The sequence below is a fragment of the Camelus bactrianus genome, chromosome 35, assembly GCF_048773025.1.
Source record: "Camelus bactrianus isolate YW-2024 breed Bactrian camel chromosome 35, ASM4877302v1, whole genome shotgun sequence".
Classification (NCBI taxonomy): domain Eukaryota; kingdom Metazoa; phylum Chordata; class Mammalia; order Artiodactyla; family Camelidae; genus Camelus; species Camelus bactrianus.
The window spans coordinates 29,932,344-30,071,845 of NC_133573.1; the positions used below are offsets into that span (position 1 = coordinate 29,932,344).

Sequence of the window (139,502 nt, forward strand, 5' to 3'; positions counted from 1 at the left end):
CGCGAGGAGCACTCCTCCGCGGGTGTCCTTTGCGTCTGGGTGTGTTTGAACGTGCACACGGTCGATGATTTGGATACAGTAAAGGACAGACCGAGAAGGGGGCCCTTCTGCTCACTCCGCTGTTCCCAGTTTCTGATACATCCCTCTGTTTTTAAAGCTTTTTCTTTTCCTTTTTCCCCTTGAATTTTGCACCGTGTGCTCTGTGACTGTGATCTTTACTTCACATGTGTTAATTGGAAAGGTGTCCATTTTGCTTGTAGCTTTTACTGGGCAGTTTAAAAAGGAGCTACATAACACACTCAGTGCTCTGCTTCTTTAGACAGGTCGCTGGACTTCCCACTCAGTACGAAGCGAGTGCGTTTCTCGCGTCTGCGGGCTCCTTTTCTTAGCCCAGCAGTTCTAGGTTCTTATTTTACTGTCCCGAGTTCTGGTACTTTCTGCTTTCAGATGCACATCATTTGTCGTTTTAACGGTGTGTTTAAACTCCAGACCAGACCAGAGAGGCGCGCCACCTGCTTTACATCTCCTCGCACCAAGCCTCGCCCCACCTCGCCCCCTGCCTGCGTCAGCGCCGGGCGTCTGACATAAACGTGCCACCGTTGTAGCGCCCTGCTTGGCTGCCAGGCCCTCCTGCTGGTTCTGCTCCTGCGTTTCGTGGCCTCGGGGCTCCCTGGATTGCATTGCAGTCTCCCCTTCACTCCGCAGCAGTCTTCCAGGGTTTCCCCGAGGCGTCCCCTGGACGGGGCCCCAGCGCTGAAGCGCACTGTGCTGGCCTCCCTGCTAGAATGAAGCGTTGTTGGCGCGCGCGAGGGCAGGGGTCGCCCCTGATGAACACCTCCTCCTCTGTTCTGCTTCCTTGGCCTGGGCGGCTCTCCGTGTTTTGGTCTGTCCCGGGGCTCAGACGGTGTCCGTGTTCCCTTGTGGCAAGTGCTCTTGTCCGCAGCAGTTTATGCTTGTTTCTGTGTCGGCTGTGACTTAAGTCTTTGCATGGCTGGCCTCTTCCACTTTTTTGGCCTGGGCAGCGTTCTGTGCTGCCCACGGCCCTCCATCCTCGCCTCGCTCCTGGCTCTTCCGGCCGTGACCTCGCTTTTGCCGTCACCCGCCGTTCTCTCCTGCTTCTGGCTGAGAGGGGCCCGCTCGGCCTGCATCCCCTCCCCTGTCTGAACCCTCCCTGAGCTCCACGTCTCTAGGGGATGGCTTCCTAGCCTTGGCTCGACATCACGCTGCCCTCCAGCCTCATGCCCCGCCGGCACCATCTTGAACAAGGGGTCCTGTGTTTTCATGACACCCAGGATCCTGATCACGCAGCCAGCTCCTGGGAGGCCCTAACCCAGAGTGGTGAAGGTCAAGTTAAAGTTGCTTCATTTTCAAAGGAATCCAGCCCTTGGCTTCACCGTGAAGACAGCTGACCAGGGCTTTGAGATCCCGAGGAGGCCAGAGCACCAGGAGCCCGTAAACACGTCAGAGAGACGGCGTAAACCTGCTCTATTCACTGGGACACGCAGCCGGGCGCAGGAGTGAAGGAGAAGTCTGGGAGCTGGCTCCAGGATGGCCGAACCCGGACTGACTGACGTTGCTGTTCAGGCTGCGTGCTTGGCTCTCCCGTTAGGTTTTATTTTCTGTTCCACTCGCTCGTCCCCAAAAGGCGAGAGGTGAGGTGGCCCGCGTCAGCTTGGCTCTGCTTCAGGTGGTCATTCGCCGTTGGAATTTAAAATAAATAGTTAACCGTCTGAAAAGTGAGGAAAGTAAGCAACCCGGCACTGGCCCAGCGCTCGCCCACGGATGTCGGCCGGGGCCGCGTGTGTGCTCCGGGAGCCCCTTCCGTAGCCTCGAGGGCCTCGGCTTCCTGGACTGGAAGGGTGAGGCAGCGAAGACCCCAGCCCGGCCCCCTCCCACCACCAGGCCCGAGCCCTCTGGCCCCGAGTCTCCCCTCCTCGCGGAGGCCTCAGCCTCTTTCCCACTCCGCCTCCCAGATCGGGGCCTTGAGGCTTCCCGAGGTGGCCCCCGGGCTCAGGTTTCCCAGACGCCTAGTGGGAGTCTCTCCCACTCCTGCAGGGTGCGCTGGGGCTTTGCGCACTTCAGTGCAGTAGCACGCGAAAGAGCCTAGAAAGACCGTAGGCGCCCTGCTCGCCCAGAGCCGCGCGAGGCGTTGGCGCCTTCTCAGCGGGTTAAAGCGTTGCCATCACCCGGGAGGCCCAGCTTGGCAGAATTCCTGCCGCGTCCTCAGCCAGGCTCGGACTTAGCTCTGGCCTCACCGCTCCCTCCCCGCCTCTTCCCCCGCACCTCGGCCGCCCCAGAAGCTTCTCTGGCTGCTGCCTGGAGACCTGGCTTTCCCCGTGCTTCCCCCGTGCCCGGAACCATCCTCTGACTTCCTTCCTCACTTCAGGGCCTGTGTGTTTGTCGTCTGTCACCGCGCAGCAAAGCCCCCAGCCCCCGTGGCTTAAAGCAAGGCTGGACCAGCTCTCAGCTCCCCTCATCAGAAGGCCAGCTGGGCTTCCTGCTTGGGGTCTCGCAAGGCCGAAGTCTAAGTGTCGGCCCTGCTGGCTCCTGTGCGGAGGCTTTGGGAAAAGCCTCCTTCCTGCACATTTGTTGTGGGCAGTGACAGTTAATTTCACGTGCGGACTTGGCTGCACCACTCTGTCCGGGCACCTGGTCCAAGATTCTTCTGAGAGTTTCTGTGAGGGTGTTTTAGGGGGAGATGCTGAGTGACAGATGGCCCTCCACTGTGGTGGGCCTCGCCCAAGCAGGGGAAGGCCTGAGTAGCACAAAGACTGACTTCTGACCTCCCCTGAGCATTGGCTCCCTGGGACCGCAGCCTGCCTGCCCTCCCTCTGTGCACACACATCCCATTGGTGGGTCCTCTGGAGAACCCTGACTTGTCATGGGCAGAACCCTCTTCCTTGTAGATTTGAGGTCCTCGGTTCCGTCCTGACTGCAGCCCAGGGGTCACTCTCTCTCCTAGAGGTTGACCACATTCCTCATCTTCAAAGCCAGGAATGAGCTTGAGTCCCGGGGAACGGCCTCCAAGAAGGGGCGGTGGGCAGTGCACCCAGTGCACCAGAGTCACTGCCAGCCTCCCTGGGTGGCCAGGTGGCTGCCTTCCTGACGCTCCAGAGAGTGGACGGGCTCGACTGACAGGCTCCAAGCTGCCAAAAGCTCCAGAAGTTCTGCCCAGGGCCGGAGTGGGTGCAGAGCATCCGCTGTCTCCCGCGGCCCCTCCTGGCTGGTGACACTGTTCAAGGAGGGGCCAGGAATTCGGCGTGGTCGGGCCATTTTCCCCCAAAAGCATCGTCTTGCCTGAGCCCCCCCCCCCCCGGGGGTTCTGTTTCTGCTGACTTCACTGAACGAGGTCCCGAGGTCAGTGGGTGCTGGTCGTTGGCCATCTCACTGCAACACGGATGTTCTGGCAAGTTCCCTGGATGGAGAGCGGAAACTCCACGTTCCTAAAGGAAAGAAAAGCAGCCGTGAACAGGCAGCATTTTAAGTCGTAGACAGGTCTTCAACTGACGCTTTAAAACGAAAAAGCTATAAAAACACATCTTTAAGATGAAGATAAGATAAATTATTACTTAGAAAATAACAGTGCATTTTTACCTGCAGTTTCACTGTAAACCGTAATGAATTACGGTTCCCCCGGGTCGTGAGTCAGCGGTCACCGACGGGGAGGAAAAGCAGGTGCATTGGTGTGTCTGTGCACGTCCCTGCGTCTGTGAGTGAGTGTGCGACTGCGTGCAGCTGCCGAGACAGAATGTCAGCCCCCCGCGTGGCACCGCTCCGAGGTGTCACACGGGTCCTCTGCTGCTGTCCAGCCTGTCGTGGGTTCCTTCCTGGGTGAAAGGCTGTCATCATGCAGCAGCCTCCGAGGCATCTCAGAAATGAGTTTCATTTCGCCACAGACTCCCCGGGGACCAGAGCGCTGCTGAAGTCACACTGGGGGCGCAGCTGCCCACACGAGGCTGCTTCCCAGCCTCTCTCGCAGGCTGACCTCTGCCAGCTGCCAGCTGGTCTCAGTGCTTCCGAAAGCGGGTGGTTTTCCAAGACGAGGACCAAGAACAGAAGCGTAGACCCAGGAAGCACTTTGGAAGCACAAGCATTTTCCCTGAGCGTCATTTGGGGTTTGGGTCCCCAGTTCCCGGAGCACCTCCAGCTGGAAGCGCGGCAGCCCCGGCCATGGGCCTCCCCGCACGAGGGCTGTACCGCCCTGGGCGGCGCTGGCGGGCGAGGCGCTTCCGCAGAGCAGCAGCTGTGGACCTGGGCCCGCGGGGAGGCCACACACCGTGTGAGGGGACAGTTCGTGGGGGAAAGATCTTGTCAGACGGGGAAACACATCCTCTCGCCCAGTTTTCAGCCCTCTGCGGACTCAACGGCGTGGCTGGGTTGTTCAGACCTGTGTTTCCAACTGCGTTTGAAACCAGAGGAGATGAAGGCGTATCAGGGACTGGAGTGCGTCTTGTGTGCCTCGTCGGTTTCAGTGTCCAGACAGGCCCTGCGTGGAGCTGCTCAGGGAGCCCGCAAGGGCGCGGCCAGCCTGCTGCCCCAGGGCGTCTGACCAACCGCCCTCATGGTCAGAGCCACCTGAAGACACAGGTGCGTGTGACCAGCAGCACAGACGTGTCTGTGGAGCCGACGCCGCGGACGCCCAGGGATCCCACCTGTGCAGGTCTCTCTGCCCTCTTCTAAACGAGGAGCAGGAGCCTGTGGTCTGCAGTGGTGACAGGCCCTGCGAAGGGCGAGGTGAGGGAAAGGAAAGGGCAGGTGTGGCGTCCCCACCAAGTGCCAGGAACGCATACTCGAGCACGGGGCCACCACGGTGGCGCTCTGCTGAGCTGTGTTCTCCAGGCCGCCAGCGCGGCTGGACGGCACCAGAGGGGAAGGCAGACGAGCCCAGGCCTCCCTGCGGCTCCTTGGCAAGCAGCTGATGCAGCCCAGGCCCAGGGAGAGACAGAGCTGATGAGCTGGCGCTGGGCATCCCAGCAAGGTGAGGAGCCACACGATTTGCTTTTATTCTCCTGACCAGCGCAGAGGGCCCCAGGTGGGTTCTCGAAGAGCTGCTCCCCGTGGTACCACCCATGCGGCCCCCGGAGGACACAGCGGCCACTATTCTGGTGTCTTCTACACATCCAGAGAGCGGCATGACACCCTGAGGTGCTGGGCTGTGGGGCCCGACGCCCCCCCACACTCCCTGGGTGACCCTCGGTCCCAGGTGGCCCCTGGTCACTGTCACCAGCAGCGAAGGGTCGGAGGTTGCCCAACGGGGGGCTTGGGGACAACTCTGGGCTCAGAGCCAGGCAACTCCATCACTCACAGAATCCGCTGGAGTGTCGGCCCTTCAAGTCGGCTCCCACCCGGTGTCGCAGAGAAGGCCCGGCGGCACCTGCACACATGGGGAGAACCCAGGGGCCCGGGGCCTGAGGAGGCACAGGAAGCACTGCCCCTCTTGGATCCGGAGCAGAGCGGCAGCTCCAGTCCGAGGGTGGTCACGGCACAGACACCAGGGAGACCGCCTGGAACAGGAACGGTGCCTCTGCTGGCCGGCGTGCGGGAGCGCCCGGAGCCTGGGGCGCGGGCTTCAGGCGGCGGCTGCCTTCAGAGGTGGAGGCCTGGGTCCTGTGACCACGCGCTGGATGGGGGACAGCAGAGGGCGCAGGTGTTGGGCCAGAGCCAGCAGGCCTGTGCCTTCATCACCACGCGGCAAGCGCGGGCCTGCCCCCCAGCGCCTGGCCGTGCTCACCTCGTGCCTTTAGCACCAGCCTTTATCTCACCGGATGTCCTGAAGACACCCTTTATCCTTTCATGGCGTGGATGCCTTTGTCAGCCTGGGAAGGACCCCTTCTCCAAGTGAAGCACCTAAGAAAATGAAGCACTTCAAGTAAAACGAGACGCCTTTGAGAACGAGGAGGAATAGAATATCTAAGAACATAAAGGAGCCATTGTTACTGTTACTGAAAACCAATTGTCAAATAGTTTAAAAATATAAAAAGTACAGAATATAAAAAACGTATTTGGGATTAAAGTTTGTGCTTCTTTGAGCGTTAACTAAAACAACCTGGCACTGGGGTCTGATAAATACTGTAACTTCAGAGCAGTCTCAGGCGTAAATAGTATTTAGAGATCTGAGGAACCGTTGCCCCCCGTGTTCTGGAGCAAGGCTGGCGTTGCAGACAGACCGCTCCCGTCTGGGTCCGGAACTTGTGGTGCTGCGTGTGCAGAGCCCAGATGGGCAGCGAGCAGAGACCCCACGGAGCAGGGGTGTGGAGGACCTGGGATCTGTGGGCAGCGAGGGGGAGGGCGGACCCTCAGAAAGAAGCACAGAAGCCCTGTGCTGTGCTCCGGACGACAAGCTGCTTAAAGTCGCTCAGTGCAGAGTGGGAGGCCGGGGCCAGAGGGTCGTGAGCCGGGGAAGCCAGCCGCCCGGTCCCGGGGGCCGTGCGGCAGGAGTCCAGCAGACTGCCCACCGCAGTGGCCGGGCTTTCCAGAATTCAGAAATACTTCTTACCTGGTTGGGGAGCAGCAGCTGCCCTCAAAGTCCCAGCGGTGACCTCCTACTGCCCAGATGGCCCCGGCTCCTCCCCCTGGGTTCCCAGCTCCCCCCAGATCCAAAACGGAATGGTTAACTCCCTGCCGTGGGGGGCCCCAGGACCCTACTCCACCGTGTCAGGTGAGGCTGGGGAGCCGTGAGGCTGTGGTACCCCCTGGATGCTCTAACGTCGCTGCCAAGTGGAAGAGAAGGTGGGACCATGCAGCCGCTCCCTGGGGAAGCCGGTCTCGGCCTCCAGCCTCCAGAGCTGGGAGAAATGAACGTCTGTCGTGTGTGAGCGGCCCAGCCCCGGGTCTTCCACTACAGCCCGAAGGGGCCGAGACCCCAGGTTACGCGTGTGTGCAAAGGCCACGAATGAGAACGGACATGCGACAGAAGGTAACGTCGGGAGCTGCTTAAGCAGTCCTGCAAGTACGTGCAGCAAGGAGGCAGGATGCGGGCCACAAACGAGCGTTTCCGTGTTCGCTAAACCTGCCGCCCGATCAAGACACCAGTGTTCTCGGCCTCCTCGTCACACCCCGGACCCCCGTCCCCACGCCCGCGGCCCGGGCGGTCCGAGCAGGGCTTGGTGCTGGTGTGAGCACTGCACCAGCGTGGGGTCGGGGGCACACGCCTCTTCACAGGCAAAGAGGAGCGTCTTTTCTATGCTTGAGGCAAACTCGAACCACAGGCTAATCTCTGTTTTATGTTATTAAAGGTAATCTTCCTTAATTAACATAATCAGAGGGAAATAATACACTTGGAGGCCAAAGAAGTGGCATAGCTTAGATCAAAGATTTCTCCTGGTGATTGTGTTTATCCTTTGAAGACACGCGTCATGGGAGTTTCTAGATGGCGGTGATTTGATTCTTGACTCTGTTGACTTTGTCCTGTACTTGCCCTGACTCTGAAATCACAAGACCGTGGGGGTTTCCTTTCATAAAATCCGGGGGAGCTATATAAACGGTGCCTTCATGCTTGTGGACAGAACTATTTCTAGACCTGCAATTACTTCTTTATGAACAGCTTCGTGGAGGACAGAGCGTGCCCCGGCTGCCTCCCTCCCTTCTGTGTGTGGGAGAATGAAAGGGAAGCCGTGGCTCCCCGCTGCGGTGCTCCTGCGTGTGTGTGTGTGTGTGTGTGTGTGTGTGTGTGCGTGTGTGCGCGCGCGCGCACGCGCGGGCGCGCACCACGCTGGAAGGGCTGGGCGGGCCTGGCCGTGTGAGGTCAGGGAGCGTCAGGGTGGGCTCTGCTGAGGGCCCCCTTCCAGGCCTGCAGGCGGCGCCTTCTCACGGAGTCCTCCAGGTGGACAGCCAGCTGGGGTGACCCTTCCTCTTCTAAAAGGGCACCGGTCCTATCGGATGGCACCTCACCCTTGCGATCTCATTTAAACTTAATAACCGCCCTCGAGACCCCATCTCCAGATGCCACCCCACGGGGGTCAGGGCTCAACATGTAGACTCAAGGGACGTGATCCGGCCCCAGCGGGAGGCCATGGGCCCCGCCGTCCGTGAGCTGAACGTGTCTGCCACCCTCCCCACCCCGGGTCTCTCCAAACCCAAGACCTCGTCCCCCAGAGAACACTTGGAATCTCATGGAAACGCTAAGTGTAGCTTTCCAAATGGTAGCTCCTTTTAAAGGAGGAAGCAGTGGGCTCTCACTGGGGGACACACCCTGGGGACTGATCTCAGCTTGAGGGCCTGGCCCTGTCAAGTGGGACAGCGGACACCGGGGAGGGTCTACCCTGCACCGGGAATCCTGGGCCCACAGGGGCAGCTGGTGTACGGGAGGGGCCGGTGCTTCCCCCCGCCCCCGCAAGAACTCGTGAGAGGAGCAGGTGTGGGCAGAATCACGGAGGGGGAGCCTTGGCTTTGGCCGCCACACCCACCCTTGGCGGGAAGACCCTGCTGCGCCTCTGTCGCGGGGTGGCCTGAGGCCGCAGTGCGTCCGCGGTTGAGTCAGCCACGCACAGGACGCAGGCGTCAGGAGGCGGGAGTCAGGACAACAGAACGAAGCTCGTCTTCCTCGCCGAGACCGGGTGCCACTGCAGGAGGGCCCCAGGCGGCCCCGCACCCCCAGCCCCACCGCGCACACCTGGAGCCGGACCCCTGGAGTGGGGCGACCGCGACCAGAGGCCAGCGCCTTGCAGCCGGTCCGGAAGGCCAGCCGCCGGGAAGCGTTCGGGTGAACCTTCGGCCTGAGCCGAGTGTAAATCCGGGGAAGCGGGGAGTTCAGATGTCACAGGCGGCTGGGGGGAGACCTTTCTGAGCCACAGGGAAAGGGCAGGATTCACCCTCCCGGGTCCGGGGCGGGCTGAGCGGCCTTTGCATGCGGGGCGGACCAACCCCGGCAGGGCAGGCGAGTGTATGTTACGCTGCTCACAGCGTGTATTTACGTTGGGGCAGGCGGGCATCCCAGGGACGGTGCCCACGGGGTTACCAGCCACCCCAGTGCCTGCCTGTTTACCAGGGAGGCACCTGTGTGCTGTGTGTTTTCTGCCACCAAACCTTCAGGGTCATAGAGCTTTAGGTCTTCTATCTATGTGCTGAAGATGCTCTCAGGGTGGGAGACAAAAGCGTCACTGGGGAAACCTGGGTCACTAACTCGCTGGGGTTTTGAAGAGTTCTTCTCACCGAGGAAGGAAGCCGTAAGGAAGATTCTAGTGCAGTTCTTACTTGCCTGGGCCCTGATAGCAATTAGGACTCGATATGGTTTTAAGAAAGGTGTTCAAGGCTGTAGCTTCGATGAACAGTGTGTTTGTTTTTAATAAAACCCAACAAAATGCTGTCTATCTCAGCATGTCCCTAGGATAGTATTTATATTTTGTTCCGCTTAGTTTCTTGGCGTTCTTTTGTGGACTGGAGGGGAGGGGGAGAGCGTTCGTTAGCAGAGAGGAAACCGGCGGATAACCAGCTGTGTTCCTGGGCGTGGGTGTCAGACTGGCTGACCTTTGTGCGGGGGCCTTCATTCTGAGTTTGTCTTCTTTAATTGTGGCTGGTTCGCAAGGCCTGATTTTTGTGTAACTCCTCTGCCTGCATCTTCTCCGGGTCTCGACTGCAGTCAGGTTTCCGGAGGCCCCATTGTTACAGCCCCAGAGAAACGTTCTCACTATTGTGTCTAACTTGGGACACAGAACAATGACCATTTTTCAAAGAGGAAGAAGCCTGGGAGATTTCTTTTCATTTTACAGACTTTTCAGTGGCCCCTTCAGGAAAGGGAGTTTACCGGCGGCAGGAATTCAAGGGGGAAACACACACTTCGGAGAAGCAGGTGAGGAGAGCGCTGGGAGGCTGAGGACAGCCTGGCGGGAGCGAAGCCGCGGACGTGTGCCGCCAGGGTCCTGCGTCCTCCGTCTCCCGGCGGGTGACAGGTGATTCCCTGCAGGTGCCCAGAGGGTCACTCGGGCCGTTCACCTGGAACCCTCTGAAGACCAAAGCGTGATCGCATTTCAGAGGTCATGGCAAATATTTCCGGAAGCACCGTGCAGGTGCCCTTGGGCTTACCTGGCGGACGCCCCGTTCACACGCTGGCTTGAAGGCTTGTCGTGTGGTCACCGACTGAAGCGACAGCGAGCACACACCCAGGAGTCCCTCGAGGGAGAGACGCCCCCACAGCCGTCGCTCTGAGGGTCTCTGGACGGGAGGTCCCCAGGCTCTCTGTGGGCAGCGTGGCCCCGGCGAAGGGGGGCTGCTAGCATCCCCGAGCCGCAGTAACCGGCACACCCGGGGGGGCGCTGTCCTGGGTGCCTTCGGTGGGAGTCCCAGCTTCACTTTCTGCAGATGAATCCCAGCCTTCTCCGCTCCCAGAGCCCCGCATGCTCCCCTCCCCAGAGCAGCGGTCAGCGTCTGGCTGCCCTCCCCTTTGACGAGAACGTCCACGCGTCCTGCTGGAGTACAGGCCACCCCACCCACTCACTCATGTCTGTGTTTTCAAGCTAGTGCGTGACCCGCCACACTCAGTCCTGTGCCCCAAGCACGTACTGAGTAAATGAACGTATGAATGAAACCAAGTGATGTCTCGTGTCTTAGAAGTGTACCTGCACGTGTGCACTTCTCAGAGGTGGGCAGAGCCCTGAGGCTGTCTTTTCCAGGCCCTCCTGTCAACCGTGCTGGAAATCTGACAGCCCGTGCAGCATCCTTCTCCCACCCCGGGGGTTCGATGTCCTTCCTTCTGTTTATATGAACCAGTTATGATGCAAAGTCTCCTGCAGACCTGCGTCCCCCCATTTCCCACCTCTCTCCCCGCTGCCCAGTACCACTGCCCCTGGCATCGGCTCTGACTGGGTGTCGCCAACCATTTCACTCCTGATTTTCATGGCAGAGCGACTCAAATGTGCTTCCCGTGGTCACGGAGGGCTCCGTGTGTTCACAGCCGCGCTCGCCTCCACCGAGTGGGACGAGGAGGTTGTCTGTGGACCCCGCGGTCCTGCCCGGCCGCCCCACCCCTGCTCTGAAGCCAGCCTTTCCTGCAACCCTCGGCCCCAGCAGACGAGACACAGGACCATCTCGTGAACACGATTCCCACGGCAGAACGAGAGCTTCTGGGGAGCACGGCTCCCCTGGAAAGCTGGTGACTCCATCCCAGATGATAGAGTCGCCCGTACACTAGGCTGCGCTTAGATGCCAGAGAATACACAGGAAAGGCAGTGTGTACAAAGAAAATAAAGTTTGAATTGTCTCAATAACCCACGTACGTCCAGCTGACTGGACTTACACCTCCTCAGGTAAGTGTTTGCACCGATGCGCGATGGAGCCCGAGCTCCCAGGCTTGAGCAGCTGTGGGCGAGCGGAGCCAGTTCCCTGGGCGCTGGCAGCATGGCCCTGGGTCCATGCCCAGCGTGCCCGGCGGCCCACAGAGCACCGCCCATCACGGTGATGGGAGAACCAGCTCGCCCACAGCCCTTCTCTTGGCTTCTCTCCAGGGACCCCTCAGTCCCTGATGAGCCTCGTGGCTCACAGTAACTCACCTCTAAGGAACCCTCAGACAGGGTCAAGCCCCTCGAATCGCCACGCTTTTGAGAAGGTCCCAGAGGACGTTCTCAGCCTCCACGTGACCATCTCCTCCTGCTGCTCGGGAAGGGCCCGGCCTGAGCCCCACAGAAGTCCCACCAGAGAGGTCCAGGCGTCATGCTGCAGGCACACTGGTCAGCAGCGTCTGCTGGGCCTCTGCTGCCACCCAGTGTCCCTCGGCCACCGCCCTGGGGCGCACGGTTGATGGAGGAGAGGCACCTGGTCCGTGCTGCTGGGCAGGGGCGGGGCCGGGCATCCCCGGGGTGGAGGGGACTCACAAGCCGCTGAGTAGTGCTTCGTCGTGAGCACACTGCGTCCTCTTTCTCCATCATCTGCCGACGGGCACTTAGGTTGCTTCCGTGTCTTGGCTGTTGTGAACAGTGCTGCTGCTGTGAGCAGTGGGGTGCACGCACCTTGCTGAGTGGGTTTTTGTCTTTTCCGAATGTACGTAGGGCTATTTTCTCATGTTCAGAGTTGTACTGTGAGTCTCTGGATAGAGATATTCTAAGAGACAAACTGATGTTAGCAGTTCTGACAGTGGCGGTGGCAGAAACGGGAGCTGAGCGCGGAGGGTGAGGTCTGACTGTAGAATGAAGCGCTGCCCAGCGTAAACGTGAAGCGCAGGAGAAGGTGGGAGCCTGGGGACCCTAGTGCCACCAGGTCTCTGAGTGCGTGCAGGGAGGGGACCAGACGTAGAGGCAGCAGGTGTGGGGGAGGGGCCAGGCTTAGGCGGTCCCTGCGGGGACTGAGGGGTGGGGGTCCCGTAGGGTGAAGGAGGGAGCCGTGGCTGTTTGGCAGAAGACTTACGGGGCAGGAACCAGGAGCCCAGGCCCTGCTGCAGGCGAGCTCGCCGTAGGGTGTTGATCCACCTGGCAAGTCAGAATGAAGACCTGGGCTGGTACCAAGGGGTCTGAATGCAGAGGGTGGCCTGGGGCGTCACTCAGCTGACAAGGACCAAGGGCTCAGGAGACAAAGACCTGAGGCCCCGAGGAGCGGCGCCCACACGGCAGGACGTGTTTCAGCCTCTGCCCCCACCTCTCGACATCCCCCTCCTCACGCGCAGCCGCCAGGGCGGCGGGGGGGACCCCGGAGCCCTCACCCCCGTGGGGAGAGACGGGCCAGCTCATTCCTGGGATGCGGACAGAGCCACGTCCACGCTCCTAATGAGAAACTGTCGTCCCGCCAGGATGGCGACGGCTCTGTCACCAGGGCTCACCGGGAACCTCAGGCACACGGAGTGAGCGGAGATGGGGCCGGGTCCCCGCAGCCAGGGCGAGCTCAGGTGGGAAGTCAACAGGTGACTTTTGACTTGTTTTCTCCAGGAGTTTGGGCTGCAGTCAAAGAAACTGGCTTAAACCTGTGACAGTAAAAAGGCGAGACTAGAGACCGCGACTTCGGGGAGGCCCCACGCGGAGCACAGAGCTGCGGCTCCTGAGTCTGCTCTCTGCCCCCGGCGAAGGCTGAAAACCTCCTTCCGTAGGGTCCCCAGAAAAGTCCTAGAAAAGGAGTTTTAATTGACTTTCTTGAGTCTTTCTCCTGTTCCTTACCCAGTTCCTGTAAGCCGGAGGCACAAAGTGCTATGGCTGGCCGGCCTGGAGTGAGGCTGGGGATGGGGTGAGGACGGGATGTGGGGAGGACGAAGATGGGGTGAGGACGGGGATGGGACGAGGACGGGGATGGGGTTAGGACGGGGATGTCGGGAGGACGAAGATGGGGTGAGGACGGGGATGGGGTCAGGATGGGATGTGGGGAGGACGGGATGTGGGGAGGACGGGGATGGGGTGAGGACGAGGATGGGACGAGGACGGGGATGGGGTGGGGACGAGGACGGGGATGGGGTGAGGACGGGGATGTGCGCCGCGGTCCAGCTCAGGACCGCCGGGCATGTGAGCGGGGAGAGCCCTAGCACCGTGGAAGCAGGACGGCGCACGTGCACCGTGGACGCAGGCCCAGGGCCTCTCCGTCACGAAGCACCGCTCTGAGCATATATTTTTATTGGAAAAGCAACAGTAGTTCCTAGTGGTTCTAAACTCCCGTTGCTTTTCACTTACTTACGGCGACCGTTGCTTTGTGTCACGCTTTTTACAGTGCCAGCCAAGCAGGCTGAAGTGGCTGTAAGTGTCAATAACCATCATGAAAGCAATTTCAGTGAAAATAAATAAACCGTGTAAACGGCTTATTTACGCAAAGGCAGGATCCTTGCCGAGCAAGTGGTGGAAGTTGGGGAAAGGGCGCCATCTGGTGGCTGCGCCCGTTCAGTCTGTCGCTCAAAATCAAATTGAGGGTTTGGAAGAGCAGCCCTTGCGGGGGAAATTACTCTTACAGCGAGAGGAAATCACAGGACTAAAGAGTGGACATTATTTTGCACCTTAAAAAAAGCCAAGACCTAATTGTAAACAATGAGAAAATGTATTGAGAAACTTTTTTTTTTTCAGTGCATAGTTTCTATGAAAACTTAAGCCCTACCCTGGTTTGCTCCTGGAAGCTGGTCTCCGCTGTGTAACTGGTGAGTGTCCAGCTCCAACATTCCATTGGTCCCAGTAGGCGGGCTTTTCATCCACATGCTTGGGCCCTCATCACGCCGCCGCTGACTGGGCCGGGACAGCCGACGACGTGGGTGAGTCTTAGAAACGTAGTGTTAGGTGGAAAGGGCAAATTCCCCGGATGGAGCGCACTGCGTCACTCTACAAGGCGAAGGCCAAGAATTTTAGGGTGGCGAGCAGGTGCGAGCCGACACGGGGGCCCTGGGGTCCGTCGTGAGCAGCGCTCGGCTGCTCTGTACCCGGCGGTTCTCCTCGCTTCCTCCTGGCTGAGTCTTCCACTAATTTTCGGTATAATTACCAGGAGAGGGTTCTGCCCACTACCAGCTGCCAATTTACAACATTTGGGTGGAGCCTTTGGCGTGAAATCATATCACAGACCTTAAATATTTCCAAGATAAGAAATCTGTTTTTCATCTATCCAAATTGTGAAGAGACAGCAGATTATAAACTCTCGTGTTCTGTGTATTTTAAAGTGGCATTTCTTTACTAAGCAGTAGGCCCTTTAAGAAATCTGTTTGGAGTAAGTTACGTTCCTAGAATGACGATTATCACTATGAAGCACTAACTGGCAACGTGAGCCTTGAGGCTTTTAAAGCGCCATTTGTCCAGTTCCTACTGTGAAAAAGGCACTGTGGTAAATGCTTTACATTTTCTGTGAAGTGGGTAATATGATCTCTCTATTTTGGGAAGCCGAAACGTAAGGCCTCTGGGCCACGTGTGGAAGGTCACGTAGCTCGTAAGTGGCAGAACAGAGATCTGAATGCAGATATCTCTGACTATGAAACTTTATTCATACAGCAGCTTCCTCTCCATGTAAAGGGTAGTCCTCAGTAATTCGATGGGGATTCTGTTTTATGATCCAACAGTAGTAGAGTCAGATGAAGAAATCTTACAGGCGTCAAGGCCACGTGCAAGAACTGAGGCACAAAGATGCCTCTCTTCTGTCTGAAAGGAAGCCAGAGAGAGAGGGAGGAAGGAGTGACCTCGTCTGCAGAGCAGAGGGTGTGGGCGTGGGGGATTGCACTACCCAGCTGACGTTCTCAGGGAGCACCCAAAAACAGCCACAACGGAAAACACTCAGCGCTCTCCACGTTTGGGAAATGGCATTGGGAAGGCTGTGGGGCAGAGGGGGGGGGGCATGAATGTAAATGGTGCACGGCTGCCCTCAGGGAGCCCCGGGATGAATGCAAGAATGTGGCCCACAGCCCTGCAGGGCAGTGCTCTGAATTGTTCTCAGCTATAAATATCCCCACCAAATAACAGGGGAGGAGTTAACTAGAGACACTGACGTCTTCAGTTAAATCTTTGCCAACTGGATTGGCTGAAAATGCTTTCACATTTTTCTCTTAATTTTTATTTTCTTCCCTGTGAGTTTGAGGGTCCTTCTTTTTTATTCGTCATTTGTAATTTTATTTTTGAAACAACTTTACCAATTTTTCAATTATTCTAGGAGATGTGTAAGAACCATTTGCATACTAAGGCCTTTTCTGTCATGAGAGTTGCTTTTTTTTTTTTTATGGTTTGTTGGTCTTTTGACTTTGTAGTAATACTTCCGTTGCACACTTATTTTAAACTTGTATGCTGACTAACGTACCGTTTTCCCTTTATGGACTCTGGGGGTTTATACCACACTTAGAAATAGTCCCTAAATTCCTCAATTATGTTCTACATTTGCTCACTGTTGCGTTTTTTGAGCCCATTTTATATTAAACTCGCTGACCTATCTGGAGTCTCTTGGTGTCAAGAATGGGTCGTTATGGAGCTGACTTACCTCAACCTCATTTCCTGAATAATCATCTTTTCCTCAATGGTGTAAAAGGCTTCCTTTATCGTATATGGAAACTTTATATGTTCTGGGTTGCTGAGAGCGACCTGTCTTTTCCCTCCCCGAGCACTGGCCACCTGTGCTGGTTTTCTGGGGCTGAGGGGGACAAGCGCCACACGGGGGTGTGGACGGCAGACATCCGTTGTCTCCCAGGCGGAGGCTGCAGGCTCAAGGTCAAGGTGTCAGCAGGGCAGGCGTCTCCGGAGGCCTCTCTCCTTGGCCTGTGGGTGGCGTCCTCCCTGTGTCCTCACAGGCCACCCTCTGTGGGTCTGGGTCCTGATCTCCTCTTCTTGGACTAGGGCCCCCGAGCCACATTCGACCTCGGTCACCTCTTTAAAGACTCCATCTCCAATCACAGTCACGTGCTGAGGTCGGGGGGCGGGGGTGGATCAGGGCTTTGACACAGGAATTCAGTGGGGACGCAGTTCCGCCCTAACACCATCTCTAGCCAAAGACCTGGACCCATCTCTAGCCAAAGCACAAACCTGTAAGAAAATGGCCTGTCTGCTTAACCTGTGGTGACGCAGCTCATTGTCCGCTTTCAGAGCACGGCTCTCCCAGCACCCAGCTTCTCTGGAGCCGGGTTGGACCAGACCTCGAGCGTAGGAAGGGGGCTGTGCATCCAGACGCACGGAGTCCGGGGCCCTGCCTCCAGCCTGTCCGTTGGCCCCAGTCTCCACCGCACGCCGCGCACTCGGGGGGCACAGATGTGCAGAAACCCCCCAGGAGCCCTTGCCTCGCTTCTGACGAGCTCCTCTCTGCTCCGCAGGCTGGCTTTGCGCTCTCCTCGCCTTGGACTTGGGTTTCATACGGGAATTTGGTCCTTCCCGACTTTGTAGTGTCAAACTCAGTTCTCCTGGAGACCATTTCATTAGAAATAGGGCCAGTTCCACTCTTCCCACTTTGGGAATATTGCCAGAATTCCCCAAGTTTGGTATCATTGCATACTTGAGAACATCAATTCCCAAATCGATAGTATTGTCAATACTATCGATGCAAAAGTAATTTTAATGACTAACAGGTTGAGAGATGTGTTGAAATTGATCTACTTGAAGATGATGTGGTCTCTGAACTTAAAAAAGGACCGACTGAGAAGTCATGAAAACAGCTTTTCTCCCACTGAGCTTTTTACTGTATAAAGATGCTACTTCCTCTGGCTTGTTCCCACAAAGAGCCATCTCACTAGCGGGCATTTATTTCACCGCCACAAACAGCGCATGATGACGCCGTGCAAGTGCCGTGTCGCGGGTCTTCCCTGCCGCCCTCTGTCCTCTCCCACGCGCCCATCATTCTTTCTCCTACTGACAGGTGTTCATTACCTGTCAAAGCTCCAAAAAGTGATGTGAGGAAAGTCAATTACAATATCCATTTTTTCCCTATTTCTAGCATCTTAAAATTCCTCCTTACAAATAAGCTAGACTATTGTAGAATGTTTTGTTTTAAAAAAACAATTTGAAATAAACTTCACATTGGTTCCATGAAATAATGACTTTGAACGGTACATAAAAGTCAAGCAAGAAACTTGAAGGGAAAAGTTGGACTTAAAAAAAAAAAGAGGGTGAGTGGATAGCAACAGACTGCCTCTTTTTAGGAATCGAAACCTGACAATTTTATTCTAAAAGACCAACAATAATTAATAAGAGTTTAATTTTAACAACTAGGTGTTTTATTTTTAAAGACTCCCCTGGTATTCCATCACACAGGAGGGTGGTCTGTTGTCGCAGTGAGGTGGGTAGCAGACTGGCCCCAAACACGCCTCCCCTGAGCCCTGGAGCCCGCGAGTCTGTTGTCGTTTGTGGCCATGAGGAATTGAGGTTGCAGATGGGATCAAGGTTGCCAATCAGATGACCTTGAAATAAGGAGATGACTCTGGGTGACCTGGGTGGGCCCAGGTAATTACAAGTCTCCAGGCAGGGAGCAGAGCCTCAGACCCAGAGAAGCGGCACCCGGGAAAAGACCGGGACCAGCCGTGGCCGCCTGTGAGGGCGGAGGAAGGGGCCGCGAGCCGGGGAACGTCGGGGTCCTCTAGAAGCTGGAAAAGGCAAGAAAACAGATTCTCCCCCAAGTCTCCAGGGGCAGCACACCCCTGCTGATGCCCGGCTAGACCGAGAGCCTCACCGAAGCCGGGGCCGTGTCTTTCATCTCTGCCTGAAGAGCTAGTTTCTACATTTTTTACCCCAAATTCAGCAGCAGTAAAGCTTACCCTTGGAGCTCAAAAACGTTTATCCAACAAGAGTGATTATGAACTCATTGCGCTCCTGCCTTGGAAACTGGTTACAAAAGAATTATCGAGTGTTACGAGCGTCACAGAGCGACTTGCCACACAAAGCACGTAATCCACGGCCACGGAGCAGATAAGAGGCCGAGCACAAGATGGACTGGAAGGTTCTCTGTCGTAACCAACTGGGGAAACTGTGGTTTAGTTACACAAGACACCAGAGCATTCACGAGAAACAGTAGCTTTTGAGTGCCGTTCAAACATCTGAAACGTGTAAGACGTTTAGAATTTGAGCAGTGGCTATACTTAGAAAAGAAACAGTTGAAGAAAGTAAACACTGTCTTTGGAAGTTTCCAGGTTTTTTTTTTTTTTTTTTTTTTCCCTCTTCACTGTATCATTTCCACCTGGTGGCGAACCTTTTCCCCAGATCCCTGGATACTGTGTTTTCTCTTTCAATAATTTTCCTTACAACACAATCAATAAGTCATTGGCTCTCAGTGTGATTTTAAGAAAATGGGCATTTGCACTTCAAGCATTTTGCTGAGTTTGGAACGTATTTTTGTCTCCCGTTGAAGTGAATTTCAGGCGTCAGTGAATACAGGCTGATTCACTGGGGACAATGTGGGGGCGGTCCTCTCTGTCTCAAGTCCGACTTGAAATTTCACCAGGAGTTAGGGGGCCAATCTCATGACTTACTCTGAGGTCATTTAATCTTGGGGATTTTTCTATTACAGCAAGCAGAAGCAAAATTCAAACCATGTGTATTAAAAGCACAAGTGAGAAAAGTAAACCTTCCAAGCTTTTAGAAGTGCAGTTTCACTATGGCCTTGGGGTAGGTGCAGAGTGGTTAGTAGTAGGAGTTCAGTTTTTCCCATATAAGTTACAAGACGTGTTGAATCTGTTCTCCAGTGACCCACTTCTAGGTGTCTGCTCCTGGCTTCTTCTACATTCCTTTAGGCTCTGTGCTAATTAATATACACGGGCTTATTGGCTATAACTTCGTAGGCTTTATAAGCGTAAAAGTCCCTAAAAAGACTTTCCTTAACTCCTGCCAAAATCAGTTCCCCACACTGTCCTTCAGGACCATTTGCCTGTTCTTGAATCTCGTCTCCCTCGCCTGAGTTTTAAGATGAGGTGTGTGCCTAACCTGTTGGGATTTTTATCAGACTTGCGCTGCATTTTTGGAGAGAAGTGATAGCCATATCATACTGAGTGCCCGACCTGTGAACAGAGAATGTCCTCATTTAGGTTTTCAAAAAGGTCATACCAGGTTCATAATTAAAATCTCACTTCTGATTCATTCCACTTAAACAGGAGCATGTTTTTCCCACGCACGTGAGAGCTTCAGCATGCATCTGGTGTTTGGTTTTATTCTTTCTAATTGGTGCTAGGTCTATATGAAGATGATGTTCATCACTATTTCTAATTAATTAATTAATTAATCAATCACTAGTCTTAGTATCTGACTTGTATTTAATTATATAAACGAGTTATATTTTGTTTAAGAAAATGCTTCTTGGTAGACTTTTAGGTTGTTCGTTATTTGCTGTAGTCATAACGTGCTGCAGGGAACATCTTTATTTATACATTATTGCCCCCTTGTGAGACTATAGCTATAGGGTAATTTTCATGAAGTGAAATTTCTGGCGAAAAAGTACACTCATTGAAAGTTTGTGTAAATGAGGGGGAGGGTACAGCTCAGTGGTAGAGTGCCTGCTTAGCATGCACAAGGTCCTGGGTTCAATCTCCATTAAAAATAAAAAATTAAATCTAATTACCTCCCCCCCTTAAAAGTTAAAAAGAGATATTCAAAGAAAAAAAAAAGGAATGAAAACATAAAAAATTTAAAAATAAAATAAAATTTGTATAAATGATGCCAAAGTTCTTTCCAAAAGGTAGATACATATATGTGCACGTAGTCCCACATGGAACCTGAAGTGTAGGAACACCCGATCCCTGCCACTTCACAGGCCTCACCAGCCCTGAGCTTCATCAAACCGTTACATCTGATAGATTATATCCCGTTGTTACTTTAACGTACCTTTTATTAACCATTAATCCTGGCCTTTTTTCCATATAGTTACATGTGAATTTGTGAAGTTAAAAAATTATTGTTAAAAGCATTAGCCAAGAGGACTCTCAGCATCTTAAGTTTCCTGAAAACACCCGAAATTAAACTCAGTTCAGGGGACGAGGGGATGGGCATCAAAAGTGGGCATCAGGGAACGTACCTAGAAGCAGAAACGGAGTCAGAGTCTGCCAGCTCAATCTGAACTCCTGAATGGGTCATTTTAAACAGACAGAAAATAAAACAGAAGGCTGAGGTCAGTGGTGTGACCAGCATAACAACAGACCTGAGATGGTAAAACTGTGGAACCTTCGGGTTGGAAGGCAGCTTGGAGAAAATCGGGTCTCTTTTCTCTTTGTGGATGAGCCCATTTCTACAAGCTCAACAGGAAGATGAGATGCTTTACACAGATGTGTCAGTAGAAATGTTCAGTGGCTGCAAACGGGTGACATGGAATAAACATTTATTGAGCAGAAAAAAAAAAAGCCAACAGTGGGCGAAGGCGAGCGCGAGGGCCGCGGTCTGGACTCAGCGTGAGGCCCTTTTCCCCGGCTGCCTGCCACTGGCACAGAGCCTGCTGGCTTTTTGTACCCTCCTTTTGCATCTCCAACAGCGTCACTCACTTGTGTACGATGGATTCAGAAGTGAAGGATTTGCAACAGCATGCATTTTGTCGGTGACATGCAATCCTGGAAAACAGCATATTCAGTTAAACCACTTCATCTTTTTCTTCCGGAGGTAAAAACCCTGACACCTCAATATTAGCTTCCTAGGGCTTTGTGACAAAGGACCACAAACTGGATGGCTGAGCACAACAGGAATTCACGGCCTCGTAGCTCTGGGGGCCAGAAGGGGAGATCCAAGGTGTTGGCGCATTGGTTCCTTCTGAGGCTGTGAGGAGGAATCTGTTCATCCTGCGTCCCCAGCTTCTGGCGTGGCCGGCAATCCCTGGTACCTTGCATTGCAAAAGCATCTCCATGGCTTTGCGTTCGTCTTCACGTGGCCTTCTCCCGTGTGTGTCCGTGTGCCCAGCTAACCCCCTTTACAGGGCACCAGTCACATTGGACTAGAGGCCCATCCTAATGACCTCACTTCAACTTGATCACCTTGGTAAAGATCCTTTACCGAGTGAGGTCACATTCTGAGGTTATGGGGGGTCAAGATGCCAGCATTTCTTTTTGGGGAGACACAGTTCTCCCCACGACACTCCAATATTCACTTGACTGCCTTTCTAAGTCCCGGTCCCAGTCTGCTCTGACAGTGCTCAGTTGCTCATCCTACTAACACGGTGCTTCCTTGTAACACAGGAGGTTTTTGTAACATAGGATACCGCATAGACAATTTGTGATTTTTTTCTACATTGCAATGATCTGCTAATATAAACTGAGATTACATATGCACGTTAATACTATGTTGGTGCTGCTCAAAATAATTATTTATAAATGCTTAGTGTGCGCAGCTCACCCATCAGTGAGGTCTGTCCCATGGGAACGCACTGCAAAGTGGCCATTACTGGATTTATGTAGCATTTATTCTTCAGAGATCAAAATACTGTAACGTCCCTGTGCCTCAGTTTCCCGCAGAATCACAGCAGGGTTAATAACCCCCAGCCGTCTCCCAAGATCACAGAGATGTTGCGGTGACAGTAATACTTACCCCCCGAAGTGTCACCGGAGGAAAGGAATTTACGCGGAGTGTTTGTGTCCTTAGCTTCTCATCGTTACCCTTGCTTGACCCGGTTCAGCTGGGTCCTCCTCTGAATAGACTCTTCTGCACTGTGGAGAGCTTTCTGAAGACTGGTGGCTTTTCGTGGCAGTATTACCCTGTACGTTGCTCTCAAATGTTCGGATGTCCAGGCGGGTTGCACCTGTCCCCTGAGCCTTGTTTCTTCAGCGCCTGGGTGAAGGGGCCGGGAGATTTGAGTTCCTCTGCATTCTCCGGCCAGAAGTGGGGGATGAGGGAGATGAGAGAAGGGAGGGGGTGAAAGCTCTGAGAAACTGAGGTCAGACTTGGGTCCTTCCTTCTATGTCCCTCCCATACGGTGGCCAGGTGTGTTTCATCCCAGATGCACCTGCCGCCCCCAGCCCCCTGCCGGCCCACCCACTCACGCTCCACCTTCTGGAGCCATTCTCCGAGGTACAGGAAGGGCACGTGTGTAGTCCTCCCAGACACGAAATGCGGGCGGGGAGAGCAGTGGGCCAGCACAGACGTGGGGGTGCGAGAGCTTTCCGGCGATTTGCGGGGGACATTCTGATTGGGACCGCTGTTAAGAGCGTGACGTCGTGGAATCGTGGCCCTGGAAACCAGGTGATGCAGGCCTCGGACCTTGCCCATGAAGCCACACAGCCCGGGGCTAAGGCGCCTGCTAGGGGCTTGAAGCTGGACGTCCTCCTCACTTCACTGCCCGGAACGTGCTGATGGACGCGTGGCCACGCAGAGGTGCAGGCGCACAACCTGCATCCGGGAGACCTACGCCCACCGGTGGTCACAGCACCGAGCAAGTCCCGAGGCTCATTGTAGGTCCGCCCCTCCCCTGCACTGCCCGCCCCCTCACTCTGCTGATCCGCCCCTTATCTTCGCAGGCCCGCCCCTCACCTGCGTGGACCCGCCCCTCCCTGCGCCTGCCTGCCGCTCGGCACTCAGCCCCGCCCCCTTGCACACAGGCCCCGCCCCTCCGTCGGCCCGCGAGTCCCGCCCCGCCGCCGCGGGGACCCGCCCTTTTCCTCGCCAGCCTCTTGGGGTGGGCGTCGCTCTGCACGCTGACCAATGGAGTGGCGGCCGGCGAGCCCGCCCCGCCCCGCGCCGTGCGTCGGCATAAGTGGGGTCGCGGCCGGTGGCGTGCTGGTCACACGCCATGTGGCGCAGCGGCTGGAGGGCGAGCGGCGCGCTGCGGAGACTGGGCGGCCGGTGAGACGCGGGAGGAAGGGGGCCGTGCGAGGGGCGGACGGTGAGGGGAGAGGGAGGGTGGGCGGCGATGGCGCGGGAGGCTTCGCGGTGTCTCTCAGCTTGTTCTGGGGCTCCCGCACCCCCAGACCCCTCGCCTGGGGCTCCTAACCCCGGAGCCCAGTCCCAGCCCGAGCCCCCTTGCAGGGTCTGGATGCGGGGTCCTTTTGGCCCCTCGGGGTGGCAGAGCGGCCCCTCTCCCATGGCCTCCTCCGCTCAGTCCTCCGTGTCCACCCCTCCCAAAGGAAGGGGGTCCTGTCCAGTTACCAGGGTTGGGGTGAAGCCCCCAGAAAAGACTGGGGTAAAGCGGCGAGAACCTGGCCTGACCCGCCTCCCGCGGGCGGCCCTGCGTGCGGGTGGTCGGGGCTTTCCAGGTGAAGACTCGTGGATGTGGGCTTTAACGGGAGCAGTAAGAACAACCCCCAGCTGCGGGTCTCGTTGGCTCGTTAGTCGTGCGCGTTTCCCCGTGGTCGTAGGCACGGAAGTACCGCGCTCACCTGCGCTCCTGATAAAATTGGCGCCTCCGGGAATGGAGCTTCCTGTTTAATGACTAGATTTATGGAAAAGGAGTGGTTTAGTTTCAAACTGTGAATGAGTGTCATTCCCCTTGAGTTGGTAAAATACAACATTTTACTTTTTAAAAGAAAGATTACATTGTTTAGTTTTATGCTAATTCATAGAACCCTATTTACTTTGTGGTGGAGTTTACCAGCCCAGGGGAGGAAACACGGGGGTGCCCTTGCGGTGTGTCTGGGTTAAAAGCCTCTATCCCGTCTTTGTACAATTTGCTAAATCAACAAGGGAAAGGTCGGTTGTTTATAGAATATCTCCCCGATCCTGCCTGATACTGAATGAGCCAGTGTTTTCTGTGCATATCCTCTTCAAAATAAACATTTTTGCGGGATATAATGTTAATGTAGAAAATGCCGTAAAGCATATAATGCAATTGAGAGAAAAGTTATTTAAAACTAAGTTGTCACCATTACCCAGTTTAAGATTACCCCTAACTCTCCCTCCCTCTAAAATGGAATCTCTGTTCTGGCTTACAGAAATAATTCCCTTGTTTTTCTTTGTTTTCTTACCATCCACACGTATTCCTGCAACACAGTGTTGCTTGGCTGAACAGTTCCTGCTAGAGTAACACTGTGTCTGTCCCCTGTGGGTTTTGTGGTTCAGCATCGTTTGTCCACATCTCCACTCATTCTAGGACTAAGTTTATGCCTGAATAGTGCGTCATTCATCTGTTCTCTGCTGCTGGACGTCAGAGCTGGCGGGGTCGGGGCTCTTGGGAGTGGTGTACACATTGTTGTACGTGTTGGGGGGTCAGGAGTGCAGGTCTGAGAGTTTTTAATGCGATTAAGGGTAACTGGTGTCATGGTTGTGTTAGTTATTTACGGACACATACGAAGAAAAGGTTTTCAGCAATTAGTTGATTCAAGGATTTAGTTGAGTTGAGATAAAATTGAAAGAACTTTAATGGAAATTAATTTTCTGGAAGATGGTTGGAAGATGTGAGGTTTAATTTTTCCTTGAATTGTCTTTATCACGTGGCAGTATTTTTCACTATGTTACTGAACTACATTAGCCAGTTTTCCTGCAAATCACCTAACTTTGATTACTTTCCGAAAGTGCAGCAGTGCCAACCTCAGAGCATGGAGGTGGGGGAGCACCACGGCCTGTGAGAGGGCCCTGCGGTTCCAGGTCGGAGAAAAGATCCAGGGGTTCACGGTCGGCCAGGTACGCCCAGGTGTGCCCTCCCCCTGGGGGGGGTCTCCTCCTGGTCCCCAGACCCTGGCCCTTCTGTCTCACGGCGGGTGCTCAGAAGCAGAGGAGTTTGCAAATGAAAGGATTTCCTGACTCTTAAGGGAGTACAGATCCCTAACCCCTTTCCCGACCCCTGGACCCTGACATCTTTTCAGATCTTGGAAAGTAAATCAAACACATTTTTGTTTCTGCATCAGACACGACTGTTCACACCAAGTGATAATTCAGACTGAATGCCCCACACCTGTTCAGGTCATGTTTTACCAGCAGCCAAGTTTGCGCCAAACTTAGGCAAAAACTTTCTGCATTTGAGCCATTGGGTTTCAGAATTATAGAGGAGAGACTGTGGGCCAGTAGTTATGTAAGTTTATGTTAAAATGGATTTCACTTGATTCTTGTTTTGTTGTGATTAAACTTTCACGTTGTTTTCCTTTAATGCAATAATTGAAAACTACGTTTATCACATAGTTGGTTGTTGTGCTCGCACTGTGCTTCACACTCTAACAGGTACGCAGACGAGCAGCTCCCTGTCCAGGGGGACACGTGTGTGGCTGTGGCGCAGGAGCAGGAGGGACAGTGTGATGAAGGGCAGAGCACGAGGAAGATGGAGGAGAGGGTGGGGAGGGGCCTGGACAGTCTGTCTCCAGGCAGCGTGGGCCGGGCAGTGCAGGGCAGCGCTGGTATTCAAGGCAGACCCAGGACCTGTGAGTCCCTTACAGGGGTTCGTGATCTGGGGGCTCTGATCCTTTCTAAGAAACAATTACCAGGAAAGCTTTTTTGAGGCGGATGGGTGTTCACCTCATAGAGCACAGGGGTTAACTCTGAGGTCTGAACAACTTCAGAGCCATCAGTTACTTGAGCATCAGGAGGCCACTGAAACCCGTTTTTGTGGCAGGGCCCTCAGAGCAGGCTCAGGACACCCGAGTTCTGTCTCTGCCTTGCCAGTAAGCGGCGTCAGCAAGGACGGGTCACTTGCACAGCTGTGTGGTTGTCATGGTAATGCAGGGCTGTGGCTGAAGGAGAGGGACCTGGCGGAGGTGCTTCAGTACCAAGGGCAGTGGGAGTTCCGTGAGGAGCGCTCATGGAAACACACAGACACGCACACGCACAGCCTCCCCCAGCGGGCGAGGACGTGTTTGCGTTTGCGCAGAGTGGTTTGCGCCCCGCTGGACCCTCCCTCTAGGAACAGGTAACTGGCGTTAGCCCAGCTCACCACCGGGAGCTGAGACTAGAGGAAGCAGAATTTAGCGTCAGGTGCATCCTTCAGCCGCCCAGACTCAGGTCTGTCCCAGCGTTTACCTCCCGGCGGGGCCATTCTGAGGGTCCCGGAGAGGAGCGCATGGGAGACACCCCAGACATTCTGGGCTGGAGTGTGTTCTCCTTGGGGCAGCCTGGGAGACAGAAGGGGTCTGAGTCCAGGCTTTGGTCTGGGCAGACTGCCTCATTGCCTGAGGCTTAGAATTTCATCTGTGAGTGGGGTGGGAAGGCCTTCCTCCCGGGGTTACCTGCGGCGTGTTTCGGAAGTGCCCAGCAAACAGCGAGCATGTGGGAGGGAAAGGCGTGTGTTGTCATTAGCCTGGGTCCACGAGGCTCGGGTCAGGACAAGGGGCTCCTGCTGTGCCCACCGGGCCAGGCCCTGCAGTGTGCTCGGCGTGGAGCCCTGACGCCTCTCCAGTTGAGTTCCACTCTTCTTGTTTTCCTTGTTGGTTCAGGTCACGTCTGTACCCGAGCTGTGCCTGACTGCCGTGAAGCTCAGCCATGACGGCACGGGAGCACGGTACTTGCACCTGGCCAGGGAGGACAGGAACAACTTGTTCAGGTGTGTGGTGTGCCCTCCGGCCCCCTTCTGAGAGCTCTGCTTCGAGCATCTCCCGCACCTACGCTAGTTTAAGATACCAGTCCTGATAGCATCCAGGAAGCGCGAGGGCAGGGTGGAGGAGTTCACACCCTCGGCTCCCTGCAGGCCCGGGGCTGCGTGTGCAGTCCTGAGAGGCGGGGAGGCTGCCGTGGCCTGTGTCCCGATGGTCCGAGTGACCGCGTGCCCGGGCTCTGTCGGTCCTCCACAGCGTGCAGTTCCGCACAACCCCAGTGGACAGCAGCGGCGTGCCCCACGTCCTGGAGCACACGGTCCTGTGCGGCTCGCGGAAGTACCCCTGCAGGGACCCTTTCTTCAAGATGCTGAACAGGTCGCTGTCCACGTTCATGAACGCCTTCACGGGTGAGACGCCAGCCCGGCCCGGCCCGGCCCAGAGCCGCCTTCCCTCTGCCGTGGGGCCCAGGGCACACCGTTTTCTGTCGGGCTGGGGACGTTGGAAGTGTCATCCCTTTGGGATGGGTTGGGGCTGATTGTAAAAACTGGAGTTTGAGGGAAAAGGCGACAGCCGTCTTCTCTGGGGAGTGTGGCTGTGGGGCTCGGCCTCTGGAGCTGGCGCTGGGCGCTGGGCTCTGGGCTGTGGGCCGTAGGACGCAGGTTGGTGGTGGGCTGGGCCGGCGGGGCTCAGCCACCTGTTTCGAGCGAGTGCGGGGGGTGCTCTGTGGGCCAGGCCGGCCTCCCAGGCCTGCGGCTGCCTCTGCCGTGGGCCGTTGGGGCGGGGCGGGGCTGCGTGGGCGCTTCCTGTGGGGCGGCTGTGTCGTCACATGTCTTCCTTTGTGTGCAGCTAGTGATTACACCCTGTACCCGTTTTCCACACAAAACCCCAAGGACTTCCAGAACCTCCTGTCCGTGTACCTGGATGCAGTCTTCTTCCCGTGCTTGCGGGAACTGGACTTCTGGTAAGTGGTGACTGGTTCCCTGGCCTGTGCTTTGGTGACGGCGTCACTGTCCTCGTGTAATTGTCAGTCACTCCTCAGGCAGGAAGGGTGGCGGCTGGAGCACGAGGACCCGAACGACCCGCAGACGCCCTTGGTCTTTAAAGGAGTCGTCTTTAATGAGATGAAGGGCGCGTTTGTGAGTGTTTCCCTTTGTTGTGTTGACGACATCCTGCTGTGCAAAGTGCTGAAACACGGGCTCCGACGACATCCTGTGTGGCGCTGAGTGTTGAGTTGGCGGGGACAGCGCTGTGAGCGGCGGCCGCGGAGGCTGGGGCGTGGTCTCCTCCCGTCTTCCTGGCCCGAGTATACAGTGGGGTTTACGGAGTCTAACTACATCTCGAGTTCTCGGGTCAGGACTGCCGCGGTCAGGTGAATACCGCGGTGAAGCGAGTCACACGCGTGTTTGATTGCCGGTTTCCACTGACGTCTTGCTGACGCCGTGCTCTGGGCTGGTAAACGCGCAGTAGCACCGTGTCGAAGAACACGCGTGATTGAGAATCCCTCGTTGCTAAAGGGTGTGTCTGGGTGGGCGTCCCTGTTTACCACGAGATGTTGGCGTGCAGCCCCCGATCGTGGCCCCTCGCCGAGCCGCAGGCACAGTGTGTGCGCTGCTTCTCACGCGCCCTGTGTTTTAACCCGAAGGCAGACAACGAGAGGATATTCTCGCAGCACCTGCAGAGCCGCCTGCTTCCCGACCACACGTACGCTGTGGTCTCCGGAGGGGACCCCTTGTGCATCCCAGACCTCACGTGGGAGCAGCTGAGGCAGTTCCACGCCACACACTACCACCCCAGCAACGCCAGGTGACGCGCCTTGCGGCCGGCCCTTAGCTCTTCCTGCCCCGAATGCTTCTCCCTCGTTTGCCGTGGAAAGGTTTGCTTTTAACCGTGTGAGTTTAGACAAGATTCTGACTTGGACGCTCAGCGTGGTGGGCGCCCCTCCTGCCCTGAACGCGGGCAGACGCCGGGGGGCGCTCACTGCTAAACTTTGATTTTCACTTTCTAAACTTTGAGTAGAAGGTTTGAAAGGATCTTTAAGATTCTAGTTCCCAAACCTTTAAGCGTAGCTCAGACAACGTTATATTAAACAGATCAAGCCTGTCATTGTCTCCTTAATCCCCTGGGTGAATACTGTGTTGCCTTAAAACATGTGTGGTCTGAAATCTGTAGCCTAAATGTGACCTTCATGACGTTCTGAGTCTTATCAGTTAGGCTCAGATGCGTCACTGTGTCAGCGCGGCGGAGGCCTGAAGTCTTCCCATGTGTAGCTTGTCTGGGTTTTGCGGCTCCTTTGTTTTGTAGTGGATTCAAAATGAAGAGCAGTTTTTGCCAGACTTACATTTAACCCCTTGTACAGTTTGTGCTTTGTTTAAACCACGTCTTATAAACAGAGCAGAAGCCTCTATTGGTGTCTGTGGTTAAGCCAAGTGGGAAAAAGTGGCCCCATGTGGCGGTCGCGTTGGCCCAGGACCCGGCTCCGTGGTGGCTGTCGCACCTGCAAACCGCCCGCTTTACACGAAGCCGTCTGCGTTGGCTTCTGACCTTTTAACCTAACATCGGCTGAGATACTCCCTCAAAATTTCAGGTTCTTCACTTACGGTGACTTCCCGCTGGAACAGCATCTGAAGCAAATTCATGAAGAAGCGCTGAGTAAATTTGAGAAGATTGAGCCGCGGACGGCGGTGCCCGCGCAGCGGCCGTGGCCGGAGCCGGTGGGTGCGCCGTGGAGCGGTACCCCGCCCACGCCTGTTCACCGTGCGCAGAGGGAGGCTCCGACGGCTGTTGCCAGAATGCTGTGGGCACTGCCCTGTGTTTAAGAGCTTCTCGAGCCTGAAGAATGGTTACTTGTTTGAAAGGAAAGTTAAATTTAGTGGGAAGTGTCTCTTGGACCATTTTCTACATCCGGTAACGGCTGCTTGCTTAGACCCGTGCACGTATCCTCTGCCCACGTAACATGCCCCGTCCTCTTGCAGAGGGAGTTCCAGATCACGTGTGCCCGGGACTCACTGGCTGCGGGGTCCTCTGAGCAGACAACGGTCAGCGTCAGCTTCCTCCTGCCAGAGTGAGTGTCTGCGGGACCCAGAGGGACAGGGCCAGTGGGAGGTCGGGGGCAACACCCCCATGGGAAGCCAGCAGGTGTGGGATGTCAGGTGTTTGCAACCACGTCCAGGCTGGTTTGGGGTTTAGGACTGGGGTCACAGGTGCGTCTGAGCATGAAGAACGACTGTGAACTCTGGACGCAGAAAAATACTGAACACACAAGACTCTGAACGTAGAGGTCTGGGCGCTCAGGACGTGTGGGCAGGAAGGAGTCTGGCCACGCTGCTGGGTGCTGTCCTCTGTGGCTGCACAGCTTGACCAAGTGGCCCCGCTCCCTCAGCATTTACGTCCGTGTGGACGGGGCGGTTACAGTAGATAGTGCCCATCCGGGTGCTAGGCGCCAACCTGTGATAGCACTCCATCCACAGCCGTGTAAGCCTTGTGGTTTGGGACCCCCCCCAAAACCCAGTACTCAAGAGCTTTTCAAACCAAAATATATTCTTTTTTTTTTTTTTGTCCATTTAACTATGCAAATAGAGGTTGAGATGCAAGAAATTCTGGTAGAAATTCAGTTTTGGGGGGGAAATAGAAGTGTTAATTTAGCGGTGATTTTAATGACTTTGAAAACATTTGTGAGAACCAACTGTTTCCCCCTTTTCTCTGCGCCCCACTTGTATAAATGAAGCATCACCAACACGTTTGAAGCCTTCACCTTGAGCCTTTTGTCCTCCCTCCTGATCAGCGGCCCCAACTCCCCCTTCTACAAAGCCCTTGTCGAATCTGGACTCGGCACAGACTTTTCTCCTGACGCTGGGTACGTTTTCCTGTCAGGTCAGATCCTCAGTCCACGGCTGGGGGCAGCTTGACGTTTGACAGTGTCTGGACCCATCGTGGGTTGGCACAGCCGGTGGGTGGGGGTCGGGGGTGTAGGGGGCTCCACGTCCCTCAGTCGCACGACGGCCCTTCCCACCCCAGCTTTGGTTCCTGTACAGGCTGTTTATGTCCCTGCAGGGGACATTCTGCAAAAAAACAAAACCCAGCAAGGTAGCTCTTCCAGGATCTCAGAACCACCGGCAAGTTGTTACCTGTTTTAGAAGTCAGGTCACTAAATGTTCGTTGAAATCTTAAGATTTTGTGAGACTCCGGAATCCTCTTTTCCTGGTACTCCGAAGTTTAAACCATGGTGATTTTACAAATGTAGACTGACCAGTTGTATCTGAGGAGCGAGCGCCTGGGTACTCTGCGTTGGTGGCTGCCGCGTGGGGTCTGAAGTTCTCAGCCCTGCGCTGTAGCGTATTTGATCTTCCAGGGGCACGCGTCCTAAGGAACAGTGGAAACTAGATTCCAAGGCGTCCTCTGCCTTTGTGATCCAGGTATAACGGCTGCACGAGGGAGGCCTACTTCAGCGTGGGCCTGCAGGGCATCGCCGAGAAGGACATCCAGACGGTCCGGGACCTCGTGGACCGGACGCTGGATGACGTCATCCTGTACGTGAGCGTGCGGGGACAGGCTTGCCCCAGCTCCTGGGCTGGGGGGGTGTGTTGGGGGCCGGCATCTCCTCACGCAGCACAGCTGAATTCCTCCCCGTCAGCTGTTGGAGTATTATCTCTGCTTCCTTGTTCGCAACCATTGATTTCAACGTCTGAGTTCTTGATGTTTCTGTAGGCAAGGATTTGAAGAAGATCGAATCGAAGCTTTACTTCATAAAGTTGAAATACAGATGAAGCACCAGTCTGCCAGCTTTGGACTCGCCCTGGCGTCTGTGTGTAATTAATTTCTCAGACACCTCCTTCTCTCGTTGCTTTTGTGTTAGTGGTTCTTGAAAGTGTAGATTGTTACTCACAGCACCTTTCATTTGAACCTTGAAGGTTACAATGTTTGGGATCTGATACAAAACTACTGTTAATTTAGTTTTACAATACATTGTGTTTTGAGGGGAGGGTATAGCTCAGTGGTAGAGTGCGTGCCTAGCATGCATGAGGTCCTGGGTTCAATCCCCAGTGCCACCACTAAAAAAATTAAAAAATAAATCTAATCACCCCTGCTAAAACCCCAAAAATTAAAAAAATAAAAGAACTAGTAAAGTGAAATTAAAATTTAAAAAAAAAACATGGTTCTTTTACTAGCTTATTACTTCATTAACTTTTCAACGTCTTAGATTTACACAGTAGTTTAAATGGGCAGAGATTTATAATAACTGTCGAGCTGTTGGTAATTATATTTTGCAAAAAGTAATTTTTAAACCTGTGCTTTTTAGTTTATTAGGAAAAAAGCACAAAGTGAGTTTAATTTTTCTTCTTCTGGAGAAAGAGTGACTTAGCTTTTGTTATGAACAGTCACCTGTGGTGTTTTAAATGTGGAAACTGGGGTCTCAAGGGCAAGCCAGGCCTGTGAGGCTCCTGAGCTGACGCGGAGTCCGCGGGGTCACGTGCAGGGTGCTGTAACTCCTCTGCAGCACGTGGCTTCCTGCTGGAATCATGGCGGGGACCCCGTGGAGTGCCTGAAGCTGGGGAGCCAGGTGGCTCGGTTCAGGCAGCGCCTGGAGGAGAATCCCAAGTTTTTGCAAGAAAAACTAAAACAGTACTTTAAGGTAAGACGATTGGAGAGTGTAATTTTGGAGGTGAATTTTATAGTAATGAGAGGAGTATGAGGAGTATGATCTGCATTGTGTTAGTAAACGGGTGATGTAATTTCTTAGTTATTAAAAGTGTAAATGGTCATGTTAGCTTTAAAAACGTTTTTCAGGTTTTCATGCAAGTTGGTTTTTTCTGAGTATGTGCGTGTATTCTTCACGTGTGAGTGTGCGTGTGTGGGTGTGTGTGTAAGGGGACATCCGCCTGCGCGTTTGTTCCGCTGGTGGAAGGATCACGCACAAGAGGCGCCTCCATGTGTGGACGTTCTGGTGGTTGTTCCGAAGGGCTCGTCTGCGCTGCCCGCTGTTTCCCTAGGCTTGTGGGCTCCTGCACTTGGTGTGTGTTCTTGGTGGGTCTCCGCCACTGGCGGGGTAAAGGTCCTCGAGGCCTTGCCCGATGGGGAGGGCTGTCCCGTGGTGGGGGTGGCCGTGGTCTGAGCGCCAGTGTTCGGGGCGCGGGGCGTGTGTGGGCATTCGGGCCGAGGTCGCTGTGAGTTACAGGCTGTTTTGCGTGAAGTCCTCCCGCTGTCGTAGTGTTACAGGTGAGCCTTTGCGTGTGGCTCTAGTTGCTGAAATAGGGGAGGCACGTTAAGCCACCTAGCATTCATTTTTATCTCAGGTCAGCATTTACTTGGTCCTCATAATTTACAGTGTACAGAACGAGGAATTCAGTTCCAGCCTTTGATAAGTTGTTGGTATAATGAAGACTAGATGAAGATTAGATTTTACTCCACGTTATCTTCAATTTCAGCTAAAGCCAAAGATTTATAACAATAAAAAGTGCAAGCAGTTTCTTTGCACAGCCAAGGTGTAGAGGAAGTGAATGTCCAGTTGTCCTGGTTCCGACCCGGTAACCATGGTGACTGTCGTCCCGTAGCAGTGATAGCCGCACGTGGGGACCACGCAGGTCGTCAGGGCAGAGCACAGGGGCTGGAAGGACCACCGTGGCTCGAGTGCCCCCGCACGCAGCCCTCTGGCCGAGTCCTGTCGAGATCTCCATGTGCGATGGGAAAACAGAACTGCGGGCCGACGGTGGCTCTGGGAGGGGCTCGCTCGGGGCGCCGGACATGATGAAGTCTGTTCCCATCTGTCCCTTTGTTGCTCTGCTTGTTGCAGGATAATCGGCATAAGCTGATTCTGTCCATGAAGCCAGACGACCAGTATGCCGAGAAGCAGGCACAGGTGGAGGCAGAGAAACTGAAGCAGAAGGTCGACTCTCTCTCCCCGGAGGACAAGCAGCGGATCTACGAGAAAGGTCCGCGCCAGCCCTGCCCCCGCCTTCCCCAGCCCACCGGGCTCCCCGGCGGTAAAGGGGTGGAGACAGGTGTCGTCTCCACGGACAGTGCTCACCGGGCGCCTGCAGAGCTCCGCGCCCCGTGCAGTGGGTTCAGCCCCAGGAGGGCTGACCGTGTGCTCCGAAGCCACCCTGTGCTCCAGCAGCAAAGGCAGGAGCTGGGAAAGAGGTGGCTTTGCAAGGTTTATCCGCTTTCCAGGTTTGACGCATGGCCTCTCCGCGCGGGGGCTGTAACAGGCCGCTGAGCGTGTTGCGTCGCGGTTCACAGTGAGCCGCCCATCGGGCCGTGTGGACGGTGTGCGCCGTGGGTTCAGGGGAGGCAGGTCGGGGGGACAGGCCCGGAGCACGTCCTGAAGCTCCGCTGGGTCCGTGTGGTGCCGGCGCGGTGAACACAGACCCCGTCTGTCGTGGGACGGTGCTCACGGGCTCCCCCGTGCAGCCGGGGTCTGCTCCCGGTATTTCCCCAGAGGGACGGAGGCGTCCGTCCACGCGAGCCGTGACCCGCCTCACTTCCACCTGCCGGGTGTCCACACGGTGCGGGCCTGGGAAGTGCTGCTCGGCCAGAGGCCCGCAGGGGCCGGGCCCCCGGTGCCGTCGGTCTCAGAAGCGCTGTGCTGAGTGAAGTGAGCAGCGCAGGGGGCACTGCTGACGGGGCTCGCTCCTCGGAGCCCTGGACACGGCGAAGCTGTGGGGACAGAAGGCGGTGAGACCGGAACGGGCGGGGTGCCTGCAGGGGCCCTTCCCAGGTGAGGGCGTGTTGTCTTACCACACACACTGCCGTGTCGCTGTGAACGGCGTCACGCTTAAGTTAGACGTACATAGGGTCTGTTATTACGTACATACAGCGCACACACGAGCAAACACACGTGCACCACTCCCCTGCACCCGGACCGCGTTGTGAGACGTCCAAGGCTTGTCAGGAGGCGGAGGTGACTTGAGGTAGAAAGGAATTCCCTTTTGATCATGCTGAGTTTGAGGTGATTTAATCTTGTAAAGACAAAATTAATGTCAGTGTGTGACCGGTTTTTTATGTCTGAATTCTTGTTTGGACGTGCAGTTACTTTAAACCTGCCGTAGATTCAGTGTGCTCACTGTGACTGGTGCAGTGAACAGGCGTCTGTGTCGTGGGTGCCAGCCGACAGGTTCCAGCTTCCTTTTCCAGGTTTTTTTTTGAGGAAGAATTGACATATAACACTGTACTAGTTTCAGGTGTGCACTGTAAATATGTGATACATTACACGTCACGAGGCGACCATCGCAGTAAGCCCAGTGACGCCCATCGCTGCACATGGTTACAACTTCGTCTTGGGATGAGAACGATTAAGTTTAGTCTCTCAGCGTCTTCAGACACGCGGCGCGGTGCCAGTAACCGCGGTAGCCCTGCTGCCTGTCACGTCCCCAGGACGGAGTTCTCTTACAACCGCAGGTTTGTACCTGTGACCCCCGTCCTCCATTTTCCCACCCGCCCCACAGCCACCATTCCTTTCTCCGTATCTGTGAGCTTGATTTTTTGTGTTTTTGCTTCTTCAGATTCCGCGTGTTAGTAGATCGTAGGTGTTTGTCTTTCTCTGACTGACTTCACTGAGCGTGATGCCCTCGAGGTCCGTCACGCTGCTGCAAATGGCAGGATTTCCTTCTCTTTTATGGCTGAATCGTACTCCGTTTGTAAACACCCCACGACTTCTCTATCCAGCCGTCTGTCGACGGGCACTTAGGTTGCTCCCGTGTCTTGGCTGCTGTGAACATGGGTGCACGTGTCTATACAAGTGAGTGTCTTCATTTTGTTTGCATACATACCCAGGAGGGGAATTGCCAGACCACATGGCGGTTCTGTTTTTCGGTTTTTGAGGAACCTCCACGCTGCTCTCCACCACGCTGCTCTCTGGCAGCTGCGCAGTTTACGTTCCCAGCAGCGGTGCACAGGGGCCCCCTTTTCTCCCGTCCTCGCCGACACTTGTTATCTGTGGTCTTCTCGGTGCTGGCCCCTCTGACAGGTGTGAGGTGATGTCTCGTCGGGGTTTGATCCGCGTTTCCCTGATGATTAGTGATGCTGAGCATCTGTTCAAGTACCTGCTGGCCACCTGTGTGTCTTTGGAAGAAAGCTAGCTCAGATCCTCCGCCCGTTTTTTAATTGGATGGTTTGGTTTTCGCTGTTGGTTCCCTTAGACGTTTGGGGTGTTAGCTCCGCACCAGGTGGTGCTTGATTTGCAGGCGTTCTGTCCCACTGAGCAGCGGCCGTTGCCCCTCCGTAGTGTCCTTTGCTGTTAGAAGCTTTTCCGTTTGCTGTGGCCCCGCCTGTTTGTAGCACAGACAGTAATTCCATGCCTGAGCAACAGGACGTGCGTCCCCGCAGTTGTCAGATTCCTGGCCTGGCCGTGGAGCTGTGCTGTGTTAGGAAGACCATTGTGTTCCTGTCCAGCCCTGCACGGGAAGGAGTGGGGGCCCCATTACAAAGGTGTGTTTTGTTTCGGGGATCACTGCAGAGCTCTGTTAAGTAGGACCCAATGCTGGTGTGCTGAATGGTTGCCTTGGCTCCGCAGGTCTTCAGTGTGGCCCCCAGTGTGGGGAATCTGTGGATAAACACCAGTGAGGACCAGGGCAGGAGTAACATCCAGGCATCCTCGGTTCTGGTGTCTGTGTTTCTATGCACGTGAGGGGTCGGCAGGGCCTGGGATCTGGGGAGGGAGGCGGTGCCTAGAGGGGCTGTGGGGTTGGGGCAGGCGGGGAACGTTCTCTGGGACGAGGACCTTCACGCTGTCGCCAGCACTGGGCCGGTGGGAGGCAAGAGGGCCTTCTTCTCCAAGAGCACGAGTGAGGCAGCGTCTGGGCAGGGGGTCGGGACGCTCAGTTGGCAGGGTAACGACCAGGTGAGGGGCCTTGAGTCCAGGAGGTTTGAGCGGGTCCCCGGCGGGTGGGGGGAGGCTGAGGGAGGGGCCGGCCGGGGCCTCCACCGGGGACCTGGTGGTGGGAGCCCGAGGGGGGCGGGGCGGGGGGTTGCTGGCCACGTTGAGGGGACCTCACCTGTGACGCCCGGGGCTCTGGGGTCACACACTGCACTGAAGCCTCCGGTCCCTGCATGACCCCGAGAAAGGGCTGCCTCCCTCACATCACATCTGGGGAGGGTTGGGCCCAGAAGATGTGTTTTACCCCTTTTTATGATTTGTGAACTGTATGTGGTCACACACGTATTTTGTGGAAATTAGTGAAAATAAGAATAAACAGGTACAGAAGTGAGTGAGTTTGAGTTCAGCCAGAAGTGGTTTGAAAGCTCTGAAAGCAAGTTCCGTCTGCACAGAATTTGGGGGACGGAGGGGAAGCTGCGTGGACGAAGCTCCCCCCGCCCCCACGTCCAGCAGAGTCATTCCTGTAACCGCTGGGGTGGGACTGAGCCACCGTGCCGCCTGCTGAGCGGTGGGCGCGCTTATGCGCTGGCTTCCTTGGGCACAGGGGACACCTGGGATAGCGGTGGCCCAGCTCCCGGCACACACCTGCGTGGCCGACCCGTCCTGGGCCTCAGCAGACAGGAGATGGCTGCACGGGGCCTTTTCAGTGTCGTCCTGAAGGTCCATCCCCCACCTTCTAGGGTTAGAGCTACAGACCCAGCAGAGTCGACCCCAAGATGCGTCCTGCCTGCCTGCGTTGAAGGTGTCAGACATCGAGCCCCGCATCCCGGTGACGGAGCTGGACGTGGTGCTGGCAGGTCAGTGGGCTGGCACCCGGCTTGGGTCCCGCCCAGCGTACCAGGGAGGGCGTCTGAGCCCCTGTGTCGTCACGCGCCCCCCCCCCCCCCACCGCGCGCACACACACATTTCTGTAGCAGGTACTTGCTGTGACGCTGGGCGTGGACCCGGGAGGGGCTGTATTTCCTGGGCGGGTCAGACAGGCGTCCTGCTGCCTCCTGTGCTGTCCGTCCAAGCTTGCTCCCCCGGCTCGGGTGTCCACGGGGCCCGGCCTGCGTCAGGCCATGTGGGGGGGACAGCTGCTGCTGCTCCATCACGGAGCCCCCCCAGGTCGGGCCCGTGTCACTCTGAATTCTGCCTGACGCAGGGGACACGCCTGGGACGTGGTGCTTCCATGTGGCCAGGATTTGGCTCTGCCACCGTGGCCCGAGGACGTCCGACCGTGGCCCGGCACCTGGTTTGGGGTTTCAGGCTGGGCACCAGCACCCCCTTGACCTCTGGGGCGTGTCTGCCTCCTGCTCTTCCAGCGGGGCAGCCTGGGTACCACACCCGGCTGGTGTGTGCATGTGTGCACACCCGTAAATGAACCCTCTTCCCAACCAGGCTTCCGGGAAGCCGGGTTGACGTCCCACTGGCCCTTTAACCCTTCAGGTTTGGTTTGTCGGTGGAGCTTTAAGTGCCCGTGGAAAGAACCAGCCAAGTACTGAGTCATCAGTAAAGCCGCACGTCCTCGGCTGGTTCGGGCTCTGTGCGGGGTTAGACGCTGGAGCCCAGGCCGTTCCGGCAGGGGCCTGGGCGGTGGGGGCAGTGAGGTCACTTGTTGCCGGAGCGGAGGCCACACTGACGCCAGGGCTTCCGAGTGCAGGTGGGGAGGCGGCTGGAGGGCTGGGGGGCCACCGGCCCCAGGGCATGCTGACTGCGCTCGCTCTTCGGAAAGCAGGGGTCACTGAGGGCTGAAGACTTGCAGGTTTTGCCATAATAAAAGTACAGGAGGGAAATTTGTCTGCATTGTAGCAAATGAGTAGGGTTTTGTTTTGTTTTTTAGTTAATATAAATGTTAAATCTCCATCCTTGGAAAGCATTAGCATTTTAAAGATAGTAAACGACGGTTATGTGGTAAAAATGTTGAAAGCTCAGGGTGCCTCTCGCCCCCGCAGGCGGCGAGACGCCGGTGCAGCTCTGCGCGCAGCCCACCAACGGCCTGGTCTACTTCCGAGCGCTGTCCAGCCTGAACACGCTGCCCGAGGAGCTGCGGCCCTACGTGCCCCTCTTCTGCGCCGTCCTCACCAAGTAAGGCCCCGCCAGGCCCTGCGCGGCGCCGCGACGGGCGTGCCCTGCGTGTGTGTTGTTCCTGCGTAGTGACCGCTTTGCAGTGACTCGTTTTCCATTTCATGTCCTGTAGAGGTGTTGCCAGATGTGGGCCGAGTGTGTGTGGAGAGTTTTCTTAGGAAAATCATACTTTCTTATTAAGATACGGTACATTAAGACACTTACAGAGCACAGGGCAACACAGGAACGTCTGTCTGGTCGACTAGGTTCTTCCTAAGGTTATGAGAGCCTGACTGTTCTTCATGAGAAAGTGTGAGTTGTTAAACACGACATGCAGGCCTGGGGTCACCCCGAGAGGCCGCGTTGTGCCTCCGCCCACTGAGCTGGTTTTGTGGTCCCCGTTGTCCGCGAGGATACTGAGACGCCGGTGGGGTTCCTCCCCTGTGTCCTGGGGTCACAGACGGAGGGAATTGTGTGGGCAGACGACCGTTGCGGGAGCCGGGCGAGCGGGGGCCCCTGCCCAGTGTCCGGCCGTGTGGAAGGAGCCCTTGGCCTCGTCAGGCGCCTCTGCCCTTTCGTTGGTGTGTCCTTGGCCACATAGTGGATCCAGGAAGCACTCACAGTCCCCTTGGCTTGGATTGTGTCTGTGTTGGGAGCAGCAGTTAGAATGTTTCTCCCAAAAGCGTCATCGGTGTTGAGGTGACTTCTGCTTCCCTTAAATATATAAAAAGGCTGTTTTTTCAGATTTCGCCCCCAAGACTACCAAGCACTGTGCAGATGGAGTCTTGTCAGCGTGTTTCGGGAGGAGGGGGGTAGGGAAGGCTGGACAAGCACCGGGGAGGCGGCCAGTGCAGGGCAGGTGCTGCCGAGGGGCTCCCTGCACTGAGACCCGGCTCTGCCCAGCGGGGACCTGGTGCAGGGTGACGGGAGGCACCTGGGCGTGCGGCCCGGAGGTGACGCCAGGGGGAGGGGGAGCCCAGCCAGTGACTCGGTGTCTCTCTGCCCATCGTCAGGCTGGGCTGCGGCGTCCTTGGCTACAGAGAGCAGGCCCAGCAGGTGGAGCTGAAGACGGGGGGCATGGCCGCCGCCCCCTGTGTGCTCCCGGACGACTCGCACCTGGACACCTACGAGCAGGTGGCCTGTCTCCCCGGCACGGCGAGGGGGGGGTCGGGCTGTTCCTCTGGTGTTTTGGTTTTTTTCCCTCTTAAATTACGTCATAGTTAATTTCCTCTTCGTCTTGTTTTTTGCTTTTGTGATTCAGGGTGTGCTTTTCTCATCTTTCTGCCTCGATAGAAACCTGCCGGACATGATGCACTTGTGGAGTGAGATATTTAACAAGTAACTATCACACAGATGTAGACGTGGGCGGGGCAGCCCCGGGGCTGCCGTGTGCCGTGTGCCGAGAGCCGAGGGCTTTGCTCCTGTCTCGGCTCTTGGTCTCTGAGACTGACCTGTGGTCCCCATGCGAGGCTTCGGGGACGTTCACGTCGTCTGAGGACTCGCCCGGAGCGGCTGTCCCTGCCGCTGGGGGGCGCGGACGGCTGCCCGGGCGCTGACTCTTCCTCTCCGCGCAGCCCCCGCTTTGAGGAGGAGGAGCACTTCCGGGTGCTGGTGAGGATGGCGGCTCAGGAGCTGTCCAACGGGGTGCCCGACGCGGGGCACGTGTACGCGTCCGTGCGGGCCGGCAGGACCCTGGCGCCCGCGGGGGACCTGCAGGAGACCTTCGAGGGGATGGATCAGGTGAGCAGGGCTGGGGGTTCGTGTCTCAGAGCAGCTGACTCTCCAGCCAGGTTTTACGGGGAAATCAACTTCTTTAGCTCAACCTCCTCTTTCCAGCCCGTGGCCCCATCCCTCCCCAGGCCGGACAGGTGTGTCCCCGGAGGCCTGGCCGAGGGGTGTCTGGCGCGGGCCCTACCTGTGGGCGCTCTGCCTGGCACAGGTGAGGCTGATGCAGAGAGTGGCGGACATGGCGGACGTCAGGCCCGTCCTGAGAAAGCTCCCGCGCATCAAGAAGCACCTGCTGAGCTGTGATCACCTGAGGTAGGGCTGCGCCGTCTCCCCCCGAGGAGCCCAGTTTTGGGGCGCTTTTCGCTCGCAGTGACAGTCCCAGAAGCTTCAGACAGAGCACTGTTCTGCCAGCCGGGGGGCCGTTCTGTGTGGACGTTGAACGTGCATCCTGGGAGGTGGGGAGGAGGGCAGGCGAGGTGAACCCCAGAGCCGAGGCTCCGCACAGGAGCCCGGGACCCCGTGGAGGGGCGTGTGCTCCAGACGGAGAGTGAGAGTCCGGACCCCTGGCTCTGGGGCCGTCACACAGCCACGCAGCCTCGCTCAGGTCTGGGAGCACAGACGGGCTGGAAAGGACGGAGGGCCGGTGAGGCTGCGCCCCGCCAGCGCCCGGCCTGCGGTTGGCTGGCAGCTCTCGCTGCAGAAGGCATCCCTGTGCCTTTGCTGGGAATGCCCGGCGGGCTCTTCGGGCCAGCTGGGCGGCAGGGCCAACTTCCCCTTCCTGGGCTGCACGTGTGCTCACACCAGCGTCTCGAGGAGTTGACCACACGGCCCTTCTGCTTCCTGCATAAAGCAGGTGCATGACAAGGAGTAAACGCGTGTGTGCAAAGCCGCGGTCTGGTGCCTGGAGCACGTATCGCTGCCATGGTACCTGCTGTCACTTCCCCAAAATACAGTTGGGGTTATGGCCAGGACGGGACGGGCTGCTCTGTGGGCACAGTGTGTGGTCCTGGTGCCTTCGGGCACTAGCCCCTGGGAGGCTGCAGGGTTCGGAAGTGCCTGCTGAGCAGAGCAGCGCAGCTCCTCGGCTGCTTAGGGTGTCGCCTTGCCGGCCGCGGCCACGGCCCCCAACAGTGGTTACGGTTATGTCATCTGTCTCCCGATGCTGCAGCCCCGGAGGCGTCGCTGGCGGGTCTGCGCTGTCCCTGCTCCGCCATCCTCGGGGCGCAGAGTTTAGTCCAGGTGGCCGCTCATCAGCCGTAGGCACTGGGCAGGGGAGGGGAGGCCGGCCGTGCCTTGAGAGCACTTGCTGAGACGGCTGTGGTGGTCCCTCCGTTGGCTGTTGCTTTGTACAGGTTTTGTTCTTACGCTGAGATGTGAGCGTGTGTGTTTTGCACATCATTTACTTACTCTTGTTTACACAGAGCGCCCCGTCTTAGCATCACAGTCACAGTTGCCTGCACTTCACGTCTTTCAACAGGTGCTCCGTGAACGCGACCCCTCAGCAGATGTCGCGGGCGGGGACGGCGGTGGACACGTTCGTGCGGAGCCTGGGTCGGAGCCAGAAGGAGCGGAAGCCCCTGCGCCCCCACGTCGTGGAGGTGCGGAGCGTCCCCGCAAACGCAGCAGGCCTGCCTCACGCTCGCTCAGAGCTTCCCAGGTGAGCTTGGCGGTTTTCTCATTTGTCCTGGAAACGTTGTTTTCAGAAACCTGCCCTCGGCGGAAGCTCCCCGGTGATGAGGAGGCTGGTGATGGTGAGTCCCCCCACGAGACCCCCTCATCCCGCCGCCCCTGAGGCCCGGGCGCTGTTGGTGTGGACGCGCGCAGGTGCTGGTCCTCACGTCTGGTCCTCGTTTAAACTCACCCCCCTCCCCGGGCCCTGCGGTCCCTGCCGCACCCTTGGCACAGTCGCCGGTGGCGTGAACGGTGTGGTCACGAGATTGGGATATTTCATTTTCGCCTTAAGGTGCGAGGTTGTGTGGTGACAGCCGCCAGGCCTGGCCGCTCCCCGCGGGGACGTGGCTGTGCGGCCTGGGCCCAGGTGAGCAGGGGTCCGGTGACCCGCCCGTCTTCCCCCAGGAGCCCACCTTCACACCCTGCCAGGTGAAGACGCACTTCCTGCTGCCCTTCCCCGTCAGCTACGTGGCCGAGTGTGTCAGGACCGCCCCGTACTCGCACCCGGACCACGCCAGGTACGGCGCCCGGGCGGTCGCAGGGCTGCTTGGCTCATGTGTCGCTTCTTTCCATGTTCATAGGAACTGAACTCGCACTGCAGGCCCTCGAATAGCGGCCTGTTTCTACTACTGAACAGGGAGGTTTAGGTTTAAAACACGGAAGTGACTAGAGGCCTGACCCACCCTGGGGAGTGGGGTTGCAGCCTGTTCCCTCTCTGCTTTGTACGTTGAATTTCCCAGCAGTGAAACGTGTGCCTCTGTAACAGAGAAAGAGCAGAGGTTTCTAAGGAGAGACGTGTGGAGGGTGGACCCCGTCTACCGGGGGCAGAGCCCGCGGGCGCAGCCGGGCCCCCCTCCCCGGGCCCCCCGCCTCCCGTCAGCCGGTGCCACCCGCTGTGATTCAGGAAAGCCTGGTCCCCTCTCCCCAGCTGTCCTGCCACCCAGGCCCGTCTGACAGTGCGTCTTCCTCACCTTCTTCCAGTTTTTATTAAGACGAGCACGGTGTGTCGCTCACTGCCCGAGACTTCACCCAGCGGCACACTCGGCCGCCTCGGGGCCACCTGCCGTGCACAGTACTGGGCAGTGGCAACTTGCCTTCCTCGCTCGTTTCAGTCTGAAGGTCCTGGCGCGCCTGATGACCGCTAAGTTCTTGCACACGGAGATCCGAGAGAAGGGCGGCGCTTACGGTGGAGGCGCTAAGCTCAGCTACGGCGGGATGTTCACACTGTACTCCTACAGGTGGGTCTCCGGCCGCCCGGTGGGTGGGCACGGGGTGGACTCCGGGACCACTGTCTTCATTGGTTGGCATTTAACCACACCCAGTGGTGTCCTTTCGGTTGCTGAGTCTTAGGGACATCAGGAGGTGACAGGGAACCCTTGGCCCAAAAGCTTTCGGGGGCTGGGCCTGTCCTCAGAGCACAGACGGCTCCTGCCCTCCCGACCCTGCTGCCTGAGGGCACGACTCTGACCCCTCAGAGGAGGGAGATCACGGCCCCACTGGCTCCTGTCTCTGCTCTTGGTGGCCTTGTCCTGGGACACGTGCTGGACGTGGTCGACAGGACAGAAAAAGGAGGCCTTTCCCACGAGATGCACCCCACACCCGCCCCCATGCACACGTGGACAATAGGCCTGGAGCTCTCCTTCCACTCATTTGGGGGTCCTGCAACCTGGCCCTGCTCGGGGTGATCATTAGACCACCCTGGTGCGTCTTCTCTTCCTTCCAGTCACTCGACCTGCCCTTTTCTGGGCCAGAGGGGTATTTAGGACTCTGGGGCGCAGCTGGGGGATGGGCCAGGTCTCCAGGGAGAGCATGTGGTGGCTTGTGCGGATCCCACAGCGTCGGCTGTTGGGGGCCGTCTGGACAGTGTTGAAGGGTGGCCGCCTCTGTGTTCCCGCTGGTAAGCGAGCGTGGTTTTGACTCCCTGGTCTCCCAGGGACCCTCGTTCCACGGAAACGCTGCAGTCTTTTGTGAAGGCCGTGGACTGGGCGAGGTCTGGGCGGTTCACACAGCAGGACATCGACGAGGCGAAGTTGTCCGTCTTCTCGGCCGTGGACTCCCCCGTGGCTCCATCAGACAGAGGTGCGTGGTGTGAGTAACGGCACGGGGTCCCCCCACCCCGTGATGCGCCCCCCCCCCCGGTGTCTGCCCCTCCATGAGGGTGGGGCTCGTGGTCTCAGACCCCAGTCAGGGAGGAGACTGCCGTGCAGGCAGGTGACGGTCCACGGTGTGACCTTTGGTGGAAACGGGCCATTAAGTGACTGGGGAAGGGTCAGTGCGACAGGCGGCCTCCCTCACCCGCGCTCCTGCCAGGGCTGGACCACTTCCTGTACGGCCTCTCAGACGAGATGAAGCAGAAGCACCGTGAGCAGCTCTTCGCCGTCCACCGCGAAGCCCTGGTCGACGTGAGCACCAGGTGAAGGGAGCTGGGCGGCTTGGGGTCGGGGCCTCGACCTCCAACCCCGCGGGCGCCTGACTGACCCCGCCTGCCCGCCCGCCCACTGCAGGTACCTGGGCCCCGGGAGGAGCACGCACGGCCTGGCGCTGCTGGGCCCGGACAACGCGCGGACCGCGAAGGACCCGTCCTGGATAGTGAGATAGCGGGGCTGGGCCCCTCCCAGCCGGCGCGTCACTTCAGTGACCCTTTAAGTTACTGTTTCCCCAAAAATCTCGTCCCATATATATCATGCTTAAAATTTTGCCAAAGGAACCACCTGGCCAGTCAGATGAGAACTCTTCTGTCTTGAAGGAGCTAGAGCGCTCGTGAAGGAACGGAAGTAATCATGTGCTCGGTGCCGGGGTGCACACACGGCAAGGCTTTCTCATGGTGTAAATGCTTATTTTATCTAATTAATCCTAGAACTTGTGTTATTTTTAAACGACACTTTGCTAACATAGTAGTTCTTAGAGCGTTTATGGGGCATGCACGAAGGGACAGAGGTGTCCCCACACCCACGTCCGCTTACATGGCACGGGGCCAGGATCGCGCCTGGAGGACCCTGAGGGGGCGACGGCGTTGCCCTCCGACCTCGGCTTCGCTCAGGCGTCTGACTCCTCCAGCCCCGCCGCGCCTTCAGACAGAAGCCACCCCGTGCAGCCTGCCCCCCGCCGTCTCCCCGCCCAGGTCTGGTCCCAGGCTGTGCCCTGACTGTCCCTGGCCCCAGAGAGCAGAGGCAGGAAGCTTTCCGCTGCAGACCTGGGCCAGGAGCTCCCTGGCCCCCAGGAAGCAGGGGTGACCCCGCAGCCCCTCATGCGGGCCTTGGGGCTGCACAAGGGGTCGGGGAGCTGCCCTTCACGGCCTCGGCGCGGGGCTGGCCTGTGAACTCTCCTCGGGCTTAAGCCACCTCGAGGTTTCTGTTTCTGCTTTACAGGAGGGGTCACCTCAGCCGCGCCCTGGTGCAGGTCGGTCTCTGCCTTGGCGTTGCACACCTGTGTGTCAGAGCCGCCTTCCCTCCTGTGAGAGTGCCCTTGCCTGTGGTCTCATCATGGTCCCTCTAAAATACTTGCCAGTACCCCCCAGATCTGCCCAGCAAACCTTTACAGCTGCCCACAGCTCCTGCCTGAGGTTCTCAACTTCCACTTAAAAAGAGAAAAGAAACCAGGCACTGATGGGAGTTTGGCAGACGTTTAATCTGTGGGACACGCAGGTGCTAAAGCAGGAGACAGGCTGAGACAGTGGACGCCTCGTGCTGGACCTGCAGACGGGCTCTGTGAGCAGGGTTAACCGCGCGAGCCTCAAAGTGCTGATAAATAACTTAGACGTTACAAAGCAGGAAGGCAGGTCTAGATGGCGGCCAGCTCCTCGGGGCCCCGGTGCTGCAGGTGCTCCAGCTGCCCGGTGTCCGACAGCTCGAGGCTGGCCTTGTACTTGGCCAGGATCTTCATGAGGGGCCGGAGCTTCAGCCACCACTGCTCCTTGGGGATCCTGTGCCTGCAGAGGGGACAGGACGGGCCCTGAGCCATGGCTCCTTGTGGAGGGGGCCGTGGGGGGCCCGACAGGCAGGAGGAGAACACACTTTTCACTCAGACACCTGAAAGCTCTGCCCTGGTTCTCAAAGTCTCAAGTGAGGACTGCAGGGGGCGGGGGTACAGCGCAGTGGCAGAGCGTGTGCTCAGTGTGCACGAGGGCCGGGGTCCAAGCCCCAGCGCCCCTGTTGGGGTGGAAGATGCATGCGTGTAATGACATGTATTAGAAGCCAAGGGTTACAGAAGGTGAATCAGGCTGACATCAAAATCTAAGACCAGCTGGAGCAGCTGTGAGTTCCAGACAGAGCAGAATGAGGGCAGCATCGCGTGACGAGGAGAGGCCAGTTCTCAGGGAAAGGGCGGAGGACAGTCGTGTCCAGGACCTGGCAGCGGGCCTGCTGCCTCCCCCTCCCCGGGGCAGTGAGGCCGCCCGAGTCCCGGGCACTTACTCGAAGTCCGTGTCCTTCTTCAGCTCTGCCACAGGCTGGAAGACAAGGTTCCTTTTGCTTATTCCCAGCACACACACGGAATCATCCGCTACAAACCTTTTTCCTGTGAAAGAAAAGAAAATAAATAATGTGTCGTGCTGACCCGGCAGGAGGGGTGAGGAGGAGAGGTTTGCCGACCGGGGGAGCAGTCGCGTGGGGAGAGGAAGGGTTCAGACTCAGAGCCGCCGCGGGCGGAGGCCGAGGCCCCAGCGCTCCCTCTGGTCCTGGGAGCCGCCTGGCTAGGGGTCGCACAAGGCGCATTCTTAGAGTGGGTGGGGAGTAAACGCTCCACACGGCGCGGCAGCAGGAAAGCTTAAAGGGCGGATTTCAGTAAAATTGCACAAGAAACCGATGCTCCAGACAGCACATCCGGTGAGAGGCTGCGAGTGAGTGGCGTGTCCTTAGCTGAGCCGGGGAAAGAGGAGGATAAATCCAAAAAGTGGAAAGAGATACAGAAGCAGGAGTTAACGTAAAAAACAAACTTAGAAAGAATCAAGAAATCAATTCTCTGAAGATTAAAATTACGCTGAAATTATTTAAAACTAAAACACACACTGATCTGGTCAGACTGATGAAGAAAACTGAGGGGGTGACATAACATGGCATGAATGGGGGACAGAGACGCTGTAGGCGGTAAGAGGGTACGACCGAGACTTCCATGCCATGCTTGGAAATTTTAGGTGAACTGAAAAATTCCTAGAAAATATAACAGCCTGACTCAAGAAACAAACGCAAGCGGGTCTCTACACACAAGAGGGTCAGGAGTCAGCGCTCCCTGCGAAGGGAGGGCGTCCGAAGGGGTGGAGGGGACCCGCCTCGGCTCCCAAGGAGGAGACTGCCTAGACACCTCCCCATCCTGTGTCATTTTCCCCAAAAGGGGGGTCATGAAGGCGTCGGTGAGAAGTCACACATCTTAAGTAAAAGCCAGTTCAGAGCGGTCCACGGAGCCCTGCCAGTGAGCCCTCGTGTCGGGGCAGGGTTCTTGCAAAGGAAGAGGGGCGTCGCTGCGTGGCCGGACGCTGCCCTCGGTGGTGGGCACTTCGCTTCGCTAATTCTGTTTCTCCCTAATCAGACCATGAGGCAGCAGCAGCAGCAGCTGTGGGGCTGAGCTGCTGGAAGCCAGGGAGAAACGGTCCCCCAGCCCGGCTGCACGCCCGTACCTGCCCCCTGCGGCTCCTTCAGCTTCGCGGTGACCCACTGCATGGCTCTGGCAGAGAGTTTGGTCCCGAAGTTTCTGTCAAACGGCGAAGGCGCCCCGCCCTGTGGGTGGTTAGAGCTACATGAGGGTTCGTCACATGAGTATCTTCCTGGCTTAGTTTTTGAATAGAAATGAAAATCACTGCTGTTCAGCGAGACTCATGACATATTTTTAAGAGACTCAAATTTATAAATGTGGGTTTTGGGTTTCCTTTTCTGCATACTTCTGTCTCCTTGGACACGGTTGGGACCAAACCAAACCAGCCCCGCCCCGGAACTCTGGCCAGGGCCCTGCAACCAGAGGCTTTTAATCAGCCGACTGGTCAACTAGCATCTTCCTTATTTTAGCGTCTTCATCAGGACTCCTTAACCTTCTTCCGGGGGATGGAGGGCGGAGGCACAGTTCCTTTAAGACTGAGGTGGGGGCGGGCCGGCGCAGGCCTGCCGTCGGGAGCCTTGTCCACCGGCCCCAGGGTCTGGGGGCTCTTTCCAAGTCGCTCCAACTTTGTGCAAATCTCAGATCACTATCATTTGTCTGCTGCTCCAATTTAAAAGGTGACCGAGGCCCAGCATTGAATCATTTGAGTAAGTTTTTCCACTTAACTGGTGTCACCATTTACACGAAAGCGGATGGTTTTCCTTGAACAGCCCAGCTGCCCAAATGTCACAGCGGACATAGTTCTAGAAGCTCGCGATGTCTGGTGCCACCCCAACACGGCGCAGAGGTTACCGTCAGTCTAACCCTAACCTACGCGCGCAGGTCTCCCCCGCACGGCTGAGACAGCGCCCCCTGCGCGGGCTGCGAGCGCCCACCTGCTGCATGTGGCCCAGCACGTTCTTCCTACAGTCGAATACGCCCCGGCCTTCCTCGGAGTAGAGCTGGTAGATGAAGTCGGTCGTGTAGTTCACGCTGCAGCTCTCGTTCCTGAAACACAGGCGCCTATGTCCCCCCCGCGCACGCACGTCCCCCGCCCCCAGCGCCCGCACCCCTTCCCTCCCCAGTGCAGCTCAGCGCCTCACAGAAGCGACGACTTGCAGGATCTTAAAAAAGACTGGCTACACGTGAAGAAGTTTTTAAAGTGCCCTTGGAGGATTAAAGGCTTAAAGGCCCACAGGTCTTAGCAGGAAGTGCAGCCACTCGGCCCCCTCCCTCCTTCGGGATGCGGTGCGGGTGGGGGTCCAGGCCGGGCGGGGGCAGGGTGAGACGGCCCTGCCTTCAAGACCCGGTACCTGAGCACGAGGCCCCTCTGGATGGTGGTCTTCATCTTCTCCGTCAGGTGCTCCACGTTGGACTAGGAAAGAGGGTCCGTCTGTCAGGCAGGTGGAAACTTACTAAGCGCCTACTGTGTGCTCCCCTGCCCGACCTGCTGCGTGAACAGGGCGGTGGGAGATCGGGGTGGCTGCTCTGAGCTTCCTTGTAGGAGATGGGTGACGTGTCCCTTAGTGACAAACGCCAGGGACCATGGACGCGCAGGCCACGGCAGGAGGGACTGTGTCCCCAGAGCTGCGCGCACCCAGCACCCGTGGGAGACGCTCCCGCTTTGTGCGCGTCAGTTTCTGCGCACCCGCCAGAAGCCTGCCCTTCGCCCTTAACTGTCTGTTCCCACCAGGGTGCTCTCTGCCTCAGAGGCAAACGACCACCTGGTGCTTTACTGCACACAAATGCGTGAAACTGCCTAATGAGCATTTTCGGGCCAGGAGACGCTCAGCCTGGTGCACAGTCTCCTCGGGAAAGGAGCACTGTGTCTCCAGGGAGGAAACGTGCAGAAGGGAGAAAGGGACGTGAAAGCAGGAGGGGAAGGCGGAGAGTTCAGCTCCTGTCCCGGGTCGAGCGGCCAGCACCTGCTCCCAGACAGCGTGAGTCACGCCCACTGCACTGTGATCTCAGGGCCACATCCCTCGGGTGTGCGCCCCTGGGACCGGGGTGGGGGCAGTGCTTCCCCGGGCGGGCTCTGCTGCGGGAAGGCTGTTCTCCAACCACCCAGGTCTCTCCCCGCCTTGGACCCACGGGGCCCCCAGGCTGGCTGCCCTGCGTGACCCCATGGCCTGGAGGTTCGCAGCCATCAGGCCACCAGTCCCAGTGAACAGGCCCTCGTCCCCTGACAGGGCAGGGCCTTCCTAGGAACAAGGAATCACTGTCACAGGGACGTGAGAGACAAACTCATAAGCTTGGGCTAAAGACCAGCAGGTGCCCTGAGACCCATGTTCCCACTGTCACCCTGTTGTGTGGACACGGCCCTCACACACGTCCCTGGTGTCAGTGTCCTGGGTCAGCGGGGGTGCCCCAACCTGGTGCGTCAGCAGTGATGCCCCGGGCGGCGGCCCACCCACGCACCTGCAGGTCCCGGATGTCGAAGGGCTCCTCGAAGATGTAGGCGGCATCGGCCCCGGCGGCCAGGCCCCCCATGTTGGCCAGGTAGCCGCAGTAGCCGCCCATGGTCTCTATGATGAAGACGCGGCGCTTCGTCCCGCTGGCCGACTGCTTGATGCGGTCGCACGTCTGGCCACAGAGGAGGACACGGGTCACGGGGTGCGGGCCAGGTGACACCCTGCGGGGCCTGGCCCTGACCCTGGTCGGTGTGTCAGTCCCCAGCACTCTCTGCCTGCGGCCTCGTGGGGCCGGGTCCTGGGTCTTGTCTTCTGCTGAAAAGCCCCTGGGACACTTGGGCTGGGGGTCCTCGGTCTTCCCTGAACCTACCTCCCATCAGGGCATCTCTGCAGAGCTGGACCGCGTCTCACAGACACGCAGACGGCGGTCTCCCCAGGAAACGCCTGCGCTGGCCTCAGGGACGTGGAAACCTGTCCAGCACCTCCTCTCTCTGGGGTCCCTGCAGAGCCCCTAAGCTGGTCCGTCCACCACACACACACACCCCTCCACCGTTTGGGAACATCGTCTCCACCTTTCCCGGCTCCCGCTCCCCCACACCACCTCCTGTTTCTGGGATGTGCCGGACCCAGCCCTCCTCGGGGCCCCCACATCCTGCTGGATGGGCGGGGGGCTGGACGATGACCCCCAAAGACGCCCAGGTCCCCATCGCTGGAACCTGAGACTGGCCCTCACGTGGGGATAAAATCCAGGACCTTGAGATGGGGAGACTGTCCCCTGTCACCCTGTAGCCCCAAACGCCGTCCCGAGCATCCTTGTATGAGGGAGGCGGGGGGGTCTGACCCAGGGGTAATGGCCACGTGACCCTGGAGCAGGAGGCTTTACAGACGAGGCCGGGCTGGGGCAGCTGTAGCCCCTGGGACAGTGAGAACGGTCCCGCCCCTGCCAACACCTGGGCGTCAGCCAGTGACGCTGGTCTCGGCTCCCATTTCGGCGCTGAGAGAGAACATGCGTGTTTTAAGGCCCCAAGTTTGAAATCATGCCTGGGGCTGGGGGTGCAGAGAGACGGGGCGTCAGGCCTTGGGGTGAGAAGAGGGGGTCTAGGCACCAAAGGGTAACAACCCCGATTCAGAGCTTTTCCCTCAAGGACCTTGGGTCAAACATGGAAGAGCATTTTGATGAATAAACGTGCTCCATTCCACCACTCCTGACAGTACTTTCATGGACCGGCCCCCTCCCCAGATAACTAGACGGATTTACTCAAAATTCAGAGTGCACTGTAGCCGGGGGGCAGCCCTGCAGCCCTGGGAGCTGAGGCGGGAGGAAACCGCATCAACGGACCAGTCTCCTCTGCCTGGTGCTCAGGTGGGGCGGGGGGCCCAGCCCAGCACTGCATGGGGGCCCAGCCCAGTGCTGCGGGGGGCCCAGGGTGCAGGGAGGCCCCACAGGGCCAGCAAACAGCACTGGAGGGTTTTCACTGTCCAGTCCGTGCAGGGTCCTCTCCCTGGCATTTAAGGACTTACACTCCCTGCGTGGCCTTTGTCTCAGAGGAATTCCGGGTGGTGGGATGCACGCTGCCCCGCCCCCAGCTCAGGTCACGTGGGTTCCTGTCCCTACCCAGCCCGACACCCAGGCGGAGAATCACTCACGCAGGCAGAGAACAGCGCTGTCATCACCCAACTGGCCCAGGCGCTGGGGGCCCGTCGTGCGAGGACAGTCAGCGGGTCCGCCTGTGCGTCCTGCAGGCCCCCGTTTACCCAGGTTGTGTCTGAGGCTTGAATCCATTTGATTTAAAAATAGTGAGTCCTGTGGCCTTGTCTCCTTCAGTTACTGAGGAGCCAGAGGCCGCAGGCCCGAGCCGGCCCGGCCCGGCCCGGCCCGGCCGGGGGTGCAGGGAGCGCGGGGGCTCTGACTTGGGGTGAGACGAGGACCAGCCGCCGCCGGCCCTGCGGCCGCCCTTCCGCTAGCTGCCGCCCTCTGGTGGCCGACAGAGGAGGCTCCCAGAAAGTCTGAGACTCAGGCGGCCGAGGGAAATCGGCAAGTTACGTCCCAGCGCTGCTCACAGGCGCCGCCCCGCGGAGGAGCGAGGGGGACACCTGCATTCGGGCCACGTGGTGGAACTCCGGGGACTCGGGGCCGGTCCACCGAGCCTCCAGCCGCCCGGGCAGGAAGGGCGTTCCTCCCGCGGCCGGGCCGCTCTCTGCTGGACTGCGACTCCGCACTCACCGTCCCCCCGGGCCAGATGCCCGCCCCCCGACCCGCTTCCGTCCTGGTCCCCACAACAGACCACACGTCCGCGCAGTCGCCCAGTCGCCTGGCAGCTGCCTCATCAGGCTGGGGAGGACCTCAGGCCCCGCCCCACCAGGTGCTGCGGGAACCGGGAGCACAAACAGAACATCTACTTATTAGTCAGTGAAGGCAGGATGCCCCCAGAGGGAGGAGCTGAGAAAACTGTCCTGGAAAGTGTGACCTAGACTCCAGCCAGTGCGCACGCGCCCTGGGGGACCGGATGGGGCTCCCCGCCAATTCCACTGAACGGGTTCAACCTGACCGGCCCTCTCCTAGGGGCAAAGAAAACCAACCACCGAAGCGAAGACAGAAGCGGGTGGGGCAGGTCCTCTTACCTCCACGATCACATTCAGGCCAGTGTCACAGCCCACGCTCAGGTCTGTGCCTGGGATGTTGTTATCAGTGGTGGCAGGGACAACACAAATGGGGACGCAAAACTCGGGGTGGCTGCCCCGCGCGTCTGCCATCACCAGCGAACCCTGGAAAGCCTGCAGCGGGGTCAGCGGGGTGGGTGAGTGGTCAGGGGCGCCAGCTCCCTGCAGTCATCAGGGGACAGGGGACCTACATCCACGGGGTCTCTGGGGAGGAAGCTATGGGGGGCACAGGGGGCCGGAAGAGAGACCAGCAGTGGGGGTCAGAGATGCAGGAGAGGAGACCCAGGAGTCGGGGGGCAGGAGGGAAGACCCAGGGGTGGGGGGCGGGGGCTCAGCAGGGGAGACCCCAGCAGTGGGGAGAGGGCGTGCAGGCCCCAGGGAGGGCTCGGTGCCCAGAGCACAGGGGGACGCAGTGGGGGGCAGCAGAGCAGGGCAGGAGGTGGCCTTGGATTAGTGAGGGAAGAACAACCCGGCCCTTCTAGGCATCTGGGAGGAAGCGAGGGAGCCTCTCTGGCGAGTTCAAGGCCAGGCCCACCTGCTGGCACCCAGCCAGGAGTGGCGCTGCTGCCAGTGGGGGCCCCCAAACAGAGCTGGGAGAGCCCTCTCTGCCGTGTGAGGAGCACCCCCCTGGGGGCCTCACAGGGAGCAGCTCAGGGGCCTGCGTCCCGAGGATGGGGGCCCAGGTGACATCAGTGGGCTCTGATGCCAGAGGAGTGGGCTGCTTTTGTCCCCAAGCACAAGGCGGAGGTCTGGACTCCTGCCTCAGAGCATTAGCCTAAGTAGCTCAGTTAGTGGCCCAGTCCACCCACCACGGCCCCAAAGCCACAGCTCCAAGCACAGCCCGGGCCCCTGCCCGGTCTCTGTGCCCCCACGCAGCACGACCTGGGGGCCCCTTCTGTGGGAATGTTCGCAGGCAGGATGAGACCCAGGCCTCTGGGTCTCTGCCCTCCACCCCCACCAATCCCTAGGGTTCCAAACAGGCCGGGTTCGGGGGTGGGGGAGCTGCGGCCCGAGGACACATGGACGGTGGACCTGACGTGGGTTAGTCGGGGAGTGGCCGGGAGGAAGGTGAGGGGGTCGCGCACCTGCCCCACCCCCCTCCATCGCCCCTCCACCCGCCAGGCCCGGTCCCCGCAGGGACCTTCCTCCGGCCCGGTGCAGCTCAGGACCACTGGAGGGCACGGTTTGAACCGCTCCCCACCACCACCCAGGACTCTATGGACCAGGGACCGGGCATCACGGGCGGGCAGGGTGTCATCGGCGCCTTTCAATCTGACGGTGGTTCTATGCCCTCAAGTCCTCGCACCCTCTGTTCCCATCACTCCTCCTCCTCCTCCATCTCTCAGAAGACGAGAGGATGCTGCGGAGAGGGGAGAGCCCGGCCCAGGACGAGACCTGAAATTCTGGGGACCAAGTCCAGTCCTGGGGGGGCAACGCTGCACCACCAACACTGAGAAGAGACACTGGACAGTCGCAGGGAAGCCATCCAGGCGCCCACCTCCTTACCAGGTAATTCAGGGCCACCCTCCCCGCCTGGGGCCAGCACACACGGCGGCCGTGGCTCCCAGCACAACAAGCAGGTGGTTCCGAGGGGTAAGACACAGCCGAGGACCCCCAAACCCCTGCTCTGAGGTGTCCCCTTGGCCCTGGAGACCCACCACCCTGCGATGCAGTCAGTGCTCAGGACGCGTCCAGACGCAAAGGAAACAGGCTGATGAGGACGGCGGTTGAACGTCCAGAGGACCGTGGCAGCTGATGACACAGAGCCATCTCGGGCCCCAGCCTTGGCACAGGGACGTTCTGGCCGTGGGCTCCCTGTGGGCCTCCTGACATCATGGGGCATCACCAGCATCCCGGCCCCCGCTCACCAGACACCAGGGCACCCCTGGCTCAGATGTGACCACCGAGATGTCGCCTGGTGGCAAGATCACTGCCAGGACCACCCCCTTCCGAGAACAGAAGGAACCGGCTGGGACAGGAGACGCCGGGGACTGTCCTCAGCACTCCCAGGGCCATGAAGTGGCACTGCCATGAGCCACTGGAGCCCTGTGTGGCCCCTCAGGCCTTCCCCGGCCACCCCCCCCCCCCGCACGTGGCCGGCCTGGCCCAGTCCCAGCCCAGATGGACCCCTGAAGAGACTGGGCGTCACTGTGACTGTAACACACGGGGCTCGGGGCAAACTGAGCAACCTCAACACGCCGGCCTTCAGGACCTGCTGAGCAGCCCTGGGGGGGTCGTCCCGACCGCCCTCCGACCACTCACTGCGAACCAGAGCAAGGCCCCCTGCGGAGGTTCCCAGGCACCCTCACCTCCTCCTGCCTCCAAGGGCGGCCCGGCGCCGGCCGCCAGGGAACCGCCTGCCTTACTGCCGCTACCCGGGCTCTGAGAGCCTCACGTGGAGCAAAACCTGAATTTACAGGGTCACGCAGTGAATCTCAGAATCCCTCAAGGGGACGCAGAACGGACACCTGGAGTTTGCCCCGGGCCGCTCTGGGCTTTCTAGTTTTCAGCATCACACACGCATTCACTCTTTATCGTCTGGAAAGAGAATTCTCTGTCGCAGACGAGCCTGGAACTAGAAGGTGGGGGTCTGTCCTTGTGCCTGAAAGTGTGTGTGCAGTGCCGCAGCGGGGGCGCACACCGACCTGGTCAGGGCCCCCCAGTGACAGCCCCCAGCGTCCCCGCCACCACCCGGGGTGTCTAGTTAGGGGCCACTTAGGAAAGCGAACTTCGTGGCTCCTACTGCGAGCCTGGAGCGAGCAGGTTCGAGCCCAGCTGCGCGGGAGAAGCAGGAAGGCTTTGCGACACCACGACCTTTCGCCCCAGAGCTTGGGGGTCGACAGGGAGCTGAATTAGCCCGGCAGCAGCCACAGCACAGACCCCAGCACCAGAGGCGCAGCAACCGCGGCAGGAGGGCGGGAACGCAGGCGACAGCCGGGGCGTCTTCGTGCAGAAGCGGCAGGAAGTGAGAGGGGCGCGGGAAGCGGGAGCCATGTACCAAGCCCGCCCGGCGCGCGGCGCGCCCTCCAGAGGCTCTTCTTTCATTTGCCGGCACCAGCGGCAGACGCGAGGCCAGGGCCTCAGAGAGAACGCCCGGGAGACGCCCACGAGATCGCCTCGCGAGGAAACCGGAACGTGAGGATTTACAGAAACGTTCTGACACCGAATTTAAAAAAAGGGAGAAATGCGTTCTGTGCTAGATTCAGACTCAGATGCCCGCGGGATTTCCCACGTGCAGTTCACAAATACGGTGATTAAGACGCATTTCTTTGTTATTGCCTTTTGGCAAAAAACAAAACAAAACAAAACCCCTGCATTCAAGTAGCATCCATGTCGCCTTAGACGCAGTTTAACGTCCAGCCCACGAGGGGAGGGCAAGGATGGCGCTAAGCTGCAGCCAGAGGCGTCACAGCTGTTAAAAAGTGGGCTCGGGTCAACGGATGAAATTACAAATTATTTAGCCCAGACATCAAAGCACGGGCCACGTTTTCTTTCAAAAAAGAAAACGCATTTGAGTGAGTGAACACCCAGATCACTGAGACCCCGAGCTGCAGGGGACCCGGCACCCGGGCTGCAGCAGCGGGACAGAGCAGAGTCAGAGGTTGTCAGACTTTTTTTAACTTTTCTGAGAAAAATAAAAGAGAAAAGCAAGCCAGCAGGCCTGGTCTCCGAGGTGCCGGGAGATAAAAGCAGGCCAGGGGCCGGGTTAGCGGGTTGGCGTTGCGGCCCTGCTCTGCGGCCCCGCACTCACGTCGGTGATGGTGTTGAGGGCGGTGTCGGCCCCGATGCTGAAGTCGGACCCCGGGACGTTGTTGGACACGGTGGCGGGAACCATGACCATGGGGACACAGAACTCCTCGTGCCTCTCCCGGGCGGCGGACAGCTCCAGCAGTCCCAGGTAGGCCTGCGGGGTAATGTGTGCGGCGTGGAGGCCAGAGGGAGGGGACGGGAAGGGACGCGGAGAACCAGCTCAAAACGCATCCACGTCGCGCGCGCCCAGCTCCAAGCACAGAGGAGGCCGGGAGTGTCACCGGCCAGAGTCTGGCTGGTGGAGGTTCTCACGGACTCTTTAAAGAAAACTGAAAGGTCATCGTGGGACTGGCCTCGGCTGAGTATAAAAATTACGGTTGACGTCCGACACGTAGTTAAAAAATGAGAATCCAGCCATGTAACAGCCTCCCTCTCTGAAGAGCCAGCGGGCTTCCTAGTGGGGAGGGTCAGTCCTGGATCTGACACTGAGAACCCACGGCAGGGATGAGCCCCAGCCAAGGGGTCAAGCTGTCGCCTCCCGGTCAAGTGGCTTTCCGGCCCCCTCCTCCCGCCACCCGCTGGTCTCTGTGGCACACTCTGTGGCAGCTGGGGCCCCAGCGCGTGGAGAGAGGAGACAGCACGGGGTCCCCACTCAGACCTGCGGGGACAGCCAAGCACAGGAGAGCAGACGTACCTCAAAGCCCCCGATGACCAGGAGCGCGTTGATGCCGTGAGCGCGCATCTGGGCCGCGATGTCCTGCAAGAACTTCCCAGGAAGGGTGCTGCGGACCGGCCAAGGGAGAGGCGAGGTCAGGCCGGAGCCCCACTGTGCCCCCTCCACGCGGGCAGCAGGGACTGGAACCCCACGCAGCAGGAGTGGTCGGGAATCAGGTCTCAAAAGAGTGTCTTTTAAAGGAGAATGGAACTTTGCACCTGTCCAATAACTGGCCCTCAAAGACTCCTACTTCCCCCATTAGGGAAAAAGCAGACGGAGCACAAAGGCTTCCGAATTTCACCGCAACAAGCAAGTCACACACGAGCGCCACACCCCATCTAACCCCGTTTCAGGTCACCTCCACCCACACCTGCGCACCTCCCTCGCTTCACACCTGTTTCAAACACGTGGAATGGCCGTGCCCCCCACACCCCAGCCCCCACGCCGGTCGTCTGTTCTGCCACCTGGGGGGCGGCAGCGTTCACTCTCTGGGTGGATGGATGAGAAGTCGTAGGGTCTGGGTGGCAGGGAGGACGCAGGGACAGGATGTGGGTTACAGGGTCCCTGCCGGCGTCTGCTGTAAGCGCCTTAAGCATCATGAGAACATGTCAACTGGCCCTTCCAGCTCAGCCCAGGACCTCCTGGCTGTTCTCCGGCCGTGGGGACTGGGGGTTAGGTCTGCGGTTCCTGGGACACTGAGCCACTATGGATCCTGTTTACACAGCTTGGTCACCGCAGCTCAGGGCACACTTGTCTGTGTCACCCTAAGTGAGATACGGGGTTTCTGCCACCATTCGGTTCCTCCGATCAATGGAAATAAGGGATTGTCGGAGGAAGCTGTCCCCAGGCCCTCCGCGTTGCCGCTCCTCCAGGGCGCATCTCATCAGCGCCCCACAAACTAACCCCGGCCCCTCCTGGAGCGGGGCCGGGCAGGAGCCAACACCAACTTCCCTCCCTAGAATGTGATGTTCCCTTCTTCCTAAGGGCAGGTCAGAATCAAGGTGGGAGAATTACCGTTTTGTCCCCAGGATGGAGCCTCCTTGGCCGGTCCAGCCTCCGACACCTGACCAGCCGATTTCTTTTATCTGACGTGCAAACACAGACAGGAACAGCCAAAGCGGAGAAGGAAAGGGAATTCGATTAAAGACTAGCTCAGGTGTCTGCACCCTGGCCAGCTGCGACAGTGTCGGCGGGGATTTGAGAAATGTTAGGATTTCCCTGCGACGCTGAACGAGACAAGACCTGGACTGGAGGCTAAGCTTCAACCACTCAGGACAGCGACGGGCGAGCCCTCCCACCGCGCCTGTTGGAGGGGTGCTTTAGCTGGCCAAGTCCCACCACTGGGAAGCAAAAGAAATTTTAAAATGACAATTTTTTAAAAAAAACTTTTCCTCTTAAAAATTGAAAAAAATCTGAAAGCACAGACGAATGCCAGCTCGGTGTTCGCACCCCTCCCCAGTCTCCTGGGCTGGTCCTCCCCTCTCTCTACTGTTACAGCAAAATCCTTTTCCCCCTTCACTCACAGGCATGGGGGGGGTCTGTGTCACAGGTTCAAACACCACCAGCCTCCGCACGCGCGTTTGGCCCCGGCGTCCGAAGCCCCGGTGCGCTGTGTCTATCTGCTCGCCGGGCACCTCCCCCGGGACTCCCAGTGACACCTCCCACTGAACCCAAGTCTCAGTGCCTTCCAGACTGCCCCACCTCCGAGTTGCAGCTGACTAGAAACGGACTCAGTCTTGCCTCCTTTTCTCAGACCTGCATGTATTTAGTGAACAAATCCTATTGGCCCCAACTTCAAAGTACACCCAGACCCTAGAAGACTCTTCACTGACTCCACCACTGCCTGACTGGACTAGCCACCACCGCTCCCGCCTGGGTTAGCGCAGGGGCCCCCGGCTGCTCTCCTGTTCCCCGTTCCCGCCTCTTCTGGAAATCCGTCAGAATGCGCCACACCCCTGCTCCAAACCCTCCTGTCTTCTCAGAATACAGACCTGACCCCTCAGATCACCTACAGACCCTCTGGCCCTCACCCGCTCTACCCTCACCACTCCCTCCTCCGCCCTCGCCCCCGGCTGCAGCCACGTGAGCACCCCCATCCCTGAGCAGCTCAGGGCCACTGTCCTCCGCTCTGCCTGGGACCAACATCTGATGTCCCCGAGGGCCGCTCACTCAGCCCCTTCGAACTGCAGCCTGAGTCACCTCCCCAGCAGCGACAGAGTTCCCTCCATCGGCTTTTACTCCCGCCGTCTCCCTCCTGAGACGCAGGGGGTCCTGTCTGCTGTCTTCACTAGTTCGGTTCCACAGCCTAAGAACTCAGCAAGGAGTCACACAGTCACTGGGCAAACAGACACATCTGCCGCCCTTATCAGCAGGGTGTACGTTCCGAGACCCCCAGTGATGCCTGGAACCATGGGCAGTACCAGACCCCACACGTCTGTCTCTTCCTACACACGTGCACCCAGGGTAAAGCCTGGTTTATAAATCAGCTACAGGAGGAGAACATCTAAGTTGCCGGCATCGCCCCTCTTGCACTCTGGGGACATCTTACTTAAAATAAGGGTCACCTGAACACTGCGATGCCATGACCGTCTATCAGCAAGTGGCTACTAAGTGGCAAAGGGCCGATACGCTGGACAAGAGGGCAACTCACATCCTGGGAGGACAGAGCTGACGGGTGGAGATTTCATCACACCACTCAGAACGAGGTGCAATTTAAAACTTAACCACCCGTCTGTTCCGGAATTTTCCATTCATCTTTCTGGACCATGGCTGAATGTGGGTAACTGAAGATTCAGATGAGAGGGGACCACCGCACGAGTACCAGGATGCACCTGGCTGAGGGCGCAGCACCTGCGGCCTCACCACGTGCTTAACCCCCTGCATCCTATGACCTCCATCACGTGACTCAAGTCTCCCGGCCACCGCTGTCTCCTAAGGACAACGGGGATAGTGTCTTAGCTCACCGTGAGATGCACACGGGCTCACACACGCGGGGCCCGTGGGCGCAGTGAGCGCGCTCCGCGAGCCCTCAAGCCGGGTTCTCCTCCTCATCAGACTCTCACTGGGTCGGGCGCTCCGCCTACGGGCCGCGCACGGCACCCTCCGCATCCCGCTCGCACCTCCCCGCGGCCCCGCGCGCACCTGCCCCCTGGGCCCCGGACCCCCGACCCCCGAGACGCCTTCCCCGCCGCCTTCGTGGAAACCAGGCTCTGTGCTCCCGTCCGGGCCCCCTGGGGCTCACCTGGCCTCTGGCGAAGCCCTCGAAGCCGTCGTACACGGCGAACATCCTGTGTCCGTCGGCGATGCCCACGCGCACGGCCGCGCGCACGGCCGCGTTCATGCCGGCGGCGGGTGCGCCCACGTTCACAACGGCCACGTTGCAGTTGCTCTGCAAGTCGGGAGGAGACGGTGGGTGTGCCGGTCACCGCCACGGTCACGGTGCGTCCCCCTCGCAGCGCTGCACCCGGAGCCCCAGCGCGCGGCTCGGGCGCCCAAAGGAGCCGCGTGGGCAGGGCGGGAAGGGGCAGCGGGGCGCGGGGAGGCCTCCGAGGAGCCGAGACCCGATCGGGCCAGAGCGGAGGGGCGCCAGGCCAGCGCAGGCCCGAGGCATCACCGGACGCGGGGAGGGGGGCAGGGGGCACCCGCAGGGCAGGATCACCCACCTTTGGAATCTGGGAGTCAGGCAGCTTGATGGCGAGCCGCTTGTAAGTGTTCAGGTTGCTCTCGAAGTTCCTGGAAGAAAAGGACAGGACGTGTGGGACCAAAAATGTGGACGGAGCCGGTGGGACTCATCTGGGGAGAAGGGGCGGCAGAGGACGCTGTGTGCGCCACAGGTGCTGGCTCTGTGTCAGGGCTCCTAGGGAAGGGGCCCCAGCAATCCCTCACCCTGCGGGCCCTGCTGTCTGCAGCAACTTGAATGGATGTTCTGTAAGTGGGCTGAGGAACAGGGGCGCTTAGGACGTGGCAAGTTCCCTTCTCAAAGTGCTAGCCCCTGGCTGCTGTCTCTCCTGATCGCATCAGCTGGAGCCACCCCCACCCTGCCAAAAAATAAACGCACGAATGTCTAACCAGTCACCCGGACCGCGGACCTGCAGGAGCAGGGCTGCTGGTGCCTGCTGCCTAAATGTCTGACTTCCGACCCTGAGACAGAACAGGCACCACCCGGGAGCACGTTCCAGAGGCCAGGCCTGAGGAACAGAGGCTCCTGGCAGAACAGTTTTCTTCAAAACAGTCACCTTCCTCGGAGTTTCACAGCGTCCTTAAATCTCCTCTCATCCATCGCCTTTTGTACATCTTGGGTCTTTAAGGAAATAAGGAAAAGGAAGAAAGGTGTCAGGACTCTGTGCATCCTCGGAGCCAGGCTGGGGGCTCGGAACCAGCTCCGTCCTTCCATCCTGGGTCCCCTCCCATCTGACCTCACAGCGGCAGCCCGGGGTCACGAGCCTGTACTGCCCGGCTGGGGTGTGAGGGGGACGCCCAGGCCGCCTGCCCAGGCTGCTTCGTAGAAAAGGACACGGTGGCCCCGCCGGCCACGCCAAGGTAAGCAGGTCCTGAGATCTTAGGGTTGTGCCCCACGAGAGCACGGCCAGAAGGAAAGGCTCTGAAAAATCCCCACGTGACTCTGGTGAGGAAAGCGCAGACAGAACCACCCCTGCCCAGGGAGCGGAGGGTGGGGTGGGGCCGCTGGAGCGGAGGCGGGTGGAGGGGCTGGGGGGGCCCTGGGGCAGAGCACATGGGGACCAGCACCGGCTCGGCCGCTTTGAAGCCCAGGGTCCTAGGGAAGCCATCCATCTCTCAACTTCAGTTTCTTCCTCTGGTAAGAAAGGGGCCCCTCCTTCTGGTGCTGTCTGTGGGGCAGCACACACCAGAGCCCCAGGGAGTCCCCGCCAGGCAGCAGGGGGTCGGGAGCGGCTCACCGCGGCTCTGTGAGCCATCTGGCTGATGTACCACGATGTACAGTTGTCTGAGGACAAGCCAGTGGTCCCACCGCCTGTCCGTCTCGGAAGGGACAGAGCGACACTGGGCAGGAGAAACGTGCTTAAGATAAATGACTGCTATAGTTCCACGTCTCTTCTCGTGAGCCCTCACTCACACACGTGCACACGTGTGTGCACACACGTGCACATGCCTGCACACCTACACACACACATGTGCGCACACGTGTGCACACTCACAGGCTTTGTTTACTGCCACAGGCGTTTGGAAATTATGTTTCTGAGATTACTTCTGACAAGTCCCATGACTTAATGACTTAACGACATCTCTACACGTTACAAAATACGTGTACTTCGGTGCCTCTGGGAAGACCAAAGAAGTGACAGTGGAGAACAGACTTTGAAAAATGAAACACGGTAACAATTTGTAATGCAGCTCCAGGGCCTCCTCACCGAGCGGACGGCCAGCTGGAAAACCAGTACCCACTCCCCGCGTCCACAGGCGGCACCCCGGGGCCTGGAGGAGGCCGTGTGTGTCAGGGAGTCACCCAAGCAGCCATCCATGCATCCCGTCACAGACGTGAAAGCCTCGGGGACAGGAGGGCAGGAGCCGTTGATGCTGCAGAGGCGGCAGTATCCCCCACCTCCGTGAAGCCCTCCCAGATCCCGCAGAGCTTTCTCCCCCAGCCTCTCTGGCCCTGGGCAGGGAGCTCATGGGTGCTCCACGGAAACCCCGTCTTAGGCTCAAGGCTCACTGTGGGGCAGTGGTGCCTGGTGTCACAGAATCGAGAAGGGCACCATTTGATGTCACAAACACTGCCGTCCCACCCATGGGGAGGGGCTCCCCACGTCCTGGGGACGGTCACTGACTCGGCCTGACAGGCCCCGGGCCCGAGCGCACGCTGCCCGCGCTCACCATCTGCACACACTCCATCAGCGGCAGCCGCACCGCCTGGTTCCCACTCAGCGACACCACGCAGGCTGGGGTCTCAGGGGTGGCCTGCAGGAGGGCGACCACGGCCTCCACCCCCATGCGGCTGGCCTGGAAACAACATTCTGATGGTCAGAGAGGGCGCCCCGCCAGGCCCGGAGACCACCTCAGTGCCCCCGGGTAGAGGGCCCCCTTGTTCTAAGCTCTGCCCTCCCTGCCTCCCTCCCCATCTCCTGCACCGCATCCCTGTGAGCTGCGTGGAGTCCTTCCCGCTTCCCTGTAACCCATGTAACCTCCTCCAGCAGAGTCTGACCCGGCGGGAACCGGCCAGGTGGAGGGGTGGGGAGGCCAGAGGCGTGGGGAGCAGAAAACTGAGTGCTGGCCTCTTTCTTGAAAACTGCACGTGGGTGGGTGCCTTTGCACCTTCTGGGTTTTGTCCTGGAGGCCCCACGTTTGGTGGGTCTCCCAGCGTCTGGGTGACCGGGGGCCTAGGAACCCCTGGGCTGGCTGGGGTCCAGTGAGCCCACGGCCCGTAGCACCTCGGGGTCCAGCGCTGGGGGCAGGAGATGCTATTGACCCGAAGGCCCTGCTCGGCGTCATTCAGCATTCCCAGCAGGCTGGTCCTCGTGTCGCCCCAGAAGTACTCCTTTCTGCATGGAGATGCCTGACCATTCCCACCCTCACTTACCAGAATCCTGTCAAATGCTGACGGCGTCCCGCCTCTTTGCACATGTCCCAGGATGGTCACTCGCGTGTCGTAACCCAGCTGCGTGACCACGAGCTGTGGGGAAACACCTCTGTCAGAAGCCCGGGCACGGCGGCCCCTTCGAGGGGTCTGTCCGTCCCTGCAGACCTGCGTGGGGGGGGGTAGATTCTAGTTCCTAACTTCCACTTCCTGAAGGAACGTCGAGCAGCTTGCTGGAATTAACTTTTGGAAAGGGCTGCTTTTATTGTCAAATAAGGTCTGTCTCTCCTACCTCACTCGTGGACACAGTGACACGACTGTTAATCCCGCTTCTATCACGTGTATCGTGGTGATGCTTCTGAAGCATTAACGCTTTATAAAGACGTGACCCTCTCCCTGAATCCCCGTGCACTCGTACAATCTTGTTGAAGAGCACGACACAGCAAAACCAAGCTGCCCCTCAGCCCGGGGCCGGGGAAACCAGCCGGGCGGCGGGGACTGGCCCCCTGCCTTCACTGGGCCTCATTTACTCCATAAAAACCATGGGGTCGGGTGGCAGCAGTCCCCGGTCCCCTCTGGCACCACATCCCCCATCTCATCTCAGCTTCAACTTTCAGACGACCTTTGCTCTGAGCGTGCCGACGACGTCTGTAAGCAGTGACAGATGGCTTTCACGCACGTCTCTCAATATTTCGCTATTCGGGTGAATGGCTGGTCTGGGATTGCAGAGAAGCCAACTTGCAAGGCCAAGTTGAGAACGTGCTCGGCCCTGACAGATGGCTTCCATCCGAGCCAGCAGCAAGTCCAGAACCTGCCTGGTCACCCCTGCAGCCCGGGAGCGGGCCCGGTGGACCCCGCACGGCCCGACCAGCCAGCACCTGCCCGGCTACCCTGCGGCAGCGCGACCATGGGGTCAGGCCATGCGGGCCGAGGGGTGGCGGCTCAGACAGGAAGGGCGGCTCGGCTGGTGCTCAGGGTGGAGAGGGGACGGGCTCGTGGGGCAGCCGGCGCCCAGAGCTGGAGCCGTCTATGCCCACCCGACCGCAGCTCCTCTGTCTGCTGGGGGGACCCCCAGGGCCTTTGGGAACGTTCCCCACAGAGTTCTGGAGGCACAGGCTCTCCGGAAGTCAGGGGCTGGGCGACTCTCATGCCATTAAAGTTATGAGTCATTATGAAAATACTTTTCACTATCAGAAAGAACAGAAAGGTATTTAAACATTGACACACCACCCCAAAGCACCCCCCCGCCCGGGGCGCTCGCATCTTGTGTTTCCAGGCGGGCGGAGTCGGACACACTCACCTCCTTGATTTGCTCAGAGGTGATGGGTTTATTCTGGGTATCGATGGCTCCTTCTGCCACAATGATGATGTTCAGCCTTTTTTTCCGGGCGCGGTTCTGAGGAGGCAGAAGACGAGGACCCTCAAGTGCCTGAGCCAGTCTCAACGACAGGGCAGGCCCCCTGCCCCAGTGGGCCACCTCTCTCCAGGGAGAAACGGTCACCGGGCTTCACCAGCGCTGCTCCTGATGGCGCGGCAGGTGAAGCCAGGTGCTCTGGGTGAGCAGGTGGGACGGGCCTGGGGACGCAGCAGCTGCTGTGATGTCCCACAGACCCTGACCCCCGACGGCAATGAGCTCGGAGGCTGCGCCCTCCCCCCACGAGGCGGGTCCCCACTGCAAGCCTGCCCTGTCATCTCCTTCGGAAGCCAAGCTTCCTGCCACCTCCCTGGGAACCCCGCCCCAGCCCTGAGTCAAGGCCGGAATTCTCGGCCTTTGTGGTGGGACAGCGCTGGCCCCAGGCCGGGACACGAGGGATGGGGGCCCCCACCACAGGAACAGCCAGGCGGGCACCATCCCCACCTGGGGCTGCTCGCAGGCTCACGGCAGTCACCCAGCGATGCCCCAGATTGCTCTCAGTAAGTCTGTTCTCTACAAAGTCCCAGATTAAGGGCCCTCTGGGGGAGGGGGTGGCACGTGGGGCCGTGGGGCCCAGAGCTGGCAGTGCCTGGGGTGAGCCGCCGGGGAGGCCAGAGGGCGTCAGCCCGGGGGGCTGTTCTGGGGAGGCTCGGCCCATCCCGCGCGGGGCGTCACGAACGCTCGCGCTGTTGCTTTATGATGAGCATGGAATGTGCCAAACTTCGGAGAACGTGGATCACAAACACCTTCTAAAAGGTGTAAACATATCGGCACAAGAGCGATTATTTCAGCGTCGCGCGAAACGGCAAGAATGGAATCGACGATGTGCCCACAAACAGGAGACGTGCCAGACAGACGGGCCCTGCCCTAGGACCCCGACGCCCCGAGCCCTTCCCCGCTTCACGCTGAAGTGCCTGACTTACATCCTGGGACGACAGTCCGGCAGGATGCTTAGAAACCCCCGCGGTCCTGCACTGATAACCAATAAAAACGAGTTGCAGGCAGACTGCTATCAAGTGTTTGCGCCCAAGGAGTTTAAGCCGTCAGTCCTGACTCTGCCACCACCCGGAGGTGGGGGGTGGGGTCCAAGCACGTCCTTACCCGCCTCCTAGCTGACGGAGCACTTCACAGAGCCTGCAACTCAAGAAGGTTTGCAGATAAGACCACGTGGCTACAGAAATAACGTTGAAATCTAAACATCAGGGCTTAAAAGCCACCACCTGCCTCAGCCCTGCGACCTCACTGCTGACCTTCCGACCAGCCAAGCACTTCCTGCGACAAGGGGCGGCCGCTAGACCTTGGCCAGTGCAGTGTCCTCGTGGGCCAGGCCAGGGACTTGGGTGGGAGGAGGCTGGCAGGGACGGGCATGCCCGAGGTCATGCGCCGGCGGGTGGTGACGAAGGGACGTCCTCAGTGCTGCAGAGATGAACCGGTCTAACAGGAGGCTCAGTGCTTACCCCCTGCGGCCAGCCACATGCCCCACGCCACCCGGCCGGCGGAGATGGCCACCACATCCCCGGTCAGAGCCACGGGACAGTGAACTTAAACTGCTGCTTCAGCGGGAACAGGCATCCTTTGGGTGCGTTCGGGCTTCCCTGGCTCGTGACAGCTGAGCTCTGGTCTCAGGAGGGTGCGTGGTTCTTCCTGGTAAAGGCACAGCTGTTGCCAACAGCTTCTGGCACAGGTTTTAGGTCAGCAGAGCTTCTCTGATATGTTGCAGGAATTCCTTTCTTGGAAGCATCACCTTGAAGGAGACGGCATGCGGGTCCCGCATGCAGAGCCCACGTGTTTGTTGAGCGCGGCTGTAAGTGCCTGCTGCCGCAGGCTTACGTTTTCACTGAGCGAACACTGATAAGCTGGTTGTGGGACGAAGGGAAGGGAAATCCCTGTGCGCTGGGATTTCCGTCCTGAAGCTAACCTCGCTGCACGTCGTGTTACATGAGGCCTTGCGTGCCTCAGAAGCCCGGGGTGGGGGAGGCGGGATCTGCGCACACTGACAATTCATAGCGTGAAACATCAGCCCCAGGCAGAGGAGGGCAGGCCTGGCTCAGAGGAAACAGCCGACGGTCAGACCCCCGGCCAGGCCAGCGTGATGGGGACCTTGTGGCGGAAAGAGCTGCCCCTACACGGGCCACACGCTGTGACGGGGCCTTGATGGGGGCCGCACGCAGGTCCCCGCCCACTGTCACGTTCCGCAGACCCCGCGCACTCTCACCACCTTCTCCTCTGACAGCTGTAACCGCCGCCTTGCTTGGAAACAGAAACGCTCGACCGTCACTCCCTGAATCACTGTCCGCAACAGCGCGAGGTGGACGGACACGCCCAGATCCCAGCCACAAGCCTGAGTCATTGTGACCGGAAAGCGTCCACCTGCTTAGAACACTCTCCAAACTGAGGATGCTAAAGGCCGCCACAGATCACAGCCAGGGCGGCACGGCGGGCACCGAGGAGGCAGGCAGAGCGCCACTCACCTCCGACAGCTTGACGCACATGCTCTCCTGCCAGCCTTCTTCTGGTGGAGACTCCGGAAGGAACACCCAGTCGGCCCCGCAGGCCAAGGCGCTCACCAGGGCCAGGTACCTGTGTGGACACCGCAATGGCCATGTGAGGCTGCCGCCCACCAGGCACCCAGGGCTCGGGGATGGCGGCCCCAGGCAGACAGGACCCCGCGGGGTCCCATGAACCCTTCCTGGGACACTGCGCTGGGGTGCAGGGCTCCCTCCATCCCATTCGCGTCCGCACATACGCACCCGCAGTGTCTCCCCATCACCTCCAGAACGAAGGTCCGCTGGTGGCTGGAAAAGAGAAACACTCACTCAGCACCGCGGGAAGAGCAGGCAAAGCAGAGGAAGGGGCTTCGCCCCACGGCAGGCGCCTGCGCTGCCCAAACACGCCCCGCTTTCCACAAAAGCAAACGCTGCTCAGAGTGCGTTTTGAGCTCTTCGGCACGTGGGGCTTCGGCAGCGCCTGTCACGTCTCACAGCCCGTGATCGCTGGTGCCGAGACGCGCCCGCGCCGCCAGGACGCCCGTCCACGCCCCTCCCGGGATGATGGCTTCTCCCAGCCAGAACGGGCGGCCGGCTGTCGCCCACAGCACGCTCAGGAGATGGCAGTCCCAGAGTCGGGTCAGCGTCCAGCGACGCTGGCCTTTCCACACAAAGGGAGACTAACGGCCCAGGGCAGCCCTGGGGAGGGTGGAGGGGCAGCTTGGCCCCCAGCGGCCGCGGGTCTGTGGGGCGAGGCGCTGACCGAGCGGCCAGGGCGTCGGCCCTGAGACGGGGGGGCCCGGGGCCTGGGTCCTCCCTCACACGGCTCCCATGGGCGAGCATCAGAGACCCCGGGTGCTGCGGGTGGCGTCAGTAGGAAAGGCTCTGCCCTGAGTCCACATCACGTGGACAGAACGTCACTGCTCGTGGACACTTTGGGAAACCTGCAGGCAGATGTGCGACGATGGGGAGGGGCGTCTGCGCGCGGCTCTAACAGGGGGCATCAACGTTGAGACTGCCTTCCTGCAATTCCTGCAGGAGCCCTTTGGACGAGACTGTTTTAGGTGAAGATTCTTTCTTCTTTTTTCTAAATTCTCTCCAACAAACACATTTTTATGATTGGGAGGGGGTGACTTTTTCAAGTTGAAAATGAGAAGTAGACCAGAAAGCCGTCGTCCTCCGTGGACCCTTCCGGAGCCCGCAGTGAGGACCAACGCGCTCCCACATCTCCAGCCCAGTGCCCCGCCCGCGCACCCCACCCCGTGTCCTCACCTCTGTGCAGTCGTCATGATGGCGTCCACGACCTCGATGATCCTGTGCAGGGCCGAGTCCGTGCCGATGGTCATGTCCGTGCCGCAGAAGTCGTTGTCGATGGAGCCCACCATCCCCACCACGTTGAGGTAGGAGTGCTTCTGCACCTCCTCCTTGTCGATCTTGCCTGCGTCGGGGACAAGCGACACCCCCTCTGTCACCGGGCGCAGCCACGTGCTCCGTGGGCGCACCCGGGAAATCCACGCTTCTAAACGTGATTCCTCCCCATTTTCTTGTGTGTTCTCTGATTTCTACGCCACCTAATTCTGCACACTCAGAGAGAGAAAAGCCAAAGGGGGAGCTGGTGACACTGACAGAAGCTGTCATTTGACACCCAGACAAGAGCACCGACCCAGGTGTGAAAATTAAAAGGCGGCAGGCTTGTACATCGAGACTGGTGGAAAAGATCTGACTTCCGTCTGGTAAATGCTCAGAGAACTGTCTGCTCTGAGACGTGTCCCCACCCCAGGATTAAGCCCCTAAGAGTTTTGTTCAACTGTCACACCGACTCCTTACAGACCCCTGGAGCCTCCATCTCTAGTCATGTCTACTCTTTGCTCTCTGGAAAGGCGCACGGGGCTGGCAGATCTGCTTAGAGGGAACCAGAATGATCAGGTCAGAGTCGGGGCAGTCAGGATGGGACTCAAGGGGCCCTTCCTCTCTGGAGTCACCACCGTGTGCCGGAACACGGTGCCCAGAGACGTCCCGGGGACCCGGCTGCCGGCGTCTGACAGCTGCTCTCCACTCCCCAGACAGACTTTACAGAAGTTGGGGTAACAGATTTAGTTCAAGTTTACACCTTTCACATGGTTGCTGTTAGTTCTGGCAATTTGCTGCCACTGGTCATACTGTATATTATGTTGCAATTAGGTAACAAGACATTTAAAAGAGGAAAGCCACCGAATATATAGGATTCTCAAAAATCCTTCATTCACAGCTTCAGAGACGATAAAGGACGATCTAACAGCAGACCATCACCGTCTAAACTCGAGTCTTGCAAAAACGGATACAGAGACCCCAGGGGAGCTGATGGTGAGGGGTGTCCACTGGCTGCTGTGAGCCAGGGCCACCCTCACAGCAGAGTGGGGGCCAGCACAAAACCTGACTCAGGTGGCTGCCGTTTGAGCATCACACAAAGCCAGGTGTCAACAGGGGACCAGGGCGCACAGGACGGTGGAATAAACGTTATACCTCTTACCTTTATTGATAGTGTTTGAGGCACAAGGCTAAGCCCTGAGGTGGTGACTGTAAGACCTGCATCACCAGTAGCAACACATGCTTTCCAGGACAGTAAACGGGCAGAATGTGCGCGCTCACAGCTCCCTCAAGGGAAGGGAAGATGAACGGGGGACAGAAACCCACGCGCGAGGAAGCGAGGCCTACCATCCTGGGCCAGCTGCTCCAGCAGCCCGCTCCACTCTTTCCGGAAGATGTTGGCGCCGGTGAGACTGCCGTCCCCACCGATCACACACAGGTTGGTGATGCCCAGCTGGATCAAGTTATAAGCAGCCTTCAAGCGGCCTTCCCGGGAACGAAAGTCCTTGCACCGGGCGCTGCCGATAATGGTCCCTCCCTGGAAAGGAAAGAAAACCATGTTTGTTTATCTCCTCCCAACTGGACAGAAAGCAGGATGGATCCGCATGTGTGAGTGCCGATGTCTGAACACAGGACTTTCAGGGTCTAGGTTTCCCCCCTTTTGAGCTTCTGAGTCGGTCAACTGTGAAAGTGCAGAGTTTTCCCATTTTTAGTTCCATCCTGGAATTCTGTGGATACAGATGCTGCATCGTTCCCCAGGGGAAGAGGAGGGTGTGAAACAAGGATGAACGGCATCCGTCCGCTCGACACACAGAGGGGAAGAGTCTGCGCGAGATGACGGCCGTCCTGTGGGAGCTGTCCAGCACGGGGAGGGCTGCACCCCGCGCAGACTCTGAGCCCACCGCTGGCCCAGCGCTGGTCACCAGCCACGGCCAGAGAAGCACGGTGTCTAGGCCCCGGGGAACGAGGCTCTTCCCCTGTTAGCCGGGCTCGCAAGTGCAGACAAAGTGGGAATCTGTGAACCAAAGGGATTTATCTTTGCATGACATCCCCCCCGCCCCACCCCTTTTTAAAGGCTAAATCTTAAGAAAACTTTAGTTGGATTATCCAAACCTTCCGGCAAGAGAAATCATGATTTTTCATACTTGGTTTTGCAAAAGCAAAGGGTTCTTAGTTGAATTTAGAAAAATACCGGGTGCCTTCACACAAATCACGCACACACACACACACACACACTTAGGGAATTTCCATTCCTGCAGAAACTCGGAGGGCACACTTGCTTCCCAAAGCAAGGTGTTGATGCTTTTTCTCTGGGGTCACGTTGACTGATGGCAGCCAGCAGGACGGGGCAGCGCTGGGACCTGGCGCAGCAGAGGCCAGCCTGGGTGACAGGTGCAGGGTGCAGAGCCCAGATAAGCCGGTTCTCTGGACTTTGATTTGACCAAGAGCGATTAGAGGGTCATGTGATTTCTAACAACTGGAAGTTAAGTCAGCAACCCATAAACATAGAGGAGATAACGTGGACAGGGCCCCAGGAATGAAACCAGGACTGACCGGGTTGCAAAGAAGTGGGCACTGCTCACGCACTCACACACACACACACACTCAGCCACACTTGAACTTCCTACCTTTCCACCCAAAGCAGGACAGAAGTGCTCCCCTCACACACGGCTTTACTGTCTGGAATTCAGATAATACTGTCTTGAGTCTTTGTAAATATCACCCTCCCTAAGTATCCAGGGTTGTCAAACTTCCCTTCAGACTCTTCCCAGGAGTCACAGAGCAAAAAGTTCAAGTACAGACGTGTGAGTCGGTGACCACACCCGCAGGGCACTGCCCCCCAGCTTTACTGACACAATCGACTCATAACGTTGTGTGAGTTGAAGGAGCAGGTTGTGGCGATTTGCTACATGTAACCTTGTGAAATGATTACGCTCTGCAGTTAGTTAATACATCAGTCAATCCACATTAAGTATCTTCGTGTGGTGAGAGCTTTTAAGACCTACTCTCTTAGTAACTTTCAAATATGTAAGACAGCATGGTTAACATTTTTTAAGGTACAAACATGATGACTTAATATTGGTACACACTGTGACGTGATCACCACAACCAAGTTAATTAACACCTCCACCACCTCACAGGGCTTCCGTGTGCGTGTGCACGTGCATGCGCGTGTGTGTGGTGACAACACTTAAGATTTACTCTCTGAGCAACGCTCAGGTCCGCAACACAGCACTGTTAACAGCAGTCATCACACTGCACATTCAATCCAGAAGTTAACTCATCTTATCACTTGAAGTCTATGTCTTTTGACCATTATCTCCTCATTTCTGCAAACGTCCAGCCCCTGGCAACCACCATTCTACTCTGTTCCTGCGAGTTTGGCTTTTTTAGATTCCGTCTCTCAGTGAGATCATGCAGTGTTGGTCTTTCTGGGTCTGTCATTTCATTTAACATAATGTCCTCAGTGTGGTCCTACATTGCAGAAGGTCCCTTTTTATGGCTAAGTAATATTCCATTTATATTGATGTACCATGTTTTTTCATCCCTTCTTTGTTGCACCAGCACCTTCAGAGGGAAGGTACCAGTTTGGGTTCCTTCAATTAAAAAAAAAAATGCAATAGTCACAGATCAGTACATTTCAAAAGCTCAAACCTCAAATAAAGAGCTTTTCATGAAGTCCATTCTGTCCACATAATCTATTTCTGAACGGATCTGGAGCCTTCAGTAAGCTACATTGCTCTAGGAATTTATTAGGCATAAAATACTCAGGCAGGTCACTTTTAAATCCCAGGGAAGCAACTATTCCCCTGAGGTGGTAATTGCTTCATCCTCGTGCACACGGAGGAACCAGCCCTGTCTGGGTCAGGCCAGGACAGGGATTCTGTTTCCACTGAAGCCCCAGCCCTGGGAGGCAGCTGGGCGGGACCTTCCCCGGGCTTCCGTGCGCAGCTGCGAAGTGACTCCTAAAACCCAGCAGGCATGGAGACTTGCCACTAAACACACAGCACCAACAAACCAAAGCTGCGCCTACATGAATCTGCTCTAAAAAATGCCAGCGCCCCTGCCAGTACCCGGTTACCACAGCTCTCGTGTGTGACATTTCAGTGCAAGGACAGTTCCTCAGTGTGCCTGGTGCAAAGCTCTTTAACATTTTTAATTAAATGGCAAATTCAGGAGGCTTTCTTTCCACGTGAGTAAGTAAGAGTGACGCCAGCAAGGCAGCGCATTTCCAAGCATTACTGCAGCACAAGCACAAAAGCCTCAAACGAGAGGGCTCCTCAGGGGAACAGGCCGGGAGCGCGGAAACCCAGTGCGTACCACTTGCAGGATGCTGGAGACGCTCTCCCAGTCCGCCTCGACGATGTTGCTGCCGCCGTCCACCATGCCCTGGTAGCCCTGGGGGGAGAAGGACAGCTTTTAAGACGGGGTCACCACACTGCGACAGTCATGCATCCACAAACTCCACAAATCGGAACCGCCGGTGACCGTGAACCCCAGTTCCTAGGAGACCAGTGGTTGGAAGGCACGGTGCGACGCCAGCGCTCCTTTGGAGCAGAAAATGGTGCCAACACCTCAGACTGGATGGGGATTTCTACCGGCTCCCCCAGAGTCCTGTGGGGAGTAAGAGAGTCTGCCTGCTGCCTGAGGGCTCCTGGAGACGGAAAGGGGCACATCTGCCCAACACTGTTGGTGATTCAACACAAGCCCGCTGAGAACAGGGGTGTCGATCGCCCCACGTACAGGAAAGCGTCGCGGCGAGGGCCCCCGTCTGCCGGGCGATCTGCACCTCCGTCTACACTCAGGAGAGCGAGCTCAGAAGCACAGCCGGGTGTCTCCCCAGCAGTCAGTCCCCCTCACCTTCCCGTCATGACACTTTATTTACTGCACTGCGGGGAGGGGTCCCTGAGGGAGTCTGGACAGTGATGCACATCTGCCCAGAAGCCCGAAGACGAGCACCTTTTGGCCCCAAGTGCATCTGATTTCCCCGCAGGACATACAGCGTCGAGAGTTACAGACACGTGCGTTCCCGTCTCTGTCTGCATGACCCACTTTCCAGGATGTTTATCCCTGAAAGGGAATAGGCTCCCGCCATCTATAAACGTTTATCATAATAGATTATTATTGTGGATTCCTTCCCCCTAGTTACTGAAGGTCAAGAGGAAATTAAAAAAGAAAAGAATATAGGTTAAAAAAAATGAAACAGCCACTGAGCATAGAGTCTTGTGCAAAAACTAACCTACAGTGCGGGCACCTTTAGGGGGGGTCAGTTGGTCTATTTATAAGTGTAAAACTTCCATCCAAATACATTATATACAACACATAACACTGTACTAGCGCGTCACGCCGTAACACCGGGTCATACACGCGCTTTACGCGGTGCGCGTGTAACGTGCACGTAGCATACGGCGCAGACCCTCACACGTCACACACGAGGAGCCTGCTCGCGGCCGCCCCCTGTTCTACCGGAGTCCCTGCTCACTCCCTCCCCAGTCGTCATGTAAAGGACACGAGAGGACACACCCCTGTACGTATGTGTTTATATACTGACAGACGTAACGTACGGTTCCGATACCACACACACATCACACGTCGCTGTAACGCATCACATAATGCATCAGTGCCGCACAAGAATACACACGTGCCCGTGCGCGTGTGTGGAGTCCAGTGTTACGCACGTGACCAACGGCGCAGGAGACAGCTGGGAATGACCCAGAGCAGGGAGAAGCTGGCGGCGGGCTGCCGGCCGCTGTCACCCGGGACCCGTGCTTTCGCGGAGGAGCACTGGGGCTTGCTGCAGACACGCCTGGGTCCAACTCTAGGGACCCCTTTTCCCTTTTTGTCTCCATCTCCCTTATTCCCGAAAACCATACAAGGTACACATTTTTAGCCTATTCTATTTAAAGGGCAGGTCCCAGGGTGGCTGTCACCGTGGAGGGTGAGGGTGACAAGCTCGAGTGTGACGTGACGCAGGCCTCCCTCCGGAAGGGGAGCTTATCAGAGGCGCTATGTCAGTGGCGCCCCGGCATGGAAGCGCCCTCAGACAGGCGCCACGCCCCGCAGACAGCCTGCCGCTCCAGGAGCAAATGCAGAGATGCCCTCCCCTCTTCCAAGTGCCCCCCAGGGGTTGCTTCGACAGAATATTAAAAACAGAGAGGTAGACAGACAGATGGCAGACAGACGGTAGGTGATAAGTGAGAGATGACAGATGGACGATGTGGGAGTGAGTCTCGCGTCAGGGTCATCCCCTAGCTGACCCCCAGCCCCAGGCTCCCGGGTCTGGGGAGAGCCTCGCCCGCCTGCACAGAAGGTCCAGGTGGACGGACCGCAGTGGGTGGGGCTGTGGACGTTCACGTCTAGGGAGCCCGGGAGGCCGGGGAAGAGCAGGTGAGCAGCCTGCGCCTGCGTCCAAGTTTCAGGCCCTCGGCCACCGTGCCGACGTGCACCCCGCAGGGAAGGGTGGCGTCTTAGCATCCAAGCCCGAGTGCTTCTGAGAACGAGGAGACATCACCATGCTCAGGCCAGAAGAGCGGGCAGAGCCGGGGGGTGGGGGGGGAGAACTCGGCCGACTCTGAGGCTCTGACAAAACAGAATGCAAAAACGAAGAAACCGGCCAGGCCCCCATGTGCCGCTTCCGAGGAGGACACCCAGGTAGCGACGGGGGGGGGGGGGGGGAGATGCCAGGGGCGGCTCGGCCGCACAGACAGCAGGACTGACGTGAGCTGACCCCTGCTCCTCAGCCAGGAAGCACAGGCGATCTGCTGCTTCCCACACGCCAGGCCTGGAAGGGAAAAGCTCCTTTCCCTTATTTCTGAGAATTTGAATACAGATTAAAAAAAAATTGCAAATCCCTGTGCCCCCAGAGTACGAACATGGAAAACTGTCCTACAAAGCACAGCACTTATTCTGAGAAGTCAAACGTCCTCCCGAAGCAACCTGATGGCTCTGCGCAGCCTGGACCCCTACAATAAAGATGGTGACTAAGGGACAAGTCAGCGGGAGCTGCGCTCAGAGCGCCCTCAGCGCACACACGGGCGGGCGGGCCGCAGGAAGTGACTCATTCTTTACTTTGCAAAGTCATCCGGCCTGTGCAACGTTTGAAAAGCCATTCCCGGCCACGGCGTCACGCTGTCTTCTGCTCACACAGAAGATGCCGGCAGCTGAGGAAGGCCCGCTCCGCGCAGATGCGCTGTGATTTGTAGCTTCAGACGAGGTTTTCCTCCTGAGGTCTCCTTAGAAGGTGAGGAGTTTTTCCAGTGGAGCCAGAGCCCAAAATGCTTCCTCAAGGTCTCTTTTGAAATCTGCCTTCAGAGCCAGTTCTATGACTCACGTTAAAAAAACAGACCACAAAACCTCTGAAGCCACACTCGGTTTTTGACCAGAAGGAACACCATCTCCTCGGCCCTGGTGCTTAAGGTGAACCCAGGAGACCCTCAGCCGGCTGCGTCAAATCCATCACTTCTAAGAGCTTGGCAGGGGCTCTGAAAGCCTTTTAACATCTTGTTTGAGATTGGTTTTCTTTCTTTTTTTTTTTTTAATGTGTTTAGAGGCTATGTCCGCCTGCAGAGACGAGCTCCCATGTCCTGAGTGCTTCTTGCATGCCAAATCATACATACATAGTATTACATACGCTCTATGTGCGTGTATATGTATACACACACACTAATTTAATGCTGACAGCTGCCCTTGCAAGAAACATGATCACCCCCCTCTCCCCCCCTTTTTTTTAAGCAGAGGTGCCTGAGATTGAGCCCAGGGCCCTGAGCGTGCTAAGCACGGGCTCTGCCACTGAGCGGCCCCCACCCCCTGTCTGAGACTGCTCTGAGTGAGGCCAGAACAAGCAGTCTCCAGACCGGTCGCCTAGAAGGCAGGGCCACGGGGAGGGGCGTTTTCAGGCCTCCGTCACATCTGTTCTGAGCAGGGCGAAAGCCAGTCCGCCCGAGGGCGGCTTTCCCTTAGGAGAGAGCTCGTGCGTATTGCTTAAAGCGAAAAGACCAGAGGGAAATTGCAGTCTTGTGCTACAGCGCAGGAGCCTTTTTCCTTTTAGGAATGATAAACGTGGTGTGGGCCCGCAAGCCTTCTCCAGTGGACGATGCTTTCTCACGTGTCTCGGACTCCTCCATCAGCAGCTCTGCTGGAATCGCGAGCAGCCCAAGGGCCAGAGGACACGACCTGCTGGACAGTCGCACGCTCCAGAAGCACCTTCAGACATGGTTCTCGCCGGGTTCAAACTCCCCCGGGGGTGGGGGGAGCAGTAAAGACCCACTTTTGCCCCTTGGAGAGTGAAGGTCTTTCCAAGTTAACGCCTTAATAAGCAAAGCTTTTTGCTCATAGAGCTTGGGCGCCAGCACAGAGCGAGGTCGGCTCTGAACCGCTCAAGGGTTAGTAAACACCGTCATGCAGAACTCGGTGCGGGTGCAGAGGCGGCGGGCGGTGACGGCTCTCCACATCAGTGATCTTCAAGGTTTAGGAGTCGTGAGGTCACTGAGCCTGTGGGAAGGCCATGGGCATCCTCCACACCCGCGCCCACCGGGGTCGAAGCGCAGGGACGCCCTCCTCTCGGGAACCAGTGGTCACCCCCGCTCGCCAGGGCCGATTCCCTGGCTTTGGGGAGGATGCCTGAGGATTTGTCCTCGGGGAGGTTTGGTCAACTCCAGAGTTCGGAACAGGTTAGAACACGACGCCCCACTGTCCTGCCCCTGCACTCTGTGCTTTTGGAAACCCGACACCAAACCGACTTACTCAACCCTCTGGCGTTATTAGGTTTCTTTAAGCCAAAGCTCGTCATGCACACTTCCTGCTCAGCTATAAACCGCGAAGACCCAGCAGGACAAGGCCAGGGGCTCCTGTCTCACAGTAACTTATCTGATCAGCCCACGGTGCTGTCGGTGGGAGGGGAGGCAGATTGCCATTCTCACAATCTGAACACTAAAACGATAACCGAATGTAGACGGTCTAAGGCCTCGGGCATGCTGGTGGTGGGAGGATCCAGCCAGGTCCCACGGAAGCAGCCAGCTGGGACCTGGCTCAGGGCAGGCCCACGATTGGAGAGAATTCCCTGGGGTTGTGACTGCTCTTCTCCATGATTCCGGGTGCGCACAAGCCAGCCTTCCACGGGGAAGGCAGGTCCCCCCACCCTCCGCATTCCCCAGGTCACCTGCCTTTGGTGAGTTGACTTAATTAAGGAGCTTAACCAGCCCAGCAAGGGACATGTTAGCAGAAGGGCCCAGCGATAACCCCTCCCTCTCAGCTGCTCAGGGACATGCCTACCTGTACCTGCCAGCATCACTAAGACCGTTTTTAGACGGGCACTTAGTGGTTAAGGAGTTTTGTCTTTAGGGAAGTTAAAATGCTGGAAGAGCATGGGTAAGACCTCACGGAGACAAGACCATGTGATTCTGGTCACCTCGCCTCGCCTGCACAGAACGTCTGGGGGCACTGACATGGGGAGAAAATGATGAAAAAGTCAGACACGGCCCCAGAGCGGGCATCCTAACCCCCCATCCTGCCCACATGTCCCAGCGTCCCAGAACTCCCGGCAAAGCCAGCGCTGTCACCCTCCCTCCAGCTTCACACCCGCCGTGAGACAGCCCAAGCTGCAGCTGGAGCCTCGGCTTCCGGGCAGGACGGCCGCTGCTGCCCTCCCTGGGAAAGCAGGTTTCTGTTGTTCGATCTCAACGTGACCTTTCTCACTGGAGAGGTTGTGAAAGCGGGCTGTTTGTCATATCCCAGAAGAAAAGTGATGTGCTTTGTGAAAAACAGAGGGTTTCTGCGAGGATGGGGAACAGGGTACCCATGTATTAACTGGCAACTAGAGCCTGTTTATCATCGCAGGATGTCAGGCTGGGAAGCCCAGGGCCCCCGCCAAGCGCAGCCCGGACGCAGGCTGGTCCGAGAGGGCCCCGGGGCTCCAGCGAGAAAGCCACTCGCCAGACCTCCTGTGACGGCTGAGGAGACCACAGATGAGCTCCCAACCTTGTGCTGACGCCCCTGGTCCTGTACGGTAGGAGGTCCTGGCTCCTCCAACCCACGCGGAATGAGCTGTTTTTTAACAGTAAAAAGATCACTGCTGAAAGCAGCGGGCACTTCCAGCCTCCCCTCAACGTGCGGAGGAGACATGGTGAGCCCTGCCACTTACAAGCGCCAGGCCTGAGCGAGCCAAGCTGTGGACAGTTCTTTTAAGGAGGAAAGACTTTTAACTTAGTCACATTTAAAGAGCTGTAGTAAGAATAAAGACTTTGTTTTTAACCTGCAGGAAAATCGAATAGGATTTGAACCTGTAGTAAACGAATCACAGCCTGGCCTCTTCTGTAGCCGAGAAGCATCAGCCGGTGACTCAGGACTTCCCCCACCTCCCTTCTGATCCACCTGAGCCTGGGGTGGTCCCCCCGTAGCAAGAGTCTTTTGCAAAAGGCATCTCTTGCCCTCACCATGTCCAAGAAGCTGCAGGCCCTCGTAAGTTTCTAAGGAAAAGCCTTATCTTAAAAGGAAAAACCAAAAATAAACCAACAACCGGCCCAAGAGGTGGAGAGAACGGGTTAATCCGGAGCCCGCCCCATCCCGGCCCAGAATGGCGCCCAAGGGCCAGGCACGCACCTCACGTAGCCTCGTCCCGGAGCTCCAGGCAGAACAAACCTGTGCCAGACCTGCTGCAGAAACACCAGTGTTTTCTGATCAGCACACTTCCCAGACCCTTTCTGCTCAAGAGGAAGCCGACACCCCTCGTTTAAATGACTTATGCTGACCTGTTTAACTGTTTTGATGGTGGAAACTTGAAAGCTCTAGGAGAAATCAGAAACCAGGCTAGGAATGGCCACATGTGCATCACTGAATGATGCTTTAAAAAATGAAACCAAACATCTTCTAAATTTGAGCCCCAAGGGGTCTAGGACGGTGGCCTCCAGCCAGGGGACATCTGCTGGGGTCAGAGGCAGGGATGCTCTGCCAACGGCACAGCACAGCCTGTACATCCACAACCTCCAGCTGCAGGTGCCACAGTCAAGAAGGAAGCCTGTCCGTCAGGACGTGACCCGGGTGGCAGACCAAGGCCCACAAGGACGCCCACAGTGCCGGGGTGGTCCACCGGGAAGTGACTCATCTGAGCACCGATTCTGCGCCTGGCAACGACCAGCGGAGTCAGACACCCCTAGCATCACGGCCCCCGTGCCGCGTCCGTGCACAGACTTTCTCCAAGTGCGGGAAGAGAAAACACGATTTTCACGGGACAGACGAGGAACCAGGGCCAGAAGGTTAACGTGCTGACCCCCAGCCAGTCAACCAGGTATGCACGTAGGTCCACACCCACCTCCCCAGACCCGGGGCGAGACATGTGTCAGCATCTGGGCGGCGGACGTTTCAAGAAGCAGTAAGGACGTTACATCACCTCATGCTGTCGGCAGTGTGGACAGGCCTCGTGCCCTCTTGGGGAAGGTCACACTCAACGGGCGAGCTTGGGTGGCACACATCCCACTGAGGACTGTTGTCTAAACGGGTCGGGGAAAAACTGGCAGATTTGAGAGATGTTTGGATTTCAGAATTACAGACACAGGGCCCTCACACCTGTGCTGAAAAAGAGGTGGCCGGATTCGGAGAGAGAGTGTTGACATGGTCAAAGTGCAGTCAGTGGGTGGAGGCCCACAGAGAGCCTAGGCTCCGGGCAGCCCCGAGGCGAGGCTCCCACTGGGGGCCCCTGTTCCGCGGGACGTGAAGGACAGACCCTGTTCACTAGAACTGCTTCTGTTTGGGGTGGGGGTGTCTTCGAGGAGCATGGCCCCGCCTTCAGACAGGCGGCTTCTGTTCCTATGTGCCCACCTCTAGGCTGTTCCCGAACACAAGAGCTTCAAAGTTCTGGTCATTCCCAGCACTGACCCCTGAAGGCTGCGCTCAGCCGGACGCCCCGAAATGCCCATAAAACGGTTACTCTGAAAATCAGAACCATCCTGACGCTACCCTGCACGTACGAGGCTTCTCTTTGGCATCTTCCTGACGGAGGAACCGCAGAATTCCCTGCACCCCTGAAGGGGGCGGGCTCCGTTCACTCAGGACTCCTCGCCGCCCACCTGTGGGAAGGGCGGGAAGTGGGGCTCCCAGTGACTGACAGCCCCTCAACCCCACTCAGAGAGGACACGAAGAACGTGGCCCCAGAGTGGGACCCCCGTCACCTACGAGGAAAGCGGGCCTGGGTGCCCTTTCCCGGTTGGCAACGTGGGGATAAACCAGCTTCTCTGTCGAGGCGCCCCCAAAGAGGCCCCGGCGCTCTAGGCTCGGGCTCGCCTGCTGCGCCCACCTCAGCTCCCCATCCTGACATGCGCGAAGGCTGGTGCGCATAGTCAGCCTGCATCCAAACAGCCCCCGAGCACAGGGGCAAGCACAGGACACGGAGCAGCAGGCAAACAAAACCCCACCACGCCCGGCCACCTGAGAGGGACGGCGCACAGGAGGCCAGTTGCCCCGTCAGTCCCACACCCACAGATTCGACGGCACCCCAGCCCCGCCCCCCAACAACGTCCACGCCACATGCAGACGCCACCCTCCGCGACGTGGGGCGTCGGGCCGCAGCCCTGGCCTCCTCCACCCACGAGAGCCCAGCCGCACTGCTGCCCCTCGATAATGGGGTGATCAAAAAATGTCTCCAGGCATCAGTGTGGGGGTGAAACACGCCCCATCACTGGTTTGTGGGGGTCTGAGCTCTCATCCCAGCCCCGCCGGTGACGAGAAGTGACACAGAGAAAGCAAACTGCCCACAACAAGTCTGTTTCTTCAATGAAGTAACTGAAATGACTTCCTCCCTCTGCTCCCCAACCTGCAAGGTCATGGTGAAGATCAAGGGAGTCTCGCAGGGGCGGAAGGGCACCCCCACCAGGGAGGCAACCGGAAGGGCCGGGGCCAGGCGATCAAAGGCGTCCTGGGGAACGTGCTGGAAACCGGAACCCTAAGGAAACTCGTCTTCAGCGAGTCTGAAACATTTTGTTACTTACACCAGAAAAGCCTGATCTGAGGGTGCTCGGACCCCCAGAAGGTGCTTGAAACCACACCCACTCCTTAGGAACTGCAGTCAGGCCAGGCTGTGGTATCTGCTCTCAAGTTCTAAGGCAGAGCAACCCCTCTGCAAAGTGAAATAAAATAAAAAGGCAGAGGAAACTCTACACTATGCACACTCTCCAGCCATAGTGGGAAAAAAAAATCAACTTTCCATCACGTATGCAACCCCAAGGGCAGAGGGAGGGCGGAGTAAGGTGGGCCACTGCAGCCTGGGTGGCTGAGATGCATGAGCTCACGGCAGTGGGCGGGGCCAGAGGCCGCCAGGTGCGGCCCAGGATGGATGTTCACAAGGGCAGTCTGACCCGAAAAACATCCCAACAGAAAATGACAAAACTGTATTTCTGGAAAGACTTTGATGAGACCCACCGTTTTAACATCGCCCAAATCAGATAAATACAAACCCCAAACCTGCAGAACCAGTTTTTACAAAGCAAACCCAAGTCCAGGAAAAAGCATCTTTCCAGCAAACGATCAACAAACGGTCATTCGGATCAATGAGCAGAGACTGTGAGCAGCTACTTCACACGTGGAGAAAATGACTCAGTCAACAGACACCGTGAGATGGGGCCACACACGCGGAGCTGGCAGGGTTTGGGCCACCTCTGCGCACGGCGTGGGCTTGGGATGGAACAAAGCCACCACTCTGGTGAGACACATTGAGACCTGTTGGGAGGACCGTCCCTTTTCTGCTCAGCGGATGCCGAATCCTGGGACCATGGTGATGACACAAACCACAAAACGCTTAAAAGACTGATCTGGGGCTCGCTGCATTAGGACAGTCGGAAAACGGTCAGTGACCTAAATATTCCCCGTGGCGTGAGAATGTGAGTAAATGAGGGGTCAGGTAGATGCTCAGACATCGATATGGTGGAGTTTTATACAGACATTTACGCGAGAGTTGTGGGATGTATGCAAAACACATCGATACTCGTCATAACGTAGCAGCAGCTGGAAGACACAGTATACAAAGTACACTTGCTACAGTGTTAATCAGGTGCATATTTCCCTCCAGTATTTCACATATATGATACTAGGAGGAATCAGAATAAGATGCTAAGAGTCACTTTGGAAGAATTAAGCAGTTAAAAGAAAACCTATTCTCTTCTTTCCAGTTTAAGCTTTATTGTGTTGTATAATTGTTATGTTTTATAAATTTGAAAACTGTAAGTTATTTTTTCTAATAGTTTTGGAAACAGAATCATGTGCTTCAAACTATACGGATGCCTTCCCCCCAAACACGACTTACTCCTAAGTGGCCAGGCCCTCAAAGGCAGGAGGTAACAGGCCGTCTCTGCTGTTCGATTTCATTTTAAAATTAAGGTGCAAACAGATACAGGGAGGTGCTCTGGGTTTTCCACTACTGATGAAAAGCTCAGGGCGCTGCTTCTCCCCATTTATCTGAATGTTTACTCAAGTTCAGCCCCCGTTTGGAGTGAGCATAGCACTTGTATAAGGGAGGAGAACTACAAATAAATACGGCCAGTGTGAGATCACGAATCTATCAGAAGACGAGGTTGATGTCAATATGGCACTTTGTGTCTGGCCTCATCAACCCGCCCCCTTGACGCGCATGCAAATCTCCCACAGGTGCACCTAGACCAGGGGGTGTAACCCGATGCCCCGCGAGGCCCTCCTGGGGCCTGGGCTGCCCTGCTGGCCACCAGCGTGTGCCTGTCACCTGCCACCTGCCACCTCCCACCTGCGGTCAGCGGCCCCGGGCAGGCGTGAGGCCCCCAGCGAGTATGAGGCATGGATTCCCGAGGGACAGAGAAAGCGCCAAGGGGACGCGACACTGACCTCGTAGATAAAGTACACCTTGGCCCCCACGTAGATTCCCATGCGCACGACAGCTCGGACGGCGGCGTTCATTCCTGCGGAGGAGGAGGGACAGCGGTTACTGATGGGGCGGGGCGGGGGGCGGATTCAGTGGGGTTGTTCAACCGGCCGTGATGGTGGGCGGACTCTGTCACCTCTCGGGAGGCTCCTCGTGTGCAAAGTGGTCGCGACACAAACCTCCAGTGTTAGCGCAAGGAGGAGGAGGAAGGCACACGGCAGAGACCAGCTCCCGAGGGCGCGTCCGCAGGCGGCCATCACCGCTGAAGAGCCTGGGCTCTTAGTCCAGAGCCTCACTGCAGACGCGCGCGGCATACGGGCCGCCTCGGTTTGGAGTGAATCTGCAGGTGATTCCATCTAATCGCAAAACAACACAGAGGACAGGTGTTTGCTGACGGGGAGCCCAAGTCAAAGAAAACAGTGCTGAAAAGGCCACGGGTCTCGGGAGATGAAAAATAAATCATCACCAGCTACCAGTATAAGAGAAAAAAAAAAAAAAAAAAAAAAAGGAGTCCATGGCCTGAAATACAAAACAAGTCATGCAATTTTCTTAGAAGAAAAATCAAATTGAACCAATATACTAGAAATAACACCGAATCAAGACAAATCTAGGCCATTTTCCACTCTTCCCCAGGGGACCTTCAAGGAAATTAGAAGTGCGAGGTCTCCTTTCGTGAAGCTGCTACACCACGTTTTGCTTTCCAGTGAATCACCATTTAGGGGCAGCCACCTGTGCGAGGGAACCATAGCCTAGACCTGCGTGAACTGGTCAGGACTTCACATCTGTAAAACCCTGTCCCTCATCTCAGCTGATAAAGCGAGGCTGTCGGGAGAGCAGTGAAAAGGAAGGACCACTCCTCCAGGAAAGGGTGCAGCCCCGAGCCTCAGAATACGCAGCCCTGGGCATCCAGCCTAGTGCTCCTGGGACCCCAGCAGTTCCATGCTGCCTCCTTCGTAAACTCAGATTTCAGGAACAAAACATCAGGACTAAAGATGCTGGAGAACATGGACCATGAAGTAAGTGGTGCTTCTGGAAACTAAAGAAACAAATGAAGCCACTGTGGGTCCCAGGAATGTGCTCAGCAGACAAGGAGATTAAATCTGTGTGCACTGGTGTGGCAAACCCGCTCGGAAGATGGTTATGAATTTCCAAATTGCGCTGAGCCAGGTCTGAGAAGCCGGGATAAGAACGCTGCCTCTGAAAGGTGACAGTTTTGAAAGGCTGCAGTGTTCATGGGCTGGAAAAACTCGGCGGTGTGTATCTTGGAAATAAATTCATGTTAAATGTAATCTAGTATCTATACACATGTAGACATTGTATATTTGGTAGTCTCACTTCACATTCAAAATTAATTTACTTACATGAAGAATCTGAATGACCTGGTTGTCTGTCACCTCAAACTCAGCATTTCAAGATGTAATAAATCACTTTTTAAAAAATTGAAGTACAGTCAGTTACAGTGTGTCCATTTCCGGTGCACAGCACAATGTCCCAGTCATGCATATGCAGACATAGATTCGTTTTCGTTTTTTTTCACTAAAGGTTGTTACCAGATATTGAACATAGTTCCCTGTGCTCTACAGAAGAAACTTTTTTTCTAAACCTATTTTTATATATAGCAGCTAACGGTTGTAAGTCTCAAACTAAAAATATGGAACGCTTCACGAATTTGCGTGCCATCCTTGCGCAGGGGCCATGCTAACCCTCTCTGTATCGTTCCAGTTTTAGTGCAGGAGCTGCCGAAGCGAGCACAGCGAATCATTTTTACCCTCACCCGTCTCTCCTCCTTTCCCTGTATCCTCTCACCTGGAACAGCACAGCTGTTCTCCAGCACAAAAGCTGGATGCTCCTAAAACCCGTGACAGCTCCTGCTCATAAAGCTGACATTTTTGTCCCCAAATTTCCCCTGAATCCCCCGTCTCCCTCTAATGTCATCCACAATGGCCAGAATGATTCAAACCACATTTTCTCTTTTGTTTGGTATTTACACAAGTAATTGATACATTTTTCTTGTTAAAAAAATTACAGATGCCAGAAAAGGCAAAACTATGGAGACAGAAAACAACCAAAAAACAAAACAAACAAACAAACCCAGTGGTTGCCAGGGGCGGGGTGAGGGGGAGAATCAGCAGAGCACGGAGGAGTTTTACGTCGCTGTCACGAGGTCCAGCCCCACAGAATGCACGGCACCAAGAGTGAGCCCTGACGTCAACTGTGGGCTCTGGGAGATGTGGCCGGTCAACGTGGGTGCGTCACCTGCGACAAGTGCACCATTTGGTGGGGTGTTGACGGTGGGGAGGGTGTGACATGTGAGGGGCAGAGGGTATATGGGAAATCTCTGTACCCACCCCTCAATTTTGCTCTAGATGTAAAACTCTGAAAAACAAGGTTAAAAACACAATTGCAGACGAGGTCAGAGATGACGCGCTAAGCCCTCGGAGACGGGCGCGGACGCCCCGCAGACGCTCTGCCCTCATCTCGTGCTGGCTGCAGTTGCACACTGTTTTGGAAATGTTTTCCGTATTAGCATCTTTTCTTTCTCGAACTCGAAAATGCCCGCGTTCCTTCCCTGACTCCCCAGGGCCGTGCCGCCCGGAAAGCCAAACGCCTCAGGTGAGACCTCACGTGGCCTGGGCTCCTCCTACCTGCTGGGTCCCACCTGGATGCCTGTTCACACAGCACGGCCCGCGGCTCCCTGAGAACCACCACAGAGCCCCAGCGCTGCCCCCTCTCAGCCTCCACGACCAGGCTCTGGCACATCCAGGAAGGCCTCCTGGCGGTAGCGTTTCCCTCACCGGCCCGGCCCCTGCAGCTCCCACCTGCATTGCTTCACAGCCCGGGCCAGGGGTGGACGGCAGCCTCCGACCACAGGCCTTCACCGAATGGATAACGCAGTTCCCCAAGGTCCCTGCCCACAGACCCCATGATTCTAGGACTTTCTTCTGTGGCCTTATAATTGAGAGACTGACCACCGAATGCTGGGGCCCTGCTCACCCGGCTTCCCTGGGACGCAAGCACAGTTAACGCGGACCCTGGGCCCCTGCCCTCCCCACGCAGGCTTCTCAGGACCTCATTTCAGGGGGTCTTCATAAAGCCATGAATAAGGAAGCGGACAAGAGGCAGCAGAAGGAATGAAACTGTGACAAGTAGGACATGATCCAGAGGGGACCCCATGGGGAAATAAAAACCTGCCCGGCGTGACCTCTGCCTGCCAGGTCTGAGCACCATCAGGCCAGCCCTGCGGCCTGAATTCCCCCTGCCTCATGGGGTCCACCCGACTCACCTGGGAAGGAGGCCAGTGCCCTCCTCCAGCTCTGGACCCCCTTGGCCTGCAGCAGGCCCACGTGGGGGGGGTACGGGGGAGCGCCCGGGTCGGGGAGGGCCCTGAGCACCGTCCCCGGGGGAGGACGTCCGGGTCTGAGCTCAGCTCGAGCTCAGGGCTTCTACCCACTCGCAGGGCGGCGCGCGCGCTCCACCCACGGGTAAGGGATAACGGCCCAGTGGGCCCCGCACCTGGGCTGAGGCTCGCTTCCCGCGGGCCCGGGGCCGGCTGGGAGAAGAGGGAATCGGGCTCTGAGTGGCTAAACTCACAGCCAAGGGAACAAAACTAATCAAAGTTGAACTTGGTGTGCAAACCCAACTCTCCCTTTTTGACTTGAACTTAAAAGCCGTCGTGATTCCCTCTTGTAGGAAGGCTGTGCCTTAGAGACGCCAAAAGGAAACATGGAGGAAAAATGCCCGCTGGGCCCCAGGTCTTGTTTAATGGCTTGGGGGAGGGGCCAGCTCTCCGCTTGAATTTGGGGGGCAGCAGGACCAAGCTGCTGTCTGGGGCTGGCCCCGCGAGCGGGCACCCCCAAGGAAGGACCTCAAGGACCAAAAGCAGGGACCACAGGAGAAGCAACGTTCACCGATGACCTCTTTGACACCCACGACTGGGGTCACGACCTGGGTCCCCTCGACTTGGGGGCTGGCGGTGTCCACCCACGGGGAGCGCAGGGCACAGCAGCTGCTGTTTTTAGTAAGTGCTCAGACATGGCTGGGTTCCTTCCTTTTCCTTTCGGTTTTGTTTCGGCAGCAAGACCCGGGGCTTCAAGCAACTTGCATAATGATTTCCATGTGAAACTTACCCTGCTACCAAGTAAGAATCTTCATGTTTGGAAAGTAACCTCTATCATTTGCAAAAGTTTAAACCCTGGTCCTTAGGGAATGCACACACTTGTTAAGGGAACCAAAAAGAAACACAACTTGAAAAAATTGGGGAACAGTGAGATAGGAAATGTGAGAGAATTACTTTGGATGCGATAAAAAGAAGAGACTGTGAAGTTGTTTCCTTGATGTGATATACTCTGAAGTAGCTTCTTACTAAATTATCATGCAGGTGAAACAGTCATTAAGATAATTCCTTCCCTCACTATGGGACACGACTCAGCCAAAACAAGAGTAAAGCAGTGCCATGCAGAACACGGAGGGACCTGGAGATCGTCACTCTAAGTGAAGGCAGCCGGGAAGAGAAAGAAAGATACCATATGAGACCACTTATAGGTAGAATCTAAAAAAAAGAAAAGAAAAAAGGCACTAACGAACTCATCTACAAAACAGAAACAGACTCACAGAGATAGTAAACAAACTTATGGTTGCGGGGGAAAGGGGGTGGGAAGGGATAAACTGGGAGTTTGAGATCTGCATATATTAACTATTATATATGAAATAATTAAAAAACAGATTTCTTCTATATAGCACAGGGAAACATATCCAATATTGTGTAGCAATCTCTAACGAAAAAGAATATGAAAACAAGTATTTCTATGTCTATGTATGACTGAAACATGCTGTACACCAGAAAGTCACACATTGTAATGGACTATAATTCAATTTAAAAAAAAGATAATTTCTTCCTTGAGATCAGGGAGGCAGTGGACCCAAATGCTTCCTGAGATTTTGTTCTGATAAAATTTGAATTTCGAGTAATTTGTAAGAAACTAGGACCATGTTGCTTCTAATAAAATAATTGGGGTTTCCTTTTATTTCCTATGTGGTCTGGAGAGTATAATCAACTTCCTCACTTGGCTTTTTTTTTTTTTTTCTTTTACCACTTTGAGCCATTTTCCCTGCATATTTCTCAGTGCTTATAGCCACGCCCTTACTAATTTCAACATTTAAATTCCCTTTTGAAAAATAAGGCCGGGTGCTCAGTCCTCTTACAGGTTTCTTTCTGAGTTCATGGAGTTTTCATCTTTGCACCAAAGCAAGGATGTCTGCACGTGTCAGAAGACAAACTTGAAGTGCGCCGTATTTTGCTCTTGCTACTAAAGCTCTCCAGAAAGCTGCCCTGTAAAGTGAATAATTTAGGTGTGGGAGGGGGAATACGTTCTGAGGAGAAGGTGTCCCGACGCTCCGTGTCCCGACCAGCACAACTGCTGCGATCCCCAGCACACCGAGCGCGCGGCGGCGAAGCCCTGTGGAGCACAGGGTGGGAGGAAACGGGCCTGGCAGACGCTTTGTCACAAGTGAATCACAACCCCGTCCAGAGCTTGTTGAAAAGAATAACTCAGCTATGTTCTTAGCACAGAGCCATCTGTTTTTTAATCCAAACATACTCAACGTAACTACATTTGGAGCAGGTGTACAGCTTCGTGCCCTGAGCCTGCCTTTAACCTGTTGCTACCCTGTCTCCCATTTCTAGGGTAATTGCTTCTGGCAGCCCATCCGACTGAGAGTCAAACAGCCCCAGTTCTCCTGGACACAAGGTTTGAGTCCTGCATCAAAGCCTTGAGTCTTCTGGAACCAAGGGAGAAAGCATGCGTTTTTGGAAAGAGGACCACATGTGTAGCTTCTAAGGGTCATCTGAATGTGTCACATCACGGCATGTGCATTTGTAGAAAAGGATGCAATTGCATGGACTCACCACGGCATTCGTGGGGCTAACACCATCATTCTAACGCTCAGCCTCCTCGACCCAATAATTTTTGCCAAATTAATGGTTACATTATCAGTGGAAGAGATCCCACTGGAAAACATTCATGCACAGACCAGGACAGTACAGGCCCGGAGCTGCGTGAGGAGAGGCGCCTGCTGCTGTCACCTGCTGGGCCCTCATGCCCGCAGAGCTCTGGGTGGGCACAGAGGGAACCCCTCCACACACACCTCCAAGCAGGGCCCAGAGGCTGAGCTCAAGAAACACATGCTCAGGGGAGAACCCATCTACACTCGACTCCGCTCGTCTGGCACCTCACACGTCTGAGGACGACTTTGAAGTTCTAATCTTAGTTTGTGGCAGATAAGAGCGCTTCTGATTAGTGGAGGCTTAATTCATCCAAGTGGCTCACGAGAAGAGAAGCCAGCTAGAATGTCTAGTCGCCCGCCATTTTGCAGAAGGAAGGGGTCCGCACTTGGGGAGACTCCAGGAGGGAGACTTTCGGCAGACATCTGGGTGCCTGCCGGGGGCCACGTACTGAGCTGGGGGCCGGGGACTCACTGGTGAATGGCCCTGCGTCCCGGGGCCCCACTCGCACGGCAGCCACGCCCGACCTCCTAGCAGCAGTCAGTTCATCTCCAAGCTCACCTGCTCGCGTGTGTGATGAGGATGAGTCAGTGCGGGGAAGCACTGGCGCTGGCCTCGGAGCAAAGGCTCACTAAGGGCCGGTTACTCTTACCGTCCGTGGAAGGGCTGTACAGGCTCCGTTTACAGGCTTCATGTTTACTTTGCCACAGGCCAAAAAGGACTCGGCTCTCCCGTTCAGCCACCCTCATGGTCCATTTCTCTGCATTCTTGGCCGCACTGGGCCCTCCAGAAGGCCTGCACTTGTGTCTAAGGCGATGGGTCACTTCTGGGGTGTGACACAAGCTGGCTTGAGGGTGGGTATCTAGCCATGGGAAGTCTGTCCACCGGCCTGGAACTTATTTTAGGTTAAAGTAAACATGAATTTAAATTTGCAGACATTCCGTGTGACAACAGAGGTGACCCAAAGAATGTAAAAAAAAAAAATCAGCCTTAGAAGTAGTCTTGCTTAATGCCTGGGGCTGGGGAGGTCAGGAAGATAGCTGGGGGGGGGGGTTCTTCTCCTTCCTTTTCAACCACCACATAATACAGATTCCACTGCGGAAACAGGCACTCGATCACGCTGGCCTCAAGTGTTACAACAATTCAGCCACCCAGATGCTCTCACGGTGCAAACCCATTTTCTGTTCTTAAAGCTGCTTTAAAGTCATCTAATTTTAAGCAAACTGGGCTTTGCTCCCTTTTGTGTATTAATTAGATGTTAAAGCGTCGCCTGAGAAGGGCCCCTGACCAGCAGGGCCTCCCGGAAAGTGAGATTGAGATCTCTTAGAACTTGGTTTAAATCCTGCCAGCGCCACCTCAGAGCCGTGTCACCGTAACGAGGTCACTTCTCTCTCCCTGAGTCTCTCTCCCCGCCTCCAAGAGGAAGGCGTGCGTGTCTTGGAGGGACGTAATTAGGCCTGGAGAACCTTAAAGCTCTGGGAACATAAGATGTGTCCAGTGACTCGCAGCTACATCATCTCAACATGGAATTTTACCCTCATTTCACATCTGATTAGAAAACTGTCCTGAAGTGAAGACTTTTGAGATTATCCTTCTTGGTCTTCAGCTGTGGGCAAAGATCTTTCATCTCCGGGAAAAGCAAGCACTGATGTCATTTGGAGTCAAGAGAAAATGGTAGAAGAATAGGGGTACAACAGAGCACCCCCAGGAACAACCTCCTCCAGGGGTCTGCAAGTCCCTGCTGCCGAGACTGGTCCCCTGGGGAGCACGTCTCCAGGCGGGCTTTCTCGGAAAGAAATGCATCCAAACATTCAATTAGGTCTGAGACTGGATCAAAACCGGAGGTGGCGCTTGGCATGAAGTCCCAGAAGAAATGAAGGCACCAGGCTCAGCTCTGCCTGGGGGAAAATGCCCAGACAACTGGCCAGGGTGGGCTCTGCAAGGGCCGCCCAGATGTCCCGGTTCAGAACATCAGGCCACTGTGCCTGGCAGCACCTCCTGAGAACAACCATCTCCCATTAATCTGACAATACACCGACCAAGCCACGTTCTCATATAATTTTAATTCGCAAAGCATCCTTTTCCACTGCCGGGAAGGGGTGTGGACTTACTGAGCTCTGTTATTCGTAACTGCGCACCAGCTCCAGGGCCAGGATAGGGAGCAGAGAGAACGCTGATCTTGTCTACCGTGTTCTTGCCTCAATGGTTGTACACCAGCTACCAGGTGGTTGAGCAAACTTTTGAACTCAAAATAATGACCCACATTTTTTTCAACAGAGCACCTTAATTCTGAAATAACCTTGAAACTTTGACCTTGAAACGTGGAAGACGAAGAGACCAGTTCCTCTTCCTGTGCCAACGTTTTAGTCTCTTTCCAAGCCCGGGGTAAGAGTTTTTCAACATGCTTCCTATTTTGGGCTCGCCCACGTCTCCGGACGCACGCGCTTTTGAAGCCGCTTGACGGGGAAGCCCCTCTGAGGCCCCCGCCACTCCACGCGACCCCACCTGCACATCTTCCGGTGTTTATTTAAGTAACGTGGGTGATGGCATCTGTCTCACCGTGCCATTTACCCACTCGCAGCCTTTGCCACGTCACATCTTCTCTCTCTTCAGCGTTTATACCGGGGTCCTTTTACTAGAATACCAAATCCGCGCAGCCCCGCTCCGCTCCGGCAGCCTGGCGGGGCGGGGGCGGTGACTGAGCCCGGAGCGCCACCTTCAGTAGGATAGGGAGGGGCTTCCAAGAGACCCACGCGCCGGGGACCCAGGTTCCCGGGAGAGCGCGGCCCCACGCCTCCGGGTCGCCGCACGCGGGTGCCCGGGGTCTAGGGCGCGGGGTGCACGGGCGGCGACGGGCCGCGCATCACGTACTCGCCCGCGCCGGGCGGGGCTGGGGCCACAGCGCCCCACCTGCGGCACCCGCCCGGCCCCGCCCGGCTCAAGGGCGAAGGGAAGGTCACGGGCAGGGTGGGCGGCAGGCGAGGGTGCCGGGCCCATCACTTAAGTATCCCTCCAACGGGTGTGGCCTCAAAGCAGGCGAAAATGAGGCATCGGGGCCTTTCACCTCATCCGGGACAGGAGGAAGAGGGTAAAATAAAAACCAAAGCCCAGCTGGGGAGGCGTCTCCGGACGCATCCGCCTGGCCAGCGCCGAGCTACTTTCTAGCGGTTGGCTCTCGCCACCTGGGGATTTACCAGGGTCGGAAAGCCTGAGCGTCTAGGAACCACTGCGCCCGCACGTGCGCCCAGCGCTAGGGGCCCGGGACGCGGCTGTGTCACCCCGGCTTTAAATCGGGATATTCCCTTCATGTGTCCTCGAGCTTGGGTCCCCTTCTCCCCAAAATCAGCTTCCACGTTGGCCGGGGGTTGGGGAGTGAGTGGGGAGCGGCGGCTAGAGTCCGCAGGCCGGGAGCTGGTGACGCCCCGGAATCCCCGCTTCCTGGTCCTTCCCATCCAGGGGAGGCTGGCGGGGAGGGCCTAGTGACCCATTTCAGTTTTCCGTTTGGTGACGAGCCGGAAGGGGACAGAAGATTAAAGCGGCGGAAAACCGTTTTTTAAAATCTCCCAGCGGAAACGCAAGGCGGTGCCGAGCCACCCGGCAACCCCGGATGGGACCTCCGTGCGCCCCCCGCCGCGTCCCGCCGGACAGCAGCGGAGACCTGGCCCGCGCCGCGAGGGGGTCGCGAGGCTGCAGACGCGCAGCGGGGACCCAGCGGTTTTTTCCACGACGTTGGGGGTGGGGTGGGGACGGAGCTGGGGTGGGAGCCGCGGCATCAGAAGTGGCTGCGCTGTGGCCAAGTTTGGGAGGGGCGTCCGGCTTCATTCTAAGACTCGGATGAGAAATGACCTCCGAACTCGGTCCAGGTGATCCCAACACCCGTTGCAATTAAAAATTAACGTGAAGGTGGAAAACTGACCTTCCTGGTAAGGTATCCTACTGCCATATCCCTCCCACCCACTGCCCGCGCAGTCACCCATTCTGAGGCTTCACGGCCCGCACCCGCTCCGGCTCCAGGAAGGTACCCCAGAGGTTCCTGGGAGCCGGGCTTCTCCCCCGTACCCCTCTGCTCCTCGTTTCTCCCTGGTTCCCCCATCTCTTCTCCCTGGAACCTCCTCCCTTTTTTCTGGTCCCCTCTGCCCATCTCTTTTCCCGGTGCCCCCCACCCCGTTCTTTCGCCCCATCCCCCATCCTTTCTCCTCGGTACCCAATCCCTTCCCCCGGTGACCGCATCCTTTTCCCCGGTGCCCCCAGCCTTTCTCTCCGGAGTCCGCACATCCCTTCTCTCCCAGGCCCCTCCCTTCGCCGCCCGCGCCTGGCCAGGAGAGGCGGTCGCGCACCTTGGGCATCCCCGCCGCTGGTCAGCACGCCGATGGCTTTGCCGGCCCCGGAGAGGTGCTCCAGGAACTTTCGGAAGGAGCCCCTGGGGTTCTGGGAGACATCACGGTCGTCCATGGCGAGCAGGCCGGAGACCGCTCCGGGGAGGGTGCTCGGCAGGCACTGCGCCCCGCCCGCGCCGCGGTCACTGGAACCGCCGGCTCCGCCCGCGCAGCGAGCGCCAATGGGCGGCTAAGGGCGGGCTCTGGGGCGCGAGGGCGGCGGGGCGGGCGGGGCCAGGGGAGCCGGCCTGCAGGGAGCACCACTTGGGGGAGCTTGGCCTGCAGGGAGCACTAATTGGGGGAGCAATGCAAGGCTGAGCCGGGGAGGGGGGTGCATCGCAGGTGGGAGGAGCATTACGGGCCGGAAGCACCGCAGGGGGACGGGAAAGCACCACAGGTGGGTGGGAAGCCCCTCAGGTGGGCGGAGCATCATAGGGGGCGGGACCACCGAGGTTCTGAGAGCATCACTGGTGGGGGCGGGGGAAGCACCGCAGGAGGGTGTGCCCCGAAGGTGGGGGTGGGCATCACGAGAGGGGAGCGCGGCAGGTGGGGGGCGTACGCAGAAGGCGGAGCACTGCAGATGGGGATCGCGGTAGCTATGGGAGCGTCGCAGGCGGCCGAGGGTATCGCAGGGCGGGGAGCGCAGTAAACGGGGGGTTGGGTTGCGTAGCGCCGCCGGTGGCGCCGGGCCCGCGGCAGTTGCGGGGACCGAACCGTCTCAGAGGCACTCGGGGGGGCGCGCGGGATTCCTTCCAGGGGCAGTGCTCCAGCCGCGGGCGCCCCAGCTTTTCCTCCGGCCTGAGGTCAGGGAGGAAGGATGCGCGAGCGGGTCCTCCAGTCGGTGGGCGAACGTGGGCGTCGCTGGCGGGCGATGACGAAGCGCCGGTCCTGTCCCCCGACTGGGGCTCTGGCGCACGAGGAGACGAAGGAACGTGGCCGTAGGGGACCCTGGTGACACCCGCGCACCGGGCCAGGCGCGGGGAATGGAGGGGCAGGAGAAGGGCAGGAGAGTCTCGGCGGGGCGATAAGACCCAACTGCTTGCTAAGGAACCGCGGTGTCGCCAACCAGATGCTCTCATGGCTCCCCTGGTGACCCCTGGACTGAGGCGTTCACGTCTAACGTCCTGGGTGACGGATGAGCAAGGAGCCGGCTTTTCTGGAAGCTTGTCTAGGCGGGTTCCCTGCTGCGACTGTGCGGACGGATGCCTCTCGGGGCGCGGCCTCGCGGCGCTCCCAGCGCTGAGCTTGGGGTACAGCCACACCCAGAAAAGACTTTAATAAGCGGCCCCCTCAGCGGTTCCCAGTGAGGATAGCACAGTGCCTCCTGCTGGACGCGCAACGCATGTGCGTCGAGTGGATGCAGAGGGGAGAGGTGAAGTAAAGGCCATCCGGTCTGGCACGAACGGTGTCGCCCTGGATGGAAGGTGGGGTGGGCGCACGTTCGTGGGGGGCTTGCTTTATCCTCAACGCTCATTCCTCCGAGCATCAAAAATTTATTGCAGAAGAGAAATAAATACCCGCTGTGGACAAGACCAGAGGACATCTAGCAACTTCTAAAGGCCCATGGTCATCTGAATCACCTGGCCTGGTCTTCCCCGCTCTGCCAGAATCACCAACGTCCAGTTTCTGGGAGTCCTGCCAGAAAATGTGTACGAGTAACAAGTCCCAGCCGGTTCTGACGGCGGCACAGCCTGAACACACCTGTGATGGACTGAGCCTGAGCCAGGGGTGCGGGGAGAACGCTGGGTGTCTGTCCTTCACTCTCCCAGAGCCGGAGAGCCGAGCCAGGCTCTGCCCATCTCCTCCAGAGGTGCCCGAGGCCCAGGACTTGTGCCTTAGGGTCACCCCTCCCTTTCTAGAGCATTCTACACTTTGAAAAGTTGGTGCGCACGGAATTTTATTTTGCCCCAAAGCCTTCATCTTCTTATAAAATTGATATTTTTGTAATTTAGACAGTTGGCCATTGGGCGTGGAATTGTCTGTATTGTAGAAAACAGTAGATACAAAGTTAGACTCCAAACAAGTCAGTAAATGAGACAAATGGATGCCGGATTTTCTAGTGCTGTTAGGGTTATGAAGACGGATACCCATTTCCACGGAAATGTGTTCAGGATACATTCCTAGACGAAGAGGGTCAGAAGTTCTGTGGGCCTGTGCGTGCACACGTGCGTGCAGATAGATGCCAATAAATCTAGACATTTTAATGTCCTTTCTTCTGCTTAATGTGGGTATTGTCTGTCTTTTCCTCCAATGAACGAGTATTGTTTTGGGAATAAAATATCATAGATAATGGAAAACAAAGTTTAGAGCTGTCAGACCCCCGAGGTGATGTCTGTTTGGCAAAAGCTACGGAGGCTTCAGGCAGCGTTGTGGTTCAGACAGGTAGTTCCTCCTCCTTTCCCATTCTGCTCCTGAGCTCTGACCCATCGCTCAGTCTCTCGGGATGTGAGATATTGATGCCACAGGTGCCATGGAAAGACATACTCCCTTCTGTTTCTTTTGCAGTACATGTAGTTTAGTAGTTCTTCACCTGGAGTTGTAGGTTTTTTGTTTTTTGTTTTTTTTTTTTAGTTTACACTTTGGCCTCAGAAGCGAGTCCTCTGATACAGGAGGGAAACTCACATGCCACGTGGACCGCACGGCTCACCTCCAGCAGGACCTGCCACGTGCATTAGTTCTTTATTGTTGCCTAAAAAATTCACCCCAAGCTTTTGTGGCTCCTACTCACATCATAGGAATGTCACTCCAGGGTGGGGAGAGCAGGCAGGCTTTGCTGGGCCCTCTGGTCCGGTCTCAGCAAGGTGTCTGCCAGGGTCTAAAGTCTCATCTGATCCCTCGTCTTGGCAGTTTCCTTCCATCCCACCCCCTGAGCTGACTTCGGGCTCATTGGCAACCAGCGCTCCGAGATCATCTGCCCTTTGCCTCGTGCCTCACCCTCCCTCTCCTCCTCCCCTGCACTGGAAAGTCTGAGAATAAATGAAACCACTTGCTAAATTAGGAAATGCTGTCTTCAACCCATGCTTCCCCCCTGCCCTCCAGTTGTCTCTCAGTGTCCTTGTCCAAATTTTAAAATAATTCTGCTTTATATCTGGCAGCTCAACTTTGAATTATATATAAAACAATTGGAAGTTCTCCAAGACCTTGACGCAGAATCATGTCATCCTGAACCAGTTAGGGCGAGCATCTAGACGCTGGGGAAAAAAATTGGAAAGGAAGACAGTCTCATTATTTTTGCAAAGTATGTGGCCATTAAGAGTTTAACTCTTCTAGGAAATTCCATCAGGGATGTGAACTGGGGCCTCTCAGAGAACAACTTTTTCCTTCTTTGTGTGTTGGTAAAAGTTAAGGGAGACTTGCTTGTACTTCCAACACTGTTGGTGTAACAGGAGAGCGTGTGTGTTGATAAGGTGGGAGAAATCGATCTGTTCTTTCAGAAGAACTTCCGTAATTGCTGTGTGACTTCAGAACACAGAGGAAAAGAGAGGTGGCTGTCTACTGAAAAATGAGTTAGAAAGGAATTTTCCAGTTGGAAAAGGAAATTATGGTGATTTTTAGCAGTAATGTCATGTGATGGTTAATTTTATGTGTCAACTTGACCGGATCATGGGTGCCCGGATCGCTGACAAAACATGGTTTCTGGATGTGGCTGTGAGGGTGTTTCCAAGGAGACTAACGTTGGAGTCAGGGAGCTGAGTAACACGAAGCCCCTCCCCACAGGGGTGGGTCTCATCCAACCCACTGAGGGCCTGGGGAGGGGTGAATGTACACACACACACACTCTCTGTCCGTACACATATATCCCATGGCTTCTGCTCCTTTGAAGAGCCCTGACTAGTACACACAGGTTGCATACGTTCCTTCTGTGTTTTAGTTGTGAGCTGCTAAATCTGAATAACATTTTGCATACTGTCTACGCGTAGACCAGCGTTCCCCCTCAGCGTTTACAGGTTCGTAATGATGTGTTCTTTTTTTAAAAAATTTTTACTGAAGTACAGTTGATTTACAATGTTAGTTTCAGGTGTACAGCAAAGTGACTCAGTCCTACACACACAGACGTATAAATATTTTCTTGTAATGACGTGCTCTTGAAGCTCCTCACTTCTATATCTGAACTGACGTGGTTCCTGGCCAGTGTTCAAGGGCGAACTCACCAAAATATCCCAAAGCAAAGCTGCAAACAGCTGTGTTTTTGCAGCTTGCAGACGAGCACACAGGGACCGTGCATGGGCTGGGGGCCCAGGCCAGCACGTGCGCAGCAGGAGTTGTAGATGCTGTTTGGGTGTAAACTTTATAAGAGCTCATCTCCTCCCAGGACCGGTGATGCCGTCTGCCTCTGCTTTCTGTCCCCTGCGCACGGTTCCCATTCACTTCTGATCTGGCAGATTGTCTGTCAGTAGTGAAAAAATGAAACCATCTATTAACCCCCATCCCAAATTAATTGCATGACTGGTGGGTCATGGAAAAGGCCTAGGACTTGGGAATCCAGGCCTGAGTTTGGACGTCTTGCTGCTGATGAAGGATGGAAGCTCCTGTACTTGACCTGGGATGTTTCTCTGCTGTGCCCCCTCCTTTCTCTTGTCTCAGCATCGCCGGTCCAGCTCCACTGGCAAATTCTCACCCATTTCGTCTGCTTCCTGTGGCCGCTCTCACCTCTACCATTAAAACAGTTGAGTGGGGACCCAGTAAGAAGGGCGGGAAACAGATGGGGGGAGGGTGGCTCTTAGCAAGGAAAACAAAGTTATCCTGGAGACAATGTAACTGGTCACTAGAAACATCAAGACAGTTCATCTTGCTGTGGGGATCACCGAGGATTCAGCTCACTATTCAGAATAGTCAGCAGCTTGAATCTCCAGCTTTCACAGGGGCCCCGGTCTTTGCAGATGTGGGAGGGAGGTCTGCCCTGCTCGGGGGGTCAAAGTCTCAGGTTCTCCAACGGATCCCTGCTCTCACTCCCCCAACCCGTGGGCCTCACCCCCTGTCCCCCGGAGGGCAAGGACGTGGCCTCACCTGACCTTGGCCTCTTTGGCTAGAACACATTTGCTCCCCAAGGCTCTCTTGCTGGAGCTGCACACAGAAACCTTTGTGCCCCGCTGGCGGCTGGGTGCTGGCCCAGAGGTGCCGTTCGTTCCCAGGCTGCTTGGCTGCTGGTCTTCCTCTTGGGCTCCAAGATTTTGGAGGGTACAGAAACTTTCTTTTTAAACGTATTCTCAGATTTTTATTTTAAGATCAGGCCACCAAAAAAAAAAAAAAAAAAAGACACATCTAAAGTGAGGTGAGTCAGATGCAAATGGAAAGTTTAGGGGATGAAATGAAATACATGTGTGTATTCACAGTCCGTGTGGTTTCCAGACTTGGGGGCATGTTGGGCTGTGAGTTTCCTGGCTCCTGGAACCAAAAACTAAAAAAATTTAAAAATTTAAGAAAACAGGGAAATGCTAAGAGTCTGTGTAAGGCCCCACTTTGCAGACTTGGTCTTAACTTCCGGTGATCTGGAGTCACAGAGGTGCTGCACCAGGACCCCTCGTGAGCCGTGTGGGCTTTCCCAGGTGCGCAGGCTGATTAGGAACCGGCGTGCAGGTCAGGGGGCGGTTTGGTACCCGCGGGGTAAGTACAAAAGGTGATGAATTCCCTGAAGGGAATTTTCCACTGAAGGATTAAACGGGAAGAGAGAGAGAGAGAGAGAGAACAGTCGTCACTCTTGCCCGAGATCCAGGGCCCCTTGTCCAGAGCCTCCCCGGAAGCTTCTGGAGAGATGCTGGCACAGCTGCTGCTGCAGCCCGTTCTCCAGGACTCGCCATCCTCCAGCTCGTTTGCTCACTCTTCGCTCTCCATTTTGAAAGTGAGGCCCTGCGATCGGAGCTTGTTTTTGCATCTCGTTAGCTACGTCCTGGTGGCCTTCCAGGAATGACTTTAATTTTGTTAGCCAATGGGTCCTGGAAGTCCTGCCTGGAGACGGCTGGTCCTCGGCTGTGTTTGTGCATTCCTGAGACGCATCCAAGTTCATCACTTCCTGACTTGCGCGTTTCATTACGGTGCGTGCGTGTGTAGACACACGTACACCTGCACACAGGCGCACATACGCACACCCCCCAGGGAATTAAACAAGCCTTGTCTGTGTCCCCAGTATGTGGAGCAGGGGAGCTCTCAGCCTGCATTCTGTTCCCGCGAATGAACCTGATTCTGCAAATCAGGCTGGTGCGTGGCTGGGAGCTCTGTTCCCTAGCTCACGCTGGAATTTAGAAAATATATACTTTCCTGAAAAACAATTTCAAATAAAGGAGCTTACTTATGTAAGTGTTACCACGACTGGAGTATTGAGAAAGTAAAATCCTGACTAAGCAGACAGGATTTTATTAGTTTCTGGGGAGTTGGCGAGATTCCGTCTCCTGGCCCAGCGCGGTCTGGCTGGGAACCCTGAGATCTAAGCTTTGCCAAAGCTTCTCACTGCAGCCAGAGAAACACGGGGTGTGTGTGTGTGTATGTGTGTCTCTTGTAAAGTAGGGGTCTTAGTGCCATGAAAAAAGCACTTTTTTTTTTTTTAACAGGAGGCCACTGGTTTATCATTTAAGTAGCCACCCAGTTCTTTTTGAGGGGGAGAGGGGAGGTAATTAGGTTTATTTATGTCTTTTAATGAAGGCGCTGGGGATTGAACCCAGGACCTCGTGCATGCTAAGCACGTGCTTTTTACCGCTGACTCTACCCTCCTCCCACGCCCGTTTTTGAATTGTTTTCTTATTGAGCCGTGAGAATTATTTATGAACTGTAGGTTACAAGTCCTCTGCCAGATATATATTTCACAGATCACTTCTCCCAGCTTCTACCTTGAAAATTAGCTGTTGACTTTTGATGAAGTCCGGTCAATAAACTTTTAAAAAGACTTTGTGATTGTGCTTTTGGTGCTATCTCTAAGAAAAAAAAATTTTTTTTTGCCTCACTCAGTCTCAGAGTTGATATCTGCTTATGGTGGGAGGCAAAGGTGGAATGTCATGTTCTCTTTTATACACAGTGACTGTGCTGCGCCATCTCAGAGCCGGTTGCTAAAAAGACTCACCTTTCTGCATTGAATACTTCACCTTTGTTGAAAATCAGCCGTGTGAGTGGGAGCCGGTTTCTGTGCTGCCACCGGCCTCTGTGTCTGTCCCCCCAACGCCACGTTCTCTGCGTGAGCTGAGGCTTTCTAGAGACTCTGGCAGGATGAGCCTTCACTTTCTTCTTCTTCCTCCCTGGGTGACACCGTGTTTTGCACGCATCACAATACAAGGTTTCCGAGGAAATCGGGCTGAAGTTTCAGTTTCCTGTTTCCCTCACTTGGCTTTGTTCACGTGTAGGTCACACAAGTAAAAATGCGATTTCACCGAATTTTAAATTCCTTCCACTCTGAGACGAACCACTGCTTTGTGTACTAGCCAGAAACAAACAAACACAAAAGCCTCTGTAATATGGACCCTGAGTGAGCGACATTCAAATGTGAAGGGAAAACGGGCACTGTCAGAAATGACCATAAAGAGGGAAAACCCACCGCGGTCACTGTCCCCAGAAAGGTGGACATTCCGTGAATTCACGAATGAGCAGACTTTCCCTCAGTTAAAAATCACTGCTTCTGCTTCTCTATAAAGCCTAGAACATGCACCTTTTCCTCTGGGCAACCACGTGGATGACCCCTGGTGCCAGCTTTCACTGTTTTTTGTTTCTTTCTGGTCCTCAGAGATACTTAGATTTTGTCGGCAGTGACCAAGGCACTGAGCGAGACCACGCGTGAGACGCTGGGCTGGCGGGCACGCACCGCCGGCTCCCCCCTCTCCCTGGTGTGGGTCCTGCAGCGCTGTTCACTGACTCTGAGACAGCCCAGTAACCTTCACCTCATTAGCTAAGCTGCTTAACACAGCACAGGATGACCGGATTTACAGTTACACACACAGGCAATCTCCTGGAACTTTAGAATTATGTGATTGTCAGACAAATGGAGCTGAAGTTTACAGAGCACGTGCTGTGTGTGCAAGACGGTGGTCTGAACAATTTACGTGTTTGATTTTATTTAAGCCTCTTCTAAGGCTCACAACCCACATTTTATCGCTGAGGAAGCTGTGTCTCAGAGAGGCTACACACTTTCAGGTGGCCACACAGCAGTCAAGGAGAAGCCGGGGCTCATACCTGCACAGCCGTCAGCAGAGCCCGGTGCCCCATCCACCCTGCACCCTCCATCCCACCCGGGCCCTTCATCCTGGACCCTGGTCACTGGGCCACATGAATCTCCCTCCTTCCCACCCAGGCCCTTCATCCTGTACCCCGGACACTGGCCCACGTGGATCTACCTGGCAATTCTTGAAAAATCGTTCCCCAGCGTTTGCTCTCTGATAAATAAAGCTTTTGAAATAAACCATAATTTCAGGGTTATCTATATTTGAACAGCGGGTATTTGATTACCATCTTTTATTCATGCCCTGCCTTTACTTCTTTTATTTTTATGAGGCAGTGATGGGAAATGTAATTTTTTATTCCTCAGTATTTGATCTTTGTGGCTTCTGGTGTGTCAGCCTTAGTTCTGATCCGTGAATGTTCTGGAGTCTAAGACATTCTGAGCGGTCACTCTCCTGGGTTGGGTCGCTGATTCGTTCTGTTTCCTGCCCCTTCCCCTCATGCAACTCCCCCTCCCCCATGCAACTCCCCTCCCCTCCCCCTCCCCCCTCTGTGGGCTTGTGTGCCATTTCCGTTTCCTTTCACTGGAATTTTGTTTTCTCTCTTCTCCTGGAAGACGTATTCTCTGGGGCTCTGGAATGACGCAGCGCCACAGGCGCAGGTCACACCCTCACTCTCGCTTCCTGCGGCACACGTGCCTCTCTGTTCTGACGCTTTGACATCTGGGACCTCAGGTCCCTGCAGGGACTCCCCCTCTGCCCTCCCCACCCCTGTAGCAATTCCTAGAGATAGGAAAGGACTTGACTGGGGGTGCGCCTTTTGTATGCAAGCCAGCCAACCCAGAGCCCAGCCCCCAACCTCCCCTGTAAACGTCCCGGCTGCTTCCCCCCTGCCCTAATCACCCAGGGCCAAGTCTTGGGCTGCGGGACCCTCCTCCGCAGAACCCACTGAAATTAACTCAAAGGAGCTGATGCTAAGTCTGCTTGCCTTCTCCCACCAGCTCCTTCCTCAGGAAACCACCATCCCCCTCCCTCTGCCTCTCAGCGGACCCTGGTCCCCACCCCGTCCCCGTCCCCGCCCCCACCCGCGGCCCTGCGTGGAGTGGCGTGACCTTCCTCTTGGACCTCTGAGAACCAAACTGTCTCGTCAGTGGCAGTCGTCTCCTGATCTGTGGCCTCAACATCCCTGAACACTAACAAAACTTGCATTTTAAAACACTTCTCCGGAAAGTATGTCTTCCTTCACAAGGGGACTACGCGCACACTGGACTAGAAAGATGTGAGCAATGCATTCTGTATGATGTGGAAATGTGGATGGTCTGTAATCAGTAAAATTCAAGCAAGAAATGATCAAGGCAGAAGCTACGTAACTCTGTAACTTATGCTCCACCAGCTTTGTTTTGAGAATGAAACAGCTCATTATTGCTTCAGTGTTTATAAGGTAATACAGCCACACAAAATGTCTTCCCTAAGCAGGAAGTAACTTACACAGCCATGAATTTATTATAATAACTGCACAGCATCAGTCACTTGTAAACATAGAGCAACCATATTTGCCTTCAGAAACTTTAATTTCAAATTTGCTGAAAAAAATCTCTCTTGTTCAGAAGTAGACTGCCTCCCAGCACAGATGGTGTTATCCTGTTAAAAAAAAAAATTTTCCATCATGGTGTAGGTTGAAACTCTCTTCAATAACACTGGAGCAATAATGCTATGCAGGGTCCTCTGTTGAATGGTTCTTATTATACTTCTGGTCAACCAAGATAAACATTTCATCATCAAGTCTCAGATGTTCTAAGATCGTGTTTAACCCCCATGACAGTGGGCTTGAAATGAACGGTAGCGTTCCTGAGTAGAGCTGGTGTGTGTGTGTATGTGTGTGTGTGTCTGAGAGAGAGACAGGGACAGTCCAGGACATGACACAGGACATGTCACAGTGCCACTCAGCAGACGAGTCATTCTTAGTTCCTCTTCCAGGGAGAAAGTGGTTTCCTGGTGAAAATGACCTTATACCCCACCCTTGTTGCCACAGCAGAAACAAGGAAGCAAGTCCTCCACGGGCCGCAGATTAGAGTTGCATCGTTTCTGTAAGCCACACCCAGAGTCTCCCAGAACACATCAGAGAGAGGCACAGTTTGGCATAAGTCAACTGGGTGCACGGACCCCACTGGCAACAAGCTTAGAAGCAAAGACGAAACTTCAGGATGAAACCCTGGAAAGGAGAAGCAAACATCGTGGTGTGGTGAGGTCTGAGAGTTCAGGGGACAGAGAAGACACAGTCTTGGCCAGCACAGAATGTTCCTGATAAAGGTGATCACGGTTACTGATAAGTTTTGAGTGAACAGAACCAAAATCTATTCAGTATCTCATTTGCTCCTGAGCACTGGGAATAATTTGCTGTTTTTGTTTGTCTGTTTGTTTTCATGAAGTTCCACTTAAAGGAATTGCTCTAGACATCCTGGGTTGACACTGGCAGTTGACAGTGAAGAATCTGGTGCCAAAGGATATAGCCCATCAGATTCACACCCCCCTTTAAGGAATCTGGACTTAAGGAAGACGCTCTCCGACTGTGTTATGTAACTACACTGCATCATTCTCCCCACCATCATTACTCAGCCCTAAGTGGCTCCCTAGGTCTGGTGGAGGCAGTATTTGCTTCAGAGGGATATGAATTAATTATGGCCCTGAGTAACCTCTCTGAGTTGATGCTGAATTACAACAAATGCCTTTTGGAGCTGAGTTTTCCCTCTGGATAGGAAGTTCCCATGTTGATAGAAAAATCTGGCTCATTAAATATTAAGATGGGGGGAGGGGAAAGAGTCCAAAAGATTCATTAAAGAATGACTTGATTTAAAACCACACACACACAATACCCCAAGTCTTAGGAGCCTTCAGTCCACAGGTCAAAGGAGTGGCCAGGCTCCAACGTGGTCATTCAAACCATTAGGAATTTTGCTGTTCGTTACTTTCAACATTTAAAGTTCACGTTCTCAGCCTTAGTTGTTTGAGTCCCCGTGACAAGGTGGCTCTCAGTGTCGCACTGAGAGGCCAGGAGGGTGATGGTCGCTTCACTGCTTTTCCTGCTCCTCCCAGGAACAGGGTCACTTTGGCTCCCTTGACGCCTCCAGGTTCCTCAAACTCTCTCACTAAAACACAGCTATTTTAAAATTACACAGTAACAAAGAGGAACTTCCAACTCCAACTCTTTTTGAAAAATATTCATTACTTTAATTGAGGTGTAGTCAGTCTGCAATGTTGTGTCAGTTTCCGGTGCACAGCATCATGTTTCAGTCACACATCCACACACATGGATTCCTTTTCACATTCTTTTCCATTGTTGGTCACGACAAGGTATTGAATATAGTTCCCTGTGCTAGACAGTAGGACCTTGTCGTTGGTCAGTTTTATATATAGTAGTTAGTATCTGCTAATCCTGAGCTCCCAATTTATCCCTTCCCACCCCCTCTCCCCCCCGGCAACATTAAGTTTGTTCTCTAGCTCTGAGTCTGTTTCTGTTTTGTACATAAGTTCATCTGTGTCTTTTTTTTTTTTTTAAAGATTCCACACGCAAGTGATATCATATAATATTTTTCTCTCCCTTTCTGGCTGATTTCACTTAGAATGATGACCCAGCTCCAGCTCTTGCCTGTATCTTCCTTTCTTCTACTTTGCTGAACAAACATGCCTCGTATATTTGATCTTGAGATAATGGAGATTCTTTCCTAAATATGTGCCGTACTTACCTGGCCCAGGGGAGAATTTAAACCCTTAACATGTCTTCACAAGGGCTCCTTGTGTGCTAGGAGATGTGGGCTTTACCCATTATTGAAGATAAAAAACAAATTCATGCATTTATTCTCTTTTGCAACCTCCTTTTCCCTCCCATGTTGGTTATGTTCATACCTCACACCCAACAATTACTGATAAGGTGATACAGCTCAGAACAACACTGCCCCATCCAGGAGCTTATAGTCAAGAAGCCCAGCTGGGGCAGCGGGTCCCGGGGAGGCACGGCGGGTCCCGGGGTGGCACTGTGGGTCCCGGGACAGCGTGGCGGGTCCCGGGGAGGCACGGCGGTCCCGGGGCTCCATACCACGACCTCAACCCAAGTGTGGTCTTTGGCGCTAGAACCCGCTGTGCTGGAGAGTTTTCCGAGGGTCGTGCCACGTGCCAGGCACTCTCTTAAGCCCCTTAAGCATTTCTAACTCGTGTCATCATCCTCATAACCTTGTGCGGAAAGTCTTGTTGGTTCCCCTCGAGGGGACAAGGACACTGAGTGACTGACGCTGGCCACCTGGCCCACAGCCAGCACGGGGAGGCAGGTGCAGGCAGCGTGGCCCCGGCACCAGCCTCGGGTCCTGCCGCTGTTCTCAAAGACCTCCCCGCACACAACCGACTACACGTTTTTCAATATAATTAAAATAACGACTAGATTATGATCCTGGCCTTTGGGGTCGGTCTTTGGCTTAATTTAGCTCAGCCACTTACTTTAGGGGGAACTTCAGCAGCGGATCTAACTGCCTTCCCCCGTGCCTTCTCGTCTGTGTAGTAAGCGTAAGTCAAGCTGTCGGGCTACAGACACCGTCAGATAAAGCGCACTAACCTCCCGCTGGGCCCCTGGCCTCTGCGGCCCGTGGAAGAAGCTACGAATAGCGACGGATTAAACAGCCTTAATCGGCCCAAGGGGCTGCGTGCAAACAGCGGAGCCATGAGGTGGGCACCTCCAGGACGCCTTTAGCCGCTCCCCCAGCCCTGGAGTGGAGAGCAATTTTCCCCAAGAGAAAATGAAACTTCTCTCAGTACCACGAGTGACTCTGCTCCCAGGGGACGAGGGGGTGCCAGGCCCGCTTCTTCCTGAGACCGTCTAACTTGAGTCATAACAAACATGTCATCCCATAGATCATGTGCTTTGTCAGAAACGAGACGAGAATATGAGGGTACAATCCCTGCCAAGCATGAACTTTGGTTTTGAAAATGGTGAAATTGTTCGTTGATTTCATTAGATGTTCACGGCAGATCCTAAGTCAGCAAAGCACTGTTTTCCCTTGGAATGTATGTGACCATCACAATCTCAGTCATCTTAAAAGCCAGCGCCCTCGGGGTAGCTGTCACGTGCAGGTACTTCAGAAGGGCTCGCCCCTGCAACAGGGCGCGTTAGTGTCCTCATTTTGCAGGAGAAGAAACTGCGGCACAGAGAGGTTAAGTGACAGCCCCAAGGTCACACAGCTAGTGAGAGGGGTGTCTGGGACTCAGATCTGGCCCCGGATTGCTGATGTCAAACACCGTACGATGCTGCCTCTCAGGCGGCGGCGAGCCTCCAGGAGGCATAGGAGCGGCCACAGAACTGTCCTGGGCACCGCGGGTGCCTCGGCCTCTCAGCCGGCGGGGCTGACGTGGTGCCCAGGCTCCCCCAGCCGACGGTCGCTTCCGCAGCTCGCTGTGGCTGGAGGGCACGGACCGGCTCGCGCAGAGGGGCTTGCAGCCCTTGCTCTGGGCTGGTTCGTAGCCAGGTGATCCTGGGAGGGTCTTTACCTCCGCCTTGGCTTCAGCTGAGTGCATCACCTTCCGGTGGCTGCTGAAGGAAAGGTCCACAAACTCAGTGGCTGAAAACAGCACACACTTAACATCTTACAGTCCTGGGGGTCGGCCAGGGTGAGCGGGGGTGGCTCAGACTCCGGGAAGCAGCGTGAGCCCGCTTCTCGCAGGTGGAGTACGGCAGAGTGGAAGCACCAGGACTGGGGTTATCAGGAGAGAGTCTGCCAGGTTTTGTTTAAAAAAATGTGCTTTTTGAGGAGTCAGGGCTGTCGCGGGTGGCACTGATCACGCCATGACTGTATCACAGAGAAACGGGGTAATAGATTTGACCTTACACACGGGGAGGTAAGGGCTTAGGGGGCTGGGCTTGCCTGCAGTCACACACTCCTCCCTGGGTGGAGGCAAGCTTTCATAGCTCCTGTCTAAGATATTTCTGGAGTTTTTTTTAAATAAAAATCTTCCATGAGTGACTATTAGGAATGCTATCATAGGGTCTTGGTATATGTTAAGAAATTACATTATTAACTCAACACAAAAAGTAAACCCTAATTTAAAAAATGGGAGAAAGACCTGCACAGACATTTCTCCAAAGACGACGGGCAGACGGCCAGTGGGCCCACGGAGAGGCGCTAGCGTCCCTGGCCATCAGGGAGGCGCACGTCCGCGCCGCCGTGAGGCACCGCCTGCACACGTGACAGCGGCTACGATCAGAAGCAAATCCACAGCAGACGTCAACGAGGGCTGTGAGGGCCTGGAGGCCGGGGTGCTGCAGGGTATCACTTACATGTGGAATCTAAGCAATGAAACAAGCCAGTGAGTGTCACCAAATGGAAGCAGCCGCACAGATACAGAGGGTGAACCATGGTTCCCGCGGGGAGAGGGAGGCGGGGAGGGTAAAACCAAGGTGCGGGAGTGGGGGGTGTAAGACAGGCCCCCAGGGTGTACCGTTCCACCCGGGGAACACGGCCCCTGCCCTGTGATCACTGGGGACGGGGTGGAACCTTAAAAATTGTGAGTCACGACATTGCACACCTGTAACACACAATATTGTGCGGCAACTATACTTCAGTGGAAAAAGGAATGCCTTAATGCAGAGCTCTCAGATCTCTCTGTCTCTCAATCCCCACTTAAGTCTAAATCTACGGTTCTGTGGGGGCAGCGGCCCAGAGCGTGTGCGTGCAGGGGAGGCTTTGTGTACCTGGGCGGGAAGAGTGTTCTGCCCGGAAGAAGGGACAATGTGGATTTTAAGACAAAACCGTTTGGGCAAAATGTGTAAGAAAGCTGCAAACTGTCACGAAGAACACGACACATTATACTTAAGGAGGAAAAATAAAGTCGAGAGAAAGAAACGACCCAGTCCTGCGAGAGCCGGGAGAGCTGGAAATGAAATCCTGGAAGCTGAGGAATGAGAAAGACGGCAGCAGGGCGGGTGGTAACCCAGCTCTCGGACTCACGATGTCCCTCAAGGGGGCGGTAATGGGACGGAGCCGCGAGACGCCGGCAACGCAATTTCACTGTGCCCTCACGCGTTCGGTGCCTGCAGGTGGACGTCCTATTTGTCAGGCGAGACCGCGTGGCCTTTGGGGAGCGAGCGCAGCCTCGCTGTCCGGCAGTTTCTCTCCTCACCACGGGCAGGAAGTCGTGTCCCCCACCCCCGACGCCCCATGGGCCAGCCGCCTCCTGTTTCCCCGGCGTTCCCAGCGGGGACTCAAGCCTCCCGGGTAGGAGGCCAGACTCTGTGCGGCCAGCGCAGTGTCTGCAGTTGTCATCAACCTTGGCAAGGAGTTAGTGCGACTCTGCTGCTGCTCAGAATTCCTGGGCCCGGCGGTCAGACCCACACGGTCTCAGGCGGCTCTCGGGAAGGACCTCCAACCCTCTCACAGTCAAAACCACGGGCCGAGTGGTCACTTTCCAGTTTTCCTGTGTGTTCTACAAGCTTTCACTGATGATGTGTGCCCCTGAACCATCCCCTAACATGACTCAAAATAATCTGGCACCATTTTGTTAAAGAGAAAAATGCCCCTTTTCTGTCTCCTCTCAGTGACAGCGTCTTCTCTGTAACCCTCACACCCTCGTGCTCCGAGGCCGGGCTGTGAGACGACCATTGTCCTCCGTGAGGTGTCATTGTGCTGGGGTGGGAGGTGGGGATGTGGGTTTGTGAGGACAGCCAACCGACAGACCCCAGGGTGAGAATTCAGTCGGAGCACACGTCCTCTGGAGACCGGTATCGGGGTGACTTGGGGCCAAGGGACGAAATGAAGGCTGCCAGCCCTTCCTGAGGTCACACAGGGGCTTCATGGCACACTGGCCAGGGGTCTGGTTGAACTGAACACATGGGGATTTGAGAGTGTCCTTTGCCTCTGTCATAGATGGCGGGGGACCTGCCACAGATCACTGGCCTTCCAGAGAAATGTCATCACGCCGAGGTAACTCCCAGAAAACTGCTCTGGGCTATGCAGGGCCTGTTTCCCTGCAAGAGGATAAACCCTGCAGTTCCAGAGAGCAGAGCTTCCAACCGTGAGAGGCCAGGAAGGGGAACAAGGGGAAGAAAGACCAGACAGGGTGACCACGGCGGGCGGGCCGAGGGCCGTGTTCTGCGCTGTGAGGCCAGGACGAGGGGAGCGTGCCCCGGAAACTCGCTTCCTGGTCCTGCGCCCCATCTCGGGGGGACGGAAGGCAGCTTCCCCGTCCGCCAAGGGGGCCGAAAACACTCGCGCCTCAGAGGCTTGTCCCGAGGATGAAACGCGTTCGTATTTGTAGAGAGCTTCAAACAGCGCCTGGCAGGCAGCACACACAATGGAAAGATTTGCTCAATTCAGAAAGTAATGAAAATCGATGATCTGGGTATTGAACATCCTAAGGAATCCACTACAAGCTGTTAGAAGTAACAGATGAGTTCAGCCAGGTCGCGGGATACAAGATCGACATTCAAAGATCAACTGTGTTTCTATGCGCTTGCAACGGACCGTCTGAAAGCGAGATGAAGGAAACAGTTCCACTCACAAGAGCACCAGAAAGAACAAAACACTTAGGAGCACGTTTAACAAAAGAAGTGAAAAACACACCCTCTGAAAAATAGGAAACTTTGTTGAAAGAAACTGGAGAAACTCTGCATACAGGCATTCCTCATTTTATTGTGCTTTGCTTTATTGCATTTTTTAAAATAAACTGAAGGTTTGTGGCAACCCTGTGTCCAAGTCTGTAGGTGGCATTTTAACAGCATGTGCTCCCTTCATGACTCTCTGTCACATTCTGGTAATTCTTACAATGTTTCAAACATTTTCACCATTATATTTGTCATGGGGATCTTTGATCAGTGGTTTTTGATGTTACTACTATGACTTGCCAAAGGCTCAGATGATGGTCAGAAACTTTTTTATCAATGAAGTATTGAATTAAGGTATGCATTCCTTTAGGTGTGATGCTACTGCACACTTAATAGACTGCAGTGTAGTGTAAACTAGACTTTTACACGTACTAGGAAACCAAAAATTTTGCAGGACTCGCTTTATTGTGGTATTCACTTTATTACAGTGGTCTGGAACCAACCCCGAAATATCTCTGAGGTGAGCCTGTAAAGGGGAAAAGATCCCATGTTCATAGATTGAAATATTTAACATTTTTATTCAGATGTCAGTACTCCCCCAGATGATCTACAGATTCAATACAGTCCTTATCAGAATCCCAGCTGCCCGCCTGGTAGAAATTGACAAGCTGATTCCAAAATTCATACAGAATTGCAGAGGACCCAGAAGAGCCAAAACAACCCTGAAAAAGAACAAATTTAGAGGATTCACGTTTCCCGATTTTAAGACGTGCTTAAAAGCAGTGGTAATCACAACAGTGTCATACTGGCACAAGGAGACACAGAGTGACAAATGGAATAGAATCGAGAGTCTATAAACAGACTCTTACGGATGACACAGGATGAGCTGATCTTTGACAAAAGTGAAAAGGCCCCTGAATGGGGAAGGAATAGCCTTTTCAGCAAATGGTTCTGGGGCACCTGGGCAGTCGCCTGTTAAAGAAGGAAGCTGCACCCTTGCCTCACACTATTCACAAAAATTAACTCAAAGTGGATCAAGGATCTAAATGTGAGAACAAAACTCTATGACTCTTGATAGAAAATATAGGGGTAAATATTTATGACCTTGGATTTGGACAAGAATTCTTCAATATGGCACCAAAAGCATAAGCAACAACAGAAAAGAAAAATTGCATTTGATCAAATTTAAAACCTCTTGTGCTTCAAAGAACGCCATCAAGAAAGTAAAAAGACAACCTGCCAAATGGGAAAAAAAAAATCTTCAAATTGTATATCTGGTAGGGGACTAGTATCTAGAATATATAAAGAACACTTACAACTCAACAGTAAAAAGAACCCAATTTAAAAATGGGCAAAGGGTCTGAACATTTTTTGCCATAAAAAATATTACAAGTGACCAAACAAGCACAAGAAACAATTCTCAGTATTACCAGTCATCAGGGAGATGCAGATCAAAGCACAGTGACGTGCCGCTTCACGCCCTCTTGAATGTCCAGAGTCAAGAAGTCAATTAACATCAAGTGTTGGGAGAATGTGGCAAATGAAACGGAGGCCCCCTGTGTGACAGGTGGAAATCTGAGGTGGTGCAGTCATTTTGGGAAGGATTCTGGCAGTTCTTTAAATGGTTAAACAGAGTTTAACCCTATGACCTGGCGATTCCATTCCTGGGTGTACATCCAGGGAAATGAAGACATGTGTCCACACAGAGACCCGTACGTGTGCTCAGAGCAACTTCACTTAGGGCAGCCCCGAAGTGGAAACCACCCAGACATCCACCGGCAGACACGTGGACAGCATGGTGGGGTCTGTCCATACCGCAGAGGGCGACTCAGTCACACAGAGCAACAAGGCACTGACACGGGCTACCGTGGGGATGAAACTGTGGAAAAGAAGCCGGATGTGGAAGGATATGAAGAGTCTGACACTCAAACATTCCTTATTTTCTTTTTAACTGAAGTATAATTGATTTACAATGTTGTGTTAGTTTCTGGTGTGCAGCACAGTGATTCAGTTTTACATACACACACACACACACACACACTTTTCCGTATTCTTTTCCATTACAAGGACAGGTTTATTACAATGTATTGGATGCAGTTTCCTGTGCTGTGCAGTAGGGACTTGTTGTTTATCTGTTTTATATGCAGTAGTGTGTATCCAATGCAAGTCCCCAACTCCTACTTTACCCCTCCCCACTCCCCGCCTGCAACCATGTTTCTTTTCTACGTTTCTCATGGACATAGGAAACAAACTTATGGTACATGAAGCAGGTCAGAGAAAGTCTCTGTGAGCCTATTTTTCCAACCAGATTCTCAAACATTTGAAAACAGTCTTGACTGTAGAAATGCGTAGACATTTAAGTGCCTTGTGAAGGTTGTTCCTCAGCTGTGACCTTGTGGAGGCCGAGAGCTCAGATCATCAATCGTGTGCTGTGAGTGATCGGGGTGGGCAACTGGCACGAAGGCCAGTTCTTTTGTAGTTCCTGCCTCCTGGAGTTCAGAAAGCCTATCACATTTTTTAAAGTGAAGGTCCAGCGCTAACATTTTGCAGACCCCCAGTCCTCTGACAAGTTCAGTGGGCACGGGTCACATGAGTGACTTACAACCCCGTCTCCAGCCTATGCTTCTGTCTCCACAACAAGAGAGGGAGACTCACGGCAGCTGAGTCTTACACAGTAAGAGCGTTCAGGGCTATTAACATTATTTATCAGTCAAATGACTACTTCCTGAACATCCACTGGGTGTAAGGCCAGGGGAAATCGCAGGTAAACGCGACTATGATAACCGGGTTCCTGCTGTGCCCTTTGACTGGGGAGGGGGGAAGAGGCACGTGCAGACAGACCCCAGGGCGCCTTCCTCCCCAGGCTCTGCCCCCGTCAGAGCCCGCCCTCTGCTGACTGATGCCCGCAGCTCGCAGGGCGCCCATGCACGGTGTCTTGGCCAGTGTATTAATTTTTTTTAATTGATGATTGCTTGTTTCCAAGCTGGTGCCTTCTGTATTGATATCATTTCAAAATTTAGCTAAAGATTAGGTAATTCATAATTTCACAATTTTACTATATACTAGGTAAGTCCTATTTCACTAAAACCACTAAGACAACGTCACAATTCCACTAAACAGTGGTTAAACCCATGAGCCACGAGACCAGAAAGAATGGGTGAGATGTCTTCTTTCTGTGAAGCTTCACTTGAACATATTTTCAAAATGAGAAACTAAAACACACTGTTGAATCAGACGGGTAGAGACCACGGCTACAAATGACTGAGAAACGTTAAAAATTCCTACGGATTCTGCAGTCAAGTGTCTTCAAAGCTGACCTGCCCTGATGGGTTAGGAAGCAGTGGGGGCCCCTGGGTGTAAGGCAGGAGCAGAACCGGCCGCGCCCAGAGCCCAGGTGCCCCGGGAAAGGACGGCGGAGGAGCCCACGTCTGTGCAGACCAGGCTAAAAGAGGACTTCTGGTGTTCGTGTGTGTGTAATTCTCCGCCTTAAACATCCACCCGACCTCCTGCCAATCCAACCACTGCAGGCCAAGGGCTTCACCAGGTAGTCGAGAGCTGGGTTAGGGTTACGATTTCCCTAAAGGTCTGGGGAGCTCACCTGCGACAGGAGTTTCTGGGCGGAGTGGGTTCCTCCTCTGCCCTCAGGTGAGCCCAGGAGCTCAGCTCGTCCAGGCAGACAGGGATGGGCATCGCGTGGCATTTGCCACACACCCGACCCAGCGTAATGGACAAGTCGATGGACCAGGGATCCGGCCGCTGCGGAGTCTGACCTGTCTGTCGTTTTCTTTGGGTTTGTCAACTCCGGGGTGCTGTCTTTTCACTCTGTGCACACTTGACTGTCTCTTCTCTGTTCTCAACATACAACTGTTCATTAGTTGGTCCGATTAATTTTCTGGTGGGCTTGGGAGTGCAAAACCACGAGATGCGTTTCAACTGCGGTCCTGTGGCTCCCAAAGGCCGCCCCGTTAATAGAACAGTTACTGTGTCAGTGCGGGGAAGCACCCCTTTACATCGGAATAATCAAGCAGTATCAAAAATAGGGACAGTGTCCCCCCAAGGGAATGCCTTTGTGCAAGTGCATTTTATTCCTGCTACAAACGCCTTCTGTGTCCCCCGCTGGTGATGCAAACCTGGGCAAATCAGATTTGTGTCTCGGACCAGGCAGCGCCCCCCGCGTCCCGGCACGAGGTGAGGACCCCGATGTCCAGCCCTGTTTCCATGTTCTTTCTGAAGACAGAAGGTCAGCCCTGAGGTTTTGCCACTTCCCTTGGTCTGCTCGCAAACCCAGAGGACACGGGAGGACAGCACAATTTCCAACACCTTCAACACCGGGAGGACATCAGTGTAAAATGCCTGGAAAGTGGGGCTGCTCTGTGTGGCGCTCTCTTCCGTTTCTGCTGCTGTCTGGTAAAGGACACCTGGATGTTCGGGTCCTGAGCAGCCTGTCTTCCATCAAGAACGGAGCCACCTGGGAAGGGCGCTTGGAGCTTCGGGCCCGCCGCTTCCTTCTGCAGCTCCCTCTCCGCCCTGACGCCCCCAGGCCCCCCGCCCCTGCCGCGGCCCCACAGCAAGATTCGGCCCGTCTGTTTGCTCTTTCCCAGCTGCTGGGACCCTTACGGGGGGCTGCTGGCCGTCACGGCTCCGCTCAGGGCCCCGCGGGGCTCCGAGCCGTCGGAGCGCGTCCACATCGAAGCAGAGGAACGTCAGGCGCGGCTTCCCACCGTCACCGTCTGCGTTTCCAGGTGGACCTTTGCTTTTAATTATTCTGCGGGTCGCGGCCACTCAGGTTTCTCAGCGATGACTCCGGGTGAGACGTGAGCAGGGCAGCCCAAACCATCAGAGCCGACAGGTAGCCGCGGCCACTGGCGACTGCGTGCGCACCGCACGGGTTCACGCCAACAGCTCTGTGGCGGAGAGAGGTCACCCGCCTCAGGCGAGCGCGGGGCTTGGCCCTGTGAAGATTCCGTTTCCTTGCGAGGCTTTTCTGGAGCCCTGGGCTTTAAGTCACTTTGGGAAGAAAGAGAATGATTCACCATTTGTAAGGATGCCGTCTGGATGGTTAATTATTTTACTCCTGTGGGTGTTTTTCTTGATTCTAATGAAAATGATCCCAAAGTCGCGGGGGTTCTGAGCTGCAAAGGGGCGGAGTGGATGACTGTTCATTTTTTCCAGGCGTGACATCTGCAGTCTGCGTTTCAGACACGAGAGGGAAGCACCTGACTGAGCTAAGCTTCCTCAAGCCTCCGAGAGAGGGAGGAAACCAAAAAAAAAACCCAGAGCGACTCCTTGTCCTTCCCCGTGTTTCCTCCCATTTCCCCTGCTTTTTTCCCTTTCCCTTCCTCCCCACTTCCTTCTCTCCCTCAGACTCATCTTCCCTTTTCATGGCGATCTTCTTAAAGGTTCCCAAGAAAATGATTGCTTTATGTACATCCAGGGCACAAAGAGATTCAGGGAACAAACACACTCCACCCACGAAGGACCCAAATTACAGGTTAAAATCGCAGCATCTGGTCTGGGTTCCGGAACACCATTCAGAACGCTGAGTAAGTTGGCCCAAAGCAGCAGCAACGTGGAGGGACCTGGAGGTGGTCATTCTAAGTGAAGCAAGCCAGACAGAGAAAGGAAAATACCACATGGTATCGCTCGGATGTGGAATCTTAAAAAAAAAAAAAAAAGACACTAATGAACTCATCTACAAAACAGATCTGCAGACATAGCAAACAGTCTTACGGTGACTGAGGGAAAGGGGGTGGGAGGGATAAATGTGGGAGGCTGAGATCTGCAAATATTAACGACTGTATATAAATTTATCCCTCCCCACTCTCCCCTGTGCTAAACACAGCGTGTTTTCTAAGTCTGTGAGTTTGTTTTTGGTTTGTAAGTAGAATTTGTATCTTTTTTTTTTAAAGATTTCACATATAAGTGATACCATATGATATTTACCTTTCTCTGTCTGACTTACTTCACTCAATGTGATCATCTGTAGGTCCATCCATGTTGCTAATTTTCTATAGATTTCTAAATACTTTATTTTTCAGCTCCATTTTAGGTTCACAGCAAAACCGCTGGCAGGCGCAGAGATTTCCCGTGCACCCTGGCCCCCTCCCTGCAGCCTCCCCACCATCCGCACCCCCGCCAGATGGCATATTTGTCACAGCGGATGCACCTACGCTGACACATCGTCACCACCCAGAGTCCAGGGCTGGCGTCAGGGTTCTTCCTCTACGTTGTTCATTCTGTGGGTTTGGACGCATACATAATGCTGTGTATAGTCACCATTACAGTGTCACACAGCATGTTTCTACTGCCCTAAAAATCCTCGTGCTCTGCCCATTCACCCCTCACTAACTTGCTGTAGATTTTTTATCCTAAATTTTATATCTCAGTTTGACATTTTTCTTGTTAACACCCTGAGGGGACTCAGCACAGCAGCCTGGCTGTGACCATTACTATTGGCACACGGATTGAAGCTCTGCATTGAAATTTCTAAACATTTTAAGTGAATGAGGCCATTCTTTGAAAAAGTTGGCAGTGCCCCGGGCAGCAAAAACGCTCTGATGACACTTTCCCTGCCATGGCTGCCGCCTCTCCGTTGGCTGGTGGCCTGGAAGAAGCACCTTCTGGGAGCAGGGCACTCGGAGCGGTGTCACCTGATGTCATATTCAATTCTACTTTCTGGAAAAAACCGAAGTGTCGCCAAGTCACAAGCGGCCTTTGGAGCTGCGAAGGAACCTGGGCTGTAAAAGCCGTGGGAAGACCGGGCAGAGCTGCAGGGAGGGGGCGGGGCTCCCTCCACGCCCGCTGGGGCCCACGGCCCCCGTCCCGCCCCGCCGCCCTCCCAGAGCACTGCGTGTCGCTGCGGGGTCCCCGGGTCTTTAGATTAGTGGAGAATGGTGCATGAACAATGAGCACTTGCATTGTACCGGGAACTTCCCTAGCTGACTTTCCGCCACACTCTCTTTTCCACATCACCCAGGATCACATTTCAGACGAAGCCCCAGATTATCTTGTTCCCCTGGACCCCTCCGCCCCATTTTTTTTTTCCCATCTGTCTTCAAATGAATTAAAAGTTCTGATTTATTTCCACAGCCTTTAAAAAAAAGCTCCCGGAAAAGCACGTATTATTTGTAGTGGCGACAGGCAGTTAGCAAAGTGTGTAGATTTATTACAGAGCACCAGTGAACGTGGCGTTGAGTTTTCGTTTCCGGGGGTCTTAAAAGCTCGCTTGCAGGTGATGGGCTGAGAAGTGCTTCCTTCCCACGGACCAGTTCTGGGTCCGACGCGTGAAGCTCCCACCCCTCTGACATCCCAGTGTGGATTACCTGGTTTTTTTTTTTTAGTGTCCAGCTTTCTTTTTCTTAGTAAAATCATTTTTTAAAACTTTTGACTTGGATTTCATTTATTCCTCCTTTAATGTCTTCTGGGTGTGAAGCTGACTGCTAATAACGGTTAACGTGCTGAGTCCCAGCGAGGAGCGGGGTGCTGGCGGCGGTTTGATGCTGGGTGAATCGGGCTTCGTGGGAACACTCGGAGACAGTGCAGTTCTCTTCCTTTGGAGACAACAAGATAGAGGCTCAGCCTGAAGGAGGATCTGTGAGGGGCCCGGACCCCAGCCGGTGCCCCATTCCTTCCAGGGTGATGCCAACTTCTGTGTTTCCTGCAGACAACGCTAATTTCCTTGGATTCCCTTCCAGGGCCTCCCCCTCCTAATTTGTGCCTTCCTCCCCAGCGTCACTCACCGCCTCTCCTTCTGCAGCCGCTTAGGGCTGAAATGGCTCCCTCTGCTCCGAGGCATTTCCTGCGTTTGCTGACCCCACGTGGACTTACAGCCGGTTTAGCATCGACATCAAGAAAAAACCCACCACGACTTTTGCCAAATCATTTCTTTCTCTCGAGTTAAGGAATCTTCCTGTGCTCTTTCAAAACCACTTTTTATTTTTTATTTTTTATTTTTTAAAAAAATTTATTAAACTTTTTTTTCAATCTTTTTTTGTTGGGGGAGGAAATTAGGTTTACTTACTTACTTATTTTATTGATGGAGGTACCGGGGCAACACTAGGTTTCTTTCCCCCTAAGGAACCTGCTGGATACACATCCACATGTCTCAGGCCCGTGCGTGCACATACGCACACGCAAGCTACAAGTGGTGCAGTCGAGTGTAAGCACAGTCAGGTGTCATCAGGTCCTTAGAATGCTGCTGCCACTTAGCTCCCTGCACCACACCCCTGACCTGAAATGTTGCTGACACTTACAGTACAGTATACTGTGTTGCAGCGTGTTGTTAATAGCGGTAATATGAGCAATATGATTAACAACGCAGCATCAATAGCTAGACTGTTACGACAGCTGTATTTCCAGCAGCAGCGGTACCGTCCATAACTGTTACTATAATGACTTCGGTTACATAGCAGGTGTATGTGGCCCATGGTGTACTAGGGCTCCGTACTGACAACCCGAACCCCAGCTGCAGAGAGTTCCTGAGCACCTTCTGTGATGGGCAGAACACTGAGCCTCTGTGTGACTTCCAAGTCCCAGAGGAGGATGTGGGGGACCAGCCCCGTGTCCTCCGGCTCCCGTCCACCGTGCCAGGACCTTCCCACACTGCCCCCCACTCTGGAGTGGCCTCCATGATCCTAACACACATGGAGACTTTCCCTGCCTTTTGTTACAGGAGGCATATTTCTTTTTGCAGATGTAATGCAGTGTGTCGTAGGTGACATCTTAAAATCCCCGGGAACATGCTGCGTTAAAGCGACCAAACCTTCTAAATCGAAAAGACTTAATTTCTGGTGTTTGGCCCCACCTTCCTCCGAAGCCACTAACATGCCCTAGGGTCCAGCCTTCCGGCGTCTAATCAGCAGCTTCTACACGGCCTCTGATCTTGAGGAAAAGTACACAAGCCCTTTTATCAACGTGTTCCAGGATTTGGTTAATTTGGCAAATGTGCAGCCCTTGGCCTAGGTTAGGAGGAGAAGGGAAATTTAGAACGTCATCGCTGAAACATGGTGCTGATGCGGCGGTGTGAGCTGCGGGCAGCCGCACGTTTGTGCGATGTTACCAAGGGTTTTGTGAAGAGTCTGTAACAGCCCGGGAAACCTGGCGCCTGTGAAGCTGAGTAAAAAGCACACTGTGTGCGTGAACAGCACAATCTAAATATGTTAGATTAGGAACACTTTTTTTTTTAATATAAAAAGACTAGAAAGTTCCAAAATGGTAATAGCGTCTAACAGCTCTTACCTCTAGGTCTTGCGAGTTTTGAATGATTATTATATATTTTTTGATATCCTTTATCTTCCTTTTTCTTTCCTTTTTCTTTCCTTTTTTAAATTGCAGTATAGCCAGCTATAACGCTGTGTTAATTCCTGGGGTGCAGCACGGGGATTTGATCACGTGCATACGCGTGTTCCTTTTCACGTTCTTTTTCATTACAGGCCACGACAAGCTACTGAAAGCAGTTCCCCGTGCTCCGCAGTGGGCCTTGCTGTCTGTCTGTCCTACCTACAGTCGTTAGTATCTGCAAACCCTCAGTTCCCGATTTATCCCTGCTATCTTTTCTTCTACATTTTTGTGCATTGTCAAAAATTTCCACAGTGGGCATGTGTTTCTTTTATAGTTTTTATAAAGGTTGTTTTCAAGAGGAGAAAGACCGCACGGACTGCGTGGTGACGCGTCCACCACTCCGCTGTGTCGCGAGGAGTGCGCCAGAGGGACCGCGGCCTCGGTCACGGCCGTATCGTGCGGGGGTTCGGGCTCGTCCCCCTGTAAAGCCCCTCTCGGGAAACCGCACGGCTGGTCTCCCTGCTGCCATGTCAGAGCGTCTCCGCGCTCTGCTGTCGACTCTGGCTGGAAGCTACGGCTAGGAAACACATGCGCAGGGATTTCTTTATCTGGAGGTGTTTTTTTCCTGACCATTAATTTCCCACTTGCCTTGCGTTTTCCTTTGATTCCAGGAAATTGGGTTTTTATTGTCCTCCTAGGAGGCCGGAGGGCGCAGGGTGTTCACACCCCCTGCTTTTCCCCCATAGACTCTTATTTAAATTTAGATTCTGACCACATGAAAAATTTGTTGGGAAAAGTAATCAGGAGGGCCATATGTTAGAGTTTCAAAAATCACCCTAATTTCCATTTAACTCACATCATAAAAATCACCCTCCCATTCAATCAGACTATTATAAGGTGTTTTAGATGAGTGATGTGGAGAACGCGGGTGCAGGCGAGCTAATCGCAAGGCCGTAATCTCCCGGAGAGGCATTAATCTCTGTCCTTCACACACTCCAGCTCTCGCACACGCGCACACACACACGCACGTGCACACGTCCACACACACGGGTAGAAGCAAAACCATACAAAGGAAGCTCCTACGAGTACGTAAAAGTGGGAGGAGGATTTCACATTTTTTACAACTTTTTTATTGAAGTGTCACTGATTTGCAGTGTTAGCTTCAGGTGCACCACAAGTGACACACAGACATACGTATGCATTTTCTTTTCAGATTCTTATGCATTGTAGGTTATTACCAGAAATTGAGTACAGTTCCCTGTGCTCTACGGTAGGTCCTTGTTGTTTGTCTGTTTTATATACAATAGTGTGTGTCTGTTTTACTAGGAATTTGTGGGTGGGGAGCTGAGGCACACCTGCCATTTGCAGCCCACATCTCATTTCTGCCTCACAACCTGCCCCGGGGCTCTGAGCCACCCGCGTCCCCGGGGGACTGGCCCCGACGAGCTGGGGCCACCTGGCAGAGCCGCGAGCTCTCCCTCACGTCTCCGATGGCTGCCAACCAGGGTGTGTCCCGACGCCCTGACTCCTGACATGTGCTGTCATTATCCTTAACGACCGAGCCTGTGTGACCTGGCCAGGTCGCCTACGAGAACGTGTCCTCACTGCCTGGGTGAGGACAAGGTGTGATCTGTTTAGCATGCCCAGTGACTCAAGTTAATTCCGTGTCCTGGGCAGGTCTGCGTGACCGTATCCCACACCGCAGTGTTTTTAAAAGGACAGTGCGATGCCTCTGTACCCGCCGGGTGGACGAGCCACCTCTCATCAGACACCCGATTTTCACTCGGCAGAGAGAGTCAGATTTCCGCGACGTGTGTTGTAAGGACGGCGATCACAGTATGGCCTGTCTGCTTCACTCTGTCCTGATGTCACAGGCCACAGAGTATCTACAAATATCCCATGGTAATTCAGCAACATTCAACTTGGGCATTAAATATATTTTGCCTGTAGTGGAATTTGGCCAGATGAAAAAGGATCCAATTTTGGAAAATGAATCCCACACGAGGAATACGTTCCAAAGAGAAAGACGTGATTTTTCCCAATTTCAATTTTTAAAAAAAATTTTTTTATTTTAAAGTTTTTGGGAGTAATTGGGTTTATTTATTAATTTTGTTTTTTAATGGAGGCACTGGGGATTGAACTTAGGACCTTGGGCATGCTAAGCACGCGCTCTACCACTGAGCGATACCCTCCCCCAGCCTCCAATTTCATTTTCTAACTCAGGATATTTGACTTTCTTCAGTGACTCCGTGAAGCCGCCGTCTCGCTGGTTTAGGTGTGTGAGTGACCTGCTGCGAGACTGGGCTTCTGACCAATTTAAACAGTTAAGAATTGGCTAGAAGTTCTATTGCAGGGCCCTCTTTTCAGTGGGTTGGCGTTAATTTCTGTTAACAAAGAAAAGTCCCCAGCTCTGTCCTCTGCACGGAGCTGGCCGGCAGGGCACACCCTACTTTGGATTGAACGCCTGTCTGGATTTACATGGGGATGACAAAACTCAGCGATCGTACAAGCAATTCGTGTATGTTTGTATTTACTACTCCGCGTGCAAACAAAGAAAGGGCCTGCAGTTCAGATTCAGATGTGGAAGGAGAAAAGGTTAGCTGTCGGCCAAGCAAGGGGCACAAGGCTTCTGCCTCCCAGCGTCTCTCGTGTCCCCTCCCCTGTTAGCACAGCGTTGCTGCGGCCTCTGCTCAGACGGGCTCAGGGCAGAGCTTCCCTTCTTCTTCCAGCTGCAGCCAGAGCCTGCGCGTCTGGCAGATTCCATCTAGATCACCACCGAGCTGGCGGAACTTGGCTTTTGGTGGAACACAGGGAAATACATATATTTCCACTGTGGGATTTTTTACTGCTTTAATTATTACTTGCCGACAGCTTGGGAGCTCTTCCTCTCAGTAAGACAGAAAAACAAAACTGTTTCATTTCTTCTCACGAGAAACCCTACTGAGTTCTAAAGTGAAAATTTATTACAGAGAAGAGCCTTTCATTTTAAAGAAAGAAAATCTGTTATTATTATGTTTTTTCTTTTTGAGCGTTAGGAAACATTAAAAAAACACACACATACGTGGATTAGGGGTTTGGGGAAAACACGAGGGTCCTTAACTGCAAACCTCATTTGGGCACATCCTCTTTAGAAACGTTACGATACATTTCATGCGTGCCCTTCTACTGAATGCCGGCTCTGCACACGGCGCCACGTGAAATTTAAGGATTGCCAAAACAATGGTGCATTCAGGGAAAGGAGGATGGGTGCTGGGCTGTACGTGGCATTGCTGTTTTTTTTTTTTTTGTTGGCGTCCTGAATAAAATACAAATTAAGATCAAAATATCCCTGGCAGCATCTTGAAGCCAAACCAGCCCATTGTGCACAAGCCCGCCATGAACACACTTCAAAACCCTCAACGTGCATTCTGTGGCCACCTAACGTTTTACTAATATTTAGAGATGCTCTCACAGTGGGAATTCACAAACGTTCTCCCTCCAACTTGGGTAAACGGTATTAACATAATTCCAGATCCGATGGCTTTTATGTGGTGAGAGCTAGAAAACGGGTTTGCTATTTTCAGTCATGAATTTCAGATGAAAAAAAGAACATTGAGAGGGTTCATGAAGATGTTTACAAAAACGCTAGTTTAGCAAATCTATTTGTGCTCAGTGTGGGATCTTCCAACCAGTGTCCAAGTAACTCTTCCAATCGCCTCTTGAAAATGTGATCTGTAAGTTTTCAAGGATGTCCAGAGCAGAGAGAGGAGTGTCACACATCCTCATGGACCATCACCAAATAATGCATTTTCAGATTTTTCTACCTTTGCTTCAATTATCTGTTTTTTTGGGTTTGTTTTTGTTTTTGTTTTCGCCTTATGGAGTTATTTCAATGCAATGCTCGTGAAAGATCATTCTAACCCTACCGATTTCACTGTGCACCTTTAAACAACGTGCTTATTCTCTGATGATTCCACTGCACACTTAACACAGCTCAGGATGCTTGTTGGTGTTACTTAATGCCCAGTGCCAAAGCAGGCTCCCTCAGTTTTCTCGGGAGGATCTTTTTGCAGCTGATGTCTCTGATTAGGATCTCACCAGGTCCGAGTTTTCACAGGGGTTCTCTGAATCTCGAGTTTTGCCTGCCCTCACTACCCCCTGTCTTTCCTTCCCTGCCACTGGCTTGAAGGATGCCCCCGTGGTGGTTAATTTCACATGTAAATTTGGCTGGGCCACAGGGTACCCAGCTATTTGGTCAAACATTCTGGGTGTATCTAAGATGGGTTTTTTTTTTTGTTTGTTCTGTTTTTGGATCAGACTAATGTTGAAATCAGTGGACTTAAAGTAAATCAGTGGCCATCCTTAAACCAGGTGGGCCTCATCTAATCAGTTGAAGGCCTGACTAGAACAAAAAGACAGTCCTTCCCGAGCAAAAGGGAACTCTGCTTGCAGGTGGCCTTCAGACTCAAACTGCAACATTGGCTCTTCCCTGGGTCACCAGCCTGCTGGCGCACCCTGCAGATTTTGGAATTCCCAGCCTCCATAATCGCATAGGCCAATCCCTTAACATGCACCTTTCTCCCGCAGATGCACATCCTTTTGGTTCTGTTTTTCTGGAAAGCCCTCGTGCATCCACAGTCTGGATTTTTGCTTCCCTGAGGTGCCCTTTCATGGAGTCCTCTGTCCCCGTGTCTCCCACCCGTGGGAGCCAGCTCGGGAGCTGCAGGGTCCAACGCAGCAGGCACCAGCCACGTGCAGCTACCTGAATATAAGTGCACTAAAGGTAGATCGAATTAAGAAATTCATTCTTCAGTCACAGCAGCCATGTTTCAAGAGCTTTGTAGCATTTTCACACGACTGGAGAGACTGCGCCACTGGAGAGCACAGATGTGGATCGTTTCCAAAACTGCAGAAAGCTCGGCTGGACCGGGCTTTTTAGCCGCTTGGGCATTCCACGTCCGGTATTTTAGCGAGGGTATTTCATAGCTGGTGCACAAATTGACTGTTACGGTTCCTATGTTCTCTTTCTCTTTCTCACTGTTTTCCAAAGTAACATGCTGCCTTTGCCCAGAGTGGACATTTCCACTTATTTCCCAGCTCAGACAGGAGGCCATTGACACTAACATTGTACCGTCAGGCCTTTTAACTAGCACTTGAAACCCTTTCCAGCATCATCCTTCCTCAGGGTGCTGACTGACTGGTTAATGGGCGGCTCAGCGACTCTCTCCCCCCCAGAGCGCCCTCCCTGGACCACAGGCGCGACCCCTCAGTGGGGTGAGTGGTCACGAGCTTTAGAACAAGCTGCTTCTATCAAGAGACAACCTGTCTGCGTTGACAACACCTCTTGGATGCAAAGGAGCTGAAGGGGCTGCGGGGTCCCGGGTGGGAGGCCATCCTCGGGTGCTGCCTGGACACTGGGCCCTCAGGGCGCCTTGCCGCTGGGGCTGAATTGGGACAAAAAGGCCCAGCCATTGGGATGTGCTTGACGGCCTGGTTCCCTGCGGCAGACGGTGGAGAGTCTGCTCAGCAGGAGAAAGAGCCCCACCCAAGAAGGGAGACGTCGCCAGCTGCCCTCCCCGGGCCTCCCCAGGGGCCCTGAGGAGTGGGCAGCAGGGCGGGCTGCGTGGGGAGAGCAGCTGCCCGGGGCCACTTGGGAAGTCCCAGCAGGAAAATAGATGACTTCACCCCTCCCCCTCTATAAAGGGATTGAGCATTCATCCCAGGTCATCACCTTACAGTCTCGCATCCTGACCCCGCACTGTGTCTGGAACGGGTGTTGGCCTGACTCACACCCTGTCCCCCCAGTGCTACTGAGGGCCACCCCAGAAGTAGTGGCTTGCCGGTCCAGAGACCTGGGAACTGCCAGTTCCCAGGAGAAAGTGGAGGGAAGGGAGCTGGCACGGTCTAAGGGCTGCTAGTTTGGCATTGGCGGGCTTGCCCAAGGAAAAGCCTTGTGAAGGCAGAGGCAGAGGTGGGACAGATGTGTCTTCAAGCCAAGACATGCCAGGAGCCACCAGAAGTGGGAACAGGCAGGAAGCATCCTCCCTGAGAGCCTCCAGAAGGACCCAACCCCATGGACGCCTGGGTTTAGGACTTCTGGCTTCGGGAACTGTGAAAAGATCAGTGCCTGGCTTTTAAACTACAAGTCTGTGGTAGTTTGTTATAGCAGCCTTGGGGAACTCATACAGTGGCTTAAACAAACGCTCTTTCCAGTCCTCACCACAGCAGGGCCTCTCCAGATCACTGAGCACTTTTCCTTTCATTATTTAGAATAAAGAATTGGATCAGAGGATTGTCCCACAAAGCATTTTCTTCCACTAGTGGGTCGTGGGGCACGAAATTACACTATTAGAAATTCATTCCTTAGGATATAAAAAGTACATCACTTACATGGGGAGAGATAATAGAGTTAGTCTGAAGCATTGTAGGGAGAGTTGGATTAGCAGAAGCGGTATTCATTGATGAGAGACCCTTATGTGAGAGTTATGCATTTATTAATATTTAATTTTCCCCAAATATTAAAGTAGATGAAAAAGCATTGAAAATAAAGAGCAAGAAAACTCACAACATTACTTTAAATTTAAGTATTTTATTGATACCCAAATGAGAATTTGTTACAGTTTTACCTTCTTGGCTTTAATAGAAGCAAAGCCATCGATAATATTTCCAGAATTGACTTCTTTGTGTAACTCATTTTCAACCAGTCTTGTGAATTAAACCAAGTGAGAGAGACTGACTTTGAAAGTATGTTTGATGAACTGAAAACTTTAGTAAAAGACATGAATATTCTTTCTGCATTTGAAAGTAAATGAAAGGGAAAGAAATTGGAGATGTATGATTCATCAGATAAAGGTGTCAATTACTATGGGAAACGTAGTTATCTAGTCGAAATTTGGGAGGTTATAAATGCCCTCATTTCACATTTGAGACGGGGAAATGCAAAACTGAGCACACTGTTCTTCCCATTTTGAATTTTTAAACTAAAAACAAGTTATTCTGCATGAATACATCTGATTTTCAAAAAGCAGTCACTGTCTCGCCTCTGAAAAGCCTGACAAGTTAAATCCTGGACAAATTTCATCTGAAATCATTGGTTTTCAGCAGCCTGCACTGTCAATAATTTGTAATATAAAACCAGCGTCACGTCTGGAGATTCTAAGTCATTTGTGAGTTCTGCCCAGCAAAATCTGATCTAAATCTGAAAGCGGTCTTGAGCATTTTCTAACAATGTGAGTCATGATAGTCCCCAGTAAAAGAAGCTTTAGTAAGTTGGAGTCAATTAAAAAAAAAAAATTAAGATTGTTAGTTGGTCCAGAGAAGCTGGCAAACATGGTGATTCTCTCAATTGAAAATGAGATAAACAAAGAAGCAGATTTTTGAGAATATGATTGACACGGTTGCTTCCATTCACATCAGGAAGGTAAAACCCTACTAAATGAAGCATTGAAACTTAAAATGACGCAGTGAAATTTAGCACACCCACTTTCAACCTTTCACTAGTTTTCAACTACTTTGGTGTTTTGGGAAAAAATTAGGTGTTCATGACGACATCACACATGGGGCAGGGGTCGGGGGGCTCACCTCTTTTTTGTGCCTCTGGCTTCGGTTTGGCTCAAACAGCACAGCCAGATCCCGGCTTTATTTACAATTTTGACTTTCTGTGCCCACCCTGTTTCTCTAGGAGGTGCCCTCCTGTGGAGATGGCCAGACATCAAGTTACTCTGACCTGGAAGCACCTGAGATGGGGCGGTTTGCCTTGATCAGCTGAGGCGTCCATTCTGAATATTTTGCACATTGAAGCGTGGGAGGAATTGGGGCACTGGAACCATGTGACCTGGGCTAAATCCTCCTCCTGGTCCGGCCCCTTTTCATTAAACAGCTTTGGCCACGGGAAGTGAAGTGACGGGCTGAATGTCCGGGGTCACCTTGTCAGGGGTCTGATGGCTCCCTTCACGAGCCTGTCCCCCTCCCCAGACTTCCGGGGTGCCGTCTTCGAGCCTGGACCCCCGGCGGTGACAGTAGGACAGGCTCGCACGGGCCCGGCTGCTCGGCAGCGGGAAGGACGTAGCTGACCTGGTCCCAAGGACATGCCACAGAATGAGGGGGGGAGCAGAACGAGGTCACGTCAGTCAGAAACCTTCCCTGGGCTTTCTCGGCGTCTAAGGGTAACAGGTCTGTAACACAGCATGTCACACAAGGCGGGAGCCGTCGGCGCAGTGGCTGAGAAGCCGAAGTGAAACCCACACAGAAAGCATTTTCTCGTCTTCATTGCCATCTTCATTTCCAGCACCCGGCGGGAGGCTTCCCGGGGGAGGAGCACCCCATCACATGAGTGGGTTTTAGCCCCCATCTCCCCAGGAGAGGTTGGTCCTCCCTCGCCCCGAGCTGAAGACTGCAATAAAACTCAACCCCAAGTCTGCACCCTTTCCAGGCACTCAGGATGAAGGCAGAGGGGTGCAGCCCTCCCAGGGGGGGCCCAGAGTGTTTCTTCTTAATACGATTAAATTACCATGAATAGAAAAAAGGAAACATGATGTAAATTCTTTAGCTTTCTAATGAAAAGTACTAAATTCAAAAAATATGAGTTTGAGTGGGGAACGCAACCACTCAGGACCGCAGCTCAGGAATATTGTCTTCAGGGGACCGGCGTTCTGGACTAGTGAACAAAATGGCCACCATGCAGTTTCTCTGAGTGTTTCTGGAGGAGAACAAAAAAGGGAGGAGGCTCGGACCGAAGGTGCCAACGACACACCAGGTTTCCACCTGACATAGTGCCCGTCATTCGGTTGCATTGGGCTGCTTGAAAGATGCTCTCATCCCACGTTCCTGGAATCTGGTTTCGGATGACGGTGTCCTTTCTCTCTTGGGGTCTGAAGGTCATCTTCTGCAGAGGGAGAAACAGGGACACGGAGGGTTCTACCCCAAGGGCACACAGGCGACATTAGGAGGAGACCGGGGACGGGTAGGGGCTTGAGAAACGGCCGCCGCCCAGAAAGAAGAGGTGCTTCTTGTTCCCAGGGATGGGTTTTGTCCTTCAGCCACGCCCCCCTTCACGCAGCACAGACGTGTTAACGGAACCAAGTCTCAGCAGAGCGTCGAAGGCCGGAGACACGGGATTAGCCTGCGTCCTCGTTAGACAGAAGCGCTCTCTTCTCTCCGTGTAGGCGAGAAGCTCCTTCTGAAATAACTCAGGCCGCGCTCACCCTAGTGAACTTTGTTGTCCTTGTTCGAGTTTTAATGAGCGTCTGGCCTCATCTCTCATGGTCTGGAAGGAAGTGCGGGAAATTGACATGGGAGGGTTCACGCTGTTACCCTGGATTTTTTAAAAAATATGATTTCTCTTCTGTAGCCATTTGCTTTTTTCTTACAAGGGAAGAGGGCAGAAAGAGACTGACTAATGAAGGGTCTGGTCCCGCGTGAGCCACATGCCTCACATTGTGTATCTGGCTGACTGTTTCCTTTCATTCTTAGTTAGCAGATGTTTGCGGTTTCTAGCAGTTGGAAAGGTGCCTTCATGTATATTTTATTTGATCCTCGTAGAAACCCTGTGAGGCAGATGAATGACATTGAGGCACCTCTGATGAATGCCCAGAGGCATTAAATTGCCTGCTCGAGATCACACAGGTAATAGGCTGTGTGGACTGAAGTTCCGTGTCCCCCACATTCATATGTTGAAGCCCTAACCCCCAGTGTGGTTGTATTAGGAGTAAGACATTAATTACAATTAAATGAGGTCACAGGGCTGGGGCCCCACCCAATGGGATTAGTGCCCTTGTAAGAAGAGACACTAGAGAGCTCATTTTCTCTCTGCTGTTGAAGAGTTTGCAAAAAGGAGGCTGTGTGTAACCCAGGAGGAGAGCTCTCACCAGGCACCAGCCTCCAGACCGTGGGACTGCGTAAATGCTCTCCTGCCACTGGCTGCAGCTCTCTCCTCCTGGGTGGGTCCTTGGCTGCAGAACACAATCGGACCTGGAGGGATGGCCCGGGACCCACCCCCCGTCGGGCCCATGTGTGTGACGAGAGGGGCTGGCAGGGAGCTCGTCAACTTGTCCTTCTTTCTGGCATTTTGATTGCCTGGTCAGTGGATCCTGAAGATAAAGACTAATTGGTACAAACACTGGAGTGCCCCAACGTTACTGTCTCTGCCCCAGACCAAAAGGGAGACTAGATTCCGTGTCCTGAACAGCAGAGGAAGTGGGGAGAATGCAGGTCAAGGAGACTGGAGTTTGCTCAGGCCACAGGCAGAAGGAGAACCTGTTTTTGATCCTCTGACAAGTATGTTCATAAGTGGACTTAATTTTCACAAAGCAAAAGCATCAGAATTAATGATCAACCATCTGTGCTCTGTTTTCCACCCTAACCAGGGCCTCATTTAATCCCAACTTGCTCCAGCACAAACCCAGATAGGAGCAGCCTGCTCCGGTGGACGGGACAGGAGGCACCTGGGCGGGGCTTGAGCCCAGGTCTGCTGCCTGGGTTTTCTGGTCAAGCTGGTCACACAGCAGGTGGCAGTGTCTGCAGAGCATCTGTATCCGGGGAGGATAAATTTTTTCTGGTGGCTCCTCTGCTCTGTCCTATTGAGAATGACACCTTGTGTGGCGCCTCGGGGACTTTCTGCTCCTTTATCCACGCAGCGGCGTGCTTTCCTGCCGGCCGGGTTTTTTTTCCGTCCACGACACGCAAAAGGTCGCTTCTTTGTAATTTCCTCTTCCCTCCCTTGTGTCTCCAGGGGCTGACAGTAGGCGCAATCAGGCTCACAGTTAGGCCCGATTCACATTATGTAAAAGATCCTTCATGCCAATTGATGCAAAATGAGGCCAGCCTGCGTGGCAGTGATTGCCGGAGCCCGCCGTCCTGCGGTCTGGTTCCAGTCGCTTCGTGGCAAATGCCCTTCCAAGGTGTCATTATGGGCAATTGAAGAGATGCGTGCGCGTGCGGGCTTGGGAGATACCTCCCTGGACTGGTATCTGCATAGAATTACCCATCAGCCGGCTACCTTGATTTATTTGATTTGAGAGTTTTAGCCAATTTTCATCCACGTCTCTAGGACGTGTCAGAGTGGCCCTAATGGTCAGCTCATCCCAGAAGAATCACAGGCACTGAATCCTCAGCTCTGGTCCCTCCTCTGTCCTCCCTTCCCGTCCTCAGACCCTCCCTCCTGGGCACCACCTCCCACTGGGCTGAGCCTCCGCTGATGAGGCAGAACGTCCCGGTCCGGTAGCCACACAAATGGCCTTATAACTTGCTTTAAAAGTACACAGGACAAACGATCATGCATCGACTCCAACAGCAGCGCTAGACTCTCATTTCAGCCCTAGGACCGTGGAGGTGCGTTCTCTCTAAACCCAGCAGCGGAGCTTCAGAACTCTGGGGATCTTTGCTCTTTCCTTCCCTCTTTCTCTCTCTCTTTCCTTCCTCCCTCCTTTTCTTCTTTTCTTAATTTGAAATACTTGACTTCCAAGAAGAGTTCAGTTTTTGCTGCTTCAGAAAGAGCAGCAAACTCATTTGCTTGACTGTACGGAAAAGGAAACTATTTTAATCAGAGAAAAGATGCGTGCTTATGGGATGGACAAAGTGCTCGGCTGGGCTTCCGAGACTGGAAGGAACAGGAAGGGTGGAAAATGCACCGAGAGAAGCACCCTGGCTGAATACTGAAGACGTTTAGTGAAAGTTCCCTGGGAATCATATGCAAACTGGGACGAGAAGACAGATGATGCTGTGAGATTTTATTTTATTGATTTCTGTCGTACGTAGCACTTCGCAGGCTTCAAAATGGATGTCCTCAAAAACGGACAATGTGTAGGAGCTTGTGCGTGTCCAAATTATTGGGCTCATGAACGCAGTTGGGTGGAAACAGAAGGCCCCTGTGTGTTCTGAAGTTTGATTCAGTGAGCTACTTTCAGTTAAAATAGATTTGAGTCTTAGAATCAAATGAAAACTCAATTATATAAATACCCATATTCTTTTTCCCTCTTTTTTTTTTTCTTCCAATATTTCAGCGTTAAAAGGCTATTGTATTTCGATGTGTCTCCCGGGGAAAGATGACTTCCGTAAGAATGCTGTGTTTCTAAGGGAGATGGGGAGGGTTGGGCCCCCGGGGCTGAAGACCCGCCCGCCCCAGGACTGAGGGCCCGTTTTGAAAAGACAAAAATGTGGCTTCGCTTTCTCTCAGTGAGCTTATGGGTCCCAAGGGCAGAGTTAACACAAATGAACACTTCAGCTTTCTTCTGGAATATGAATCTTACTAATTGTGGGTGGGAAATTAAGCCTGAGCTCTGAACCGTTGAGTGCAGACGTTCAGAACCGAGGCAGAAGCCTGAACCAGAGCCCGGCTGCAGGAGGGGGAGCGGCGCCAGGAGGCGGGCTTGGCGCGGGCAAGGGCGCCCTGTGAACCTTCCCGGCTCGTCTTTACTCAGCGGGAGCACTGGCGAGTGGCGGGCTCAGCTCAGGCGTTTGGAGCATCGATCCACTCGCCTTTTCCTCGCGGGCTCACGAGCTCATGTGACGAGTAGTCATTGCACGTCTCCGCGAGGTGGGCGTGGCGCAAGCTGAGCGGTCAGCCGCCCCTCCTGCTTTCGTGGGGCCAGATTCCCATGGGGGGACACGTCCTAACTGAACAACACACCTGCTGAAACGCATGGACCGTTATCTTAGTCCCGCAGGCAGCTGTACCAGAGGCGGGGCGGTGGGCGGGCGGCAGACACTCAGCGTCTCCCGGTCCTGGAGGCTGGAAGTCCAAGGTCTCGGTGTCAGCAGGGCTGGGTGCTCCTGAGGCCTCTCCTCTCGGCCTGCAGACGGCCGCCTTCCCGCTGTCCGTCCAGGAGTCTCTGTGGCCTCGTCTCTTCCTATAAGGGGGCGTCCAACAAGTCCCACTGGGCGAGGGCCCATCCACAGGACCTTTAGTCACCTAGTTATCACTTTAAAGGCCCCTTCTTCAAATACAGTCACATTCTGGAGTGCCAGGGGGTTTGGGGCTGCAACATGTGATATCTGGGGACCTGACTCAGCTCATCACTGACAGTGTCACACGGTGCAGGACATTTCCTCAGGGATCACTCCCAGCCCTTCCTTGGAGCCGGCTGCGGGCCAGCAAGAGCACGCACAGCCCCGGTGGTCTGTCCTCTCCTGCGGTAGCTGCTCTGCTGTTTGGGGGGGGGGAGGGAGGGCAGGGGGAGGCTGTGATGCTTTGACAGTGGGCAGTCAGCAGCTGCCAGGGAGGGAGACTGGGCCCTCCAAAGGCTGCCCGGTCTGAGGGCTGGTGCGGGGCGGGGGCCGTATCCCACAGCAGCCCCTGGGGGACGCCGTGGGACAGAGCCCAGAGAGCACATCGGGCGGTCAGAAAGGATAAAGTTACAGCTTTTCTTGCCTGTGGTGGGGCTGGGGGTGCCCGATGGCCATTCTGGGCTTCCTGCCCGCTCATCTATAAAGAATCTCTCTCTCTTTTTAATGGAGGTACTGGGGATTGAACCCAGGACCTCAAGCATGCTAAACACAGGCTGTACCACTGAGTGACACCCTTCTGCCTCTAAAGAATCTCTTTGAATGGGAGCCCAGATGTGTTCAAGGAGCTCTGGAGGGACCCTGGCGGGCACAGGGGTCAACCTGTAATTGAAACGAGACAGCTAACTCTCATGATATTGTGTCCGTGAACCACGGGGCTTTGTAGCTGCAAGTGGCTTGAAAGCTCATGCAGTCGAACCTTCCATTTGCAGAAAAGGAGCCAAACTGGGAGAAGTGGCGTGACCCGCTCGCTCCTAGCGCCACAGAAGCGGTGGCAGAGCCAAGATCTGACCCGGGTGTTTGCAAGGGCACCTCGCTCCTCCTTGGGAGGGGGGTTCTGCCCTCACGTCGCCGCCTCCTCCCAAACCCTGGCCTCCCGCACCCTCCAAAGCCGTCCCAGGAGGGCGTCTCTGCATCCATCACCGGACCGCTCCAGGCGTCCCGGGAACACATGGCCTGTCGCGGGGCCCGCGTTTCCCCTCTGTGATGCCCTGGAAGTTGGCTGGGAATGCGGCTCAAGCTCCCCTGGCATCCAGGGGCTGTTTACACACCACAGAACATTTGCGCGCTGTTTGACGTTGATGGATGCAAATTTATTCTAAATGAGCCCGGCGTTCATTAGCATAGAAACATATGTTGTCGGTGTGGCACGCAGGGCGACTCGCCGGATCCCAGGGCTGGTCCCCACCGGGCACCGCCCGCTCGCCCGGCCTGCCTCGCTCCCGGCGAAGGCTCCAGATGTTGTTTTTCTTGCACTGCAAAGCCTGCATTTCAGCTGCAGGGTCATTTTCCTTCACAAGAGAAAGACAGACGCATCCGCGGAAAGAACTTGAGTTTATAGGCTGATCTGCTGGGGGGCCTCCTGGAGTGTCGGCTGCCCGGCCATCTGCGACGGCTCACAGGCAGGGCTTTCTGTCTTGTGGCTCAGACTCCACGGGTCGGAATCACACACTCGATTCTACTGCTGCTCAGCTTTTCTCTACAGGCAATGCTGTTACAGCTTCGGATGCTTTTGAAAATACCTGCGGTAAGAACAGCATCGTTCAGACAATAGAGTTCTGCTTTGTGGGCTCCTGATGAACTAACGCATGCACACACACACGCACACACATGCACGCACACATGCATGCGCACACGCACACAGACGCACACGCACACACATGCACACGTGCACACATGCATGCATGCACACACATGCACATGCACACAGACACATGCACACACGCATGCACACACAAGCACGCAATGCATGCACGCACACACAAGCACAGACGCACACGCATGCACACGTGCACACATGCATGCACACATGCACACACGCACACATGCATGCATGCACACACACATGCACACAGACACATGCACACACACGTGCACACAAGCACACAAATGCACACGTGCACACACGCATGCACAGACAGCAATATAACCAGAAACTATGGAAAGTCCTGATAATCTTTAAGTCATAGCTGTGTTTTTCATACACACACAGCCATAAACTTGGTGGAAAATCATCCTCAGACATCGATCTTTTCCCCCCACGTACGTTCTCAATTTTGGGAATGTTTTTCTGCTGAGATACGCATTTCTAGTCTATTTCCTCTGCACTTCCTTGCAAGTTCAAAACAACAGTGTTGGTTAACAGCGTGTCAAAGTGCTCTGCCTATTTCTGTGGGTGTGCAGACGTGCGGCTTCCCAGAGCGCTCCTGGGGGTCACACTCACTCAGGGAAAGAAGCAACTCTGGGAAGTAGAGGGAAAACGCTGGCGACTCCTGTGTTTCTGGAGCCCCCCCCCACAGTTATCCTGCAACAGCACTCGGCCTTCAGCCCCCTCTCCGGCCCCTGCCCTCCTCCTTTCGCACCACACGGTCTATTTAGAAACGTTATCTATTTTCACTTCCAAAGTCAGGTCTCCAGCTCTGCTGGAGCTGCAGCGCTGCTCACTCCCTCAGCAAGTGTTTTCCAAGCCCGTCTGCAGGCGGCGTGTTCTTCTACAGAAAAGGCCTCTGGAGTCTACTGAGCTGCTGGAGCCAATACTAAGGCTAACAGCTCACAGCGAGGGGGCTTAGCAAGGCTGCAGGATCCAAGACCAACACACAGAAGTTCATTGTACTTCTACGTACTTGCAACCAGTAACTGGACATCGAAATTTTAAAAAGCAATAGCATTTACAACCGTATCAGAAAGTGAAATGCTTAAGGACAAATCTGACAAAAGATGTGTAAGGCCTGTGCACTGAGCACTAGGAGACGCTGCCGAGAGAAAGCAAACAGGAACTAAATGAACGGGGCGGTACGCTGTGCTCACGGTTCAGAACAGTCAATGTGGGTAGGATAGTTCTACCATTACTGCCCTATAGACTGAATTCTAATCAAAACAACACAGGGCTTTTTTTTTTTTTTTTTTTTTTGGTAGAAATTTGCAAGCTGATTCTAAAATTTATCTGGAAATTTAGAGCCCAGAACTAACTTTGAACAGAGTAACACGTTTGGAAGACTTCCATGAACTGGCGAGGGGTCTTGGCAGAATGATAAGAATGCGGGCCAATGGAACATACTAGAGACTTTATTTAGTAATAGACCCGCACGTACATGCAGTTGATTTTTGATAAAGATTCGAAAGTGCTGCATTAGACGAAGGACAGCGAATGGTGCTGGCGCAGTTACCCGGCCGCCTGCAGACAATGAACTTCTGCTAGATGCCACGCTGTCGGTGTCGCTCGCAGCCCAGACTTCACACGTCTGAAAATGGAACCTGGATCTTCTATTCCTTCCCCCAAGCCCACTCCACGGAGGTTCCGATGGCCTGTGGTGACGCTTGGGAATTTACCGTTTTTAAAAGACTCTTAGGTACTACAGATGCAGGAAATTATGAGGCCACAATGTATAAACCACTGTTCTGAACCTTGGGATCATGTTTCTTCCTTTTTCTGTGCCTATGCCCTCTCATTGGTTGTTCGTGTCTATACTTCCTCGTTTCAGAATGTTCCCAGGACCTCTTCCCCCTTCGCACCCACACTGCATTCCTTCTAGCTCAAGATTTATCACCCACTTCACCCTCAAGCTCTCCCCGTCCCCGTCTTACACCCCTGCATCATTCCTTCATAAAGCCTCAGCACTCCTGCCTAACCCCGCGGGTCCGACCTTAGACTCGAAGGCTCTGAAAGGTGGATGGAACCTTGGAGGTTATTCAAACGAAGCCTCTTCTGAATGCATCAGCCCCTTAGGTGGCTTCACGTCAGAGCTCAGAGCTCTGCGCTGCCCACGGAGTAGTCCACAGGGTATGCTGTGGTCGGACACCTCCCCAGGGACCCTGACTGCACTTTCCTGTCCCAGCTCGCTGCTTGCTCTCTACCCTTTCTCACTCACTACACCTAATCATTCATTCACACCAGGCTATGTGTCCTTCTCCAGACACCCGTGTTTTCCTAACACTGTGTCCTTCATCACGTCGTCTTCTTGCAGGAAATCTCATTTCCCAAGATCCGTCTATTGACTTTGCACATTTTCTTCAAAGAACAACTCAAGTACCACCTACTGCACAAACTTCCCGGGATTCTGTCCCTTCCCCTCCCATCCCATGACCGACCTGAGAACATTCTCGCAGCCAATAGTATGCGGCATGTCCCCCCCCACCCCGGCATTGACAGTTCAGCAGGAGTAAGTGGTCGGCTTGAACATCAGGAAGCAACATAAATAAGTAAATAAATGAACCTAACTACCTCCCTCCCAAGACAAAAAAATCAATACCCCAAACTAGGGGGTGGCTTCTCCTAGGAGTTAGAACTGCCTTAGTTTAGCAAATCTCCTCGAGTCTCCTTCTTGGTTGTAGAAATACAGGCTTTGGGGGCATAGTTGAGAAGAGGTGATGGAGACAGAGGGCAAAAGCGTTGCATGGAAGCGAACAGTCAGGTTGGTGGCTGGGTGTGGGGGCGTCCACTAGGAAGAAGCAACCAGAAGGAGGAAGGGAAGGGAGGGGAGTGGCCGTGGAGCAATGCTGCTGAGTCTGAGGAGAGGGGCCACCTGCTCCCTGACGTGGAGGCTGTGGTCCCCCAGGAATGGGGGGTCTGGTTTCCTCGTCTGTGATGCTCGCTGCTGATTTAATCATCTATCCCGCCTTCTAGACTCAATGAGCAGTGTGAGTGAACATGGAGAGGAAAGGGGGAAAGCTCTACGAGATGATGGGAAGAGAATCCATAACAACAGAAGCATGGAGGAAGTCCACCTGCAGACACAATCCAGTTTCCAAAAGACCTTGCGAGGAATGCTGAGTCTTCCCTACACGGGTTGAGGGGGGTGGTTTCCAGCCAACGGTCCTCGAGTCACACAGGACAGGGTGACCCCCAGCTTTCAGTGGGAGAAATGATAACGTCTTCCACGGGGGACTGGTAATTGAAAGGTCATTGTCACATACTGTCCACGCATCACAATCTGCCAAGGTTACTATTTTTACTTCCATTTCATCAGTGGAAAATGCCTGTGACACCAGTGTGTGCAGGTCTTCTCGGCAGTAAGGGGCAGAACAAGGATTCCAAGTGTCTCAGGAGCTGCGAGTTGGGCTGACCCTTTCTTTAAAGGTTGTCCTAACATATACAGATTATCACCTGCCTGAAGGCAGGAGCCATGTTTCATCCACTTTTGCTTTTCCCACAGTACCAGCTCCAAGAAATGCTGAATATTATGTTGAATGAAGGGGAAAAAGAAGTAAGATTTAAATCCCACTATTGAAAGAAAATATTGGAGGAACAAAAACAGATTCCATGTCAGGCATAGCCATCAGTCCACGTTAATACGCAATTTTATTTTTTACAGAGGGCGTAAGACTCCATCCACAACTGCAGAAAAGTGACCCAAGTATGAAAAACCGAATGACAAGGAGACGGATCCAGACAGGACAGCGGTGGGGCAGGTTATGCAGCGCTCAACACGATTCACCTGAGTGAATTATTAGCGGCATCATGCAGACCACTGAGGATTCCTGGGAGAAAGGCACAAATATCTTGAGCATTTGTTCGACATTTTCTTTACGGACTCTGTCCTTCCGCACGACCCCACACGATGTTGCCCCACGGCCCTGGGAGGGGAGGCTGCAGCTGAGCCCACCCCTGCTTGAAACCTTCAGACTCTCCCTACTTCTGCAGAGCGATTTTCCATGGACGATAGATCCCTAAGATTTCCTCAGCCAGGACGGCGGTGGTTGGTTAGGGCTCAAACTTCCCGTCCCCAGGAGCCCGATGCTGCAATGCCAGGATTGAGGATGGGTACATGTGGCCTCACCTTTGCGGCACCCTGGAACCCGCGTTGGTGAGGCTCCGGGGTGGTGGGGGAGCAGACGAGTCCAGCTGGAGCCATTTCTCTGGACGGGTGAGGGACAGGGATCCCACGTGAGGCCACGCAGCTTTGATGACCAGGGTCCCCCCGCCACTAGGTGTGGAATTAGATCACAACCCTAGTGACCGAGTGTGGGGTTGATGCGGGGAGGGCCAGGAAGGACCTCAGTTATTGCAGGGGGCGGGTGTGGGGGTCAGTGCTGTGGACGGTCCCCTCTTGAAGCTACGCTGACCTCTGCCACAGGCTGTCCAGCGCCCCTCACTGGGTCAGTCTGTGTAGATGTGAGGCCCAGGGTGACCCTGAAGGAGAAACACTCTTCTGCTTTAAGCTCCACTCCCCTTCAGGGCCCCAGGTCATCAGCCTGAGAACCATCACGACTCCTTGCAGTCACGAGCCGGAGCTTCCCAGGCTACTTATGTGGGAAAGCACGTGCTGTTGTTTCTCCCACTGGGATCTACATCTGGAAAGGTCAAGGAAAGACAAGAGATCCCCCAAATCCGTCTGCCGTGGTGTCGTTCCAGGGGGCTGGCACCAAA

The 139,502-nt window shown here is 55.1% G+C and overlaps 2 protein-coding genes, 1 long non-coding RNA gene and 1 other non-coding gene across 14 annotated transcripts; 2 read left to right on the forward strand and 2 right to left on the reverse strand.

The window, feature by feature from the left end:
• Positions 1 to 22,913: 22,913 nt before the first annotated feature.
• PITRM1 (pitrilysin metallopeptidase 1) lies at positions 22,914 to 44,858 on the forward strand. Of its 7 annotated transcripts, none has more exons than XM_074358324.1 (27): positions 22,940 to 23,087; positions 24,758 to 24,860; positions 26,600 to 26,706; positions 26,954 to 27,105; positions 27,545 to 27,659; positions 27,738 to 27,834; positions 28,341 to 28,501; positions 29,283 to 29,409; positions 29,671 to 29,759; positions 30,423 to 30,551; positions 31,111 to 31,224; positions 31,403 to 31,499; positions 32,172 to 32,327; positions 33,486 to 33,624; positions 37,247 to 37,363; positions 38,501 to 38,633; positions 39,626 to 39,746; positions 39,874 to 39,950; positions 40,187 to 40,352; positions 40,552 to 40,652; positions 41,818 to 41,938; positions 42,044 to 42,091; positions 42,417 to 42,529; positions 43,124 to 43,249; positions 43,945 to 44,090; positions 44,322 to 44,424; positions 44,516 to 44,858. In XM_074358324.1, exons 1-27 carry the CDS (start codon positions 23,035 to 23,037, stop codon positions 44,607 to 44,609), a joined length of 3,105 nt encoding a protein of 1,034 aa, XP_074214425.1. In that variant the 5' UTR covers positions 22,940 to 23,034; the 3' UTR covers positions 44,610 to 44,858. The 7 variants fall into 7 exon arrangements, 6 of the variants coding, with proteins under 6 accessions (XP_074214426.1, XP_074214428.1, XP_074214425.1 ...); XM_074358322.1 differs by having other exon boundaries at positions 22,972 to 23,087; positions 24,753 to 24,860; XM_074358323.1 differs by having other exon boundaries at positions 22,973 to 23,087; positions 24,753 to 24,860; positions 32,193 to 32,327.
• Positions 44,859 to 45,617: 759 nt separating this feature from the next.
• PFKP (phosphofructokinase, platelet) lies at positions 45,618 to 94,341 on the reverse strand. Of its 4 annotated transcripts, XM_074358328.1 has the most exons (23): positions 94,124 to 94,340; positions 83,749 to 83,822; positions 73,231 to 73,308; positions 70,258 to 70,447; positions 68,836 to 69,001; positions 67,828 to 67,872; positions 67,549 to 67,657; positions 64,964 to 65,059; positions 63,667 to 63,759; positions 62,964 to 63,089; positions 61,349 to 61,413; positions 60,776 to 60,845; positions 60,355 to 60,501; positions 58,128 to 58,198; positions 57,093 to 57,180; positions 56,400 to 56,552; positions 52,610 to 52,762; positions 49,995 to 50,159; positions 48,890 to 48,951; positions 48,473 to 48,584; positions 47,623 to 47,722; positions 46,424 to 46,526; positions 45,618 to 45,939 (listed from the first exon to the last, which is right to left on the reverse strand). In XM_074358328.1, exons 1-23 carry the CDS (start codon positions 94,236 to 94,238, stop codon positions 45,792 to 45,794), a joined length of 2,529 nt encoding a protein of 842 aa, XP_074214429.1. In that variant the 5' UTR covers positions 94,239 to 94,340; the 3' UTR covers positions 45,618 to 45,791. The 4 variants fall into 4 exon arrangements, with proteins under 4 accessions (XP_074214429.1, XP_074214431.1, XP_074214430.1 ...); XM_074358330.1 differs by lacking the exon at positions 56,400 to 56,552 and having other exon boundaries at positions 94,124 to 94,341; XM_074358329.1 differs by lacking the exon at positions 52,610 to 52,762 and having other exon boundaries at positions 94,124 to 94,329.
• On the reverse strand, positions 85,431 to 85,537 carry LOC123619109 (U6 spliceosomal RNA). Its single transcript, XR_006727647.1, has one exon. It is a non-coding gene; the product is annotated as a U6 spliceosomal RNA (small nuclear RNA).
• Positions 92,945 to 96,385, forward strand: LOC123618969 (uncharacterized). Of its 2 annotated transcripts, none has more exons than XR_006727461.2 (2): positions 92,945 to 93,709; positions 95,665 to 96,385. It is a non-coding gene; the product is annotated as an uncharacterized LOC123618969 (long non-coding RNA). The 2 variants fall into 2 exon arrangements; XR_012504270.1 differs by lacking the exon at positions 92,945 to 93,709 and adding an exon at positions 94,425 to 94,559.
• Positions 96,386 to 139,502: the final 43,117 nt, after the last annotated feature.

What these genes read in the sequence shown, in the direction of transcription:
- PITRM1 (XM_074358324.1), top strand. Translation starts at nt 23,035, where the DNA reads ATGTGGCGCAGCGGCTGGAGGGCGAGCGGCGCGCTGCGGAGACTGGGC. An exon ending in TTGGACTCGCCCTGGCGTCT is followed by an intron (nt 31,500 to 32,171) that starts GTGTGTAATTAA and finishes GGTCACGTGCAG; the next exon opens with GGTGCTGTAACTCCTCTGCA. An exon ending in CTGGTCGACGTGAGCACCAG is followed by an intron (nt 44,425 to 44,515) that starts GTGAAGGGAGCT and finishes CGCCCACTGCAG; the next exon opens with GTACCTGGGCCCCGGGAGGA.
- PFKP (XM_074358328.1), bottom strand. Translation starts at nt 94,238, where the DNA reads ATGGACGACCGTGATGTCTCCCAGAACCCCAGGGGCTCCTTCCGAAAG. An exon ending in GCTGTGAAACTCCGAGGAAG is followed by an intron (nt 60,846 to 61,348) that starts GTGACTGTTTTG and finishes CTTTTCTTCCAG; the next exon opens with GAACTTCGAGAGCAACCTGA. An exon ending in AAGAAGGACACGGACTTCGA is followed by an intron (nt 45,940 to 46,423) that starts GTAAGTGCCCGG and finishes TCCCCTCTGCAG; the next exon opens with GCACAGGATCCCCAAGGAGC.